General features: G+C 37.6%; 1 protein-coding gene across 4 annotated transcripts; it reads right to left on the bottom strand.

The window, feature by feature from the left end:
- Nucleotides 1-3,393: 3,393 nt before the first annotated feature.
- Opa1 (Opa1 mitochondrial dynamin like GTPase) lies at nucleotides 3,394-91,764 on the bottom strand. Of its 4 annotated transcripts, none has more exons than XM_067773716.1 (16): nucleotides 91,572-91,764; nucleotides 91,163-91,463; nucleotides 37,577-37,712; nucleotides 37,210-37,329; nucleotides 36,904-36,978; nucleotides 35,231-35,820; nucleotides 34,933-35,160; nucleotides 5,764-5,909; nucleotides 5,543-5,707; nucleotides 5,291-5,478; nucleotides 4,813-4,890; nucleotides 4,349-4,743; nucleotides 4,168-4,286; nucleotides 3,977-4,061; nucleotides 3,706-3,910; nucleotides 3,394-3,641 (listed from the first exon to the last, which is right to left on the bottom strand). In XM_067773716.1, the coding sequence occupies exons 1-16, from the start codon at nucleotides 91,601-91,603 to the stop codon at nucleotides 3,577-3,579; spliced, it is 2,928 nt and encodes a 975-aa protein (XP_067629817.1). In that variant the 5' UTR covers nucleotides 91,604-91,764; the 3' UTR covers nucleotides 3,394-3,576. The 4 variants fall into 4 exon arrangements, with proteins under 4 accessions (XP_067629817.1, XP_067629819.1, XP_067629820.1 ...); XM_067773718.1 differs by having other exon boundaries at nucleotides 5,300-5,478; nucleotides 91,572-91,763; XM_067773719.1 differs by lacking the exon at nucleotides 37,210-37,329 and having other exon boundaries at nucleotides 91,572-91,762.
- Nucleotides 91,765-106,721: the final 14,957 nt, after the last annotated feature.

Raw genomic sequence — 106,721 nt, 5'->3', positions numbered from 1 at the left:
GGCTTTAGTAGCGGGACCACCTTGGCCGTTTTCCATTTTTCGGGAATGACAAAGGTGGAAAGGGATAGGTTGAAGACATGTGCTAAATATTTGAAACCCTCATTTCCTAGACTAGGTCTGGGCCCACTGCTTTAGATGGCTTAGCATGACCGATGGCATCCTGTTGTTGTTGTTGTAGCAGTTTCGCCCCACCTAATAGCTGCGACCGATCACAAGTTGTCATCAATATCCTCTAATGGGACTCCAAGGAAACTTACAGTTTCAACAGGGATTGGACCATAATGAAAGGGGTTTTATAAGCGTTGGTTCCACATTACAATTGAATAGATGGTTGGTGTCATGTGGGGACACATTGCAAGCGGGGCATACATTTTGTATGCCGGGGTTGATTCTGGATAGGTAAGAGTTTAGTCTGTTACAGTATCCAGAACGAAGTTGAGCTAGAGTAACTCGCGTTTCCCTGAGGAGTATGCGTTCCTCTTCCGCAAGTTTTGAGTACTGTTCTTTGAGTACTGGATTCACCGGGCAATTCCTGGCATAAAGGTCCGACGCCTGTTTGTGGAGTTCAACAAGGACCTGCTTGTGTTTTTTTGCTTCATACGGCTGAGTTCTCAGGTGCCATATTTCCTCATAATGCTTACGGAGATGACTCCTTAAGCCCCTAGGCGGTGTTGGGATGCCCAGTTTTCTGGGTATCAAAGGAACTGTCTGGTTAGCATCTCATTTCTCTCCCTAATGGGGAGTATTATCGCCTCATTATGTAGATGGTGTTCTGGGAACATAAGAAGACAGCCCGTGGCGGTTCTGAGAGCAGTATTTTGGCAGGCCTGCAGCTTCTTCCAGTGAGTAGTTTTTAGGCTTGGCGACCATATAGGGGACGCGTAGCACGCAATCGGCTATCCAATTGCTTTGTATGTGGTAATGTGCGTTTCTTTGTCTTTTCCCCAAGTACTGCCAGCAAGGGATTTGAGGATTTTATTACGGCTCTGGATTTTCGGTACAATTGCGCCTGCATGCTCACCAAAATGTAGATCATGATCAAACGTCACACCCAAGATTTTGGGGTGTAGGACAGTCGGTGGATGTTCAAAATGGTCGACATTTGGGACGTCCATCTTGTAAATAAGGTTGCGGAGGATTTAGTCGGTGATAATGCCATATTTCGCGAGGCGAAACAACTGGAGATTAGGGAGGTAGCTGTTGCAAAGCTCATCGATCTGTGGGCCTGGTCCTGTGGCTATTATTGTGCAGTCATCGGGGGGGGGGGGGGGGGGGGGGGGCTTAGACGTAGACTACGGGACGCCCTTGGGCGTGAACAGCAAGGAGCCACAAAAGATTTATAAAAGTTACGTGGACGTCGGGTTTTGGGATTAAGCCCAGAACAACCTGTCCGATGCAACCATCCCTTGCACGAGACACACTGAACAGAGTATGACCGTCCTAAAAATATTCTTTTCCGGCAGATGCAGCAAACCCATTTCTCAGGACCGGGGTCAGGAGACGGACCCGGATTGGATTCGATGCCTTCCCGGAGTAAGAGAATATGGAGCAGTCCTGCTGCAAGGAGCTGCTGGGAGGATGACAATTTGTGGGAGGGACGAAACAAATTAGATGGGGTCACACTGAAATGACAGTCCTTGGTGGGAAAAAATACCGAGTCGCTCCGGGACATAGAACCGACTGCCTTATCCAATCATTGAGTTGTGCTTGCGACAAAGAGTTTCTTTCGTTTTCCGTTTGAAATCCAGTACAACATGATTCCGCGTAATCAGATACTGCTGTTGACAATGAAACTTGATCCGGAACTAAAGTTAAATTTGATTCTGGCAATGTAGCTTCCGTTGAATTTAGTTCTGGTAATGACACTGTAGATACGCTCGCACAGGTTACTTTTCTTGACTGTCCAACCCCAAGTACTTTTGTAGTACAAATATAGCAGTCCGTTGAATGGCAAGTTGGTCCCTCCACTTCATTGGTGTAATAAATTTCATATGTCGCCTAAATAGATAGTTTAAGAAATTAGTCAGCTATGCATTAAAAGGGAGCAAATTCCTAATTTATACAACGCACCTTTTTGTTCCGGTTTCCGAAAAAATCAATCTGAATCGACATGTGGTGCACACAGTATTCGGTATCCATGGTTTTAGGCTCATGTAACTTTCAAAGGATCTGAAAACACGCATCGCATTCTTTTAACGATAAATTGACCGCAGATGAAACAGAACATATCTGGATCATTTGTACACTCAAACTCTCGCGCCTTTTATTCATATTATATATTTAAGTAAATGACGGGTTATAAACTGAACAGTATCCGGCGAGCCTTGCAGATATTATGAACGAACAAGGCGCATGTATTATTATTTATACTTAGATCAAGTAAAAATTCAAGCCTACCTAGACAAAAAGGTTCCCCAGTTCTACAAAGAAAACACTACCTGCCTTAAAAATATGCTCTTGCTTGAAATGTACCTGGGTTTGAGAAAGCGACACTAACAGTTTCTTGTATCTAATAACCCTTCGAAAATCTACCTGCTAACTAACTGATATACGAATACCAACACATACATATGTACCAGTTGGTACTTAAGTATTAAATGGATATATTTACTTGAATGCTTATAACTTTTTATTAGTCCATCGATTTTGTTGAATGAAAGCTTATTTTTTTTTTTTTGTACTAAAACAGAGCTTAGAGAGAAAAAAAAATCTGCAAAAAAATAAAAAGTTTTCGAGATCCTTCCTCGGAAAGTAAATTTTTTTTTCTATTTTTACAAAAAAATTGAAAAAATCCGTAATGATTGTTCGTTATCTTTGAATCTGCAGGGCCTAGCAAAAAGTGTTGTATGCACAGTTTATAGCAAATTTACCTTTTAAAAGCTTCAATCTTCAAACCCGCTTTAGAATTGCTGTTTTTTTCTTTCTTTTTTTTTTGAAAAAAACGGCAATTCGTTCATAGAATAAAAATAACCTTGACTTTCGGCATCAGGGGGTGATTTTACATAGAAATTTTATAATGGCGTCTCTGGTGCAGAAAAAATTGGAATTTGTGACCCAGTGTAAGTGACTCAAGATTAAGAGAAATACAAAAACTATAAAGAGAAGTATATTGCCATTAACTGTCGATCGTCATATGATAATTGCCTTGTTCAGCTGATATATGTTCCTGTGCTGTATAAAGCATAGTTTCAGGCGGAAGTGAGAATGGCGGTACAGTGGGGGTTGTATTATTGTAACGCTACGTTACACAAGGTCTAAACTTTTCATGAACATCCTTCTCGAATAGTTGCTTATTTACTTCTCTCATACCTCTGCGTCTCATATTCACTGTACTCATATCTGAGTAATATGCGCTCTTTATCATTGAACAAATAAAATTTTATTCATTAGGGATTTATTACCACACTCGTACCTTTTTATTATATTCTCTCACGCTTAAAAATATAATTGTATTTTCAATAAATAAATCACAATGGCGAATGAGTAAATATAAACTGAAATAAATCCTTTGTCAATGCAAGAAATGATGAGTTTACTATAACAACTTAATGGCGGTAACTACAAAATGTTCAACGGTTACTTTTCCTGATTAAGAGCATTGATGAACTCCTCTAGCTTTTCCTGTATGTGCCGCACTTTAACTGTTATTAAGAAGGGACAATAAAAATTAAATATTTTTAGATTAATAACCAAACTTAAGCATACTTAGTTCCTCAGCTAGTGTAACACGCTTTCCAGTTAGTAACTGTGCCTTTTTCTCCTCATCTTCACTAAACTCGTCCAAAACGTCTTTGATTTCCTTGTCTAAACGACGCGCTTCACGGTTAATGACTTGCTGCCGCAATGCGTTCGATGTCACTTTAATTACTTGTTGAATTCTCCAAAATAATACAACATCACTACAACTTATCTAGATTGAAAAGCATTTTTTTATACCACCAACAAACGAAAATTCTTAATTTCTGCAAGTAATTACCTCACATTCGGCCCCTTGTTGACTATATAGATAATATGCTTTTCGACAATCATTGGCCCGATGAAGCGCCTGTTTCAGAAAATGTCTACGAGTTAAAGAAAAATCTCAATTCAGTTGTATAATTCATACTATAGACAAATATGTTACTTTTGTTTAAAGCTAGAAGAAGATATTAATTTTGTAACTTTTACCTTCTGTATACGGGGAACCATGTCTGCCGGATGTAATCTGTATCGACCTCAATGCCATCGCGTTGCAGATTTTTTCGAACCGTCGTTAATTCATCGTAAGTTAAAGTTGGTAAATGTTTCTAAATAAATAAAAAGCATCATTTATTATTCGTTAATGTAATTGAAATAAATAATTCTTTACATCATCATTTTTCAAAACTTTATCCAATTCTGTTTTAACATGGCGTCGTTTTGCTTGATCCTCTGTTAGATATTTCCACTGAGTTATACGAGTAAATTGGCCAGGTCCCATCATTTCATTTAAAGTCTCTTCAGTCTGTGCAAGTTTTGTTTTTACAGAGGTTTCTAGGAATTTAACGGCTTGATCCCACTCAGATTTATCGTGTACAAATCTATCTTCCAGTGTATTTAACTGAATAACACGAAGCATGTCGATAGCCTTATCTTCCCACGAATGGCGACGAATAGCTTCATCCACAACTGCAGCTTTAAGATTATCAAATATATCATCATGGTCAGGTGATTTTTTCGCCTTCTCAATAAGATTTACGAATTCATTATGAAGTGCTTCCCAGCCTGCACAAATATATAATATTTATAATGAATGATTAAGTATTAATTTAATAATTCAGTAAGCATACGTACCAGCTTCAACAGATTTAGCTGGTAGAGCCTGCTCAGCCCATTGACGTAGCTTTATATCCACCATCGTATTAAAAGAATCTATTAAAATGTAACGATAACTTTATTAACATTTGAATTCAATATTCGTAGATAACTATACTAATTTGATGATATGATACTACAATATAATACTATGTGTGATTATAGCAATATTACAAAACAAAAGCTCCCTGACGTGTTGCATCCCTTTGCAATGCAAATGATTTCATGCAGTTATTGCGCTGTCTGTCTAACGCTACATGGACATACATATATGGTAGCACAAATATTTGGTCAAGCAAACCAAACTTATTAGCATCCGTTTAAATGACTGTTAATAGCAACTTTTAGTTGTTTTTATCCTCTTTTGGACAAATCGTTACAAAACACAGCATATTGAGAGGAAACACTGGTGAGCTTGTCTACACATAATTTCTACTATATATTTACATAATATTACTTTGAGAACCTGACTGTGCGGCCGGTAGGTAAATATTCTCAAAAACGTAATTAGACAGTTTGTCCCATAGTTTTTCTGTTAAAGCCTCTTCCCACTTTTTGGATGATATTTGTGAAAGTGTAACAACTTCGTCTAAGATTTCGCCTTTAGCCTTGTCAAACAATTCATCTCTTCCGGATTCTCGAAGTCTGCATAGTTAGAAAATAATTTATATCACAATTTATATTTACTAATATGGCGCTATTTCTTTACCGTGGAAAATTATTTTTCCACTCTGTTTCCAAATTAAATCTGGTGGCTTTAAATGCATCTGCTTGTTGCTCTATAGTTTCGCGTACCATTTTCCAAAACCGATCAGATACAGCCAAACTAAGATTTCGACTAGTTACTTGATGCGGCATAATTACACCGCGCCGACTGCAAAATAAATATGGGAACGAATTCCGTTGGGAATTATAAATTGATATACTTACTGAAAGAGTTTCGAATTTTTAAAGAAGTCTTCTTCGTATTGTCTAATGGCTTCAATGCTGTCATCCTTACGGCCACGTCCAGTTACAACAGCATAATAACCTAGCGCTTTCATTGGAAATAGTTTGCCCGAAAGGATCTTTCGAATCTGTTAAATAACATTTGCTTATTTTAATAACATTTAGTTGTAAATAAAAAAAAATAGTAATTATTATTATTATTAGGCCTCGCTGCACTGCGACTTTTATTTATATCTATTCTGCCTATTACTATATGTGGAGACTTTTAATATATTGTAACGAATTAGGGGGATTTCTGATAATTATGCACCTTCTGCTAACGTTCGAATCGCTGAACTGTCGAATAAGTAACTCCAATATTCAGTATTGCAAAATCGTCTTTATTTAGACTACTTTGGGAGTAGTACAATTATACCTCAATATCACGTACTTCACAAAAGCATGTTTAAATCAAACGATTTAGTCATTCCTCAGCTTGCGCTGCTTTTTTACTCTCTGTTGCCTCGTCCGCATATTTCTCCTAAGGTCTAGATGTTTTTTAGCTAGATGGTATTTTAGCTATATGCATGTGTATGTGTAACAACTTCTGCACTTTGCTGATGGTTGGTTGGTTGGATTGGCGAGTCCCAATTCACTCCAATTAGCACTCATGCGCCGTTTTAATACCACAAACTCGTGAGTTAACCGATGAAAGGATGTTGTAAGAAGACTAATAAACATTCCGTGGAGTTTATAAATTTGAGAAGCTCTCCCGGCCTAACATCCTTGAGTTCTGGGAGGCTTTCGAAAAAGTGGTTTCCAAGAAACTTTATTCTGCTTCGACAGCGTGCTAGGCATTTGCACAGCAGATGTTCAACGGTTTCCTCCGCCTCCGGACGCTTTCAGCTGCGATAGGAGGTATTGTGTTCCAAACCCATCCGTGCCGCCTGTACCCCAACTGCCCAATGTCCCGTAATCACCGCAACTACTCTGGATATATCCCTTCTGTTCATCTTAAGGACAGCTATAGATCGTTTTTTGTTATATAATGGCCACATGCTCTTGGAAACTCTACAGGTCCGCAACCGATTCCACCTATTGTTGGCCTCACTCAACCAGTGCCGGGAGATGCGACCCTTGATGAGTCCCAGGGGTGCAAGGACCTCCTTCGCTCCTGAGACATCAAGAGCCGCTCCACGCCGTGCCAACTCATCCGCCATCTCGTTACCCTGTATGTTTCCATGCCCCGGTACCCATATCAGGATAACGATCTGCCGGCTCGCCAGAATCATGGCGCTCTCCCTCGTCTCTGACCCGAGGGCCCCAAGAGCCGCCTGGCTATGCAGAGACGGGGAGCCACAAACATAAGGACGTGGGCGGGACAGTCGCAAATACTCCCACTCCGCAAGCCATTTTAGATCCGTCCGTGGAAACCGAGATGTCGAATCTCTGAGTGATCCCCCATCTTTCCTTGTGGGGAAGAGAATGTGTAGTTTGTGTCGAAGACCGTCCTTGGACATATGTAGTCCGTTTTTGACAAGATGCGGGAGTCGGCCGTGCCCGTATTTACGCTCCCTCCAAAGGCCCAACTCCCGAAGCCTTAGGACCCCTTGAGATGCCGTTTCCTTGATAAAGAGATCTACCGGTGGCACTTAGCTGATTACTACATATGTGAGATATTCTTCGTCGCCTTGCATGTGTACATGTACATAAGTGTAGCTGTTTGCTGTTGTGATTATTTACTAACAGCATAGTGATGCTAATATTCGCCACAATATTTAAGTACATAAACAGTCGAAATGGTCGGACTGGTACCTTAACGGTGCTTGTTACCGGAAATTTCGGGATCTATATACAGCAAAGGATTATCAACATCGATAATACCCCCCCCCCCCCTCCCTCCCCCAAACCTTTTGGGAGTGCAACAACAACCGAAAACTTCTATTCCATACATGCATAACGTGATGTTCCTTAATAGAACAAAAGGCTTGGACAGCTGAGATGTCAAGCTAGGAAGTTTAATAGAGCAAGAGCTACGAGCGATCGGGATCAGTACAGAATCGTTCTAACATCATGCAACAAAGAACATGGGCGATCTTAAAGGGCTACTTGGTTCCTGATTTTTGGTATTGTGGTGGAGTCTAAATGTGGAAAATGTAGAGCAAGCTCACGTAATGCTACTATACCGTGCAATGCAGTGTACGGAGCTGTTTTTCATGTGGAATGTATTGGTTTCACTAAATATGAGACAGATGCATTGCTCAAGCATGCCAACCTAAAGTTTTTGTGTGATTATTGCATTGAGTACATTGGAGGTGCGCATAATAAATTCACTGAAATATTCACCCCTATTCTGCATTTCGATTACGTTCCCGTTCTACGCTTCGCTTCAATAGAAGTTTGGTATTCTGCATTACGACGGAATCGTAAAGAGAAGAGGAAGAGCAAATGATTTTTCGAAATCAGCTGTTGGTACGGAATGTGTGAACATTGGAACAAAATAAATTAAAGATAATTTGTAAAAAAAAACTGTAAAAAGGTTTATATTTTATTATCCACGCCATTTTGTACAAAAAAAAGCAACAGAATATATTGCCGCAGTGTTATATTTTGTTGAGTGAAGTGCTTTCATAACTGCAAGTGTGTTTTTGTCGTTCTTTTGGCCAATTCCCTACCGTGGCCACCAAGTTTTGTTACAACGGATTCCTGCACGAAAATAGTTGACATTTTCTGAATTTTAAGGATGCTAATTTCATTGCACCGTGGTGTGATGGTAGCGTGCTCCGCCTATCACACCGTATGCCCTGGGTTCAACTCCCGGGCAAAGCAACATCAAAATTTTAGAAATAAGATTTTTCAATTAGAAGAAAATTTGTCTAAGCGGGGTCGCCCCTCGGCAGTGTTTGGCAAGCACTCCGGGCGTATTTCTGCCATGAAAAGCTCTCAGTGAAAACTCATCTGCTTTGCAGATGCCGTTCGGAGTCGGCATAAAACATGTAGGTCCCGTCCGGCCAATTTGTAGGGAAAATCAAGAGGAGCACGACGCAAATTGGAAGAGAAGCTCGGCCTTAGATCTCTTCGGAGGTTATCGCGCCTTACATTTATTTTATTTATTTAATTTCATTGCACTGGCCTAAAATACTTTATGAAGATTTATTTATTCTTTCCGCAAGGATTGTTTACGTTTTCGCTTCACCTTCCTCTACTCCGGCAGCTTGCTTTGGCATATAACTGGACCCAACGAACAGACACAAATTGTAGCTGTCTATTATAATGGAAACAATAGCCGCGGCATTATTTATGGAGTTGGAAAGCAACGCTTACGAAAATGGCCAGGCGAGAATGGAAAGCAAATATTGCGAAATTTGTGTAATCCATTTGAGATGAGTGACGAATTGTAAGAAATTGAACTTATAAGTGGTAAAGTTTAATGACTTATTTTCTTATTTAGGTTAAAAAAAAACTTTCGACTTAACAAGGATGCTTTCAAGTATGTGTTAGATACTTTTGCGGGGCAAATACGTCCAAGGACTTCGACATCGACATGTTGTTTTTGACCTGAAAACATATAAAAAACAATCATCATCAAGCCTTCTACGTTTCTTAACAATTTTTACTTACATTTTTGTTAAAATTCTGTTATAAATTAATAAAAAAATAAAAAGAAAATATTTTTCCGCCAACTAATTTGCAACTTAGAAAAACGGAACTACGATCGAAATGCAGAAAACAAAAAATCGAACGATTCGAAGTTGGATCGAAAGAGATTGGAACACAGAATACCAAAATTGCCAAATCGAAAGAATTCCAATCCAAGTCGAAATGCAGAATAGGGCTGATTAAGCCTTATTAAAGATACCGAAAAAAAATCTTCAAATACTGTGGAAGAAAAAATAAATAAGGTGAATGAAACGGGAAAGCAAATCAAAAAAGCTGTAGATAACAAAAGTGCAAACAAAGAGAACCATTTAGAAATAAGAGCAACCTATGCGGATAAACTAAAAAACCCGATAGCTGAAAATGCACCTGTTATACTGAAACCAAAAATAAATCAACAAAGTGATGTAACGAAGAGTGATGTAAAAACAATAATAAAGCCATTAAAATTGAGTGTAGGTATAATCGAGATAACTAATAGGCAAAACGGAGCAGTAGCTATACCAGAGCCGGCCAAAAGTTGCACATTGTGCAATTTGAGTTCGTATTTTCACACAGACCCTAACGATGTGCTATAACGATGGTTTGCTTTCGCTTGTCACTCACTAAAATCAACAGTGAATGCAAAAGGAAAAGTCCATGGTAATTTTTGGGCACATAATAAAAACAATATGCTGCAATGTTAAAGTGACTTTTAATGCGTTTTAGTTAGTATTCTTAAGTTCCTTTGAACATACATATTAATATTGACAATTTAAATATTAATAATTAATAATAATTAATTAATTATTAATAAATATTGACAATTTAATATAAGTAACTTTTTATACGTTCTACTTAACTAAATAATTAATATAGAGCGGTAAACGACTCACACAATAAAGAATTAAAATTGAAACTCCTTCTAGTCGTTTATATATATATATATATATATGTTTGTTTTATTTGGCAAAACAATTGTTTCGACACTCGCGACGTGTCATCATCAGTTGTTAGCTCCTAAAACAACAACAAAATTAAAATTATTACTTACATCCACAAAAGACAAATGCGAAAATTTGGACAAACCTGGCGTTTATTCAATCACTTGCTCCCAGAAAAACGACAACGGGAATGTATGCGGCGCAAAGTAGATCGGCCAATCGACCCGCACTGTACGAATCAGATTACTTGAGCACCTAAAATATATTCAGAATATTGATCCGAGAAGTGGAATCGCTGAACATGCTTTAGCGAATGAGCATTCAATAAGTGAGGACGATTGCCAGTTAATTAAGTCGGAATGTAATATTAAAAAATTAAACATTTTAGAATATCTACATATACATATATGTAAACAAAAATGATTCTGTAAATCGTGATACAGGCCCACTGTACTCGAGTCTCTTCACAGCATTCCAGTAAACTTAGATTGTTCCATATATTTTTATTACATATTACATACATATGTACATAATTACGTTTGTATTTTGTTGTTGTTGTTTAAACTCTCTTTTTATTATTTTCGCATTGCATTAGCTTTTACAAAAATTTTGAATGTTTGATTTGCATAGGCATACTTTGTTAATATTTGTAGACAATGGTTAGTTGATAACTAGCAACTGATGATGACACGTCGCGAGTGTCGAAACAATTGTTTTGCCAAATAAAACAAACATATATATATATATATAAACGACTAGAAGGAGTTTCAATTTTAATTCTTTAACGTTCTACTTAGTTTTATTAATTTTTATCCTTTTTTTTTTATTGAATAACTTTATGTTTTGAAAATATATATTTCTATCTTTACATTTACTTTGTTTTGTAGTTCTTTCCTAATGAAAAAGTGATTTTTTTAAGTAAATTTTGCATTTAAGAAGCACCATACCTTCTTTTATAAAAATTTTTATCTGGCTAGCTCGACCTCCACGTTCTTAGTTATATGAATATTAATAAATATTGTTAGGATTAGCTTGAAATAAAATAACCAGAGTCGTTTTTAATTTCGAACTTCACAGTCCACATTTTCTTTTAGCACACTGTGGGGAGTTGTCACTCAATTTTTACACACACTTATGCAATTTTTTTAGTATTTGTGTGGCCGGCTCTGAGCTATACGATGTGAAAGCGATGAAGCAAGAAAAATATTGGTAAATGATATTAAAGAAAAAGTGAGTGAAAAATATGACATTCAACTACCAGCAATGAAAAGGCCAAAGATATTGATATGTGGTTGAGTGAAACGCTCGATGGGAAGACAATAACTCAAGAAATAAAAACTCAAAACAATTTGCAAGAGAGCTACTTGAAGTCTACAAATCGTACAAAAATCCAGCGGTGCACAACGCAATAATTGAAATTGATGGAAAAGGTTTTTAAAAAGTTATGGAACTTGGAAAAATTAACGTGGAATGGGATAAGTGCAAGGTGTATGAAAGCCACAATATTTTAAGGCGCTATAAGTGCTGGGGTTACAACCACACAAGCAAAGTGTGTAAGGAAAGCGTCCAAATATGTGCTAAGTGTGGCGAAAAAGGCCATGCATACGACCAGTGTACAAATAATGTTTTAATGTGCGTTAATTGTGTAAAAGCAAAGGAGAGATTTAATCTGACTGATTTTAGTGTAAATCACGACAGCAGAAGCATTGATTGTCCGTCATTGCAAAAAAAGTTAAAAATTGAGTCCGAAAGGATTCAATATTAGCAATTAAATTCAATGATAAGAGGCTTGTATTTAAATATTGGCGGTTTAAGGACAAACTTTAATCAGCTCGAAGCTATTTCATTTGGTGTCAGATTCGAGTTTATCTGTGTGAGTGAAACTCATTTAACGAATTCAATACAGAATTGTGAAATAAAGCTAAGGGACTATCAGCTTGTGAGATGTGACAGCACATCAAACCATACAGGAGGTGTTCTATTTTATATTAGCCCAGAATGGCAGATTGAAGTTATAGAGGAAACAGCGCTCGAAAAAAGTATATGGTGCTTAATAATAATGGTCAAACAAAAAAATATTAATATAACTTTAGTTGGATTATATAGATCACCTGATAAAGTGCTATCCCCAGAAGTGTTTTGTGACTTTATTAAAAAAAAAATTAGCAATTATGTGACAGTGGTAGAGATGTTTTCCTAATAGGTGATTGTAAAATTGATTGGCTGGGAAATAGTGCCTACAGGGACCAAATTTGTCAGTCAGTGTCAGACAATGCACTAAAACAAATAGTTCTTGAACCAACAAGAACCACAAGAACTAGTGCAACTCTAATTGACTATGTATCGACTAATATTTCAAAAGCCGAAGCCAAGGTTAACGCCATTTATAAAATAAGTGAGCATGAGTCCATTGAAATTAATATAAAAATAAGGCAGGAAAGATGCAATAAGCTCGTGAAAGTAATAAAAAAGTTCTGCTTTGACAATATTCTATTTGCTGAAGAAAGAGCAAAGTCAAGATTTTCGAAAATTGACATGCATAATTTTAACGAATCTGTGAACATTTTCAGTAAAAAAATAAAGGAACCTATCAAAAAAATGATTACGCCTAGACCGGTTACACAAAAAAGAAACTTTGATGGGTGGTTTGGTGCTAATCTGCTCCAAATGAAAAAAAAAACAAAAATTTAATTATATAAATCAGCAAAAGGGAGCAACTCTCAGGCAGAGTGGCAGAACAGAAACAGTTACATTTCGAAGAAGGTTGATGCATCGAATGACCAAAAGACGATGTGCAGAACAATAAAACAATTTGTCCTAAACGAAGAGAGAACAGAAAATAGCAAAATTATGGTGAAATCCATAGAGATTAAAAACCCGTTGGAAATCGCTAACGAACTTAATACATTTTTTATAGAAAGTGTTGAATAGCTGAATAGAAATATACCCAATGTGACATATATAAACAACGTAAAGCCTTGTGATAAACAATTTAAATTTAAGAAATTAGAATTAAATGAGCTCAAGAGTATACTCAAAGCAATGAATAACAGGAAAGACTATCAGACCAATTCTAAATATTCTCGCGGAATTTTGTTCTCGTGGATTTTTTTATTCCCGCGGAAAAATTCCTACAATTCTTTTCTCCTAGGGAGAAGAATAATTGGGGAATAGAAATTTCGAATTTTCGAAGTCAGCTGTTTTGTGAATTGAAATTTCGTTGCGCATTTCTTATTTCGTTTAAAAAATTGAAAAGTTTAATTATTGTTGCAAATTTGTTTGAAACTGAGAAATAAAATATAAACAATGCACAGTATTGCATTTCATGTGTTATTCACTGAAATGAGTAATGAATTTGTGCCACAGCAACATCAACAGAGGAGCATAAGAAGACCGGCGGGATAACACAAATCCGCCGGAGTTGCCTGCATTCATTCTGCAAAGCAATTTTCTGGCGGCCAAGTCGAGTTGAGTTCGCCATATGCCAAAATCTATTTAAGCCTTCTTAAAAAATCCTTGCGCAATTTCTGGATGGCTGCATCAAATATGCGAAGAGCTCTTCCGTTGCTTATGATATATTTTTCGACTTAAAATAAAGAATATTGTGGTTGTAGTTGTTGTATTAACAGCAGGCATGCTTAACCAACGAACCGATATCATTTCGTTACGATAATTAACGTTAATAAACGAAACAAAGTCATTTGAAAGCATTAGCCAAGCTGATTGCAACTTTTCTCATGAATTTTGACAGTACGAACATTTCTCAGAGTGTTTTTGACATTACCACCAACGAATTACACAAACAAATTATATGGAATGTATGTGCGCTCGGTGTTACCACCTTACGGCTTCACCATGGCTATAGCATTGCCAGCACAATTCAAACATAAAGTATCACGTTTTTGTTAACGTTTTTAACGTTAACGAAAGCTTTTCGTTTCGGTTAAAAACGAGATACAATTTATCTTGATAATTTCTTTATCGATAATATTTCGAAGTGTTTCAACGGAAACGGTGGAAATTTTTTGATAAACGATTAGCTTAACGTTAAGGTGCATCCCTGATTAACAGTGAGTATATTGTGGTAGAATGTAAATACATATTTTAGCACAAATGTACAAATAAGTGTTCTTTCTTAAAATAACCAATTTCCTTTAACTATTTTGATGCATTCCCTTTAATTTAACTAGTGAAAAAACTCATATGAAATGGCAGAGAAATCTCCCTCTCCCACACATTCATAATCAGCCCAATTCTAAACCAAAATTCCGTGCGAGTTTTTTCCCTTCTCCCATTCCTCGTATTCTAAATAAAAATTCCTTGTGAGTTTTTTCACTTCTCCCTTTCCTCCTATTCTGAACAATGTTCGAAAAAGCGGAAACTGGTTATGGGAGAAAAGTAGGTATTATGAATGTGAGGGAGAGGGAGATTTCTCTGCCATTTCATAGGAGTTTTTTCACTTGGTTAAATTAAAGGGAATGCATCAAAATAGTTAAAGGAAATTCGTTCTTTTAAGAAAGAACACTTATTTGTAGAAATTTGTGCTAAAATATGTATTTACATTCTACCACAATATTCTCACTGTTAATACATCAACAACTACAACCACAATATTCTTTATTTTAAGTCGAAAAGTATATCATAAGCAACGGTAGAGCTCTTGGTATATGTACATATTTGATGCAGCCATCCAGAAATTGCGCAAGGATTTTTTAATAAGGCTTAAATAGATTTTGGCATATGACGAAGGACGAATTCAACTCAACTTGGCCGCCAGAAAATTGCTTTGCTGAATGAAAGCAGGCAACTCCGGCAGATTTGTGTTATGCGACCGTCTTCTTCTTATGTTCAGCTGTTGATGTTGCTGTGGCACCAATTCATTACTCATTTCAGTGAATACCACATGAAATGCAATAAATACTGTGCATTGTTTATATTTTATTTCTTAATTTCCAACAAATTTCCAGCAATAAACTTTTCAATATTTTAAACAAAATAAGAAATGTGCAACGAAATTTCAACTGACAAAACAGCTGACTTCGAAAATTCGAAAATCCTATTCCCCAATTATTGTTCTCCCTAGGAGAACAGAATTGGAGGAATTTTTCCGCGGGAATAAAAAAATCCGCGAGAACAAAATTCCGCGAGAATATTTAGAATTGGTCTGAATACCTACTTTTCTCCCAAAACCGGTTTCCGATTTTTCGAACATTGTTCAGAATAGGAGGAAAGGGAGAAGTGAAAAAACTCACATGGAATTTTTATTTAGAATACGAGGAATGGGAGAAGGAAAAAACTCGCACGGAATTTTCGTTTAGAATTGGGCTGAATACCTAATTTTCTCCCTTAACCGGTTTCCGCTTTTTCGAACATTGTTCAGAATAGGAGGAAAGGGAGAAGTGAAAAAACTCACATGGAATTTTTATTTAGAATACGAGGAATGGGAGAAGGAAAAAACTCGCACGGAATTTTCGTTTAGAATTGGGCTGTATAACTTGATATCCCCAAAAATAATACTATGTGAATTTGATGTGTTGGGCCCAATCCTCCTTAAAATTATTAATGCGTCATTCGAACTGGGAGAATTTCCAAAAAAATGAAAAAATTCAATGGTGGTACCAGTAGAAAAAGTTAAAAACACGCTAAATCCTGAAGAGTTTCGTCCCATCAATATGTTAATGACCGAAAGTAAAATACTTGAAAAAGTGATGCATAAACAATTAGAAGGCTACATGGAGAATAATCGGCTAATATCGGAAAAGCAATCGGGATTCCGACAACGTCGTAGCTGTGGGTCGGCAATAAATCTAGTAATTTCACACTGGAAGTCAGAAATGGACAACGGGAAATGTATAGTGGTTGTTTTCTTGGATTTCAAGCGAGCATTTGAAACAATTGATAGAGGAATTTTGTTAGAAAAAATGAGGCAGTACGGAATTAAGGGAGCCGAATACCAGTGGTTTCAAAGTTACTTAAGTAACAGTTGTCGGAAAAAGACATATGGAAGCTACACTATGCAGCCAGAAGAAACATTTCTTTCCGTAACTTTCTGGACTGTAGAGAAGGCTATCAACAATCACATATAATGGGAAGATAGGGTATATCCCTATCTTTAGAATCAGGGAATAAACCAAATAGCCCCAGCCTTATCCAACCTATGTAAGGCATCTCTACTGCTCGGCTATATTCCAAAAGGTGGACATAGGTTGAGGTAGTATTCCTAGCAAAGCCAGGGAAATCCGAACAAATGCCCCGTCGATCAATTCGCCCTTTCGTTTCCCCTAAATGGATAAATTTTTGGAGACATTTTTGGATCAGCATTTGTGTAGGACTCATAGCCTTACGGAGAAAACTGAAAATGCGTTGGAGTCTATATATATAGCCCTGGGCGATTTTCTTGACATCTCAGGGGCTTTCGACAACACGACACATCAAGCTCTCGAAAAAGCAAAAGAGAAGAAAAATCAGCTTTGAGCTGGGAGGAACAATTGAGTCAACTGTGTTAGCAAATATGATTCTTGTATAGTGTAAATGTTTATAACAGTGCATCACGAAATGTTGTATATGAATGGGCAAGGCGAAATAAGTTTCAATTGCTAAGTCTGAAGTTACCTTGTATTTACAAACGCAACATCCTGCGTGATTGTGGCGATGTTACTGTAATGCATAAGAGTGCGTTGAACCTGTTACCACGGCAGCCGGTTCTATGTACCTAAGCGACTCGGGTTCTTTTCCCGACCAAGGGCTGTCATTTCAGCGTAAGCCCATTTAGTTTGTTGTGTCCTCCGTTCGGGTTGTTCTGGGTTAGAGCCCAACGTTCGTCGTCCCCGAAATTTCAACAAACCCTTTGTGGCTCACGCTCAAGGGTACCACCTTCTAGCAGCAACGGTACCCAGCAGGCCACATAACTGTCCACTGCTCCAACCCATCACTGAAATCTTCGTAGCATAGACAGAAGTTATGCCGAGCACCAGCCTTTACCCCCGACCCACCCCTCCTTTTCCGACACACGCACTCGTGTAAGAAGGAGTCATCAACTCCTAGTCCACCACATCGTGTGCTCCGTATGCCAGCTAAGAATATTTATGATGGCGACATCGGTCCAATGTAGTTCATGCCTTGGCCGATGTCAGCTTCATAGATGCTCTGGGCCTAGAAATGGTAACCGTCCGAGCTGCACATTCTTTGCACCGTGCTGCCAAAACACAATTATTACGCCATCGACACCATGTACTCCAGCAGCGGTCGGAGAGCCCACCAGACAAAGCGTATCTACCCACCTCTAACTCCCAGAGTGACGACTGCCCCCCGTGTACTTTAGGATTATGCGACTAAACTGTAACGGGTTAACCGGAAAGATCGCGGAGATAGTTGACTACATGAATAAAAATAATATCCGTATAGCCGCAATTCAAGAAACAAAGCTAACTGCCAGATCGGATCTCCTAACTTGCGATGGCTTCAAGATCCACAGGATAGAGCGCACAAGGGGCAATAGTGGTGGTCTTGCCTTTATCACCTATCACACCGTGCAATATAGTCAATTTCAACACAAAATCAGCCACAGGGACAAGACCTTAGAAAGCCAACGCATAACCATCCGGTCAGGTGATGTTGACCCATAAATAATTATCATCTATATTGCTCCTGCCTCCTCCAGACCAAGTGGTTATCGCCCTGATATCAGCGCGCAACTCAGTGGCGAAAACCGACTTACTCTTGGCGATTTCAATGCTCACCTCGACCTATGGGATTCCAGCTTGCCAGTTGATACTAGAGGTACACAGCTAGCACAGCAAATATACTTACAATACCACTTTCTGCACTATAAACTGCGATGCTCCCACTCGAATTGCAGGTAAGTGTCACAGCTCGTCAGACATTTCCATCGTCAGAGCAGGACTCAAAAACTGGGTCCAATGGCAGCCGATGCTTACCTAAGCATTTGACCAACTGCCTATACTCTTTTCAATATAGCGACCTGCCAATTTTATCACCTCTGAAAAGTGGACTTTTATTAATTTCAACAAAGCTAGCTGGGAAGGCTACACAACCTTCACAAATCAATCTTTTGCTGCTCTCCCCATTCCGACTGATGCCCAGCAAGGCGAGCGTGCGTTCAGCAAGGGCACCGCTTCAGCTTCGGTACGCCTTATTCCGGCCGGTAGAATATCAGAAATCATACCCCATTTCCCGGTGGAACCTGTAAACTTTGCAAGAGAACGTGACCCCAAGAAACAACTCGATCCTAGAGACCCCCATAATAGGAGTCTCAATTTGTATATTATGCGGCTGCTGAATGAGGACAAACCGTCCACATGGGAGGAGCATCTAAAGAACTGCAACCTCTCTGCGAGTGTTGGTAAACAACGAAAAGAAATGCGCGAGCGCCTTTTGCTGACAATTTATAATGCTTCTTTCAGTAGGCAAGGCCAGACGTCCTTCAAACAGACGGTCACATAAATGTGAACATTCACCCACTACCATCACCCGCACAGAGGTTGAAGAAGCCATCCAAGGCCAAGATCTCTAAATCAGTCTGGGCTTATAGACGGAATAGCAATGCCAATGCTAAAAAAATGTTCCCGCTGAGGGAAAAACTACCAAACGCATATTTTTAACTGTCGATGAAGGCCTTTGTCATTCCCGAACAATGGAAAATAGCAAAGATAATTCCACTACTTCAGCCTGAGAAACCAGAAAAGGAGGGCGAGTTTTATCGACGGATATTATTCCTTTCTCCAGTAGCGAAGACATTAGAAACCATCATGCTGCCTCATTTCACGGCGAATCTTCGCCTAGCTACCCAATAATATGGCTTCCGCAAAATGCATAGCACTGCCACCGCGCTAAACGCCATAAACACTCAGATAAATTACGGACTAAATCAGGAAAAACCCCATCACAGGACGGTGCTCGTGGCACTCTAAATGTCAAAAGTTAAAAGGCTTACCCCTTCCTTCTTGTCTAAAAAGATGGACCGCAAATTATCTGAATGGTCGGCAAGCGTCGGTTCAAGTTAGGAACGAAGCATCAAAACATATGAGAATTAAACAGGGGGTACCACAGGATGGTGTCCTATCCCCGCTTCTGTCTACATATCAAACCTCCCTGCCCCACCAGAAGTTACAATCGTTTCCTATACGACTGCACGATTATGGCAACGGGTCTGCCATACGAATTAATTTCTAAAGCCATCTCCCCGGTCTTTCTAGTTTCATCACCTCGCGCAACCTGGTACTGGTTCTAGGTACCGGAGCGACTCGGGATTTGTCCCGACCAAGGACTGTTATTTCAGTGTAACCCCATTTAGTCTGTTGCATCCCTCCCAAAAATTGTCATCCTCCCAGCAGATCCTTGCAGCGGGACTGCGCCATATTCTCCTGTTCCGGGAAGGTATCGAACCCAATTCGGGACCTGTACCTGATCCCGGTCCAGAGAAATGGTTCGGCTGCGTTTGCCGGAAAATCTTGTCAGTGTGTCATGTGTAAGGGATGGTTGCATCGGGCGCGATGTTCCGGGCTAGACCCCAAAATACGACGTCCTCGTAACTTTTACAAATCTTTTGTGGCTCCTTGCTATTTACGCCCAAGGGTGTCGCATAGTCTGCGCCCCCACTAGCCTCTAGCAGCCCCGCTGCTCAGCAAGTCACAAGTACCCGCTGCTGCTCGCACCACGGCGCCACCAACTCATACGGCCAATCCTAATGCAAATCCTGCCTTTGACGGTGCCACTTTCCTAGACGTTCTGGTCTCAGCGACGGCAACCCCCCGACGGATTTCATCGCGCCATGCTGCCAGTCCGCAAACCCACGTACACCGGGTACTCCAATGGTTACCCACGGGCGTACAGTCCCAGCGCCACAACAGCATTTGCGTCCTGGCCTCCCTCAACTCAGGCGTTGTCACCTGTCACTTACACCCAGAGTGACGACGTCTCCCCCGTTGCACTTCAGAATACTGCAGTTAAACTGTAATGGATTACCTGGGAAGATCACGGAGATAGTTGATTTCATGAAGCGGCATAACATCCTCATTGCAGCGATCCAAGATCTGCTTTGCAGACCTGCTCTGGGTATAACGTCCACAGAAAATACCCACCACTCAGTGCAATATAATCTATTTGATCCCGACATCGGCCGCAGCCACAGTGTCCTGGAACGTCAAAGCATATATGTCCGATCAGGCGATGTAAACTTAGAAATCATCAACATCTACATACATTCCTCCTGTAACTTGTTGCCCCAGTGGATACTGTCTGAAATCAGCGCACTACTCACTGGGGAAAATCGCATTATCTTAGGCGATTTCAATGCCCACCACGATCTATAACATTCTAACCTACAGGCGGATAGCACGGATAAGATGTTGGGGACCAAATAAAGGAAACGACGTTCTGCACGATAAACGGAGACGCCCGCTCGAGCGATCTGCCGACTTCATCACCACTGAAAAACGCACTTTCATCAATTTTAAGAAAGGAAAGTGGGATGATTACAAAACTTATACTGATAATCGTTTTGTTGCCCTCCCTATCTCGATTGATGCCCGTCAAGGGGAGCGTGCTTTTCCCAAGGTCATTGAATCCGCTCCGAATAGTTTTATTCCCGCCAGAAGAATTCCGGGAATCCGGCCACATTTTCCCCAGGCCGCAGCTTTAGCGAGGGATATAAACCAACACATCAGATTGCTTGTGGATGAACACAAGTGGGCGAAATGGGAGGAGCGTTTGTGGGTAAGCTTTGGTCTACCGTAAAGTCCCTATCGAATCCGTCTAAGAACAATGACAAAATTTCCACCGCCTTTGGCGATAAAGTGCTGTCGTATGGAAAAAATGCGCGAGCGCTTTTTTCCGACAATATATAATGCATTCCAGGGTTGACAAAGTTAGATGGAGGGCCAACAGACGCGCACATAAACATAAATTCAGCGCATACCCAATTACCATCACCGCCAAAGAGGTTGAAGATGCGATCGTTCATGCTAAACCATCTAAAGCAGTGGGCCCAGACGGCATAGCCATGCCGATGATTAAAAACCTAGGCAAAGAGGGATTTAATTATCTAGCGCATGTCTTCAACTTGTTCCTGTCCACCTTCGTCATCCCCGAATAATGGAAAATGGCCAAGGTGGTCCCGCTACTAAAGCCTGGGAAACCAGCTAACATAGGAGAGTCATATCGCCCGATATCTCTCCTATCGCCAGTAGCCAGGACGCTTGAAGCCATTTTTCTCCCCTACTTCAAAGCAAATTTGCAGCTAGCCCGTCATCAGCATGGCTTCAGAAAACTCCATAGCACCACCACCGCGCTAAATGACATTAGCATTCAGATAAATTGCGGTTTAAATCAAAACCCCCACCATAGAACAGTACTCGTTGCGTTAGACCTGTCAAAAGCTTTTATTACGGTCAAATGGCGCGTTACTGCAAGACCTGGAAGGGTCTACGCTTCCCCCAAGTCTTAAAAGGTGGGCCGCAAATTATCTGTCTGGTCGGCAGGCATCGGTGCAATGCAGGAACGCAACAACCAAACCAAGAAGAATATCCCCATTTCTGTTTAACTTCTACATATCAAAGCTACCTTCACCACCAGAAGGAGTCACTATCGTTTCCTATGCCTATGGCTGCACAATAATGGCCACAGACCCAGGCCCACAGATCGATGAGCTTTGCAACAAAATAAACGGATATCCAGAGCCGCAATAAAATCCTGAAACTTCTTGCTGGCCGTACTTGGGGTAAAGATAAAGAAACGCTCATTACCACTTACAAAGCAATTGGCCAGCCGATTGCATGCTACGCGTCCCCGAGATGGTCGCCAAGACTAAAGACTACTCACTGGAAGAAGCTACAGGCCTGCCAAATTTCAGTTTCTGTTGAATACCCAGAAACCTGGGCATCCCAACAGCCATCTGATTGATGAGCCTACACCGCCTAGGGACTTAAGGAGTAACCTCCGTAAGCATTATGAGGAAATACGACACCTCAGAACACAGCCGTATGAAGCTAAAAAACACAAGCAGGTCCTCCGTAACATCCACAAACAGGCGTCGGACCGCTATGCCAGGAATTGCTCGGCGAATCCAGTACTTAAAGAATAATACCCGGAACTAGCAGAAGAGGTACACACTTTCCCTATTGAACCGCGAGTTATGTACAATCTAATATATATTATAAATGGCAAAGTTTGGATGTGAAGATGTTTGGATGTTTGTCCAGACGTTTGTCTTTGTGACTCAATCACGCAAGAACGGCTGGACGGATTTGTATGAAATTTGGCATGCATATAGCCAATTGTCTAAAAGGCTCTACTAGCTATATATTTTTCAAAAGGGGCGTGGTCTCCGCCCCCTAGGAACAGTTATAATTTAATTATTATATTTTTTTGTCTTTGCGACTGAATCACGCCAGAACGGCTTCACGGATTTTGATGAAATTTGGGACAGAGATAATAGGCTACTGGAGAAATTTTTTTCGAACATGGAAAGAGGGAAGGGGGTCCCACGACCCCTTCGAATAATTACTTTTTAACAATTTTTACACATTATAACTTTACGTATACTGACCTTCACCAATATTACAAACTCAATGGGTGAAATAAGTCGAGGGCTTACAAAGTGAGCAGTGATACACCCCCCCCCCCCCCCTCCTTTCCCCTCTCGTGCAAAATCTATAAATTCTTATAACTCAATGTAAATTTTGTCCTAAAATCAATAATTTTTGGTATCTGGCTCATACAGATCGAGATCTAAACATTTTTGGAAAAACGATCAGTGGTACTCTCCTCCTCCCGCCATCCGCCCTCCTTCAATTGTTTTTATTAGCCCGCTTTTATTAGCTTTACCTGTATGTTTCTTTGTAACTCTTCATTCGCTCCAACACGCCTGTTACATGGTTTTATAATTATCTTCACCCTATTTGTAATCCCGTTTGGGTCATATCGAGACCCTTCCGGGATCATTTCTGGATGGTTTTCGGGATCCGTCCGCGATCCCGCCGGGGTCATTTCTGGACTTTTTCGGGACTATTCCGGGATTATTTTGGGACCCTTCCGGGATCATTTGTGTATAGTTTTCGGGATCCGTTAGGGATTCCGTCGGGATTATTTTGGGACATTTTCGGGACTATTCCGGGATCATTTCGGGACTATTTCACGATCATTTGGGGACCCTTCCGGCATCATTTCTGGACGGTTTTCGGGATCCGCCCGGGATCCCGTCGGGGTCATTTCGGAACTTTTTCTCGACTAAGACTGGATCATTTGGGGACCCTTTCGGCATCATTTTTGGATGGTTTTCGGGATCCGTCCGGGTCCCGTCGAGGTCATTTCTGGACTTTTTCGCGACTGATACGGGATCATTTGAGGACCCTTTCGCCATCATTTCTGGATGGTTTTCGGGTTCCGTCCGGATCCCTTCAGGGTCATTTCGGGGCCCTTTCTCGACTAATACGGGATCATTTGGGGACCCTTTTGGCATCACTTCCCAATGGTTTTCGGGATCCGTCTGGTATCCCGTCGGGGTCATTTCGGGACTTTTTCTCGACTAATACGGGATCATTTGGGGACCTTTTCGGCATCATTTCTGTATGGTTTTCGGGATCCGTTCGGGATCCCTTCAGGGTCATTTTGGGACTTTTTCTCGACTGATGCGGGTTCCTTTGAGGTACTTTCCGGCATCATTTCTAGATGGTTTTCGGGATCCATCAGGGATCCCGTCGGGGTCATTTCTGGACTTTTTCTCGACTAATACGGGATAATTTGGGGTAGCTTCCGGCATCATTGCTAGATGGTTTTAGGGATCCGTCCGGGATCCCGTCTTGGTCATTTCGGGACTTTTTCTCGACTTATACGGGATCATTTGGGGTACCTTCCGGCATCATTTCTATATGGTTTTGAGGATCCGTCCGGGATCCCGTCGGGGTCATTTCGGGAATTTTTCTCAACTAATACGGGATCATTTGGGGACGCTTTCGGCATCATTTCTGGATGGTTTTCGGGGTCCGTCCGGTATCCCGTCGGGGTCATTTCGGGACTATTTCGGGATCATTTGGGGTACCTTCCGGCATCATTTCTAGATGGTTTTCGGGATCCGTCCGGGATCCCGTCGGGGTCATTTCGGTACTATTTCGGTATCATTTGAGGTACCTTCCGGCACCATTTCTAGATGGTTTTAGGGATCCGTCCGGGTTCCCGTCAGGGTCATTTCGGGACTATTTCGGGATACCTTCCGGCATCATTTCTGGATAGTTTTCGGGATCCATCCGGGATCCCGACGGGGTCAATTCAGGACTTTTTCTCGACTAATACGGGATGATTTGGGGACCCTTTCGGCATTATTTCTGGATGGTTTTCGGCATTCGTACGGGATCCTGCCACGGTCATTTCGGGACTATTTCGGGATCATTTGGGGTACCTTACGGCATCATTTCTATATGGTTTTGAGGATCCATCCGGGATCCCGACGGGGTCAATTCAGGACTTTTTCTCGACTAATACGGGATGATTTGGGGACCCTTTCGGCATCATTTCGGGATGGTTTTCGGGATCCGTACGGGATCCTGCCAGGGTCATTTCGGGACTATTTCGGGATCACTTGGGGTACCTTCCGGCATCATTTCTATATGATTTTGAGGATCCGTCCGGGATCCCGTCGGGGTTATTTCGGGACTTTTTATCGACTGGTATCGGATCATTTGGGGACCCTTTCGGCATAATTTCTGGATGGTTTTCGGTAATTTCGGGACTATTAGGGGATCATTTGAGGACATTCCGGCATCATTTCTGGATAGTTTTCGGAATCCGTCTGGGATCCCGTCGGGGTCATTTCAGGACTTTTCGGGACTAATACGGGATCATTTTGGGACCCTTCCGGAATCATTTCTGTATGGTTTTCGCGATGCGTCGTGGATCCCCTAAGTACCCTTTCTGGATATTTTCTGGATGGTTTTTGAGAACCATCCGGGAGCCCGTCAGGGTCATTTCGGAACTTTTTCGGGACTATTTCGGGATCATTTGGGGTATTTTCCGGCATCATTTCTGTATGGTATTCGGGATCATTTGGGGTCCCTTCCGGCATAATTTCTGGATGGTTTTCGGTAATTTCGGGACTATTAGGGGATCATTTGAGGACATTTCGGCATCATTTCTGGATAGTTTTTGGGATCCGTGCGGGATCCCGTCGGGGTAATTTCTGAACTTTTCGGAGATTGTTTCGGGATTATTTTGGGCCCTTCCAAGATCATTTCTGGATGGATTTCGAGATCTGTCCGGGATCCCGTCAGGGTCATTTAGGAGTCCGTTCGAAATACCGTCAGGGTCATTTCGGGACTATTAGGGGATCATTTGAGGACCTTTCCGCCATCATTTCTGGATAGTTTTCGGAATCCGTCTGGGTCATTTCAGGACTTTTCGGGACTAATACGGGATCATTTTGGGACCCTTCCGGAATCATTTCTGTATGGTTTTCACGATCAGTCGTGGATCCCCTAAGGACCCTTCCTGGATATTTCCTGGATGGTTTTTGAGAACCGTCCGGGAGCCCGTCAGGGTCATTTCGGAACTTTTTCGGTATCATTTTGGTACCCTTCAGGCATCATTTCATTGTGGTTCTCTGGATAAGTCTAGAATCGTGTCGTTGTCATTTCGGGTTTTTGGGACTATTCCGGGAACTTTTGGAGACCCTTTCGTGGCATTTCTAGATGGTTTTCGGGATCTGTCCGCGGTAGCGTCGGGGTCATTTCGTGGATTTTTCTGGATAATTTCGGGATAATTTGGGGATCCTGCGGCCACCGTGGTGTGATGGTAGCGTGCTCCGCCTATCACACCGTATGCCCTGGGTTCAACTCCCGGGCAAAGCAACATCAAAATTTTAGAAATAAGATTTTTCAATTAGAAGAAATTTTTTCTAAGCGGGGTCGCCCCTCGGCAGTGTCTGGCAAGCGCTCCGATTGTATTTCTGCCATGAAAAGCTCTCAGTGAAAACTCATCTGCCTTGCAGATGCCGTTCGGAGTCGGCATAAAACATGTAGGTCCCGTCCGGCCAATTTGTAGGGAAAAATCAAGAGGAGCACGACGCAAATTGGAAGAGAAGCTCGGCCTTAGATCTCTTCGGAGGTTATCGCGCCTTACATTTATTTTTTTATTTTTTATCAGGTTATCAGCTCATTTAGTTCTTTTTTTACTCAATTACAAAAATAAAATGTATTAGACAGAAACATCTTTTTAAACAGATAACTTGATAAGCAGGCTAACGTGAATATCCCATATATTTAATTTTCTCCTTGCGGACGGGGCCGCGGGTAAAGGCTAGTGTATATATAAAAATGACAATGTTAATACCATGACTTATGTATGTACAAGGTACAATGTATGTTAACAGAGATATCAATGAAAGTGAGGTATGTTAATAACATAATCTTCTCATGTTATTGTTTCGTTCCCATAATTTCACTGTTAATACGTTTCTTCATATGTTAGTGAATGAATGAAAGTTGGGGAGAACGTAAAACAACAATGTAATGAATTTTTGTATATTGGAGAATTTTGGTAAAACAATTTTAATAACAACAAATTAGTACGTAAGTGAATATATTAGAGTAAGCAGATTCCAATGGAACTAAGGAGTTAAATGATGTGATGCTTGTTAACTGTATAATCATACGATGTACACTTTTGTAAGTAATAAGCAATTTACTTTAATATAATAAATTAGTTTTGAAGCTGATCTCATGGAATAAAGACTTGTTGTTTAGAATCTCGCAGTTAACCTTTTTGTGATTTAATTGGCGCAGTCGTCGCGTTTTAAACAAAGCGTTGCTAACAAAGGCATTAACGCTTCCCAAGGCAGTCGGTTCTATGTACCGGAGCGACTCGGGATTTTTTCCGACCAAGGATTGTCATTTCAGTGTGACCCCATTTAATTTGTTGCGTCCCGCCCACAAATTGTCATCCTCCCAGCAGCTCCTTGCAGCAGGACTGCTCCATATTCTCTTACTCCGGGAAGGCATCGAATCCAATCCGGGTCCGTCTCCTGACCCCGGTCCTAAGAAATGGTTTTGCTGCATCTGCCGGAAAATAATCTTTTTAGGACGGTCATACTCTGTTCAGGGTGTCTAGTGTAAGGGATGGTTGCATCGGACAGGTTGTTCTGGGCTTGATCCCAAAACCCGACGTCCACGTAACTTTTATAAATCTTTTGTGGCCCGTTGCTATTCACGTCCAAGGGCGTCCCGTAGTCTACGCCTTAGCGCCCCCACTACCTTCCAGCAGCCCAGCTGCTCAGCAAGCCACAACTAGTACCCGCTGCTGCTCGCGCCCCGCGGCGCCAACAACTCAAACCGCTGCTACCACTCATAACTACTATCTTCGTAGTAGAGCCGGTAGCAATGCTGAGCATCAGCCCCTGTACCCCGTCTTCTTCCCACCTCTTTTCCTGCAGCAATCGTGTAGGTCAGGGAAACAGACTCTTAGTCCCTAACCCCGTTTGCCAGCACAGAATGTATATGTTGGCGACATCCGCCCAATGCAGCTCCTGCCTTGAGCGGTGCCACTTTCCTAGATGTTCTGGCCTCCGCGACGGCAACCCCCCGACGCGTTTCATTGCGCCATGTTGCCAGGTCGCAAACCCCAATCTACCGAGTACCCCAATGCTTGCCCAAGGACACCCAGTCCCAGGGCCACAACAGCAGTTGCGTCCTGGCCTTCCTCAACCCAGGCGTAGTCACCCGTCACTTACTCCCAGAGTGGCGACGGTTCCCCTATGCACTTCAGAATTCTGCAGTTAAACTGTAACGGACTAACTGAGAAAATCACGGAGATAGTCGATTTCATGAAGCGGCACAACATTCGCATTGCTGCGATTCAAGATACTAAACTCACAGCAAGTTCTGCACTGCAAAACTGTTCTGGGTATAATGTCCACAGAAAAGATCGCATGAGCAGAAATGGAGGCGGCCTCGCGTTTATCATACACCACTCTGTGCAATGTCATATATTTGATCCTGGCATCGACCGCAGGGACAATGTCTTAGAACGTCAAGGCATGTCTGTCCGGTCGGGCGATGCAAATCTAGAAATCATCAACATCTACATCCCTGTTGCACCAGTGGATACCGCCCTGATATCAGCGGCGTACTCACTGGAAACAATCGCATTATCTTAGGCGATTTCAATGCCCATCACGATCTATGGCATTCAAACTTGCGGGTGGACAGTAGGGGTGAGATGTTAGCGGATCAAATAGAAGAAACGACGTTTTGTACTATAAACGGAGACGCCCCCACACGTATGGTAGGAAGCTGTCATAGTTCGCCGAATATTTCAGTCGTGAGCGCAGAACTCGTAAACTGCGTCAACTGGCAGCCGATGGTAACACTGCATCCGACCACCTGCCTATACCTATTTCGCTCGAGCGTCCTGCCGACTTCATCATAGCAGAAAAACGCACTTTCATTAACTTTAAAAAAGGAAAGTGGGACGAATACAAATCCTTTACAGACAGCCGCTTTGCTTCCCTCCCTATCCCAACTGATGTCCACCAAGGGGAGCGTGCTTTCCGCAAGGTCATTGAATCCGCCTCGGCTCGTTTCATTCCCGCCGGTAGAATTCCCGAAATTTGGCCCCACTTCCCGGCGGAGGCCGCAAGTTTAGCGAGAGAACGTGGCCTTATAAGACAGCTCGATCCCGGCGACCCCCAAATAAGGGATATAAACCAACGCATCAGATTGCTTGTGGATGAACACAAGCGGGCGAAGTGGGAGGATCACCTAAGCGGTTGTAACCTCTCTGCCGGTGTAGGTAAACTTTGGTCCACTGTAAAGTCCCTATCGAATCCGTCTAGGCACAATGATAAAGTTTCCAGCGCCTTTGGCGGCAAAGTGCTGTCGGACGCGAAAAAATGCACGAGCGCTTTCCGCCGACAATACATAATGCATTCTACGGTCGACAAAAATGGAAGGAGAACCAACAGACACGCAGGTAAACATAAGTTCAGTGCGTCACCAATTACCATCACCGCCAAAGAGGTTGAGGATGCCATCGGTCATGCTAAACCATCCAAAGCAGTGGGCCCAGACGGCATAGCCTACGGTCAACCATGGCACGTTACTGCAAGACTTGGAAGGGTCTACCCTTTCCCCATGTCTTAAAAGGTGGACCGCAAATTATCTGGGTGGTCGGCAGGCATCGGTGCAATTTAGAAACGAAACATCAAAACGAAGAAGAATTAAACAAGGGGTGCCACAGGGTGGTGCCCTATCCCCACTTTTGTTTAATTTCTACATATCTAAGCTACCTTCACCATCAGAAGGAGTCACTACCGTTTCATACGCCGATGACTGCACAATAATGGCAACAGGCCCGGGCCCAAAGATCAATGAGCTTTGCAACAAAATAAACGGCTACCTCCCTGATCTCTCCAGTTTTTCGCCTCGCGAAACCTGGCATTATCACCGACTAAATCATCCGCGACCTATTTACAACTTGGACGTCCCAAATGACGACCATTTTGAACATCCACGTCGATGGCACTACGCTACCGACTGTCCTACACCCCAAACTCTTGGGTGTGACGTTTGATCAGTATCTAGATTTTGGTGAGCACGCAGCCGAAAATCCAGAGCCGTATTAAAATCCTCAAATACCTTGCTGGCAGTACTTGGGGAAAAGACAAAGAAACGCTCATTACCACATACAAAGCAATTGGCCAGCCGTTTGCGTGCTACGCGTCCCCCATATGGTCGCCAAGCCTTTAAACTACCCACTGGAAGAAGCTACAGGCCTGCCAAAATACTGCGCTCAGAACCGCCACGGGCTGTCTTCTTATGTCCCCAGAACACCATCTACATAATGAGGCGAGAATATTCCCCATCAGGGAGAGAAATGAGATGCTAACCAAACAGTTCCTGTTGAATACCCAGAAACCTGGGCATCCAAACAGACATCTGATTGATGAGCCAGCACCGCCTAGGGACTTAAGGAGTCACCTCCGTAAGCATTTTGAGGAAATACGGCACCTGAGAACTCAGCCGTATGAAGCAAAAAAACTCAATCAGGTCCTTGGTGAACTCCACAAACAGGCGTCGTATGAAGCAAAAAAACTCAATCAGGTCCTTGGTGAACTCCACAAACAGGCGTCGGACTGAATCCAGCACTCGGGGAACAGTACCCAAAACTTGCGGAAGAGGAACGCATACGCCCCAGGGAAACGCGAGTCACTCTGGCTCAATTTCGTTCTGGATACTGTAACAGGTTAAACTCTTACATATCCAGAATCAACCCCGACATACAAAATGTATGCCCCGCTTGCAATGTGTCCCCACATGACACCAACAATCTCTTTAATTGTAATGTGGAACCAACAGTTTAGTGATTCGAACGTTAGCAGAAGGTTGCAAATAAGCAGAATTGCACTAAATTCGTTACAGTATAAATAAAAATGGATGTTAATAACATGACTTATGTATGTGCAATGTACAATGTATGGTAACAGAGATATCAATGAAAGTGAGGTATGTTAATAACATACAGCCCAATTCTAAACGAAAATTCCGTGCGAGTTTTTTTCCCTTCTCCCATTCCTCGTATTCTAAATAAAAATTTCTTGTGAGTTTTTTCACTTCTCCCTTTCCTCCTATTCTGAACAATGTTCGAAAAAGCGGAAACCGGTTAAGGGAGAAAATTAGGTATTCAGCCCAATTCTAAACGAAAATTCCGTGCGAGTTTTTTCCCTTCTCCCATTCCTCGTATTCTAAATAAAAATTGCTTGTGAGTTTTTTCACTTCTCCCTTTCCTCCTATTCTGAACAATGTTCGAAAAAGCGGAAACCGGTTATGGGAGAAAAGTAGGTATTATGAATGTGAGGGAGAGGGAGATTTCTCTACCATTTCATAGGAGTTTTTTCACTAGTTAAATTAAAGGGAATGCATCAAAATAGTTAAAGGAAATTGGTTCTTTTAAGAAAGAACACTTATTTGTACAAACTTGTGCTAAAATATGTATTTACATTCTACCCCAATATTCTCACTGTTAATACCACAACAACAACAACAACAACAACCACAATATTTTATTTTAAGTCGAAAAGTATATCATAAGCAACGGTAGAGCTCTTGGTATACATATTTGATGCAGCCATCCAGAAATTGTGCAAGGATTTTTTAATAAGGCTTAAATAGATTTTGGCATATGAAGAAGTAGGAATTCAACTCAACTTGGCCGCCAGAAAATTGCTTTGCTGAACGAAAGCCGGCAACTCCGGCAGATTTGTGTTATGCGGCCGTCTTCTTCTTATGTTCCGCTGTTGATGTTGCTGTGGCACCAATTCATTATTAATTTCAGTGAATACCACATGAAATGCTATAAATACTGTGCATTGTTTATATTTTATTTCTTAATTTCCAACAAATTTGCAACAATAATTAAACTTTTCAATCTTTTAAACAAAATAAGAAATGTGCAACGAAATTTCAATTGACAAAACAGCTGACTTCGAAAATTCGAAATTCCTGTTCCCCAATTATTGTTCTCCCTAGGAGAACAGAATTGGGGGAATTTTTCCGCGGGAATAAAAAAAATCCGCGAGAACAAAATTCCTCGAGAATATTTAGAATTGGTCTGATTATGAATGTGAGGGAGAGGGAGATTTCTCTGCCATTTCATAGGTGTTTTTTCACTAGTTAAATTAAAGGGAATGCATCAAAATAGTTAAAGGAAATTGGTTATTTTAAGAAAACACTTATTTGTACAAATTTGTGCTAAAATATGTATTTACATTCTACCACAATATTCTCACTGTTAATACAACAACAACTGCAACCACAATATTCTTTATTTTAAGTCGAAAAGTATATCATAAGCAACGGTAGAGCTCTTGGTATACATATTTGATGCAGCCATCCAGAAATTGCGCAAGGATTTTTTAATAAGGCTTAAATAGATTTTGGCATATGACGAAAGACGAATTCAACTCAACTTGGCCGCCAGCAAATTGCTTTGCTGAATGAAAGCAGGCAACTCCGGCAGATTTGTGTTATGCGGCCGTCTTCGTCTTATGTTCCGCTGTTGATGTTGCTGTGGCACCAATTCATTACTCATTTCAGTGAATACCACATGAAATGCTATAAATACTGTGCATTGTTTATATTTTATTTCTTAATTTCCAACAAATTTGCAACAATAATTAAACTTTTCAATTTTTTAAACAAAAGAAGAAATGTGCAACGAAATTTCAATTGACAAAACAGCTGACTTCGAAAATTCGAAATTCCTATTCCCCAATTATTGTTCTCCCTAGGAGAACAGAATTGGAGGAATTTTTCAGCGAGAATAAAAAAATACGCGAGAACAAAATTCCGTGAGAATATTTAGAATTGGTCTGATAATCTTTACATTCCCATAATTTCACTGTTAATACGTTTCTTTATATGTTAGTGAATGAATGAAAGTTGGGGAGAACGTAACACAACAATGTAATGAATTTTTGTATATTTGAGAATTTTGGTAAAACAGTTTTAATAACAACAAATTAGTACGTAAGTGAATATATTAGAGTAAGCAGATTCCAATGGAACTAAGCCGTTAAATGGTGTGATGCTTGTTAATTATATAATCATACGATGTACACTTTTGTAAGTAATAAGCAATTTACTTTAATAAAATAAATTAGGTTTGAGGCTGATCTCATGGAATAAAGACTTGTTGTTTAGAATCTCGCTGTTAACCTTTTTATGATTTAATTCACGCGTAACTCTAGCTGAACTTTGATCTACTGTAAAAGGTAAAACTCTTACCAATCCAGAATCAACCCCCACACACAAAATGTATGTGCTGCTTGCAATGTGTCCCCACATGACACCAACCATATCTTCAATTATAATGTGGAACCAACGCCTCTAACACCCCTCTCATTATGGTCCACCTCTGTTGAAACAGCAAGTTTCTTTGGACTCCCGTTTGAGGACATTGATGATAATTTGTGATCGGTCGCACCTATTGTATGGGTCGAAGCACTGCTACAACAACAACAACAACCGGATTTACTCCCTGGAGTAAGTGAACGAAGGACTGTCCCTCCGCAAGGAGCTACTCCTGAAATTTTTAAATACAAATAAACAAAGCATTTCCAAAATATTAATTTTTAAATATAAAAATCAGGTTTTGTAAAGTAAGAACGGCGGCGTAAACCTCTAAGGGGTTCGTCCTTCTGCTTCTCAGAAAAAATAAAGAGATGGTACAACTGTAGGTCCAACTAATTTATGATAAAGCCATATTCTGTTTTGAAGGGGTATCAATATGCTTATCCTCTAATGTCTACATCAAACCAAACCTTCGCTGATGATGGAGATATCATGGGAGCTGCTACGATTTCCCCATAAGATTGACCGGGACATCGTCCTGCGCGTGAAGAGCATTTAACGAGCGTAATATCTAATCTGTGTGTGCTACATTATATAGCGCATGTATTAAAGTACAACCCGGTAGTCACTCCTAAGTTGCGTTCCCGTGGTCGGGTATATTCTGTAGGCCAACAGATGGCACGAGGTTGGTAACGTGTATAGAAGTCAAATCTTTCTTTACGCTTAATACTTTCCGCTTAGTATTCCTCGTACTGGGCTTGTGACGGGTCTCATAAAAACGACATTGAAATGAAACAAAGCCTGGGATAATGCCACTCTTTTTGGTGCTGACCACAAAAAACGTTTCAAGGTCTACGATTTGAGGTCATACAGCTAAAATATCCGGACCATTAACGGGAATGGTGCCACAGCCTGGTTGGTAACTTTTTTGCGAAGGAAACCGCTGCCACCATCACCATTCAATTGAAAAGCGCAGATTTGATGTCAGATCTGTGGTATGATACTTCACATATTGTCAATTAATTTGTTTTAACGTTTCCCAAGTGACATTTCCCAAGTCAAACAAACTACCGCTGCATAGCTGTGCAGCGTGCCCAAAGCGTACTCATGATGAAGGCTTAACACCCTTCGAAATGGATCTGCTATGGCAGGCTGTCTGAAAAATTGTCTACTTGCTATTCCAAAAACAAAATACAATTTATCAATTATAGAAAAATTAAAAAATAACAATAATTATCATTAGAAAAAAATTATTGTTCTGGCCTTGAGCTCGAATCGAACCTCATCGAATCATTTATCAATAAGCCGATAAAAACAAAAAGAATTGTATCGAAAATTTCGAAAAACCGAAAAAGTACGATAATTCATTACCAAAGACGGATAAAGCGATGAAACTTGGTAGGTGGGTTGACTTTATGAAGTAGAATAGAAAATTAGTAAAATTTTGTACAATGGACGTGGCACCGCCCACTTTTGAAAGAAGGTAATTTAAAAGTTTTGCAAGCTGTAATTTGGCAGCTGAGTATGTAATGTGAACTTAGCCTTCCTTACTTGTTTTAAACTGAAGTTTTCTTATAATAAATTGACTAATCTGCTTTGTAAATATTATTTTCTTACATTAAACTTAAGTTTTCTTATTTTCAAACGAATTTTGCTTACTTCGTGTTGAAGGTTTCTCATTTTAATATAAAAATGGTGTAGATGCTACTTTAAACAAAAACAACAATAAAAAAACCTACCCTTTCAGGATCAGCAAGCTCTTCAGCTAAGTCTACTTTGGTTAAGACAAAAATTGTTCGTCGTCCCAATGGATCACATTGCATTACGAGATCAGTCACATTACTGCGTTCAGCATCTACTGAACCATCTTGAATACATAAAATTATCGCATTTGGATTACTCATATAATGTTTGGTCATTTGATGTATAGAATCTTTTGTATCTGCCGCCATATCAACAGTCATTGTCTATTTACATATTAAAAACAAATTTGATATTATCCACCATTTAAAAATTCCATGCTTTTAAATAACATACCGATATTATCCCTGGTAAATCGACTAACACCATCCTTTTCAAACCTGGACCTTTGACTGACATTGAAATGATTTCATTGCTTACAGTTTTTCCACCACGTACAGAAGCACGCATGCGCAACTCAACCTCGCGACGTAACTCTGCCAAGTCAGATTCTTTATTCAAATCATATTCACGATCGGAATCACGAAATTGGGCAATATGATATGGTCCTTCTGCAAGTGTTACTTTTACTGGTGCGCGTGTCATCATTTCACCGCTTCCACGAGGAAATATTCGTGCTTTCGCAATTGATTCTAATACAGAAGTTTTACCGCTACTTTGATCGCCAACAACAACAACGCGAGGCAAATGATCAGCCATAGAATAACTTGTATCATAGCCTGATAATTCATCAAGAACTTCTGAATACATATCAATTAAGGACTTTTTGATTTTCTTTGCTGTTGTTTTTTTATTTGTTTTAAGTATTAGATATTGTTGCCGTAACTCTCGATTTTCTCTTTCCATTTTTTCTAATTCTTTCTGGTATTTGATTTGTACGTTCATTATCTCAGTCTGCAATGTTTCTACTTGACTTTGCAAAGTTTCTAAAATTGCATAATATATGAACATTAAACAAGTAAACGTGTCTAAGTTCGGGTGTAACCGAACATTATATACTCAGGGTGAGCTTCAATTGCACATTTCATTTCAGATAAATTAATTTTCTATATAACACGTGGCATCGCCCGTTTAAAAGAAAAATGTCTCCCCATTTCCTCTTACAGTAAAACTTGATAAGTGAAATATCATTGATTCAAAACTATTTTTTGCTAAGTTATAGCTTAATATTTTAGTCTACTACCCTTTTAAACATGTTTTATATATAAGTTCCCGTGGTCTTTAACCGATCCCGTCCATTTTTACTAGAAATATGCTATAAGGAAAATATGTGTACACAATTTAATTACGATATGTTAATTTTTCTTCGAGTTATGGCTCCCGAAACATAGAACATTGCTTAGTCATAAAAGGGGCGGTGCCGCGCCCATTTTTTAAATTTTAAGTTTTTCCTATTTATTGTTATAAATCCACTTGGGAAATGAAAGACCATTGATATTAAGCTCTTTTTTTGCAAAGATAAAGCTAATTTTATTCGTCCACGACCCTTTTAAAAATCTTTTATATAAAAGTGGGCGTATAACATTTGTAAAATGGATTTTATCACAAGTGGGCGGTGCCACGCCCATTTTTAAATTTTTTTTCAAACTTTTATCAAGAGTCTCAATATCAGTACACACGTCAAATTTCAACATTCTAGGTGTATTATTTACTAAATATTCAGTTTTTTTCTGTTTTCCAAAATGTTATAAATATAAACAGTAGGCGTGGTTATCATCCGATTTCGCTCATTTTCAATACCAAACTATTCTGGGTCCATATAAGCTAGTGTACCAAATTTGGTGAAGATATCTCAATATTTACTCAAGTTATCGTGTTAACGGACGGACGGACGGACATGGCTCAATCAAATTTTTTTTCGATACTGATGATTTTGATATATGTAAGTCTATATCTATCTCGATTCCTTTATACCTGTACAACCAACTGTCATCCAATCAAAGTTAATATACTCTGTGTGCAAAGCACGCTGAGTATAAAAATGTAGCAGAAAAACATTTAGTACCTACCATACTTTTTTCGACTATCGTCATTCGAGAGTCCAAGTGCCGATACAGATGCTTTGGCCTTTATATCATCTTTGGCTAATCAAAAAATAATCGCATAGAAATTAATTATATATATATAAATATATATGAGCATGTAGCTCCTTTGCGTGAATTGTATTAAAATCCAAAACAATCAAATTTAAACTTTTTTGCAATGTAAATGTTCATCCAAGAGATCGACAAAATTACATAGATATGCATTAAGAATAAGAAACTCTCTCACTTTAGCAACATTTAGTATTCATTATAACAATTGGACCTACATACATTCAGAGATACTAGCGGTGCCTTGATAATCCGCTGCTTCAATCGCATCATCCAGACGATTATCGAACCACATTTTCCATTCAGCTATCTTCCCTTCACCAAGTTCCTTTAGTTTAGGATCTAAATACGAATACAAACCCACATAAATTACTTTAGCTGTTTGCACGATATATTTTATATAATTTAAATGAAATTAGTATGTACTTAATGTCCTCACCTAACTTAAAATAAAAAAGTATGACGTTAAAGTAGTTTCCTATAAAATCAATATACATATGTATGTATTATGTGCTATCTATAATATAAATATACTAATTCAGTTGATAAAGTGAGAGAAATTCGTTGATACAATTTTCTTAAGACCTACCTATTTGAACTACATCCTTCATTGCACCGCCGACTTCCATAAGTTTTTTGGAAAAACTACTCCATTTATCACCTTGCGGCAAAACATCCTCTAGCCATTTCATATCTGGGAGACCATCTTTCCACTCTTCATATTTCTGTCATTTATTTTAAATAGACATAAATTATTTAGTACGCACATTAATAGAATGCTAAATAGAAATACTCTTCCGACATTCCCATCAACTAAATAAAGGAAAACAAAAATTTGCATTGAAATTCCGGAGTATTTTCATTGAAATATCAAAAATTATTGGAATATTATTATGTTGTAGCAATTGTTGGCAGCATTTTTAATATCGAATTTTAGATACTTCTCAAGAAAGGAATGGAATCCAGTCTCTTGTACTTGTCGTTCTAGCCCGGACTTTTTATTTACATTTTATAAGTTCTCTATCCACTTTGTCTTGGAACGTCATTGTCAAATTGTCGTGGTGGAATCACCACCATTTAGTGGAAGTCAGTAGCTAGTGATAATAATTTCTGGTTCAGAACTATACCTTAAGTACCATTAAAGTACTAGTTCGATAGTAACTACATAGATTTTCTCAAGTTCAAAAATCGATATATTTCTTATTTGCCATATATTTGATAAATATTGTGACAAATATTAGCATCACTAAGCTGATACTAAGCGGCCCAGCGGAGAGATACTCACAAACTCATGTCATCATCAGCCGAAGTAGTACTCACGTATACACACGTATATGGCTACAAACTACAAATATACATGTATATCGCTGGAAACCAAGCAGGAGATTCTAGAAGGCAAAACGTCTAGACTTTAGTAGAAATATGCAAATGAAGCAATGGAGAGTATAAAAGCAGCGCAAGCTGAGTAATCAGTAAGCAGTTTTGGTTTAAGCACGCTTTTGGTTGTGAAGTATAAGTGTTATTATGAAGTACTACTCTTGAAGTAATCTAAATAAAGACCAGTTTGCAATACTGAATATTGGAGTGATTTATTCAACAGTTTAGCGATGCGAACGTTAGTAGAATGTTTCAAATAAGCGGAATTCCCCAAAATTCATTACAATATGCTAGCTACAAAAAAACTGCTACCAGCTTTAAGACACTTCGATTATAAGTATGCCTTCTTTCCCTATACGTTAAAGACTTTTTTCGTAAACTCCATAGCTTCCCTATAAGCAAATTGGCAGGAAAGGTTTCCACCATGGGAATTATTTTGCCGTAGATTCAACATAAAAAATTCTACTTGAGTCAATTCATATAAAACAAGTCCCTCTGAGGAGAATCCGAAATACTTAGTTGTTTTGAAAGGTGGTTTCAAAACCCCTCCTTAACGCACATTGCAATAAAACAGTAACAAAAATTTAAGTTTAAAACCAGATTTATGTTTCGAGCTGAAATAAGGCAGTGAAAAGTAGACAACTTTTTGAAACCCCGAAAGCTTTATGCGGTTTTTGCTTTCCTCTTTCTTTTCTTTATATTTCTTCTAATTTTTAAATATTTACACTAGTTTGGAACTATTGAAATAGTACCGATAAGAGGACTACATGAACTAGTTGGTAATGCAGCGGGGATAATTTCCACCGCTTAGGACATAGCCTTGTTATATTCGCCAGTTAAACGCATGTAAAAGAGTTAGAAGGCGAACTAGTAGTGGTTCCGAATGCTCTAGAAGCGCACTAGTTTTGAACTAAAGGGTTTTCTACAGGGCAGGTGAAGGAAAGAGATGTACGCTATATGAAACTGTAAGAAGAGTCAGAGCCGGGTATAATTTTTAGTCGTTTATGAAAAAATCATATCGGAAACATAAATTGGCTGATGCCATAAACCAGATGACGCAAATATTGGACGTTCACGTCGGTGGTGTTACTCTACTGACTCTCAGTCACCCAAAGATTTTAGGGATAACGTTCGATAATAATCTCACCTTGAAGGCGCATGTCCCGAAATTGCATCTGAAGTACAAAGCCGCAACAAAATCCTAAAGTCGCTTTCCGGCAGCACCTGGGGAAAAGTCAAAGAAACGTTGCTAACCACGTACAAAGCAATTGGCCGGCCGCTTATGTGCTGCGCATCACCAGTTTGGTGGCTTGGTCTTAAAAACACATACTGCCTGTCAAAATGCTGCAGTTATAACTGCCACGGGATGTTTCCTTTGACCCCTGAACACCACCTCTGAGGCCAAAGAGCTCAACATTAAAAAGCACAACGAAATGCTGAACAGGCAATTTTTGCTAAACTATCACAAACCAGGACACCCTAGCAATCAGCTGCCAGATGTAGCCCCGCCTGCACAGGGTTAAGGAAACATCTCCCTAAGCACTATGATGAGATCAGACACCTGCCAACACAGCCGTTTGATCGAGACAAGCATAAGGAGGCCCTAGGCAAAATCGGTAAAAGCCTTTACCAGGACGAGCCCGGACCCCAGCAAGTTAGGTGGTCACAATATACCCGCGGTTGGTATGCCTGCCGTAAGAGGCGACTAAAATACCAGATTCAAGAGGCTGTGTAGCGCAACCCTTCAGGTTGCCAGCACAATATATAGCTTCTCCAAACCAAATTGTCAACCTCACCTATCCGCGGCGAATCCTGTTTCATTAACAGACGAGGCTCTGGCTTGGGGTCGTCCTCTGGCTCCTCATGGAACTTGGGGGTGGGGAGGGAGGGATGACCTGAAGGTTTAATGTGGCCATATAAATCGTTCCCGAGATGGTCGGGCTAGCACCTTAATGGTGCTGTGTTACCGGAGCGTACCGGATCTGTATCCGGCAAAGGAACATCACATCGATAACACTCCCCAAAGCCTTCGGGGAGTAACATTATCGCTACAACAACAACAGGACGCGCCCGGTGAACCCTGTTATCAATATACAATATCCTACCAATGTAAGTGGCATTCAGATGCCACTTATTTTTTTATTTAAATGCAGTGACCCAATTTGACACTACACCAACTTTGTTCTAGAACTGCAAGAGGTTAAACTCTTACTTGTCCAGAATCAGATGTATCCCCACATGACACCAAAAATATTTTCAATTGTCCGGCCCTGTTGAAACTGCCAGTTTCCTTAAACTCCCGTTAGAATACTTTGATGACAATTTGTCAGGGGTCGTGCCCATTGAATGGGGCGAATCACTGTTAACACAACAACAACGAAGTACTTGCTGTCATCAAAGAAAGAATGTGCGAGTTGGTACCTTAGCAGCCACGTCACTGTTGACGGATGGAAATCAAACGGAGAACAACTCTTACCAGCAAGTTCTTTTTGGGGAATTTCATATAGGAATTCAAAGTTGCCAAATGTATCAAATCTTAAAATAAAATTTGGCGTGAATTGTCCGAGCTCTTGGACTCGATATCTTAAAAGTTAGTTGTAAGAGGTAATCGACTACGAAAAGTACTCGGTACTTAAGCAAAATACTCGAGTATATAATCGCTGTTACTCGTATCGGAATGACGATTGGATTGGGTCGAAATAAAAAGTTGTAGTGAAAGTCTGCAACAACTTCTCATCAAAGGCGCTGACAACTAAGGTGATTCAAGGGATGGAGTAGGAAGTCGAGTCTTCTTAGAGGGTATGTAGAAGAGATTTTTAATTTGGCCAAAGTTGCGGAAAACGAGAAATACTGGGACGAATATACAGATCTGGTGAGGATTTATAACCATGATATCAACAGATCAAAGTGGATTTCGTGGAAAAAATTCTGTGCCGACTTAGAATGCGCCAGCGAAACTGAGGAAAGTCCTATCTAAGGGAGATGCAGTCCAGAGACTGTTATAAAATGACGACGGGAAATGGTCCCACAGTAGTGAAGAGTCCCTTGAGACACTACTTGACCCACACTTCCCATCAGGAGATTATGTGAAAGAGTTATGTAACAAAGTCTATACTCCTAATATGGAGCGAGAGGTACCAGAATTGGTAACAAATCCCAAAATTGAATTTGTAATAAAAACTTTTGTCAAGTTTGAATCGCCGGGTACAGATGGGATATTCCCTGCTATGGTGCAGATGGCAGGCAGGATTGTAGAATGGCGTAGAATAATCTTTTAGGGCTGCATAAAACTGAATTACGTCCCGAAATCTTGGAAAACGGCTGGAGTAATCTTCATACCGAAAGTTGAAAAACCAGTCATCTGCATCCGAAAGAATACAGGTCTATTAGTTTGAGATATTTTCTGCTCAAAACCCTAGAGATATTAATAGATGTGTATATAAAATCAAATATGAATAAGGAATTATCCTCTTTAGCACAACATGCTTACACCAAAGGCAAGTCAGTCAATACTGCATTGCTGCCTATCGTAGTAAGAGGCGACTAAAATACCAAATTGATTCAAGGAGTTGTGTAGCGCAACCCTCTCAAGGGGTCGGCAGCTTCTCCAACCCAATTGTCAACCTCAACTACCGGTGGCGAATCCTCTTCCATTAACAGCCGAGGCTCTGGCGACCCTGAACTCCTAATGGATCTAGGGGGTGGGAGGGCGGTATAGCCTAGAAGTTTCATGCGTTTATACCAGTCGTTCGCGAGATGGTCGGGCTTGTACCTTTATGGTGCTCGTTACCCGAACGTACCGGATCTGCATCCTGATAACACTCCCCAAAGCCTTCAGGGATTGTCCTTATCGCTACAACAACAACTACAATACTGCATTGCATAAGGTGGTCATGAATATAGAGAAAGCCCTGGGAGACCAGGAATATGCCTTAGATATTTTTCTGAACATTGCCAGAGCTTTCAAGAATGTCTCGGAACTATCAACTCGATTAATGTCCATCCGGCCTTAACATATTTGAGCTCCGTGTTAAGCTGCAGAATGAGCAGAATGGGAGACGGCATATGCAGATGGCTTTTCAGCCATCATTAGCGGCAGATGCCTAACAACAATCAGCTCTCTGATGGGTCAGGCACTTCGGGATGTACATGCCTGGGCATCTGCAGGGATGTCTTAGAACGTCAAGGCTTACCTGACCGGTCAGGCGATGTAAACCTAGAAATCATCAACATCTACATCCCTCCTGCCTCCTATTGCCCCAGTGGGTGCCGCCCTAATATCAAAGCAATACTCACTGGCTATAATCGCATTATCTTTGGCGATTTCAATGCCCATCACGATCTATGGCATTGAAAACTGCAGGTGGACAGCAGGGGTGAGATGCTGGCGGATCAAATAGAAGAAACGACGTTCTGCACAATAAACGGAGCCGCCCCCACTCGTATGGTAGGAAGCTGTCACAGTTCGCCAGATATATCAATCGTGAGCGCAGGACTCGTAAACTGCGTCAACTGCCAGCCGGTGGTAACATTGGCATCCGACTAGGTGCCTATACTTATTTCGCTCGAGCGTACCACCGACTTCATTGTCACCGAAAAACGCACTTTCATAAACTTTAAAAAAGAAAAGTGGGATGAGTACAACTCCTTCACAGACAGTCGCTTTGCTGCCCTCCCTATCCCGACTGATGCTCGCCAAGGGAAGCGTGCTTTCCGCAAGGTCATTGAATCCGCCTCGGCTCGCTTTATTCCCGCCGGAAGAATGCCCGAAATCCCGCCTCATTTTCCGGAGGAAGCCGTAAATTTGGCGAGAGATCATGACCTAACACCCCTTTCAGAGGAGTAACGTTCCTGCCAAATTTCATCATGATATCTTCAAGGACTGCCAAATTACAGCTTGCAAAATTTTAAATTACCTTCTTTTAAAAGTGGGCGGTGCCACGCCCATTGTCCAAAATTTTACTAATTTTCTATTCTGCGTCATAAGTTCAACCCATCTACCAAGTTTCGTCGCTTTATCTGTTTTTTGTAATGAATTATCGCACTTTTTCGGTTTTTCGAAATTTTCGATATCGAAAAAGTGGGCGTGGTTATAGTCCGATATCGTTCATTTTAAATAGCGATCTGAGATGAGTGCTCAGAAACCTACATACCAAATTTCACCAAGATAGCTCAAAATTTACTCAAGTTATCGTGTTAACGGACGGACGGACGGACGGACATGGCTCAATCAAATTTTTTTTCGATCCTGATTATTTTGGTATATGGAAGTCTATATCTATCTCGATTCCTTTATATATGTACAACCAACCGTTATCCAATCAAACTTAATATACTCTGTGAGCTCTGCTGAACTGAGTATAATTAAGGGTGTTAAACAACGTGTTACTCTCAAACTTTCTGCAAATGATTTTAAAAGATGTTTATTCGAAAAGAAATTGTACTTTGACTCAATGTATATTTTTAGATCAAAATCTCATGAATTGTATGTACAATGAATAAATAAAATAACGTTAAGTTTTTAGATGATAAGAGATTTGTAAAAAATAATGGAATTAATACCTACGCTTGGGAAATGTTTGTACAAGAGAAAAAATCAAAATATGAGCCGTTTATTTTGAAAGTGGCATAAGTCATTTCCAACTCATGGTCTTAAATGCATTGTTATTTTTGAACGAATGCATATATAGATGGTTCTACAATTATAAAATAATAATAAGAATTGCATCTTTTGGATATTGGACTCTAAAAAACTGGAGGCGAGGAGAGATACAACCAAATTACCACTTAACCTAAACGACATGAAATGACTTATACCACTTTCAAAATAAACGGCTCATATGCTGATAAGAAACCTTAACTGTTCAACATTGCATATGTATATATATATGCATGTGAGAATTTCATAAAACCGCAAATAAATATGAAGACTAAACATTTTGTTTATCTTCTTATTAGTTTGTAAGTTTGTGTACCTGCATTTAGACGCATACGTTCTAGCTGATCTATAAGAAAAAGCTTCGAATAGTTTGTTTTGTATTCTGACTGCAAGAAAAAAAGAGCTTAGAATTTCATCAGTGCAGCAGAATATCGAGCTCAGATTTTAAAAGGGGGAGGGGGGCTCCAAATTTTTAAAGGGTCCATATTTCTAAAGTATATAAGTATGGGCGAAATATAAAAATTCTATTTTATACCCTACTATGCTTCACCTGTCTGTGCTTAACGTATAAAAAGCCTACCATTACAAAGATATTTCTTTATTAATTTTCATAATGTTTGCGACAGTAGATGTTCAAGGCTTTAAAGCATACAATAATAGATTTATTGTAAAGGAAATAGCTGTGGTCCTCAACAATAACGAATTCCATTGTTTCCACATAAAAGCTCCATTTGAATTTTCGGATCTGAGTAAGGGTAATCAACGAGAAGCTAATTGGTTAATATTACACCACCATAATTTATTATGGTCCTATGGAAGCGATAGTTTTAAATCTGTAAAAAACTATTTGATGTCAACATTGAAGAACATAAAAGTTTATGTTAAGGGGCAAGAAAAAAAGAAAAAAGTGTATGGATAGCAGAGTTCCTCCAAAAGCCGGTGTTTAACATTGAAGAGGAGAGTACAGGATGTGATGGAATGAATCTCTTTATATTATATAGTTTACACCGAGATGTTGTGCGTTGTCAATATCATTTCCATACTGATTTTAATGTGAAAATCAACCAACGACAAATTCGTTGTGCTTTAAAATCAGCATATATTTTGTTCAAATACATATCGGCTAGTAATTTAAATTTATAATGAAATAAAATAGAATTAAAAATTTTAATATTAGTGTTTTTTTTTGTTTTAAAAGGGTGAGAATAAGAAGAAGAAGAAAAGTAAGTATATAAATACATTGTTTTCCAATATCAACCTCATTTTAAATTGACGTAAACAAAGGCATATATCACAATGAAGTTTAAATTGTATATCTCATTATTATTATTATTATTTGTTTTCAAAAACCCCTACGGGGCACCATTTTGGGAAAACCTAGATAGTAATGCGCTTGCGATAAACCAAAACTCGAAAAGTATTCAATTTAATTTAACATTACCCAATAGTAATGATATTTTATCAATCAATATTTCATTATTATTACTAAAACAAAGTGAGCCTCTTTTAACTAATGACGAAGAAGAAATTGAAGTGTTGTCAACGATACCATTATTTTCACCATCCACCAGGGCATTTTTTAAGGATTTTTCACTAGGTGGCCAAAAGAAAAATATCTCCTCGAACACCCCCCCCCCCCCCCCCCCCATCCCCCCACACCGATACTCTACCGACATACATGCGCGAGTCTGAAAAGATTATATGCTGACTCGGAACTTACTGTAGTATAAAAGAAACGCGTAGAACGGGAACCAGTTGAAAGTAAGAAGGACGAAAAGAAAAGTCTTCCGAGTCTTCTTAATAGGCGATTTTATGATATTTATACACGTGAACGAGGAAGATTGGTTTGGAGCAAATTAAAGAACTTCTTCTACATGTAGTGTTAGTGTAGCAATTTTATGCATTTAATGCAAACGATGTTTTTTTTTTGTAACGTCGATTTTGAGAAGACTCGTATTTTATTTGATATCTGCAAGTTTCCTTTGACTTCCGTTAGAGGATATTGATGACAATTTGTGATCGGTTTGCAGCTATTAGGTGGGGCGAAACATTGCTACAACAACAACAACAACCATCGCCACCAGAATGAAGCTCTGTGAAGTTGGCACCTGCTTGGGCGAATAATTAAAAAAACCATATCTCATTCGTTTGTCCAACGTTTGTCCATGTTTGTCCAGGAAAAATTTTCGTTTGTTCCTTTTGTTAAAAAGTTATTTAAAAAAAAAAAAAAAAATCGTGTGTGAAGTTGGCACCTCCATTCGCGATTTTTTGTTTGTCCACTTTTTTTAAAAAGTTATTCAAAAAAACAAAAATTGTGTGTGAAGTTGGCACCTCCATTTACGAGTAATTAAAAAAACCAAATGCCATTCCTTTGTCCATCGTTTGTCCACGAGTGTCCACGAAAAATTTTCGTTTGTCCACCTTTTGTTAAAAAGTTATTTCAAAAAAACAAAAATCGTGCGTGAAGTTGGCACCTCCATTTACGAGTAATTAAAAAACCAAATGCCATTCGTTTGTCCACGTTTGTCCAGGAAAATTTTTCGTTTGTCCACCTTTTGTAAAAAAGTTATAACAAAAAAATTTTTTTTCCAAAAAACCCAAAAAAATTTTTGTTTCGCTTTATTGTGCTAAATCGTATGCCGTCGTTTGTACATCGTTTGTCCATGAAAAATTTTCGTTTGTCCACCTTTTGTTAAAAACTTATTTCAAAAAAACAAAAATCGTGTGTGAAGCTGGCACCTCCATTTACGAGTAATTAAAAAAACCAAATGCCATTCGTTTGCCCATCGTTTGTCCAGGAAAAATTTTCGTTTGTCCACCTTTTTTTAAAAAGTTATTTCAAAAAAACAAAAATCGCTTGTGAAGTTGGCACCTCCATTTACGAGTAATTAAAAAAACCAAATGCCATTCGTTTGTCCATCGTTTGTCCACGATTGTCCAGGGAAAATATTCGTTTGTCCACCTTTTTTTAAAAAGGTATTTCAAAAAAACAAAAATAGTGTGTGAAGTTGGCACCTCCATTTACGAGTAATTAAAAAAACCAAATGCCATTCGTTTGTCCATCATTTGCCCACGATTGTCCAGGAAAAATTTTCGTTTGTCCACCTTTTTTTAAAGTTATTTCAAAAAAACAAAAATCGCGTGTGAAATTGGCACCTCCATTTACGAGTAATTAAAAAAACCAAATGCCATTCGTTTGTCCATCGTTTGTCCACGATTGTCCAGGAAAAATTTTCGTTTGTCCACCTTTTTTTAAAAAGTTATTTCAAAAAAACAAAAATCCCGTGTGAAGTTGGCACCTCCATTTACGAGTAATTAAAAAAACCAAATGCCATTCGTTTGTCCACGTTTGTCCAGGAAAAATTTTCGTTTGTCCACCTTTTGTTAAAAAGTTATTTCCAAAAACAAAAATCGTGTGTGAAGTTGGCACCTCCATTTACGAGTAATTAAAAAAACCAAATGCCATTCGTTTGTCCATCATTTGCCCACGATTGTCCAGGAAAAATTTTCGTTTGTCCACCTTTTTTTAAAAAGTTATTTCAAAAAAACAAAAATCGCGTGTGAAATTGGCACCTCCATTTACGAGTAATTAAAAAAACCAAATGCCATTCGTTTGTCCATCGTTTGTCCACGATTGTCCAGGAAAAATTTTCGTTTGTCCACCTTTTTTTAAAAAGTTATTTCAAAAAAACAAAAATCGCGTGTGAAGTTGGCACCTCCATTTACGAGTAATTAAAAAAACCAAATGCCATTCGTTTGTCCACGTTTGTCCAGGAAAATTTTTCGTTTGTCCACCTTTTGTAAAAAAGTTATAACAAAAAAATTTTTTTTCCACAAAACCCAAAAAAATTTTTGTTTCGCTTTATTGTGCTAAATCGTATGCCGTCGTTTGCCCATCGTTTGTCCATGTTTGTCCAGGAAAAATTTTCGTTTGTCCACCTTTTGTTAAAAAGTTATTTCAAAAAAACAAAAATCGTGTGTGAAGTTGGCACCTCCATTTACGAGTAATTAAAAAAACCAAATGCCATTCGTTTGTCCATCGTTTGTCCAGGAAAAATTTTCGTTTGTCCACCTTTTGTTAAAAAGTTATAACAAAAATATTTTTTTTTTATAAAAAAAACCCAAAAAATTGTTTGTTTCGCTTTATTGTGCTAAATCGTATGTCCGTCGTTTTCCCATCGTTTGTCCATGTTTGTCCAGAAAAATTTTAATTTGACCACCTTTTGTTAAAAAGTTATAACAATTTTTTTTTTTCGAAAAAACCCAAAAAAATTTTTGTTTCGCTTTATTGTGCTAAATCGTATGTCCGTCGTTTGCCCATCGTTTGTACACGTTTATCCAGGAAAAATTTTCATTTGGCTACCTTTTGTTAAAAAGTTATAACAAAAAAATTTTCGTTTGTCCACCTTTTGTTAAAAAGTTATAATAAAAATATTTTTTTTTTATAAAAAAAAAACCCAAAAAATTGTTTGTTCCGCTTTATTGTGCTAAATCGTATGTCCGTCGTTTGCCCATGTTTGTCCAGGAAACATTTTCATTTGACTACCTTTTGTTAAAAAGTTATAACAAATTTTTTTTTTTTTTTCAAAAAAACCCAAAAAAATTTTTGTTTCGCTTTATTGTGCTAAATCGTATGTCCGTCGTTTGCCCATCGTTTGTCTATGTTTGTCCAGGAAAAATTTTCATTTGGCTACCTTTTGTTAAAAAGTTATAACAAAAAAAATTTTTTTTTTTCGAAAAAACCCAAAAAAATGTTGTTTCGCTTTATTGTGCTAAATCGTATTTATTTATTTATTTATTTATTTATTATTTAAAGTCGACGACAAACTATGGTCGACTGCATAATATAAAAGATATATAAATATACAACTCAAAAGATAAAATTTAAGATATATCGAGCTTTCAACAATGTTATATTACAAACAAAGAAATATTAATGAACATTACTATTTAATTTCAGAATATAATAATAATAAGAAATATGAGCAGAAATAAGATCTTATGCCGAAATCTTATACTGGCGGAATGCATCAGATTCCGCTCAGCATGACTTCGGAATGCAGTGGATTCCAATCTCCCTGTTGGAATGCAACAAGATTCCAATCAGCATGTCATGGGAATCCGGCAGTGCTAAGAGTAGTGTAATGAGGATACGCCATCACAAGGCATAAAAAAGTAACATGACCTGTGTTGTTGGAATGCACCGGATTCCAATCAGCTCGATGCCTGACCCATAAGATTATACTGCCGGAATGCATACGATTCCGGTCAGTGACTCTTGAAAAAGCATGTTTTTTACGTTGTTGGAATGCACCAGATTCCAATCAACACAGTACTGTCTTGTTCCTTCTTAATGAGACATGTTGATAAATGTTCCTCCATCCTTAAGCGAGATAGTTCCTGTTTTTTATCGAAGGAATAAAATGCCGGCAAATTAAATTAGCTTGTATCTCTTAAATTAGATAGGCAAGTATTGCATTACGTATAGTGGCAAAAGTACATTCAAGACTGATGCAGCTATACAAGTCATTGTAGTGCGCGCACCAGATAAGAAGAGGATTATTTTTAGCAAAGTTTCGTCGACAAAGGGGTAAATAGAAAGGAACGTAGTGTCTGGATACTCTAGGGGGAACCGCAAAAAACAAGCGGCTGAGGAGGTCCGCGGAATCAATTTCTCCAATAATGAGCTTATGGATGAACAATACCCCCAGTAATATTCTCCGATTTTCCAGAGTGGGTAAGTTAATAAGAAGAAGTCTACTTCTGTATGGAGGAAGGTGGAGACTTGAGTCCCAATTAAGGCCGCGCAATGCAAATATCAAAAATTGCTTTTGAACTGACTCAAGACGCTTTATATGCTTTTGAGAAACAGGGGACCAAACGCATGAGCAATACTCGAGTATTGGACGAACCAGCGATGTGTAAAGAACCTTAGTGAGGTACGGATCATCGAACTCTTTAGCCCATCTTTTAACAAATCCAAGTAAACCCAACGCTTTGTTGGCTATAGATGAAATATGCATGTTAAAATTCAATTTCGGATCAAAAAGGACACCTAGATCATTTGCAATAGATATACGCTCCAAAGGCGTACCATCTATTACATAAGATTTCAATGCTGGCTTCACTCGGTGAAATGTCATATACTTACATTTAGAGCAATTTAAAGCTAATAAATTTGTTGTGCACCAACATTGGAACGAGTCCAAGTCGGCCTGAAGAAGATCCAAGGAACTCAAATCGGTAGGACAGTAAGTGTAGCAAAGTTTTACATCATCCGCATACATTATAGTATGGGAATATAATATTGTCTGTGGCAAGTCATTAATGAAAAGGGCAAAGAGCAAAGGGCCTAGATGACTTCCCTGGGGTACGCCAGAGGAAACTCCGAACGATTCCGACAGATTGCACTTGAACAGGACTTTTTGGGTCCGGTTAGAAAGATAGCTTTTCAGCCACATTAATAGGTGAAACGGAAAGCCCAGTAAATCAAGCTTATGAATAAGCAACTCGTGGTTGACGGTATCAAATGCTTTGCTGAAGTCCGTGTAGATGACATCCGTTTGCTTGTTCGCTAAAAATCCTTCCATAACTATAGAGGTGAATACAAGCAAATTTGTAGTGGTTGACCTTTGACGAATAAAACCGTGTTGGCATGGAGATAAAAGACTAGAACACTGATATTGCAGTTGATTGGTGACAATCTGTTCAAAGACTTTAGGAATGACTGAAAGTTTAGCAATACCCCTGTAGTTTTCAACTTTTGACCTACTACCTTTTTTATGCAGGGGTATAATAAAAGACTGTTTCCAAAGTGCCGGGAATGACGCAGATCCCAGAGATAGCTCAAATAATTTTAAAATAGGCTCATACATGTTTTCGGCGCAGTACCTAAGCACGCAGCTAGGAACACCGTCCGGTCCCGGAGAAAAGGTGGGCTTCAAAGATTGAAGACTCTGAAGAACAATATTACCATCAATAGCAGGATTCCTAATGTAATTCGAGCTATCTAAGCGATAGGGATATTGACCAGAATGAAAACCACTGGGTGAATACGTGGACTTAAAGAACTCAGAAAATAGTTCAGCAACGTCGTCATCAGTGCAAGCTTTTTTACCTCCAAAGGTTAATGAGGAAGGATACCCAGAAGTTTTCCGCTTTGAATTTACGAAACTGTAAAACTTTTTTGGATTTCTAAAAAAATGGGCTTTACAACAACTCAAGTAATTTTTATAACAAAGCTGATTAAGACGGTGAAATTTAGAACGAGCTATTAGATATTTAGAGAGGTCAGCAGATGCTCCAGATTTCTTGAACCTCTTATAAAGCCTAGATTTGATGTTATTAAGTCTGATAAGTTGCCTTGAAAACCAAGGGGGCTTATTCGAACATAGGGTATAGCGAGTAGGAATGCAGGTATCAAAGAAGCTATCAAGCGTACTGTAAAATATAGAGATAGCCGAATCGACATCAGTGCAAGCATAGAGATCCGACCAATCATGGGAAGCCAACAGATCATTGAGCATAATGAAATTCGCTTTGTAGAAGCATCTAGATCGGGGACGAGACTGTACTTGAATCCTACGGGGTAGGCTGATATCAAGTGATATCTCTAGCGTAGGGTGAAGAGGGTCTTCTGGAAGGGATAAAGGTGGTATTTGCGTAAGGGCAGTACCCACCGAGCCATCCACAAATACTAAATCCAGCATTTTATTTCCACTATTTGGAACATTGTTAATCTGTAAAAGAGATGAGTCTAACAAGCAATTGAGAAACTCATGTTGAGCAGTGGGAGTTAAAAAGTTTGAATCACTTATATTAACCCAACTAACTGTTGGCAAGTTAAAGTCACCAACAACAACAAGTCGATCGTTATCTCCCAACTGCGAATGCAAATCACAGATGGCCGAGCTATGACTAGCATAAACATCCATATCCGAACGAGGTGGTATATACGAACAGCAAACAATTACGCTATAGCTACCGAATGAAAGCCTAACTGCTATGAATTCGATATGGGAGATATTGTCCAGCGAAATCAACTCAGACGATAGGTTAGATTCAACAGCAATAAGGACACCTCCCGCTCTAGAGATGCGATCACGCCGATAAACAGCATATTTATTTGAAAAAACCTCAGAATTGTAATTATCAGGCTTTAGCCAGGTCTCCGTAAAAGCTACAACTTGTGCAGAAAAGTTGAAAGAATTAAGGAAGAATGGAACAAGTTTTGATCGTAAACCACGAACATTTTGATAATTAATGAGAAGACGGGACAGATCAGCAATTACCTTTGTGTTGTTATTACTGTGTTCGTCATACCGTTTTTTGGCTGTAATAAAACAGGTTCGGCCCTCGCCTTTCTCGTGAACAAGTGAACCACAGTATGCAGTATGTCCGCCGTTTGCCCATCGTTTTTCCACGTTTGTCCAGGAAAAATTTTCGTTTGTCCACCTTTTGTTAAAAAGTTATTTCCAAAAACAAAAATCGTGTGTGAAGTTGGCACCTCCATTTACGAGTAATTAAAAAAACCAAATGCCATTCGTTTGTCCATCATTTGCCCACGATTGTCCAGGAAAAATTTTCGTTTGTCCACCTTTTTTTAAAAAGTTATTTCAAAAAAACAAAAATCGCGTGTGAAATTGGCACCTCCATTTACGAGTAATTAAAAAAACCAAATGCCATTCGTTTGTCCACGTTTGTCCAGGAAAATTTTTCGTTTGTCCACCTTTTGTAAAAAAGTTATAACAAAAAATTTTTTTTTCCAAAAAACCCAAAAAAATTTTTGTTTCGCTTTATTGTGCTAAATCGTATGCCGTCGTTTGTACATCGTTTGTCCATGAAAAATTTTCGTTTGTCCACCTTTTGTTAAAAAGTTATTTCAAAAAAACAAAAATCGTGTGTGAAGCTGGCACCTCCATTTACGAGTAATTAAAAAAACCAAATGCCATTCGTTTGTCCACGTTTGTCCAGGAAAATTTTTCGTTTGTCCACCTTTTGTAAAAAAGTTATAACAAAAAATTTTTTTTTCCAAAAAACCCAAAAAAATTTTTGTTTCGCTTTATTGTGCTAAATCGTATGCCGTCGTTTGTACATCGTTTGTCCATGAAAAATTTTCGTTTGTCCACCTTTTGTTAAAAAGTTATTTCAAAAAAACAAAAATCGTGTGTGAAGCTGGCACCTCCATTTACGAGTAATTAAAAAAACCAAATGCCATTCGTTTGTCCACGTTTGTCCAGGAAAATTTTTCGTTTGTCCACCTTTTGTAAAAAAGTTATAACAAAAAATTTTTTTTTCCAAAAAACCCAAAAAAATTTTTGTTTCGCTTTATTGTGCTAAATCGTATGCCGTCGTTTGTACATCGTTTGTCCATGAAAAATTTTCGTTTGTCCACCTTTTGTTAAAAAGTTATTTCAAAAAAACAAAAATCGTGTGTGAAGCTGGCACCTCCATTTACGAGTAATTAAAAAAACCAAATGCCATTCGTTTGTCCACGTTTGTCCAGGAAAATTTTTCGTTTGTCCACCTTTTGTAAAAAAGTTATAACAAAAAATTTTTTTTTCCAAAAAACCCAAAAAAATTTTTGTTTCGCTTTATTGTGCTAAATCGTATGCCGTCGTTTGTACATCGTTTGTCCATGAAAAATTTTCGTTTGTCCACCTTTTGTTAAAAAGATATTTCCAAAAACAAAAATCGTGTGTGAAGTTGGCACCTCCATTTACGAGTAATTAAAAAAACCAAATGCCATTCGTTTGTCCATCATTTGCCCACGATTGTCCAGGAAAAATTTTCGTTTGTCAACCTTTTGTTAAAAAGTTATTTCCAAAAACAAAAATCGTGTGTGAAGTTGGCACCTCCATTTACGAGTAATTAAAAAAACCAAATGCCATTCGTTTGTCCACGTTTGTCCAGGAAAATTTTTCGTTTGTCCACCTTTTGTAAAAAAGTTATAACAAAAAATTTTTTTTTCCAAAAAACCCAAAAAAAATTTTGTTTCGCTTTATTGTGCTAAATCGTATGCCGTCGTTTGTACATTGTTTGTCCATGAAAAATTTTCGTTTGTCCACCTTTTGTTAAAAAGTTATTTCAAAAAAACAAAAATCGTGTGTGAAGCTGGCACCTCCATTTACGAGTAATTAAAAAAACCAAATGCCATTCGTTTGTCCACGTTTGTCCAGGAAAATTTTTCGTTTGTCCACCTTTTGTAAAAAAGTTATAACAAAAAAATTTTTTTTCCAAAAAACCCAAAAAAATTTTTGTTTCGCTTTATTGTGCTAAATCGTATGCCGTCGTTTGTACATCGTTTGTCCATGAAAAATTTTCGTTTGTCCACCTTTTGTTAAAAAGTTATTTCCAAAAACAAAAATCGTGTGTGAAGTTGGCACCTCCATTTACGAGTAATTAAAAAAACCAAATGCCATTCGTTTGTCCATCATTTGCCCACGATTGTCCAGGAAAAATTTTCGTTTGTCCACCTTTTGTTAAAAAGTTATTTCCAAAAACAAAAATCGTGTGTGAAGTTGGCACCTCCATTTACGAGTAATTAAAAAAACCAAATGCCATTCGTTTGTCCACGTTTGTCAAGGAAAATTTTTCGTTTGTCCACCTTTTGTAAAAAAGTTATAACAAAAAATTTTTTTTTCCAAAAAACCCAAAAAAATTTTTGTTTCGATTTATTGTGCTAAATCGTATGCCGTCGTTTGTACATCGTTTGTCCATGAAAAATTTTCGTTTGTCCACCTTTTGTTAAAAAGTTATTTCAAAAAAACAAAAATCGTGTGTGAAGCTGGCACCTCCATTTACGAGTAATTAAAAAAACCAAACGCCATTCGTTTGTCCATCGTTTGTCCACGATTGTCCAGGAAAAATTTTCGTTTGTCCACCTTTTTTTAAAAAGTTATTTCAAAAAAACAAAAATCGCGTGTGAAGTTGGCCCCTCCATTTACGAGTAATTAAAAAAACCAAATGCCATTCGTTTGTCCATCGTTTGTCCACGATTGTCCAGGAAAAATATTCGTTTGTCCACCTTTTTTTAAAAAGGTATTTAAAAAAAACAAAAATCGTGTGTGAAGTTGGCACCTCCATTTACGAGTAATTAAAAAAACCAAATGCCATTCGTTTGTCCATCATTTGCCCACGATTGTCCAGGAAAAATTTTCGTTTGTCCACCTTTTTTTAAAAAGTTATTTCAAAAAAACAAAAATCGCGTGTGAAGTTGGCACCTCCATTTACGAGTAATTAAAAAAACCAAATGCCATTCGTTTGTCCATCGTTTGTCCACGATTGTCCAGGAAAAATTTTCGTTTGTCCACCTTTTTTTAAAAAGTTATTTCAAAAAAACAAAAATCGCGTGTGAAGATGGCACCTCCATTTACGAGTAATTAAAAAAACCAAATGCCATTCGTTTGTCCACGTTTGTCCAGGAAAAATTTTCGTTTGTCCACCTTTTGTAAAAAAGTTATAACAAAAAAATTTTTTTTCAAAAAAACCCAAAAAAATTTTTGTTTCGCTTTATTGTGCTAAATCGTATGCCGTCGTTTGCCCATCGTTTGTCCATGTTTGTCCAGGAAAAATTTTCGTTTGTCCACCTTTTGTTAAAAAGTTATTTCAAAAAAACAAAAATCGTGTGTGAAGTTGGCACCTCCATTTACGAGTAATTAAAAAAACCAAATGCCATTCGTTTGTCCATCGTTTGTCCACGATCGCCCAGGAAAAATTTTCGTTTGTCTACCTTCTGTAAAAAAGTTATAACAAAAAAATTTTTTTTCCAAAAAACCCAAAAAAAATTGTGTTTCGCTTTATTGTGCTAAATCGTATGTCCGTCGTTTGCCCATCGTTTGTCCATGTTTGTCCAGGAAAAATTTTCATTTGGCCACCTTTTGTTAAAAAGTTATAACAAAAAAAAATTTTTTTTTTCGAAAAAACCCAAACAAATTTTTGTTTCGCTTTATTGTGCTAAATCGTATGTCCGTCATTTGCCCATCGTTTGTCCATGTTTGTCCAGGAAAAATTTTCGTTTTGTCCACCCTTTGTTAAAAAGTTATTTCAAAAAAACAAAAATCGTGTGTGAAGTTGGCACCTCCATTTACGAGTAATTAAAAAAACCAAATGCCATTCGTTTGTCCATCGTTTGTCCACGATTGTCCAGGAAAAATTTTCGTTTGTCCACCTTTTGTTAAAAAGTTATAACAAAAATATTTTTTTTTTAAAAAAAAAACCCAAAAAATTGTTTGTTTCGATTTATTGTGCTAAATCGTATGTCCGTCGTTTGCCCATCGTTTGTCCACGTTTGTTCATGAAAAATTTTCGTTTGTTCACCTTTTGTTAAAAAGTTATAACAAAAATATTTTTTTTTTTTATAAAAAAACCCAAAAAATTGTTTGTTTCGCTTTATTGTGCTAAATCGTATGTCCGTCGTTTGCCCATCGTTTGTCCATGTTTGTCCAGGAAAAATTTTCATTTGGCTACCTTTTGTTAAAAAGTTATAACAAAATTTTTTTTTTTTTTTCGAAAAAACGCAAAAAAATTTTGTTTCGCTTTATTGTGCTAAATCGTATGTCCGCCGTTTGCCCATCGTTTGTCCACGTTTGTCCAGGAAAATTTTTCGTTTGTCCACCTTTTGTAAAAAAGTTATAACAAAAATTTTTTTTTTTTCGAAAAAACGCAAAAAAATTTTGTTTCGCTTTATTGTGCTAAATCGTATGTCCGTCGTTTGCCCATCGTTTGTCCACGTTTGTCCAGGAAAAATTTTCGTTTGTCCACCTTTTGTTAAAAAGTTATTTCAAAAAAACAAAAATCGTGTGTGAAGTTGGCACCTCCATTTACGAGTAATTAAAAAAACCAAATGCCATTCGTTTGTCCATCGTTTGTCCAGGAAAAATTTTCGTTTGTCCACCTTTTGTTAAAAAGTTATAACAAAAATATTTTTTTTTATAAAAAAAAACCCAAAAAATTGTTTGTTTCGCTTTATTGTGCTAAATCGTATGTCCGTCGTTTTCCCATCGTTTGTCCATGTTTGTCCAGAAAAATTTTAATTTGACCACCTTTTGTTAAAAAGTTATAACAATTTTTTTTTTTCGAAAAAACCCAAAAAAAATTTTGTTTCGCTTTATTGTGCTAAATCGTATGTCCGTCGTTTGCCCATCGTTTGTACACGTTAATCCAGGAAAAATTTTCGTTTGTCCACCTTTTGTTAAAAAGTTATAACAAAAATATTTTTTTTTTATAAAAAAAAAACCCAAAAAAATTGTTTGTTCCGCTTTATTGTGCTAAATCGTATGTCCGTCGTTTGCCCATCGTTTGTCCATGTTTGTCCAGGAAAAATTTTCATTTGACTACCTTTTGTTAAAAAGTTATAACAAATTTTTTTTTTTTTTTCAAAAAAACCCAAAAAAATTTTTGTTTCGCTTTATTGTGCTAAATCGTATGTCCGTCGTTTGCCCATCGTTTGTCCATGTTTGTCCAGGAAAAATTTTCATTTGGCTACCTTTTGTTAAAAAGTTATAACAAAAAAAAATTTTTTTTTTTCGAAAAAACCCAAAAAAATGTTGTTTCGCTTTATTGTGCTAAATCGTATGTCCGCCGTTTGCCCATCGTTTTTCCACGTTTGTCCAGGAAAAATTTTCGTTTGTCCACCTTTTGTTAAAAAGTTATTTCCAAAAACAAAAATCGTGTGTGAAGTTGGCACCTCCATTTACGAGTAATTATAAAAACCAAATGCCATTCGTTTGTCCACCTTTTGTTAAAAAGTTATAACAAAAATATTTTTTTTTTTTATAAAAAAACCCAAAAAATTTTTTGTTTCGCTTTATTGTGCTAAATCGTATATCCGTCGTTTGCCCATCGTTTGTCCATCTTTGTCCAGGAAAAATTTTCATTTGACCACCTTTTGTTAAAAAGTTATAACAATTTTTTTTTTTTTTTGAAAAAACCCAAAAAAATTTTTGTTTCGCTTTATTGTGCTAAATCGTATGTCCGTCGTTTGTCCATCGTTTGTCCACGTTTCTCCAGGAAAAATTTTCGTTTGTCCACCTTTTGTTAAAAAGTTATAACAAAAATATTTTTTTTTTATAAAAAAAAAACCCAAAAAAATTGTTTGTTCCGCTTTATTGTCCTAATCGTATGTCCGTCGTTTGCCCATCGTTTGTCCATGTTTGTCCAGGAAAATTTTCATTTGACCACCTTTTGTTAAAAAGTTATAACAAAAAAATTTTTTTTTCGAAAAAACCCAATAAAATTTTGTTTCGCTTTATTGTGCAAAATCATATGTCCGTCGTATGCCCATCTTTTGTCCACGTTTGTCCAGGAAAAATTTTCGTTTGTCCACCTTTTGTTAAAAAGTTATTTAAAAAAAACAAAAATCGTGTGTGAAGTTGGCACCTCCATTTACGAGTAATTAAAAAAACCAAATGCCATTCGTTTGTCCATCGTTTGCCCACGATCGCCCAGGAAAAATTTTCGTTTGTCCACCTTTTGTAAAAAAGTTATAACAAAAAAATTTTTTTTCCAAAAAACCCAAAAAAATTTTTGTTTCGCTTTATTGTGCTAAATCGTATGTCCGTCGTTTGCCCATCGTTTGTCCATGTTTGTCCAGGAAAAATTTTCATTTGGCTACCTTTTGTTAAAAAGTTATAACAAAAATTTTTTTTTTTTTGAAAAAACGCAAAAAAAATTTTGTTTCGCTTTATTGTGCTAAATCGTATGTCCGCCGTTTGCCCATCGTTTGTCCACGTTTGTCCAGGAAAAATTTTCGTTTGTCCACCTTTTGTTAAAAAGTTATTTCAAAAAAACAAAAATCGTGTATGAAGTTGGCACCTCCATTTACGAGTAATTAAAAAAACCAAATGCCATTCGTTTGTCCACGTTTGTCCAGGAAAATTTTTCGTTTGTCCACCTTTTGTAAAAAAGTTATAACAAAAAATTTTTTTTTTCCAAGAAACCCAAAAAAATTTTTGTTTCGCTTTATTGTGCTAAATCGTATGCCGTCGTTTGTACATCGTTTGTCCATGAAAAATTTTCGTTTGTCCACCTTTTGTTAAAAAGTTATTTCAAAAAAACAAAAATCGTGTGTGAAGCTGGCACCTCCATTTACGAGTAATTAAAAAAACCAAATGCCATTCGTTTGTCCATCGTTTGTCCACGATTGTCCAGGAAAAATTTTCGTTTGTCCACCTTTTTTTAAAAAGTTATTTCAAAAAAACAAAAATCGCGTGTGAAGTTGGCACCTCCATTTACGAGTAATTAAAAAAACCAAATGCCATTCGTTTGTCCACGTTTGTCCAGGAAAATTTTTCGTTTGTCCACCTTTTGTAAAAAAGTTATAACAAAAATTTTTATTTTCGAAAAAACGCAAAAAAATTTTGTTTCGCTTTATTGTGCTAAATCGTATGTCCGTCGTTTGCCCATCGTTTGTCCACGTTTGTCCAGGAAAAATTTTCGTTTGTCCACCTTTTGTTAAAAAGTTATTTCAAAAAAACAAAAATCGTGTGTGAAGTTGGCACCTCCATTTACGAGTAATTAAAAAAACCAAATGCCATTCGTTTGTCCATCGTTTGTCCAGGAAAAATTTTCGTTTGTCCACCTTTTGTTAAAAAGTTATAACAAAAATATTTTTTTTTTATAAAAAAAAAACTAAAAATTGTTTGTTTCGCTTTATTGTGCTAAATCGTATGTCCGTCGTTTTCCCATCGTTTGTCCACGTTTCTCCAGGAAAAATTTTCGTTTGTCCACCTTTTGTTAAAAAGTTATAACAAAAATATTTTTTTTTTATAAAAAAAACCCAAAAAATTGTTTGTTTCGCTTTATTGTCCTAATCGTATGTCCGTCGTTTGCCCATCGTTTGTCCATGTTTGTCCAGGAAAATTTTCATTTGACCACCTTTTGTTAAAAAGTTATAACAAAAAAATTTTTTTTTCGAAAAAACCCAAAAAAATTTTGTTTCGCTTTATTGTACAAAATCATATGTCCGTCGTTTGCCCATCTTTTGTCCACGTTTGTCCAGGAAAAATTTTCGTTTGTCCACCTTTTGTTAAAAAGTTATTTCAAAAAAACAAAAATCGTGTGTGAAGTTGGCACCTCCATTTACGAGTAATTAAAAAAACCAAATGTCATTCGTTTGTCCATCGTTTGTCCACGATTGTCCAGGAAAAATTTTCGTTTGTCCACCTTTTTTTAAAAAGTTATTTCAAAAAAACAAAAATCGCGTGTGAAGTTGGCACCTCCATTTACGAGTAATTAAAAAAACCAAATGCCATTCGTTTGTCCATCGTTTGTCCAGGAAAAATTTTCGTTTGTCCACCTTTTTTTAAAAAGTTATTTCAAAAAAACAAAAATCGCGTGTGAAGTTGGCACCTCCATTTACGAGTAATTAAAAAAACCAAATGCCATTCGTTTGTCCATCGTTTGTCCACGATTGTCCAGGAAAAATATTCGTTTGTCCACCTTTTTTTAAAAAGGTATTTCAAAAAAACAAAAATAGTGTGTGAAGTTGGCACCTCCATTTACGAGTAATTAAAAAAACCAAATGCCATTCGTTTGTCCATCATTTGCCCACGATTGTCCAGGAAAAATTTTCGTTTGTCCACCTTTTTTTAAAAAGTTATTTCAAAAAAACAAAAATCGCGTGTGAAGTTGGCACCTCCATTTACGAGTAATTAAAAAAACCAAATGCCATTCGGTTGTCCATCGTTTGTCCACGATTGTCCAGGAAAAATTTTCGTTTGTCCACCTTTTTTTAAAAAGTTATTTCAAAAAACAAAAATCGCGTGTGAAGTTGGCACCTCCATTTACGAGTAATTAAAAAAACCAAATGCCATTCGTTTGTCCACGTTTGTCCAGGAAAATTTTTCGTTTGTCCACCTTTTGTAAAAAAGTTATAACAAAAAAATTTTTTTTCCAAAAAACCCAAAAAAATTTTTGTTTCGCTTTATTGTGCTAAATCGTATGCCGTCGTTTGCCCATCGTTTGTCCATGTTTGTCCAGGAAAAATTTTCGTTTGTCCACCTTTTGTTAAAAAGTTATTTCAAAAAATCGTGTGTGAAGTTGGCACCTCCATTTACGAGTAATTAAAAAAACCAAATGCCATTCGTTTGTCCATCGTTTGTCCAGGAAAAATTTTCGTTTGTCCACCTTTTGTTAAAAAGTTATAACAAAAATATTTTTTTTTTATAAAAAAAACCCAAAAAATTGTTTGTTTCGCTTTATTGTGCTAAATCGTATGTCCGTCGTTTTCCCATCGTTTGTCCATGTTTGTCCAGAAAAATTTTTATTTGACCACCTTTTGTTAAAAAGTTATAACAATTTGTTTTTTTCGAAAAAACCCAAAAAAATTTTTGTTTCGCTTTATTGTGCTAAATCGTATGTCCGTCGTTTGCCCATCGTTTGTACACGTTTATCCAGGAAAAATTTTCATTTGGCTACCTTTTGTTAAAAAGTTATAACAAAAAAATTTTCGTTTGTCCACCTTTTGTTAAAAAGTTATAATAAAAATATTTTTTTTTTTATAAAAAAAAACCCAAAAAATTGTTTGTTCCGCTTTATTGTGCTAAATCGTATGTCCGTCGTTTGCCCATCGTTTGCCCATGTTTGTCCAGGAAACATTTTCATTTGACTACCTTTTGTTAAAAAGTTATATCAAATTTTTTTTTTTTTTTCAAAAAAACCCAAACAAATTTTTGTTTCGCTTTATTGTGCTAAATCGTATGTCCGTCGTTTGCCCATCGTTTGTCCATGTTTGTCCAGGAAAATTTTTCATTTGGCTACCTTTTGTTAAAAAGTTATAACAAAAAAAATTTTTTTTTTTCGAAAAAACCCAAAAAAATGTTGTTTCCCTTTATTGTGCTAAATCGTATGTCCGCCGTTTGCCCATCGTTTTTCCACGTTTGTCCAGGAAAAATTTTCGTTTGTCCACCTTTTGTTAAAAAGTTATTTCCAAAAACAAAAATCGTGTGTGAAGTTGGCACCTCCATTTACGAGTAATTAAAAAAACCAAATGTCATTCGTTTGTCCACGTTTGTCCAGGAAAATTTTTCGTTTGTCCACCTTTTGTAAAAAAGTTATAACAAAAAATTTTTTTTTCCAAAAAACCCAAAAAAATTTTTGTTTCGCTTTATTGTGCTAAATCGTATGCCGTCGTTTGTACATCGTTTGTCCATGAAAAATTTTCGTTTGTCCACCTTTTGTTAAAAAGTTATTTCAAAAAAACAAAAATCGTGTGTGAAGCTGGCACCTCCATTTACGAGTAATTAAAAAAACCAAATGACATTCGTTTGTCCATCGTTTGTCCACGATTGTCCAGGAAAAATTTTCGTTTGTCCACCTTTTTTTAAATGGTTATTTCAAAAAAACAAAAATCGCGTGTGAAGTTGGCACCTCCATTTACGAGTAATTAAAAAAACCAAATGCCATTCGTTTGTCCATCGTTTGTCCACGATTGTCCAGGAAAAATATTCGTTTGTCCACCTTTTTTTAAAAAGGTATTTAAAAAAAAACAAAAATCGTGTGTGAAGTTGGCACCTCCATTTACGAGTAATTAAAAAAACCAAATGCCATTCGTTTGTCCATCATTTGCCCACGATTGTCCAGGAAAAATTTTCGTTTGTCCACCTTTTTTTAAAAAGTTATTTCAAAAAAACAAAAATCGCGTGTGAAGTTGGCACCTCCATTTACGAGTAATTAAAAAAACCAAATGCCATTCGTTTGTCCACGTTTGTCCAGGAAAAATTTGCGTTTGTCCACCTTTTGTAAAAAAGTTATAACAAAAAAATTTTTTTTCAAAAAAACCCAAAAAAATTTTTGTTTCGCTTTATTGTGCTAAATCGTATGCCGTCGTTTGCCCATCGTTTGTCCATGTTTGTCCAGGAAAAATTTTCGTTTGTCCACCTTTTGTTAAAAAGTTATTTCAAAAAAACAAAAATCGTGTGTGAAGTTGGCACCTCCATTTACGAGTAATTAAAAAAACCAAATGCCATTCGTTTGTCCATCGTTTGTCCACGATCGCCCAGGAAAAATTTTCGTTTGTCTACCTTCTGTAAAAAAGTTATAACAAAAAAATTTTTTTTCCAAAAAACCCAAAAAAAATTGTGTTTCGCTTTATTGTGCTAAATCGTATGTCCGTCGTTTGCCCATCGTTTGTCCATGTTTGTCCAGGAAAAATTTTCATTTGGCCACCTTTTGTTAAAAAGTTATAACAAAAAAAAATTTTTTTTTTCGAAAAAACCCAAACAAATTTTTGTTTCGCTTTATTGTGCTAAATCGTATGTCCGTCGTTTGCCCATCGTTTGTCCATGTTTGTCCAGGAGAAATTTTCGTTTTGTCCACTCTTTGTTAAAAAGTTATTTCAAAAAAACAAAAATCGTGCGTGAAGTTGGCACCTCCATTTACGAGTAATTAAAAAAACCAAATGCCATTCGTTTGTCCATCGTTTGTCCACGATTATCCAGGAAAAATTTTCGTTTGTCCACCTTTTGTTAAAAAGTTATAACAAAAATATTTTTTTTTTATAAAAAAAACCCAAAAAATTGTTTGTTTCGATTTATTGTGCTAAATCGTATGTCCGTCGTTTGCTCATCGTTTGTCCACGTTTGTTCATGAAAAATTTTCGTTTGTTCACCTTTTGTTAAAAAGTTATAACAAAAATATTTTTTTTTTTATAAAAAAAACCCAAAAAATTGTTTGTTTCGCTTTATTGTGCTAGATCGTATGTCCGTCGTTTTCCCATCGTTTGTCCATGTTTGTCCAGGAAAAATTTTCATTTGACCACCTTTTGTTAAAAAGTTATATCAAATTTTTTTTTTCGAAAAAACCCAAAAAAATTTTTGTTTCGCTTTATTGTGCTAAATCGTATGTCCGTCGTTTTCCCATCGTTTGTCCACGTTTGTCCACGAAAAATTTTCGTTTGTCCACCTTTTGTTAAAAAGTTATAAGAAAAATATTTTTTTTTTTTTATAAAAAAAACCCAAAAAATTGTTTGTTTCGCTTTATTGTGCTAAATCGTATGTCCGTCGTTTGCCCATCGTTTGTCCATGTTTGTCCAGGAAAAATTTTCATTTGGCGACCTTTTGTTAAAAAGTTATAACAAAATTTTTTTTTTTTTCGAAAAAACGCAAAAAAATTTTGTTTCGCTTTATTGTGCTAAATCGTATGTCCGTCGTTTGCCCATCGTTTGTCCATGTTTGTCCAGGAAAAATTTTCGTTTGTCCACCTTTTGTTAAAAAGTTATTTCAAAAAAACAAAAATCGTGTATGAAGTTGGCACCTCCATTTACGAGTAATTAAAAAAACCAAATGCCATTCGTTTGTCCATCGTTTGTCCAGGAAAAATTTTCGTTTGTCCACCTTTTGTTAAAAAGTTATAACAAAAATATTTTTTTTTTTATAAAAAAAAACCCAAAAAATTGTTTGTTTCGCTTTATTGTGCTAAATCGTATGTCCGTCGTTTTCCCATCGTTTGTCCATGTTTGTCCAGAAAAATTTTAATTTGACCACCTTTTGTTAAAAAGTTATAACAATTTTTTTTTTCGAAAAAACCCAAAAAAATTTTTGTTTCGCTTTATTGTGCTAAATCGTATGTCCGTCGTTTGCCCATCGTTTGTACACGTTAATCCAGGAAAAATTTTCGTTTGTCCACCTTTTGTTAAAAAGTTATAACAAAAATATTTTTTTTTTATAAAAAAAAAACCCAAAAAATTGTTTGTTCCGCTTTATTGTGCTAAATCGTATGTCCGTCGTTTGCCCATCGTTTGTCCATGTTTGTCCAGGAAAAATTTTCATTTGACTACCTTTTGTTAAAAAGTTATAACAAATTTTTTTTTTTTTTCAAAAAAACCCAAAAAAATTTTTGTTTTGCTTTATTGTGCTAAATCGTATGTCCGTCGTTTGCCCATCGTTTGTCCATGTTTGTCCAGGAAAAATTTTCATTTGGCTACCTTTTGTTAAAAAGTTATAACAAAAAAAAATTTTTTTTTTTCGAAAAAACCCAAAAAAATGTTGTTTCGCTTTATTGTGCTAAATCGTATGTCCGCCCTTTGCCCATCGTTTTTCCACGTTTGTCCAGGAAAAATTTTCGTTTGTCCACCTTTTGTTAAAAAGTTATTTCCAAAAACAAAAATCGTGTGTGAAGTTGGCACCTCCATTTACGAGTAATTAAAAAAACCAAATGCCATTCGTTTGTCCACCTTTTGTTAAAAAGTTATAACAAAAATATTTTTTTTTTTTATAAAAAAACCCAAAAAATTGTTTGTTTCGCTTTATTGTGCTAAATCGTATATCCGTCGTTTGCCCATCGTTTGTCCATCTTTGTCCAGGAAAAATTTTCATTTGCCCACCTTTTGTTAAAAAGTTATAACAATTTTTTTTTTTTTGAAAAAACCCAAAAAAATTTTTGTTTCGCTTTATTGTGCTAAATCGTATGTCCGTCGTTTGTCCATCGTTTGTCCACGTTTCTCCAGGAAAAATTTTCGTTTGTCCACCTTTTGTTAAAAAGTTATAACAAAAATATTTTTTTTTTATAAAAAAAACCCAAAAAATTGTTTGTTTCGCTTTATTGTCTTAATCGTATGTCCGTCGTTTGCCCATCGTTTGTCCATGTTTGTCCAGGAAAATTTTCATTTGACCACCTTTTGTTAAAAAGTTATAACAAAAAAATTTTTTTTTCGAAAAAACCCAATAAAATTTTGTTTCGCTTTATTGTGCACAATCATATGTCCGTCGTTTGCCCATCTTTTGTCCACGTTTGTCCAGGAAAAATTTTCGTTTGTCCACCTTTTGTTAAAAAGTTATTTCAAAAAAACAAAAATCGTGTGTGAAGTTGGCACCTCCATTTACGAGTAATTAAAAAAACCAAATGCCATTCGTTTGTCCATCGTTTGCCCACGATCGCCCAGGAAAAATTTTCGTTTGTCCACCTTTTGTAAAAAAGTTATAACAAAAAAATTTTTTTTCCAAAAAACCCAAAAAAATTTTTGTTTCGCTTTATTGTGCTAAATCGTATGTCCGTCGTTTGCCCATCGTTTGTCCATGTTTGTTCAGGAAAAATTTTCATTTGGCTACCTTTTGTTAAAAAGTTATAACAAAATTTTTTTTTTTTTTGAAAAAACGCAAAAAAAATTTTGTTTCGCTTTATTGTGCTAAATCGTATGTCCGTCGGTTGCCCATCGTTTGTCCACGTTTGTCCAGGAAATTTTTTCGTTTGTCCACCTTTTGTTAAAAAGTTATTTCAAAAAAACAAAAATTGTGTGTGAAGTTGGCACCTCCATTTACGAGTAATTAAAAAAACCAAATGCCATTCGTTTGTCCACGTTTGTCCAGGAAAATTTTTCGTTTGTCCACCTTTTGTAAAAAAGTTATAACAAAAAATTTTTTTTTCCAAAAAACCCAAAAAAATTTTTGTTTCGCTTTATTGTGCTAAATCGTATGCCGTCGTTTGTACATCGTTTGTCCATGAAAAATTTTCGTTTGTCCACCTTTTGTTAAAAAGTTATTTCAAAAAAACAAAAATCGTGTGTGAAGCTGGCACCTCCATTTACGAGTAATTAAAAAAACCAAATGCCATTCGTTTGTCCATCGTTTGTCCACGATTGTCCAGGAAAAATTTTCGTTTGTCCACCTTTTTTTAAAAAGTTATTTCAAAAAAACAAAAATCGCGTGTGAAGTTGGCACCTCCATTTACGAGTAATTAAAAAAACCAAATGCCATTCGTTTGTCCATCGTTTGTCCACGATTGTCCAGGAAAAATATTCGTTTGTCCACCTTTTTTTAAAAAGGTATTTCAAAAAACAAAAATCGTGTGTGAAGTTGGCACCTCCATTTACGAGTAATTAAAAAAACCAAATGCCATTCGTTTGTCCATCATTTGCCCACGATTGTCCAGGAAAAATTTTCGTTTGTCCACCTTTTTTTAAAAAGTTATTTCAAAAAAACAAAAATCGCGTGTGAAGTTGGCACCTCCATTTACGAGTAACTAAAAAAACCAAATGCCATTCGTTTGTCAATCGTTTGTCCACGATTGTCCAGGAAAAATTTTCGTTTGTCCACCTTTTTTTAAAAAGTTATTTCAAAAAAACAAAAATCGTGTGTGAAGTTGGCACCTCCATTTACGAGTAATTAAAAAAACCAAATGCCATTCGTTTGTCCACGTTTGTCCAGGAAAATTTTTCGTTTGTCCACCTTTTGTAAAAAAGTTATAACAAAAATTTTTTTTTTTTTCGAAAAAACGCAAAAAAATTTTGTTTCGCTTTATTGTGCTAAATCGTATGTCCGTCGTTTGCCCATCGTTTGTCCACGTTTGTCCAGGAAAAATTTTCGTTTGTCCACCTTTTGTTAAAAAGTTATTTCAAAAAAACAAAAATTGTGTGTGAAGTTGGCACCTCCATTTACGAGTAATTAAAAAAACCAAATGCCATTCGTTTGTCCACGTTTGTCCAGGAAAATTTTTCGTTTGTCCACCTTTTGTAAAAAAGTTATAACAAAAAATTTTTTTTTCCAAAAAACCCAAAAAAATGTTTGTTTCGCTTTATTGTGCAAAATCATATGTCCGTCGTTTGCCCATCTTTTGTCCACGTTTGTCCAGGAAAAATTTTCGTTTGTCCACCTTTTGTTACAAAGTTATTTCAAAAAAACAAAAATCGTGTGTGAAGTTGGCACCTCCATTTACGAGTAATTAAAAAAACCAAATGCCATTCGTTTGTCCATCGTTTGTCCACGATTGTCCAGGAAAAATTTTCGTTTGTCCACCTTTTGTTAAAAAGTTATAACAAAAATATTTTTTTTTTATAAAAAAAACCCAAAAAATTGTTTGTTTCGATTTATTGTGCTAAATCGTATGTCCGTCGTTTGCCCATCGTTTGTCCACGTTTGTTCATGAAAAATTTTCGTTTGTTCACCTTTTGTTAAAAAGTTATAACAAAAATATTCTTTTTTTTATAAAAAAAACCCAAAAAATTGTTTGTTTCGCTTTATTGTCCTAATCGTATGTCCGTCGTTTGCCCATCGTTTGTCCATGTTTGTCCAGGAAAATTTTCATTTGGCTACCTTTTGTTAAAAAGTTATAACAAATTTTTTTTTTTTTTTCGAAAAAACGCAAAAAAATTTTGTTTCGCTTTATTGTGCTAAATCGTATGTCCGTCGTTTGCCCATCGTTTGTCCACGTTTGTCCAGGAAAAATTTTCGTTTGTCCACCTTTTGTTAAAAAGTTATTTCAAAAAAACAAAAATTGTGTGTGAAGTTGGCACCTCCATTTACGAGTAATTAAAAAAACCAAATGCCATTCGTTTGTCCATCGTTTGTCCACGATCGCCCAGGAAAAATTTTCGTTTGTCCACCTTTTGTAAAAAAGTTATAACAAAAAAATTTTTTTTCCAAAAAACCCAAAAAAATTTTTGTTTCGCTTTATTGTGCTAAATCGTATGTCCGTCGTTTGCCCATCGTTTGTCCATGTTTGTCCAGGAAAAATTTTCATTTGGCTACCTTTTGTTAAAAAGTTATAACAAATTTTTTTTTTTTTTTTTTTTCGAAAAAACGCAAAAAAATTTTGTTTCGCTTTATTGTGCTAAATCGTATGTCCGTCGTTTGCCCATCGTTTGTCCACGTTTGTCCAGGAAAAATTTTCGTTTGTCCACCTTTTGTTAAAAAGTTATTTCAAAAAAACAAAAATTGTGTGTGAAGTTGGCACCTCCATTTACGAGTAATTAAAAAAACCAAATGCCATTCGTTTGTCCATCGTTTGTCCACGATCGCCCAGGAAAAATTTTCGTTTGTCCACCTTTTGTAAAAAAGTTATAACAAAAAAATTTTTTTTCCAAAAAACCCAAAAAAATTTTTGTTTCGCTTTATTGTGCTAAATCGTATGTCCGTCGTTTGCCCATCGTTTGTCCATGTTTGTCCAGGAAAAATTTTCATTTGGCTACCTTTTGTTAAAAAGTTATAACAAATTTTTTTTTTTTTTTTTTTTCGAAAAAACGCAAAAAAATTTTGTTTCGCTTTATTGTGCTAAATCGTATGTCCGTCGTTTGCCCATCGTTTGTCCACGTTTGTCCAGGAAAAATTTTCGTTTGTCCACCTTTTGTTAAAAAGTTATTTCAAAAAAACAAAAATTGTGTGTGAAGTTGGCACCTCCATTTACGAGTAATTAAAAAAACCAAATGCCATTCGTTTGTCCACGTTTGTCCAGGAAAATTTTTCGTTTGTCCACCTTTTGTAAAAAAGTTATAACAAAAAATTTTTTTTTCCAAAAAACCCAAAAAAATTTTTGTTTCGCTTTATTGTGCTAAATCGTATGCCGTCGTTTGTACATCGTTTGTCCATGAAAAATTTTCGTTTGTCCACCTTTTGTTAAAAAGTTATTTCAAAAAAACAAAAATCGTGTGTGAAGCTGGCACCTCCATTTACGAGTAATTAAAAAAACCAAATGCCATTCGTTTGTCCATCGTTTGTCCACGATTGTCCAGGAAAAATTTTCGTTTGTCCACCTTTTTTTAAAAAGTTATTTCAAAAAAACAAAAATCGCGTGTGAAGTTGGCACCTCCATTTACGAGTAATTAAAAAAACCAAATGCCATTCGTTTGTCCATCGTTTGTCCACGATTGTCCAGGAAAAATATTCGTTTGTCCACCTTTTTTAAAAAGGTATTTCAAAAAAACAAAAATCGTGTGTGAAGTTGGCACCTCCATTTACGAGTAATTAAAAAAACCAAATGCCATTCGTTTGTCCATCATTTGCCCACGATTGTCCAGGAAAAATTTTCGTTTGTCCACCTTTTTTTAAAAAGTTATTTCAAAAAAACAAAAATCGCGTGTGAAGTTGGCACCTCCATTTACGAGTAACTAAAAAAACCAAATGCCATTCGTTTGTCAATCGTTTGTCCACGATTGTCCAGGAAAAATTTTCGTTTGTCCACCTTTTTTTAAAAAGTTATTTCAAAAAAACAAAAATCGTGTGTGAAGTTGGCACCTCCATTTACGAGTAATTAAAAAAACCAAATGCCATTCGTTTGTCCACGTTTGTCCAGGAAAATTTTTCGTTTGTCCACCTTTTGTAAAAAAGTTATAACAAAATTTTTTTTTTTCGAAAAAACGCAAAAAAATTTTGTTTCGCTTTATTGTGCTAAATCGTATGTCCGTCGTTTGCCCATCGTTTGTCCACGTTTGTCCAGGAAAAATTTTCGTTTGTCCACCTTTTGTTAAAAAGTTATTTCAAAAAAACAAAAATCGTGTGTGAAGTTGGCACCTCCATTTACGAATAATTAAAAAAACCAAATGCCATTCGTTTGTCCATCGTTTGTCCAGGAAAAATTTTCGTTTGTCCACCTTTTGTTAAAAAGTTATAACAAAAATATTTTTTTTTTATAAAAAAAAACCCAAAAAATTGTTTGTTTCGCTTTATTGTGCTAAATCGTATGTCCGTCGTTTTCCCATCGTTTGTCCACGTTTCTCCAGGAAAAATTTTCGTTTGTCCACCTTTTGTTAAAAAGTTATAACAAAAATATTTTTTTTTTTATAAAAAAAACCCAAAAAATTGTTTGTTTCGCTTTATTGTCCTAATCGTATGTCCGTCGTTTGCCCATCGTTTGTTCATGTTTGTCCAGGAAGATTTTCATTTGACCACCTTTTGTTAAAAAGTTATAACAAAAAAATTTTTTTTTCGAAAAAACCCAAAAAAATTTTGTTTCGCTTTATTGTGCAAAATCATATGTCCGTCGTTTGCCCATCTTTTGTCCACGTTTGTCCAGGAAAAATTTTCGTTTGTCCACCTTTTGTTAAAAAGTTATTTCAAAAAAACAAAAATCGTGTGTGAAGTTGGCACCTCCATTTACGAGTAATTAAAAAAACCAAATGCCATTCGTTTGTCCATCGTTTGTCCACGATCGCCCAGGAAAAATTTTCGTTTGTCCACCTTTTGTAAAAAAGTTATAACAAAAAAATTTTTTTTCCAAAAAACCCAAACAAATTTTTGTTTCGCTTTATTGTGCTAAATCGTATGTCCGTCGTTTGCCCATCGTTTGTCCATGTTTGTCCAGGAAAAATTTTCATTTGGCTACCTTTTGTTAAAAAGTTATTTCAAAAAAACAAAAATTGTGTGTGAAGTTGGCACCTCCATTTACGAGTAATTAAAAAAACCAAATGCCATTCGTTTGTCCACGTTTGTCCAGGAAAATTTTTCGTTTGTCCACCTTTTGTAAAAAAGTTATAACAAAAAATTTTTTTTTCCAAAAAACCCAAAATAATTTTTGTTTCGCTTTATTGTGCTAAATCGTATGCCGTCGTTTGTACATCGTTTGTCCACGTTTGTCCAGGAAAAATTTTCATTTGGCTACCTTTTGTTAAAAAGTTATAACAAATTTTTTTTTTTTTTTCGAAAAAACGCAAAAAAATTTTTGTTTCGCTTTATTGTGCTAAATCGTATGTCCGTCGTTTGCCCATCGTTTTTCCACGTTTGTCCAGGAAAAATTTTCATTTGGCTACCTTTTGTTAAAAAGTTATAACAAATTTTTTTTTTTTTTTTTCGAAAAAACGCAAAAAAATTTTTTTTCGCTTTATTGTGCTAAATCGTATGTCCGTCGTTTGCCCATCGTTTGTCCACGTTTGTCCAGGAAAAATTTTCGTTTGTCCACCTTTTGTTAAAAAGTTATTTCAAAAAAACAAAAATTGTGTGTGAAGTTGGCACCTCCATTTACGAGTAATTAACAAAACCAAATGCCATTCGTTTGTCCACGTTTGTCCAGGAAAATTTTTCGTTTGTCCACCTTTTGTAAAAAAGTTATAACAAAAAATTTTTTTTTCCAAAAAACCCAAAATAATTTTTGTTTCGCTTTATTGTGCTAAATCGTATGCCGTCGTTTGTACATCGTTTGTCCATGAAAAATTTTCGTTTGTCCACCTTTTGTTAAAAAGTTATTTCAAAAAAACAAAAATCGTGTGTGAAGCTGGCACCTCCATTTACGAGTAATTAAAAAAACCAAATGCCATTCGTTTGTCCATCGTTTGTCCACGATTGTCCAGGAAAAATATTCGTTTGTCCACCTTTTTTTAAAAAGGTATTTCAAAAAAACAAAAATCGTGTGTGAAGTTGGCACCTCCATTTACGAGTAATTAAAAAAACCAAATGCCATTCGTTTGTCCATCATTTGCCCACGATTGTCCAGGAAAAATTTTCGTTTGTCCACCTTTTTTTAAAAAGTTATTTCAAAAAAACAAAAATCGCGTGTGAAGTTGGCACCTCCATTTACGAGTAATTAAAAAAACCAAATGCCATTCGTTTGTCCATCGTTTGTCCACGATTGTCCAGGAAAAATTTTCGTTTGTCCACCTTTTTTTAAAAAGTTATTTCAAAAAAAACAAAAATCGCGTGTGAAGTTGGCACCTCCATTTACGAGTAATTAAAAAAACCAAATGCCATTCGTTTGTCCACGTTTGTCCAGGAAAAATTTTCGTTTGTCCACCTTTTGTAAAAAAGTTATAACAAAAAAATTTTTTTTCCAAAAAACCCAAAAAAAATTTTGTTTCGCTTTATTGTGCTAAATCGTATGCCGTCGTTTGCCCATCGTTTGTCCATGTTTTTCCAGGAAAAATTTTCGTTTGTCCACCTTTTGTTAAAAAGTTATTTCAAAAAAACAAAAATCGTGTGTGAAGTTGGCACCTCCATTTACGAGTAATTAAAAAAACCAAATGCCATTCGTTTGTCCATCGTTTGTCCACGATCGCCCAGGAAAAATTTTCGTTTGTCCACCTTTTGTAAAAAAGTTATAACAAAAAAATTTTTTTTCCAAAAAACCCAAAAAAATTTTTGTTTCGCTTTATTGTGCTAAATCGTATGTCCGTCGTTTGCCCATCGTTTGTCCATGTTTGTCCAGGAAAAATTTTCATTTGGCCACCTTTTGTTAAAAAGTTATAACAAAAAAAAATTTTTTTTTTCGAAAAAACCCAAACAAATTTTTGTTTCGCTTTATTGTGCTAAATCGTATGTCCGTCGTTTGCCCATCGTTTGTCCATGTTTGTCCAGGAAAAATTTTCGTTTTGTCCACCCTTTGTTAAAAAGTTATTTCAAAAAAACAAAAATCGTGTGTGAAGTTGGCACCTCCATTTACGAGTAATTAAAAAAACCAAATGCCATTCGTTTGTCCACGATTGTCCAGGAAAAATTTTCGTTTGTCCACCTTTTGTTAAAAAGTTATAACAAAAAAATTTTTTTTTATAAGAAAAGCCCAAAAAATTGTTTGTTTCGCTTTATTGTGCTAAATCGTATATCCGTCGTTTGCCAATCGTTTGTCCATGTTTGTCCAGGAAAAATTTTCATTCGACCACCTTTTGTTAAAAAGTTATTTCAAAATAAAATAATTAAAAAAATTTTTTAAGTTAAACGGTTTTATTGAAAACAATACTTACATGAAGTAATAATAAAACGAAAAGCTAGAAAATAATTAGGTAGGTCCTAGGTACTAGTCATCACCCTCCTTATCAATCTATGGCGTTGATCAGACAATTAAATAATACAGACAACAAAACAATTTTTTTTTCGCTTTATTGTGCTAAATCGTATGTCCGTTGTTTGCCCATCGTTTGTCCACGTTTCTCCAGGAAAAATTTTCGTTTGTCCACCTTTTGTTAAAAAGTTATAACAAAAAAAATATTTTTTTTTTATAAAAAAAACCCAAAAAATTGTTTGTTTCGCTTTATTGTCCTAATCGTATGTCCGTCGTTTGCCCATTGTTTGTCCATGTTTGTCCAGGAAAATTTTCATTTGACCACCTTTTGTTAAAAAGTTATAACAAAAAAATTTTTTTTTCGGAAAAACACAAAAAAAATGTTGTTTCGCTTTATTGTGCAAAATCGTATGCCCGTCGTTTGCCCATCGTTTGTCCACGATTGTCCAGGAAAAAATTTCGTTTGTCCACCTTTTGTTAAAAAGTTATAACAAAAATATTTTTTTTTTTCGAAAAAAACCCAAAAAATTGTTTGTTTCGCTTTATTGTGCTAAATCGTATGTCCGTCGTTTGCCCATCGTTTGTCCATGTTTGTCCAAAAAAAATTTTCATTTGACCACCTTTTGTTAAAAGTTATAACAAAATTTTTTTTTTCGAAAAACCCCACAAAAAATTTTGTTTCGCTTTATTGTGCTAAATCGTATGTCCGTCGTTTGCCCATCGTTTGTCCATGTTTGCCCAGGAAAAATTTTCGTTTGTCCACCTTTTGTTAAAAAGTTATTTCAAAATAAAATAATTAAAAAAATTTTTTAAGTTAAACGGTTTTATTGAAAACAATACTTACATGAAGTAATAATAAAACGAAAAGCTACAAAATAATTAGGTAGGTCCTACGTACTGGTCATCACCCTCCTTATCAATCTATGGCGTTGATCAGACAATTAAATAATAGATTGATAAGGAGTGTGATGACTAGTACCTAGGACTTACCTAATTATTTTCTAGTTTTTCGCTTTATTGTGCTAAATCGTATGTCCGTCGTTTGCCCATCGTTTGTCCACGTTTGTCCAGGAAAAATTTTCGTTTGTCCACCTTTTGTTAAAAAGTTATTTCAAAAAAACAAAAATCGTGTGTGAAGTTGGCACCTCCATTTACGAGTAATTAAAAAAACCAAATGCCATTCGTTTGTCCATCGTTTGTCCAGGAAAAATTTTCGTTTGTCCACCTTTTGTTAAAAAGTTATAACAAAAATATTGTTTGTTTCGCTTTATTGTGCTAAATCGTATGTCCGTCGTTTTCCCATCGTTTGTCCACGTTTCTCCAGGAAAAATTTTCGTTTGTCCACCTTTTGTTAAAAAGTTATAACAAAAATATTTATATTATATACAAAATAATTAGGTAGGTCCTACGTACTGGTCATCACCCTCCTTATCAATCTATGGCGTTGATCAGACAATTAAATAATAGATTGATAAGGAGTGTGATGACTAGTACCTAGGACTTACCTAATTATTTTCTAGTTTTTCGTATTATTATTACTTCATGTAAGTATTGTTTTCAATAAAACCGTTTAACTTAAAAAAATTTTTTTAATTATTTTATTTTCAAGTTTTTAGTCTTTATTTAATTGCCTATTATTTCTCATTCTATTTAGTTCATTTAGTGACTCATTATTACAAGAACTCTTTCCTGACACATTGTTACAACCTAAGTCCTCAATATATAATCCTTCCAAAGACTTTACTCGACTCTGCGCCACGTATGCTTGTCCCTCCTCCAACTCCAAAATATTTTGATGTCACTTCTACCGGACTGTATGCAATATTTGTTCCACATATGAGCCAAATCGGGCATCATAGGCTTGTATGTATTAAGTGTTCCAAATATGAGCCAAATCGGGCCACAAATACGATTTTTGCGAATATCTCGATCCATGCGCCACCTAGCGGCGATTTTCTTTCACAGGTCGATTTCTATTCTTGTATGTATTAAGTGTTCCAAATATGAGCCAAATCGGTCCACAAATACGATTTTTGCGGATATCTCGATCCATGCGCCACCTAGCGGCGATTTTCTTTCACAGGTCGATTTCTATTCTTGTATGTATTAAGTGTTCCAAATATGAGCCAAATCGGTCCACAAATACGATTTTTGCGAATATCTCGATCCATGCGCCACCTAGCGGCGATTTTGCATTGTCATCGGGTTCTGAACTATGTTCCAAGTTTCATGCTTGTAGCTTATCGGGAAGTTACTTAAATTTCAATTACAAGATTCGTTCACAACGGCCGTGCAGCCGTGCATGCGGCCATGCGGCCTGTCAACTCACGCTAAATAAAACCGTTTAAAAACAAAAATCGTGTGTGAAGTTGGCACCTCCATTTACGAGTAATTCAAAAAACCAAATGCCATTCGTTTGTCCATCGTTTGTCCACGATTGTCCAGGAAAAATTTTCGTTTGTCCACCTTTTGTTAAAAAGTTATAACAAAAAAATTTTTTTTTTCGAAAAAACCCAAAAAAATTTTGTTTCGCTTTATTGTGCTAAATCGTATGTCCGTCGTTTGCCCATCGTTTGTCCACGTTTGTCCAGGAAAAATTTTCGTTTGTCCACCTTTTGTTAAAAAGTTATTTCAAAAAAACAAAAATCGTGTGTGAAGTTGGCACCTCCATTTACGAGTAATTAAAAAAACCAAATGCCATTCGTTTGTCCATCGTTTGTCCAGGAAAAATTTTCGTTTGTCCACCTTTTGTTAAAAAGTTATAACAAAAATATTTTTTTTTTATAAAAAAACCCAAAAAATTGTTTGTTTCGCTTTATTGTGCTAAATCGTATGTCCGTCGTTTTCCCATCGTTTGTCCACGTTTCTCCAGGAAAAATTTTCGTTTGTCCACCTTTTGTTAAAAAGTTATAACAAAAATATTTTTTTTTTTATAAAAAAAACCCAAAAAATTTTTTGTTTCGCTTTATTGTCCTAATCGTATGTCCGTCGTTTGCCCATCGTTTGTCCATGTTTGTCCAGGAAAATTTTCATTTGACCACCTTTTGTTAAAAAGTTATAACAAAAAAATTTTTTTTTCGAAAAAACCCAAAAAAATTTTGTTTCGCTTTATTGTGCAAAATCATATGTCCGTCGTTTGCCCATCTTTTGTCCACGTTTGTCCAAGAAAAATTTTCGTTTGTCCACCTTTTGTTAAAAAGTTATTTCAAAAAAACAAAAATCGTGTGTGAAGTTGGCACCTCCATTTACGAGTAATTAAAAAAACCAAATGCCATTCGTTTGTCCATAGTTTGTCCACGATCGCCCAGGAAAAATTTTCGTTTGTCCACCTTTTGTAAAAAAGTTATAACAAAAAAAATTTTTTTCCAAAAAACGCAAAAAAATTTTTGTTTCGCTTTATTGTGCTAAATCGTATGTCCGTCGTTTGCCCATCGTTTGTCCATGTTTGTCCAGGAAAAATTTTCATTTGGCTACCTTTTGTTAAAAAGTTATAACAATTTTTTTTTTTTTTTTTCGAAAAAACGCAAACAAATTTTGTTTCGCTTTATTGTGCTAAATCGTATGTCCGTCGTTTGCCCATCGTTTGTCCACGTTTGTCCAGGAAAAATTTTCGTTTGTCCACCTTTTGTTAAAAAGTTATTTCAAAAAAACAAAAATTGTGTGTGAAGTTGGCACCTCCATTTACGAGTAATTAAAAAAACCAAATGCCATTCGTTTGTCCACGTTTGTCCAGAAAAATTTTTCGTTTGTCCACCTTTTGTAAAAAAGTTATAACAAAAAATTTTTTTTTCCAAAAAACCCAAAAAAATTTTTGTTTCGCTTTATTGTGCTAAATCGTATGCCGTCGTTTGTACATCCTTTGTCCATGAAAAATTTTCGTTTGTCCACCTTTTGTTAAAAAGTTATTTCAAAAAAACAAAAATCGTGTGTGAAGCTGGCACCTCCATTTACGAGTAATTAAAAAAATCAAATGCCATTCGTTTGTCCATCGTTTGTCCACGATTGTCCAGGAAAAATTTTCGTTTGTCCACCTTTTTTTAAAAAGTTATTTCAAAAAAACAAAAATCGCGTGTGAAGTTGGCACCTCCATTTACGAGTAATTAAAAAAACCAAATGCCATTCGTTTGTCCATCGTTTGTCCACGATTGTCCAGGAAAAATATTCGTTTGTCCACCTTTTTTTAAAAAGGTATTTCAAATAAACAAAAATCGTGTGTGAAGTTGGCACCTCCATTTACGAGTAATTAAAAAAACCAAATGCCATTCGTTTGTCCATCATTTGCCCACGATTGTCCAGGAAAAATTTTCGTTTGTCCACCTTTTGTTAAAAAGTTATTTCAAAAAAACAAAAATCGTGTGTGAAGCTGGCACCTCCATTTACGAGTAATTAAAAAAATCAAATGCCATTCGTTTGTCCATCGTTTGTCCACGATTGTCCAGGAAAAATTTTCGTTTGTCCACCTTTTTTTAAAAAGTTATTTCAAAAAAACAAAAAACGCGTGTGAAGTTGGCACCTCCATTTACGAGTAATTAAAAAAACCAAATGCCATTCGTTTGTCCATCGTTTGTCCACGATTGTCCAGGAAAAATATTCGTTTGTCCACCTTTTTTTAAAAAGGTATTTCAAATAAACAAAAATCGTGTGTGAAGTTGGCACCTCCATTTACGAGTAATTAAAAAAACCAAATGCCATTCGTTTGTCCATCATTTGCCCACGATTGTCCAGGAAAAATTTTCGTTTGTCCACCTTTTGTTAAAAAGTTATTTCAAAAAAACAAAAATCGTGTGTGAAGCTGGCACCTCCATTTACGAGTAATTAAAAAAATCAAATGCCATTCGTTTGTCCATCGTTTGTCCACGATTGTCCAGGAAAAATTTTCGTTTGTCCACCTTTTTTTAAAAAGTTATTTCAAAAAAACAAAAATCGCGTGTGAAGTTGGCACCTCCATTTACGAGTAATTAAAAAAACCAAATGCCATTCGTTTGTCCATCGTTTGTCCACGATTGTCCAGGAAAAATATTAGTTTGTCCACCTTTTTTTAAAAAGGTCTTTCAAATAAACAAAAATCGTGTGTGAAGTTGGCACCTCCATTTACGAGTAATTAAAAAAATCAAATGCCATTCGTTTGTCCATCGTTTGTCCACGATTGTCCAGGAAAAATTTTCGTTTGTCCACCTTTTTTTAAAAAGTTATTTCAAAAAAACAAAAATCGCGTGTGAAGTTGGCACCTCCATTTACGAGTAATTAAAAAAACCAAATGCCATTCGTTTGTCCATCGTTTGTCCACGATTGTCCAGGAAAAATATTCGTTTGTCCACCTTTTTTTAAAAAGGTATTTCAAATAAACAAAAATCGTGTGTGAAGTTGGCACCTCCATTTAAGAGTAATTAAAAAAACCAAATGCCATTCGTTTGTCCATCATTTGCCCACGATTGTCCAGGAAAAATTTTCGTTTGTCCACCTTTTGTTAAAAAGTTATACAAAAATATTTTTTTTTTTTTCAAAAAAACCCAAAAAATTGTTTGTTTCGCTTTATTGTGCTAAATCGTATGCCGTCGTTTGCCCATCGTTTGTCCATGTTTGTCCAGGAAAAATTTTCGTTTGTCCACCTTTTGTTAAAAAGTTATTTCAAAAAAACAAAAATCGTGTGTGAAGTTGGCACCTCCATTTACGAGTAATTAAAAAAACCAAATGCCATTCGTTTGTCCACGATCGCCCAGGAAAAATTTTCGTTTGTCCACCTTTTGTAAAAAAGTTATAACAAAAAAATTTTTTTCCAAAAAACCCAAAAAAATTTTTGTTTCGCTTTATTGTGCTAAATCATATGTCCATCGTTTGCCCATCGTTTGTCCATGTTTGTCCAGGAAAAATTTTCATTTGGCCACCTTTTGTTAAAAAGTTATAACAAAAAAAAATTTTTTTTTTCGAAAAAACCCAAACAAATTTTTGTTTCGCTTTATTGTGCTAAATCGTATGTCCGTCGTTTGCCCATCGTTTGTCCATGTTTGTCCAGGAAAAATTTTCGTTTTGTCCACCCTTTGTTAAAAAGTTATTTCAAAAAAACAAAAATCGTGTGTGAAGTTGGCACCTCCATTTACGAGTAATTAAAAAAACCAAATGCCATTCGTTTGTCCACGATTGTCCAGGAAAAATTTTCGTTTGTCCACCTTTTGTTAAAAAGTTATAACAAAAAAATTTTTTTTCTTATAAAAAAAGCCCAAAAAATTGTTTGTTTCGCTTTATTGTGCTAAATCGTATATCCGTCGTTTGCCCATCGTTTGTCCATGTTTGTCCAGGAAAAATTTTCATTCGACCACCTTTTGTTAAAAAGTTATTTCAAAATAAAATAATTAAAAAATTTTTTTAAGTTAAACGGTTTTATTAAAAACAATACTTACATGAAGTAATAATAAAACGAAAAGCTAGAAAACAATTAGGTAGGTCCTAGGTACTAGTCATCACCCTCCTTATCAATCTATGGCGTTGATCAGACAATTAAATAATAGATTGATAAGGAGTGTGATGACTAGTACCTAGGACTTACCTAATTATTTTCTAGTTTTTCGTATTATTATTACTTCATGTAAGTATTGTTTTCAATAAAACCGTTTAACTTAAAAAATTTTTTTTAATTATTTTATTTTCAAGTTTTTAGTCTTTATTTAATTGCCTATTATTTCTCATTCTATTTAGTTCATTTAGTGACTCATTATTACAAGGACTCTTTCCTGACACATTGTTACAACCTAAGTCCTCAATATATAATCCTTCCAAAGACTTTACTCGACTCTGCGCCACGTATGCTTGTCCCTCCTCCAACTCCAAAATATTTTGATGTCACTTCTACCGGACTGTATGCAATATTTGTTCCAAATATGAGCCAAATCGGGCATCATAGGCTTGTATGTATTAAGTGTTCCAAATATGAGCCAAATCGGTCCACAAATACGATTTTAGCGAATATCTCGATCCATGCGCCACCTAGCGGCGATTTTGCATTGTCATCGGGTTCTGAACTATGTTCCAAGTTTCATGCTTGTAGCTTATCGGGAAGTTACTTAAATTTCAATTACAAGATTCGTTCACAACGGCCGTGCAGCCGTGCATGCGGCCATGCGGCCTGTCAACTCACGCTAAATAGAACCGTTTAAAAACAAAAATCGTGTGTGAAGTTGGCACCTCCATTTACGAGTAATTCAAAAAACCAAATGCCATTCGTTTGTCCACGATTGTCCAGGAAAAATTTTCGTTTGTCCACCTTTTGTTAAAAAGTTATAACAAAAATATTTTTTTTTTTCGAAAAAAACCCAAAAAATTGTTTGTTTCGCTTTATTGTGCTAAATCGTATGTCCGTCGTTTGCCCATCGTTTGTCCATGTTTGTCCAAAAAAAATTTTCATTTGACCACCTTTTGTTAAAAGTTATAACAAAATTTTTTTTTTTCGAAAAACCCCACAAAAAATTTTGTTTCGCTTTATTGTGCTAAATCGTATGTCCGTCGTTTGCCCATCGTTTGTCCATGTTTGTCCAGGAAAAATTTTCGTTTTTCCACCTTTTGTTAAAAAGTTATTTCAAAATAAAATAATTAAAAAAATTTTTTAAGTTAAACGGTTTTATTGAAAACAATACTTACATGAAGTAATAAAAAAACGAAAAGCTACAAAATAATTAGGTAGGTCCTAGGTACTGGTCATCACCCTCCTTATCAATCTATGGCGTTGATCAGACAATTAAATAATAGATTGATAAGGAGTGTGATGACTAGTACCTAGGACTTACCTAATTATTTTCTAGTTTTTCGTATTATTATTACTTCATGTAAGTATTGTTTTCAATAAAACCGTTTAACTTAAAAATTTGTTTTTAATTATTTTATTTTCAAGTTTTTAGTCTTTATTTAATTGCCTATTATTTCTCATTCTATTTAGTTCATTTAGTGACTCATTATTACAAGAACTCTTTCCTGACACATTGTTACAACCTAAGTCCTCAATATATAATCCTTCCAAAGACTTTACTCGACTCTGCGCCACGTATGCTTGTCCCTCCTCCAACTCCAAAATATTTTGATGTCACTTCTACCGGACTGTATGCATTATTTGTTCCACATATGAGCCAAATCGGGCATCATAGGCTTGTATGTATTAAGTGTTCCAAATATGAGCCAAATCGGGCCACAAATACGATTTTTGCGAATATCTCGATCCATGCGCCACCTAGCGGCGATTTTCTTTCACAGGTCGATTTCTATTCTTGTATGTATTAAGTGTTCCAAATATGAGCCAAATCGGTCCACAAATACGATTTTTGCGGATATCTCGATCCATGCGCCACCTAGCGGCGCTTTTATTTCACAGGTCGATTTCTATTCTTGTATGTATTAAGTGTTCCAAATATGAGCCAAATCGGTCCACAAATACGATTTTTGCGAATATCTCGATCCATGCGCCACCTAGCGGCGATTTTGCATTGTCATCGGGTTCTGAACTATGTTCCAAGTTTCATGCTTGTAGCTTATCGGGAAGTTACTTAAATTTCAATTACAATATTCGTTCACAACGGCCGTGCAGCCGTACATGCGGCCATGCGGCCTGTCAACTCACGCTAAATAAAACCGTTTAAAAACAAAAATCGTGTGTGAAGTTGGCACCTCCATTTACGAGTAATTAAAAAAACCAAATGCCATTCGTTTGTCCCTCGTTTGTCCTGGAAAATTTTTCGTTTGTCCACCTTTTGTTAAAAAGTTATAACAAAAACTTTTTTTTCGAAAAAACCCAAAAAATTTTTCTTTCGCTTTATTGTGCTAAATCGTATGTCCGTCGTTTGCCCATCGTTTGTCCATGTTTGTCCAGGAGAAATTTTCGTTTGTCCACCTTTTGTTAAAAAGTTATTTCAAAAAAACAAAAATCGTGTGTGAAGTTGGCACCTCCATTTACGAGTAATTAAAAAAACCAAATGCCATTCGTTTGTCGATCGTTTGTCCCGTAAAATTTTTCGTTTGTCCACCTTTTGTTAAAAAGTTATAACAAAAACTTTTTTTTTCGAAAAAACCCAAAAAATTTTTCTTTCGCTTTATTGTGCTAAATCGTATGTCCGTCGTTTGCCCATCGTTTTTCCATGTTTGTCCAGGAGAAATTCATTCATTAATTCATATTTAGTCTGATTGATTGTAAAATTTGTAGACTAACAAATAAATAAATAAATAAATTACTGCAGAATTACATACAAAAATTTATTTTTCCAAAAAAACCCAAAAAAATTCTGTTTCGCTTTATTGTGCTAAATCGTATGTCCGTCGTTTTCCCATCGTTTGTCCATGTTTGTCCAGGAAAAATTTTCGTTTGTCCACCTTTTGTTAAAAAGTATTGTGCTAAATCGTATGTCCATGTTTGTCCAGGAAAATTTTTCGTTTGTCCACCTTTTGTTAAAAAGTTATTTCAAAAAAACAAAAATCGTGTGTGAAGTTGGCACCTCCATTTACGAGTAATTAAAAACACCAAATGCCATTCGTTTGTCCATCGTTTTTGTTATAACATTTTAACAAAAGGTGGCCAAATGAAAATGTTTCCTGGACAAACATGGACAAACGATGGGCAAACGATGGGCAAACGACGGACATACGATTTTGCACAATAAAGCGAAACAAAAAATTTGTTGGGTTTTTTCGAAAAAAAATGTTTTTGTTATAACTTTTTAACAAAAGGTGGACAAATGAAAATTTTTCCTGGACAAACGTGGACAAACGATGAACAAACGAATGGCATTTGATTTTTTTAATTACTCGTAAATGGAGGTGCCAACTTCACACACGATTTTTGTTTTTTTGAAATAACTTTTTAACAAAAGGTGGACAAACGAAAATTTTTCCTGGACAAACATGGACAAACGATGGGCAAACGACAGAAATACGATTTAGTACAATAAAGCGAAACAAACATTTTTTTGGGTGTTTTCGAAAAAACAAATTTTTGTTATAACTTTTTAACAAAAGATGGACAAACGAAAAATTTTCCTGGACAAACGTGGACAAACAGTGGACAAACGAATGGCATTTGGTTTTTTTAATTACTCGTAAATGGAGGTGCCAACTTCACACACGATTTTTGTTTTTTTGAAATAACTTTTTAACAAAAGGTGGACAAACGAAAATGTCTCCTGGACAAACATGGACAAACGACGGACATACGATTTAGCACAATAAAGCGAAAGAAAAATTTTTTGGGATTTTTCGAAAAAAAAAAGTTTTTGTTATAACTTTTTAACAAAAGGTGGACAAACGAAAAATTTTCCGGGACAAACGATGGACAAACGAATGGCATTTGGTTTTTTTAATTACTCGTAAATGGAGGTGCCAACTTCATACACGATTTTTGTTTTTTTGAAATAACTTTTTAACAAAAGGTGGACAAACGAAAATTTCTCCTGGACAAACATGGAAAAACGATGGGCAAACGACGGACATACGATTTAGCACAATAAAGCGAAAGAAAAATTTTTGGGGTTTTTTCGAAAAAAAAGTTTTTGTTATAACTTTTTAACAAAAGGTGGACAAACGAAAATTTTTCCTGGACAAAAGTGGACAAACGATGGACAAACGAATGGCATTTGGTTTATTTAATTACTCGTAAATGGAGGTGCCAACTTCACACACGATTTTTGTTTTTTTGAAATAACTTTTTAACAAAGGGGGACAAACGAAAATTTCTCCTGGACAAACATGGACAAACGATGGGCAAACGACGGACATACGATTTAGCACAATAAAGCGAAAGAAAAATTTTTTGGGTTTTTTCGAAAAAAAAGTTTTTGTTATAACTTTTTAACAAAAGGTGGACAAACGAAAAATTTTCCAGGACAAACGAGGGACAAACGAATGGCATTTGGTTTTTTTAATCACTCGTAAATGGAGGTGCCAACTTCACACACGATTTTTGTTTTTTTGAAATAACTTTTTAACAAAAGGTGGACAAACGAAAATTTCTCCTGGACAAACATGGAAAAACGATGGGCAAACGACGGACATACGATTTAGCACAATAAAGCGAAAGAAAAATTTTTTGGGTTTTTTCGAAAAAAAAAGTTTTTGTTATAACTTTTTAACAAAAGGTGGACAAACGAAAAATTTTACGGGACAAACGATCGACAAACGAATGGCATTTGGTTTTTTTAATTACTCGTAAATGGAGGTGCCAACTTCACACACGATTTTTGTTTTTTTGAAATAACTTTTTAACAAAAGGTGGACAAACGAAAATTTCTCCTGGACAAACATGGACAAACGATGGGCAAACGACGGACATACGATTTAGCACAATAAAGCGAAAGAAAAATTTTTTGGGTTTTTTCGAAAAAAAAGCTTTTGTTATAACTTTTTAACAAAAGGTGGACAAACGAAAAATTTTCCAGGACAAACGAGGGACAAACGAATGGCATTTGGTTTTTTTAATTACTCGTAAATGGAGGTGCCAACTTCACACACGATTTTTGTTTTTTTGAAATAACTTTTTAACAAAAGGTGGACAAACGAAAATTTCTCCTGGACAAACATGGAAAAACGATGGGCAAACGACGGACATACGATTTAGCACAATAAAGCGAAAGAAAAATTTTTTGGGTTTTTTCGAAAAAAAAAGTTTTTGTTATAACTTTTTAACAAAAGGTGGACAAACGAAAAATTTTACGGGACAAACGATGGACAAACGAATGGCATTTGGTTTTTTTAATTACTCGTAAATGGAGGTGCCAACTTCACACACGATTTTTGTTTTTTTGAAATAACTTTTTAACAAAAGGTGGACAAACGAAAATTTCTCCTGGACAAACATGGACAAACGATGGGCAAACGACGGACATACGATTTAGCACAATAAAGCGAAAGAAAAATTGTTTGGGTTTTTCCGAAAAAAAAGTTTTTGTTATAACTTTTTAACAAAAGGTGGAAAAACGAAAAATTTTCCGGGAAAAACGATGGACAAACGAATGGCATTTGGTTTTTTAATTACTCGTAAATGGAGGTGCCAACTTCACACACGATTTTTGTTTTTTTGAAATAACTTTTTAACAAAAGATGGACAAACGAAAATTTCTCCTGGACAAACATGGACAAACGATGGGCAAACGACGGACATACGATTTACCACAATAAAGCGAAAGAATAATTTTTTGGTTTTTTCGAAGAAAAACAGTTTTTGGTATAACTTTTTAACAAAAGGTGGACTAACGAAAATTTTTCCTGGACAAACGTGGACAAACGATGGACAAACGAATGGCATTTGGTTTTTTTAATTACTCGTAAATGGAGGTGCCAACTTCACACAAGATTTTTGTTTTTTGAAATAACTTTTTAACAAAAGGTAGACAAACGAAAATTTCTCCTGGACAAGCATGGACAAACGATGGGCAAACGACGGACATACGATTTAGCACAATAAAGCGAAAGAATATTTTTTTGGTTTTTTCGAAGAAAAAAAGTTTTTGTTATAACTTTTTAACAAAAGGTGGACAAACGAAAATTTCTGCTGGACACACATGGACAAACGATGGGCAAACGACGGACATACGATTTAGCACAATAAAGCGAAAGAAAAATTTTTTGGGTTTTTCCGAAAAAAGTTTTTGTTATAACTTTTTAACAAAAGGTGGAAAAACGAAAAATTTTCCGGGAAAACGATGGACAAACGAATGGCATTTGGTTTTTTTAAATACTCGCAAATGGAGGTGCCAACTTCACACAGGATTTTTATACTCAGTTGAGCAGAGCTCACAGAGTATATTAAGTTTGATTGGATAACGGTTGGTTGTACATATATAAAGGAATCGAGATAGATATAGACTTCCATATATCAAAATAATCAGGATCGAAAAAAAAATTTGATTGAGCCATGTCCGTCCGTCAGTCCGTCCGTCCGTCCGTCCGTCCGTTAACACGATAACTTGAGTAAATTTTGAGGTATCTTGATGAAATTTGGTATGTAGGTTTCTGAGCACTCATCTCAGATCGCTATTTAAAATGAACGATATCGGACTATAACCACGCCCACTTTTTCGATATCGAAAATTTCGAAAAACCGAAAAAGTGCGATAATTCATTACAAAAGACAGATAAAGCGACGAAACTTGGTAGATGAGTTGAACTTATGACGCAAAATAGAAAATTAGTAAAATTTTGGACAATGGGCGTGGCACCGCCCACTTTTAAAAGAAGGTAATTTAAAATTTTTCCAAGCTGTAATTTGGCAGTCGTTGAAGATATCATGATGAAATTTGGCAGGAACGTTACTCCTATTACTATATATACGCTTAATAAAAATTAGCAAAATCGGAGAAGAACCACGCCCACTTTAAAAAAAAAATTTTTTTTTAAGTAAAATTTTAACAAAAAATTTAATATCTTTACAGTATATAAGTAAATTATGTCAACATTCAACTCCAGTAATGATATGGTGCAACAAAATACAAAAATTAAATTAAATTTCAAAATGGGCGTGGCTCCGCCCTTTTTAATTTAATTTGTCTAGGATACTTTTAACGCCATAAGTCGAACAAAAATTAACCAATCCTTTTGAAATTTGGTAGGGGCTTAGATTTTATGACGTTAACTGTTTTCTGTGAAAATGGGCGAAATCGGTTGATGCCACGCCCAGTTTTTATACACAGTCGTCCGTCTGTCCTTCCGCATGGCCGTTAATACGATAACTTGAGCAAAAATCGACATATCTTTAATGAACTTAGTTCACGTGCTTACTTGAACTCACTTTATCTTGGTATGAAAAATGAACGAAATCCGACTATGACCACGCCCACTTTTTCGATATCGAAAATTACGAAAAATTAAAAAAAATGCCATAATTCTATACCAAATACGAAAAAAGGGATGAAACTTAGTAAGGTAATTGGATTGTTTTATTGACGCGAAATATAACTTTAGAAAAAACTTTATAAACTGGTTGTGAACCTACCATATTAAGTAGAAGAAAATGAAAATGATGAAATGATGCAGGGCGAAATAAAAAACCCTTAAAATCTTGGCAGATATTACATATATAAATAAATTAGCGGTATCCAACAGATGATGTTCTGGGTCACCCTGGTCCACATTTTGGTCGATATCTGGAAAACGCCTTCACATATACACCTACCACCACTCCCTTTTAAAACTCTCATTAATACTTTTAATTTGATACCCATATCGTACAAACTCATTCTAGAGTCACCCCTGGTCCACCTTTATGGCGATATCTCGAAAAGGCGTCCACCTATAGAACTCAGGCCCACGCCCTTTTAAAATACTCATTAACACCTTTCATTTGATACCCATATTGTACAAACGCATTCTAAAGTCATCCCTGGTCCACCTTTATGGCGATATCTCGAAAAGGCGACCACCTATAGAACGAAGGCCCACTCCCTTTTAAAAATACTCATTAACACCTTTCATTTCATAGCCATATCGTACAAACAAAGTCTAGAGTCACCCCTGGTCCGCCTTTATTGCGATACCTCGAAAAGGCGTCCACCTATAGAACTAAGGCCCACTCCCTTTTAAAATACTCATTAACTCCTTTCGTTTGATACCCATATTGCACAAACGAATTCTAGAGTCACCCCTGGCCCACCTTTATGGCGATATCTCGAAACGGCGCCTACCTATGGAACTAAGGATTACTCCCTTTTAAAATACTCATTAACACCTTTCTTTTGATACCCATATTGTACAAACAAATTCTAGGGTCACCCCTGGTCCACCTTTATGGCGATATCTCGAAAATGCGACCACCTTTACAACAACCACCACTCCCTTTTAAAACCCTCATTAATACCTTTCGCTTGATGCCCATATTGTACAAACAAATTCTAGGGTCACCCCTGGTCCACCTTTATGGCGATATCTCGAAACGGCGTCCACCTATAGAACTAAGGCCCACTCCCTTTTAAAATACTCATTAACTCCTTTCGTTTGATACCCATATTGCACAAACGAATTCTAGAGTCACCCCTGGCCCACCTTTATGGCGATATCTCGAAACGGCGTCTACCTATGGAACTAAGTATTACTCCCTTTTAAAATACTCATTACCACCTTTCTCTTGATACCCATATTGTACAAACAAATTCTAGGGTCACCCCTGGTCCACCTTTATGGCGATATCTCGAAACGGCGTCCACCTATGGAACTAAGGATTACTCCCTTTTAAAATGCTCATTAACACCTTTCATTTGATACCCATATCGTACAAACGCATTCTAGAGTCACCCCTGGTCTATGTCTCTATGTGTCTATGGTCTCTATGGCGATATCTCGAAAAGGCGACCACCTATACAACAACCACGACTCCCTTTTGAAACCCTCATTAACACCTTTCATTTGATACCCATATCGTACAAACAAATTATAGTCACCCCTGGTCCACCTTTATGGCGATATTTCGAAACGGCATCCACCTATAGAACTAAGGCCCACTCCCTTTTAAAATACTCATTAACACCATTCCTTTGATGCCCATATTGTACAAACAAATTCTAGGGTCACCCCTGGTCCACCTTTGTGGCGATATCTCGAAACGGCGTCCACCTATGGAACTAAGGATTACTCCCTTTTAAAATGCTAATTAACACCTTTCATTTGATACCCATATCGTACAAACGCATTCTAGAGTCACCCCTGGTCCACCTTTATGGTGATATCTCGAAAATGCGACCACCTATACAACAATCATCACTCCCTTTTAAAACCCTCATTAACACCTTTCATTTGATTCCCATATCGTACAAACGCATTCTATAGTCAACCCAGATCCACCTTTATGGCTATATCCCTAAATGGCATCCACCTATAGAACTATGGCCCACTCCCTCATAAATACTCTTTAATACCTTTCATTTGATACACATGTCATACAAACACATTCCAGGGTTTCCCTCGGTTCATTTTCCTACATGGTTATTTTTCCTTATGTTGTCACCATAGCTCTCAACTGAATATGGAATGTTCGGTTACACCCGAACTTAACCATCTTTAATTGAATTTTCCTACATGGTTATTTTTCCTTATGTTGTCACCATAGCTCTCAACTGAGTATGTAATGTTCGGTTACACCCGAACTTAACCTTCCTTACTTGTTTTTTTTTTTTTTTTTTTGAAATAACTTTTTAACAAAAGGTGGGCAAACGAAAATTTTTCCTAGACAAACATGGACAAACGGTGGACAAACGAATGAGATATGGGTTTTTAATTATTGGCCCAAGTAGGTGCCAACTTCACAGAGCTCCAGAAGGAGTCACTATCGTTTCCTACGCCGATAACTGCACAATAATGGCCCAGGCCCACAGATCGGTGAGCTTTGCAACAAAATAAACGGTTACCTCCCTGATCTCTCCAGTTTTTTCGCCTCGCGAAACCTGGCATTATCACCGACGGTCCACCCCTGTAGGATTCCTGTTAGAGGACATTGATGACGATTTGCGATCGGTCGCACCTATTGGATGAGGCGAAGTACAACAACAAGAACACGAGTCACCCTGGCCCAACTTTGTTCTGCATGCTGTAAGAGGTTAAACTCTTACTTGTCCAGAATCAATCCCGACATATGTAATGTATGCCCTGCATACGATGTGCCCCCACGTGACACCAACCATTTTTTCAATTGTAATATGTAACCTACGCCTCTAACACCAATCTCCCTACCGTACGCGCCTATAGAAACTACCAGTTTCCTTGGCCTACCGTTAGAAGACTTTGATGACAATTTGTGAGTGGACGTGCCCATTGAATGGGGCGAAGCACTGTTAATACAACAACAACCTAGCCTTGAATCAACTAATTTGTGCTAAATGATCCACGGGAGAAATATAAATTTGATGCAGTTTATTGTTATTTCGTATAGGTTAATTTTTCTAACAAGCTCAAAAGTATTCTACATTGTTGGTTGTAATTTCATATAAGTTTTGCGAAATATTACAAAAAAAGCCATGTTTTGGGTGTTTTTTATTTATTTTTTCTAAATTCGCAATACAAAATAGTAGATGGATGCTAAAATAAAATACTTACAAACTATTATTTCAATCATTTTTTTTATCGAATACAGGATACAGGCATCAGAGCTTGGGAATGCAAAACACTGCACAAAATCAAAGAAGCTAACTGACAAATATTTTAAGAAGACTCAATTGTGAAGAATTGTTAAGATTCATCACATCTCAAATCCAATCGATGTTACACGTATAATGATATACCTTATAAAGCTCGTAAAGCGTGAAAGCCTCGGGAACTAATATGGAAAATTGATTTTGCATTCATGTTAACGAAGGATTTGCGTGTTTGATTGATTGCTTTTGCTTGAGCTTTGTTAGAAAAATAAATCCATACGAAATCGCGAAAAATTCCATTAAATTTTAATTACTGAAAAAATTAGTTGGTGCAGTACCTATAAATGAAATATTTAAAATAATCGGAAGGGCAAGAACTTTTGGGTTAAACCTAATGCCAGCTCACGGCGGTGGTTTTCGGATTAGCCCTTATATCCTGTTGTTTCATTTGAAGTCTTAGTTTTTCCGTAAACGCCAGGAAACGAGTAGTATAAACGAAAATTGTAGATTGTAGTGCAAGCGATTAATTTGACGAAATTTTAAAAAACATATGCATGATAATGGAACGGAACATTTATCCTTACTAGCTGAATGTCGGAATAATGAAAAAACATTTTTGATTCATTAACGTATAGGTACTAACTTTACTTAAAGATACACCTCCACCGATCGCTCCTCCAAGTACTATGTATCGAAGTTTTAATGCTCCGCGAAATATGCGGACTACTAGCATTCCAATATTTCGCGAAGGCGGAACATACCAACCATATCTACCGTATTGTTGTGGATTAAGCAAGTCAAGCGGAGCACGTTGATGACCTTGTGATTGCGGCCGGCTTTCATCATATTGATGTCGGTTATTGCCTACGGCTTTATTGCACAGCGTTGAGTGATTAGAGCAAATAATCTTTGTGCAGAGATATGTGGCACGTTGGGCGGCATCCCTTAAAGATAAAATAAGCCAACATTAGATTTATATACACACCTAAGCAGATATTATGACGACATCTAAGGATCACCAACTGTTTCATAATGCTGTTTGCCATACTCACCGGTGTGTTTTTTTAATTGTCACTCGAATCATAATTCCTATTATCGTGTTTTAATTAAAGGTTAAGCATGGGCCACCAGCCGTGCTCGTAACAAATTTAATCAAAATTGATTAATATTTTCACTGTAAAAGAAAATTTGATCTTTTTCTAAACTGTGTTGGGATGCGAGCACGGTTACCATTCACCAAAATTCGAATACCGAAATTTTAATGAAAAAAGGACCATTTTGGTAAAATATTTTTTTTTTTCATAGTTAACTATTACACATATATATCTACTACACTGCTTTATTTTTGCTTGATTTCCAAGCTTGAAAAGCTGACGAAGCTTTATCGAAAAAGTAAATTACAATAACAGCAACTAATATGCGAAGACGAGACAAATATTACACACAAAATAAATGAGCGAGACATGGTTTTGTTCATTACGACTTTCTTGTAGCAGTGCTTCCTCTGATACATTAAGCAGACTTCTCGTAAACCGAAGTAACGTTGTGCTCTTTCCCTAAAAACCTTCGTACTTGATTGCTATCATGAACCGTTTCTGACATTACTGACATTATAGGCTATGATAAATTGCCAAGTTTCTTAATTACACATACTTACGTATCTATATATTTGTCTCAAATAAACACGAATTTGGATATACAGTTTTTTTTTTGTTTTGTGGAAATCGAATTTCAAATATTATTACACAACGGAAAAACTAGAAGCAAAAGTCATGGTCGACATGCTTCTATTATGATTGCTATATTGGAACACTATTATATTACCTTCAACATTTTTAACTTCTCTACGTAAAATTCGAAGTTTTTTGTATACTCAGTTTTATTAATATCATTTTTTTTTGCCCATCGCTAGGAATTTTAAGAAAACCGGTAATTAAAATTTTCGATGAAAATCTTTTAATACGAGTAAAAATGTACCAGATTTAGTACTGAAGTACGCATTACGGAAGCCATGGCTGGAAGTGACAATTATTATTATTGCCAGACTATTATGGACATTGTAAATTTAGCAAGTAGCGCAACTAACAGCTGATCGGTGAAAATTCGCACATTCACACGCACAGTTCTCGACTCAGTTTCAAAAAACAAATTTTAGATTATTTAATTCAAATTTTAAAGTGAGATACTCCTTATAAATTTATGTATACAGAATATATATGGCATTTTTGTTGTTATTAAAACAATAGTTTTATTTATATTACAGCTGTTATCTCTTTTTTTTTAACTTTGAAAAAACTTCGAACACCATTCCTTCATTATATGACATTCGACTGCCTAGTCCACTGCCTTCCACTCTATTCGCAACATAACCTCTACTTAAAGCTGGAGACATTGGTGCTTTATCGGTAACCGTATCGGTAACCTTTTAACAGCTGATTCGACCAACCTTATGAGAATCAATGCAATCGATTATTGGTGCCGCTAAGGTCGTAACCGTATCGTAGCCAACCAATTGGGTTTTGGTTGACCGTCGTAACGATAAACAGCTGATTACGTTAGGGATACGGATACAGCGATACGACATAAGCTGGAGACATTGGTGCTTTATCGGTAACCTTATAACAGCTGATTCGACCAATCTTATGAGAATCAATGCAATCGATTATTGGTGCCGCTAAAGTCGTAACCGTATCGTAGCCAACCAATTGGGTTTTGGTTTACCGTCGTAACGATAAACAGCTGATTACGTTAGGGATACGGATACAGCGATACGACATACGGACTTATCTCTCAATGGAGTGTGAAATAAGGCCATATGGTTTTATTTCCATGTAAGGAGTGAAATAAAGCCATTATGGTGTTATTTCGCATTAAAATTTTTTTGAAATAATTCATATTTATTTGATTTCCTTTATTTGCAATTTATAAAGTTTAGTTCAGTTTTAATAATTAACAATATATAAATGTGGCATTCTTGATAATAGCACGACGAATTGGGCACAATGTTTGTGTTCCTTTTTTCTCAGCACTTTCTTTTAGTTGTTGGTAACATGGTTGACAAAGTTTGAAATGTTTGCATGTATCAAAAAGTATTTGCCTTTCCCTTTCTGCATAGGCGGCCTTCGGCCGCGCTTATAAAAAATAACCCTGGGCTAGGCCATGCCAAGTATGGGTGTGTGGTATAACCATGGCTACCGCCATGGTGATGTCCTTCTACGCAGAAGGGTGTACTACGCAGAAAGACATCACCGTGGCGGTAGCCACGGTTATACCACGCACCCGGACCTGGCATGGCGTAACCCAGGGTTATTTTTTATAAGCGCGGCCGAAGGCCGCCTATGCAGAAAGGTGTTCTACGCAGAATTACTGTGCATGGCGCAGCCGGTGTTGGATCGGCTAACATAAAAATAAACATAAGAGTTATAAGGTAATATTAGGTCGTTATGGCGTTATTTCCACTTTGGTCCCTCAACGATTATAGTGATAGTGCACTTGGGTGTGTGCAATAAAGCCATATGGTTTAATTTCTCGTTTCATTGAGATATAAGGCCATATGGCTTTATAACACTGCACCGTGAAAATCATACACAAATACAGCAGGCAAGGCTCTGGCGAACACAAGTTCCTCATGGAACTTGGGGGTCGAGAGCGGTAAGGCCAAAAGGTTGAATATGATAACATTAACTCCTTCTCGAGATGGTCGGGCTAGTAATGGAGCTTGGTACCGAAAGTTATTGAATATACACCGCCAAAGGTTTATTAACATCGATAACAGTCGCTACAAGTAGAAGAAAAAGAAGGAAGGTGAAATTGGCATGGAATTAAAGTCCTGGAGCGTGAACAGTAGGGAGCCACATGGGGTTCAAAAACATTTCGTGGACGAAATGTTGAAATAGCAAGTTTCCTTGGACTCCCGTTGTTGTTGTTGTAGCAGTGCTTCGCCCCATCCAATAGGTGCGACCGATCACAAATTGTCATGGGCGGTGTTGGCTCATCAATCAGTGTATGTTGGGATGCTCAGGTTTCTGGGTATTCAACAGGAACTGTTTGGTTAGCATCTCATTTCTCTCCCTGATGGGGAGTATTCTCGCCTCATGTTCTGGGGACATAAGAATACTGCCGGTGACGGTTCTGAGAGCAGTATTTTCGCAGGCCTGTAGCTTCTTCCAGTGAGTAGTGTTTAGGCTTGGCGACCATATAGGGGACCCGTAGCATGCAATCGGCTGGCCAGTTGCTTTGTAAGTAGTAATGAGCGTTTCTTTGTCTTTTCCCCAAGTACTGACAGCAAGAGATTTGAAGATCTTATTACGGCTCTGGCTTTTCGGTACAATTGCGGCTGCATGCTCACCAAAATGTAGATCCTGATCACATCCAAGATTTTGGGGTGTAAGACAGTCGGTAGCGTAATGCCATCGACGTGGATGTTCAAAATGGTCGACATTTTGGATGTCCATGTTGTAAATAAGGTCGCGGAGGATTTAGTCGGTGATAATGGCAGGTTTCGGGAGGCAAAAAACTGGAGAGATCACGGAGGTGGCCGTTTATTCTGTTGCAAAGCTCATCGATCTGTGGGCCTGGGCCTGTGGCCATTATTGTGCAGTCATCGGCGTAGGAAACGATAGTAACTCCTTCTCGTGGTGAAGGTAGCTTTGATATGTAGAAGTTGAACAAAAGTGGGGATAGACACCACCCCGTGGCACCCCTGGTTTAATTATACTTGGTTTTGATGTTTCGTTTCTAAATTGCACCGATGTCTGCCGACAACCCAGATAATTTGCGGTTCACCTTTTAAGACATGAGGGAAGGGTATACCCTTCCAGGTCTTGCAGTAACGTGCCATGGTTGGCCGTATCAAAAACTTTTGATAGGTCTAGCGCAACGAGTACTGTTCTATGATGATGGTTTTGATTTAAACCGCAATTTATCTGGGTGCTAATGGCATTTATCGCGGTGGTGGTGATATGGAGTTTTCTGAAGCCATGCTGATGACGGGCTAGCTCCAAATTTGCTTTGAAGTACGGGCGATATGACTCTCCTACGTTAGCTGGTTTCCCAGGCTTTGTTAGTGGGACCATCATGGCCATTTACAATTTTTCGGGAATTACAAAGGTGGAAAGAGACAGGTTGAAGACATGTGATAAATATTTGAAACCCTCTTTTCCTAGGATCCCTTTCCTTCCCTTTTAACCATCGGCATGGCTATGCTGTCTGGGCCTACTACTATGGATGGTTTAGCATGACGGATGGCATCCTCAATCTCTCTGGCGGTGATGATAATTGGAGACGCGCTGAATTTATGTTTATGTGCGTGTCTGTTGGCCCTCCGTCTAAGTTTGTCGACCGTAGGATGCATTATATATTGTCGGCAAAAAGCGCTCGCGCATTTTTTCGCATCCGACAGCACTTTATCGCCAAAGGCGATGGGAATTTTGTCATTGTGCTTAGACGGATTCGATATGAACTTTACGATGGACCAAATCTTACCTACACCGGCAGAGAGGTTACAACCGCTTAGGTGCTCCTCCCATTTCGCCTGCTTGTGTTCATCCACAAGCAATCTGATGCGTTGGTTTATATCCCTTATTTGGGGGTCGCCGGGATCGAGCTATCTTATAATGTGTGAAGACCAAATAAAACCTCATTAATTTGGCCCACACAAAAGGACCCCACAACATATTTAACACAGCATTAACACAACAGCCAGTCACAAAAGGCCCTAGCAACCCGACAAGCCAACAAGTCTCAGCAACACAACTAGCGATCACAACACTTAATAGCAACATGACAAACTAACAAGTCTCAGCAAATAAAACGAGCGGTCGCAACATTTAACAGCAACACGGTAACAATGGCAACAACAAGAACCATAAAAGGAGCGACACAGCAATACAGGAGTTAGTTAGCACGGAGCTGTGGTCATGACCGGAGCTACCAGTGCAGCGCACCTCGAATGTGTCGGTTGTACCACCAAGAGAGATCGCTTCATAGGAGTGAGTCGGGGCTTCAAGTGATGAATGTGTCGGTTGTACCACCAAACCCCGCTTGAGACTTCGTTCACACCTGCGTAGGCAAAGGCCCCCCACAGTAACGCGAACAGGTGACGTCCGCTCGCCTACGCCGACGACGACCGCGCCGCGACGCAAGATGGCAGAGCATCGCCCAACAATACAAATAGACGCCGACCAGAGTATCGCCTCAGCTATACAAGTGGACGCCGACGCAAGGCGCGGCAGAGTATCGCCTCAGTAATACAACTAGACGCCGACGCAAGGCGCGGCAGAGCATCGCTCCAGCAATACAAGTAGACGCCGACGCAAGGCGCGGCAGAGCATCGCCTCAGCAATACAAGTGGACGCCGACACAAGGCGCGCCAGAACATTGCTCCAGCAATACAATTAGACGCCGACGCAAGGCGCGGCAGAGCATCGCCCACAATACAAGTGGACGCCGACCATCTAACGGAATACGGCCGGACTGTTAAGGCCCGCCACCAAAGTCGAGGATCCCGCAGGATAATCTAAGTGAATTTGCAATTGAAGTATACAAACACGTTTTCTTTTATATTATATTATTTAAGCAGTCAATGAATAAAGTGAAGTATTCTATTAAATCGATTTGCAAGGTGCCCCTTAAATACAAATTTGTTGTAAACGAACCCCGGACACGGCGAGTATACCCCAGCAATTATTAAAGAAGCAACGGGGCCACGGAAAAGATTCGTTGCAAATGTCACGTTCTCTCGCTAAATTTGCGGCCTCCGCCGGAAAGTGAGGTCAAATTTCGGGAATTCTACCGGCGGGAATAAAGATTTAGATTTTAGATTTTAGATTTAGATTTTAGATTTATTCATTCATTCTTTTCTTACAATGTAACATTTCAACTTAAAATTAACATCATTTAGATTAATATGTAAGAAAAAAGGTAAAGCATTCTGTAAAATATAATATAATAGTGTGGAACGCATAAATAGAATACAAAACTAGTGTGTGGGGTGAAAATGGCACTTAGATATGCGATTATAATATAAATATGTAATATTCAATATCTACAGATCCAAAGTCAAATTAAATACTAGGGTCCAGCAAAACTTTGATATCGTTATGTGATAGCTCGAGTAGATACGATTTTACATTTTTTAAAAACTTGTGCAAATTTCTTATGAGACGTATATTGGCAGGCAGGGCATTGAAAAGCTTACAAGAGACGATTGTGAAAAAGTTACTGTAATGAGTTGTACGATATGAAGGAATGACAACTAGGCCGTGGGTGTTTGCCCTCAGATTATAATTATCCGAAGCTAGGCTATGTAAATAACCGCATCGAATGAAAAATATTTTTAATGTCTTATAGTAATACCGTGTTTTATCGGCAGAATTCCAAGTTTTGTAAAAAGCTCCATGGAATGATGAAATCGGCTAACATTGCAGATTTTTCGGATAACGTATTTCTGACTAACTAGAAGGGGCTGAATTTTATTAAACGATGCCCCACCCCAACAGCTTATGCCATACTGAAGTTTGGAGTGGATTAGCGCATAATACAGAACCTTGAGGGTTGTATTTGTACAAATGTTTCTAAGATTATAAAATTGTCGAATCGTACATCGCAAATAGGTTTTTAAACGCGAAATGTGTGAAGACCAGTTAAGACTTTGATCAAGAGACACACCCAAATATTGAAACTCCTTAACTTTTTCAATTGTAAAGCAGGAATCGCTACAATGAGCATTGCAATTGAAAGAACTCATTGGACAAGATAAGCCATGTAGGAAAAAATACGTGCAATTAGTAGAATGGAAAACAATATCTCCGTCAGGCATATCTCTCGCATGTAGATTAAAAAACATCATCTGCGTTTTTTTACTTACAACAAGCTTATGCTTAGCAAATACACATCATGGTTGATACCTGCCACCAAATCTAAAAAGTTCGTTGAGCCGCATGCAATCGCGAGGTCATCCGCGAAGGCATTTACTTTTCCGTAGAAAGGTAATGAAAAAATTGAGTTCACGTAAACTAAAAACAATATTGGGCCTAATACAGACCCTTGTGGCACTCCCATGTTAATTGAGACTGAATTACTTAAACAATCATTGACTCTTACCTTCTGAACTCTTCCTGTTAAGTAGGAACTAAACCAATGATGAATAAACCCACGAAAACCAGCGCAATGCAATTTATCTAGCAAGATTTTATGATCTACCATATCAAAAGCCTTGGTAATATCCACAAATAAGCCAGCGCAATTCTTTCTGTTATCTATCTACATATGATATCTTATCTACATTTATAAGGGAACACAAGTTAAGTAAGCGAGGCGGGGTGGATTCAATAACTTTGCAGAAAGCACACTCCCCTTGGCGAGCATCAGTCGGTATAGGGAGGGCAGCAAGGCGGTTGTCTGTAAAGGATTTGTATTCATCCCACTTTCCTTTTTTAAAGTTTATAAAAGTGCGTTTTTCTGTGACGATTAAGTCGGCGGTACGCTCGAGGGAAATTAGTATAGGCAGGTGGTCGGATGCCAATGTTACCATCTGCTGCCAGTTGACACAGTTTACGAGTCCTGCACTCACGGTTGATACATCCTCCCGTTAGAGGATATTGATGACAATTTGTGATCGGTCGCACCTATTGGAAGCACTGCTACAACAACAACAACAACGAAGAGTTTCGGGGATTTATCCAACAACAACATACGGTGCAACCTTCTATGACATGAGAGACACTGGTAGGACGAAAGAACGTGCATTACGGGAGTCCCTGTCGTGAAGACTTACCTCCGGTGTAAAACACAGATCAATGTCCGTTGATCTTCGGCCCAACAAGTTGGTACCAAATCGGTGAGCTGGGGTGTTCAAGTCAACCAGCCTTGGTTTGGCCGAGGAGGACTATCCATCCTCCTCTTCCATTTTCGGGTAATGGCACCCGGTTGCACGGCAACTCCACCGCGAGTTCCGTGCTTGCCTCAGAGTCCCTCTTTCATTGATTTTGATATCTCGATATCTGATTAACAAGTTAACCTGATTGAGATACTGTGTTTTTGTCGCAATTTAGGAATGTGACCAACCTTTTCTGTTCTGCAGTGTTACAACAATGTATAAATACATTGTTAACGACGGAGATTGGTTTTGCTAAGATATTGCTTAAAGGGCCGCACTACGTTGACAAACAAAGTGAGCTTGGCATCCAATTATGCTCCGTCTTAAAACTCCATCACAATTAAAATCAAGGGATGTGACCAACCTTTTCCGCACACAGACCTGTGAGTGCCGAGTGCCCGCCTCAACAATGCCCCTCGACATCGCTTGAGGCCACACTACGTTGACAAACATTGTGTGCCATATTGTCTACTATTGGCTTCCATTTTTGCTACTAATTTCGCTCCAATTTCCACTCAATTACGAACAATTATGCACCGATATGCCTCCAAATAAACTCCTACCACAATTAAGGGATGTGTCCAACCTTTTCCGCTCACAGACCTGTAAGTACCGAGTACCTGCCCCAGCAACATCCTTGCATTGCAGTCCGCCACACTGCAGTGATTTGACAACGTCAAATCTTGCCACATATAGGATGTGGCCATCCACACAGCAAACGCCTCCTATTCGCTTACGCAGTCTAAAGCAGCCTCAAACATCTCAAAAGACGAGATGAGCACCGGCCCACTCGTACAATTATCGATTGTTTTTCGGCTGACGATAGACATGCGTTCCTTCACCATCTTTCGTCAACTTATTTGCAGCATATTTGTCACAAATTAAGGGATGTGACCAACCTATCATCTGCCTCTCAGGGTCAGTTTCTCAATGAAATTGGGACTGCCGTGGCGAGCATGAGACCGAATTCCCTTGGGTTTGCACGCCCCAAGGGAAAACAAGTCTACTCAGAGCGTGTGTCATAAGTGAACTCTATTTGAAACCACAGCCACCGCGATGCTCCCACAAGGGGGCCATCCCAGGACAGGAGGTGAGACCTGAGTACAAAGCATCGTTCGATGCAGTGCACCAGATCACACTGGCTTCTCCTGCTCCCGCGGTAGCAGTTTTTATAAAGACCTTGCCTAGGGTCCCACAGGGTGATACACCGCGTCCACCCTGCTACCTTTCGAGTAAAACACCTTACTCATGGATTGGGTACCCATGGTATTATGGACGCCTTTTACGACCGGTATACCTACCGTGGGCATATTCTAACCCCTAACCCACAGGGGGAACACTGGTAGGAGTGTGACCGTCTTAAATTTATTTCTAATAGTTGTGAGGGTCTAGAAGTTGGTACTGCGGATCAACACAAGTGCCTTCCCAAGGCAGCCGGTTATATGTGCCGAAGCGACTCGGGATTTTTCCCGCCCAAGGGCTGTTATTTCAGTGTAAGCGCATTTAATTTGTTACGTCTCTCCACCAAATTGTCATCCTACCAGCAGCGGGACTGCGCCATGCTCTCCTGCTTCGAGAAAATATCGAACCCAATCCGGGTCCGTCTCCTGACCCCGGTCCTGAGAAAATGTTTTGCTCCGTTTGCCGGAAAAGAATCCTTTTAGGACGGTCATACTCTTATCAGTGTGCCACGTGCAAGGGACGGTTGCATCGGACAGGTTGTTCTGGGCTAGATCGCAAAACCCGACATCCTCGTAACTTTTATAAATCTTTTCTGGCTCTTTACTGTTCACGCCCAAGGGCGTCCCGTAGTCTATGCCCCAGCGCCCCTCACTACTTTACAGCAGCGCGGCTGCTCAGCAAGCTAAACCAAGTACCCGGTGCTGCTCGCGCCTTACGGCGCCACCAACTCATACGGCCGCTCCCACTCACAACTACAATCTCCGTGGTAGAGTTGGTAGCAATGCCGAGCATCAGCCCCCGCCCCGTCTTCTTTCCTCCTCTTTTCCGACAGCAATCGTGTAGATCAGGGAAACAGACTCTTAGTCCCTACCACCTTTTGCACCATTTGCCAGCACGGAATATATATGTTTGCGTCATCCGCCCAATGCAGCTCCTGCCTTCAACGGTGCCACTTTCCTAGATGTTCTGGTCTTCGCGGCGGCAACCCTCCGGCGGACTTCATTGCGCCATGTTGCCAGGTCGCAAACCCAAATACACCGGGTACCCCAATGCTTACCAAGGGAAGTCCAGTCCCAGGGCCACAACAGTTACTCACTTACTCCTAGAATGACGACGTCTCCCCCGCTGCACTTCAGAATTCTACAGTTAAACTGTAATGGATTAACTGGAAAGATCACGCAGATAGTCGATTTCATGAAGCGGCACAACATCCGCATCGCTGCGATTCAAGAGACTAAACTCACAGCAATATATGCTCTGCAGACCTGTTCTGGATATAATGCCCACAGAGAAGATCGCGAGAGCGGAAATGAAGGCGGTCTCGCGTTTATCATACACCACTCAGTGCAATATCACATATTTGATCCCGACATCGGCTGCAGGGGCAGTGTATTAGAACGTCACGGCTTATCTGTCCGGTCAGGCGATGTAAAACTAGATATCATCAACATCTACATCCCTCCTGCCACCTATTGCCCCAGTGGAGACCGCCCTAATATCAGAGCAATACTCACTGGCGATAATCGCATTATCTTAGGCGATTTTAATGCCCACCATGATCTATGGCATTCTAACCTACAGGCGGAGAGCAGGGGTGAGATATTGGCGGATCAAATAGAAGAAACGACGTTCTGCACAATAAACGGAGAGGCCCCCACTCGTATGGTAGGAAGCTGTCACAATTCGCCAGATATATCTATCGTGAGCGCAGGACTCGTAACCTGCGTCAACTGGCAGCCGATGGTAACATTGGCATCCGACCAGCTGCCCTTCTTATTTCCCTCGAGCGTACCGGCGACTTCAGCGTCACCGAAAACGCACTTTCATAAACTTTAAAAAAGGAAAGTGGGATGAGTACAAATCCTTTGAATCCGCTTCTGCTCGCTTTATTCCCGCCGGAAGGATTCCCGAAATTCGGCCTCATTAGGCGAGAGAACGGGGCCTTATAAGACAGCTCGATCCCGGCGACCCCCAAATAAGGGATATAAACCAACGCATCAGATTGCTTGTGGATAACACAAGCGGGCGAAATGGGAGGAGCATCTAAGTAGTTGTAACCTCTCTGCCGGTGTGGGTAAGCTTTGGGCCACCGTAAAGTACCTATCGAATCCGTCTAAGCACAATGACAAAATTTGCATCGCCTTAGGTGATAAGGTGCTGTCGCATGCGAAAAAATGCGCGAGCGCTTCTGCCGACAATATATAATGCATTCCAGGGTTGACAAAGTTAGATGGAGGGCCAACAGACGCGCACATAAACATAAATTCAGCGCATCCCCAATTACCATAGCCGACAAAGAGGTCGAAGATGCCATCGGTCATGCTAAAACATCTAAAACAGTGGGCCCAGGCGGTATAGCCATGCCGATGATTAAAAACGTAGGCAAAGAGGGTTTAAGAGGTCTTCAACTTGTTCCTGTCCACCTTCGTCATCCCCAAAAAATGGAAAATGGCCAAGGTGGTCCCGCTACTAGAGCCTGAGAAACCAGCTAACATAGGAGATTCTTATCGTTCGATATCTCTCCTATCGCCAGTAGCCAAGACACTTGAAGCCATTCTGCTCCCCCACTTTAAAGCAAATTTGCAACTAGCCAATCATCAGCATGGCTTCAGGAAACTACATAGCACAACCACCGCGCTAAATGCCATTAGTACTCAGATAAATTGCCGATTATGGTGGATATTGTCAATATAATTTGAAGGTATATATTATAGGGGTGTGGCAAATTGCCAAAAAGTTATAGTAAAAAATTATAAAATTTTTGTTTACACAGCTATAAACTTATAAACGGATTGATGGATTAAAAAATTCTACTTTGCAGTAAAACTTTGAAATATTTACCTTCGTTTTGGATCAAAAAAATAATTGATTCCTCTCTTATATCAGCCAAATTTTTTAAACAAAAGTAACATTTTTACCAAAAAATGCGTGCGTGCGGGTGGGGTGTTTCGGTGTCAACTGTGCGCGCAAATTGCCTATGAGTGAGGCATGATGCTACACATACGTACATACATAGCATTCGCTGCGTTATTTAACTTCGCGCGTAGGTTTATAGGCATATATGGATGTACATATGTATGTATTTTCAAATCATCTCAGATTGACATACATATGTATGTACATGCATATTTATGCAACATAAATGGTTTAGAATGCATACAGCTCTTGAAAAATACTCTTTCCTTAAAAAATAAAATACATTTCCTTAAAATTCTTAAAGAAAAATTTTATTTTTTGGTATTTTTGCATGTATCACTATCACTACATAGTATGAAACAAAGTCGCCTTTTCTGTCCCTGTGTCCCTTTGAACGCTTAAACCTTTAAAACTACGCAAAGGATTTTGATGATGTAATTTTTAATAGAGTGATTTAATGGGAAGGTTTATATGTATAATAACATCCATTAAATAGTGGAGAAATACTGTTATTTTTGAAGTTTCTAATGTGATGTATATCTATATATATAAAAATGAAATGACGTTCGTTCCTGTCCATGTTTTGGGGCCGATACAAGACCAATTTTATTCGTTCTTATTTCATATTATAGGGATCAAATAGGGGAAGGTTTTATAGGTCAAAATTAGACCCGGATAACCCTTCGATGTGTTTGTATAATATGGATATCAAATGGAAGCTTCTGATGAGTACTTTAATATGGGGTACTTTTCGTTAGGTGACTAGGGTCTCGAGATTAGGCCAAAACGTGGACCCAGATACCCCTAGAATGTGTTTATACAATATGGATATCAAATGAAAGCTGTTGATGAGTTCTTTAGCAGAGGGTAATTTTCATATATCTGGGTGACTAGGGTCTCGAGATATTGCCCAAAACGTTATCGATATTAGGGGTTTACGCCGATCACCTTATCGGCGGCGGCGGCGTGGGCGGCGCGCCGGCCTACGCCGGTGTTCTTACTTTAAAAAGCTTAATTTTTCTATTTAAAAAAATAATATTTAGGAAAGGTTTTGTTTGTATGTATTTAAGGAAATCAACGTGTTGGCCATTTCGTAAAGATCCGGGGTTTTTGCCTCAAGATCTCGCAGACCGTTCAAAAATTTTCAGGAGTACCTCCTTGATGAGGGATTGTCCCTCGTTCGCTTACTCCAGAGAGGCTTCGAACCTAACCCCGGTCTTCGGAATTGGTACTGCTGCGTCTGCTGAAAAGAAATAGAGATACATAAAATAGTCACACTTTTGTCTGTATATCTCGTGCAAAGCGTAGTTTCACCTAGGGTTAACTCCTAATAATCGTCGCGAACACAATTCCTTTAAATCATTTGTGGCTCCTTGGCGGCCACGCACAAAGGCGACTTACGGTTGCTGTTAATGGTGTTTTAATACTCATGACTCTCCTGGTACACGGCGCCTGCAGTTGTTTCGGCTGTTTTTAAGAGCTATTCCCGATGTGCGAACAGTAGCAATCCCGACCCCCAGTCTCTACCACGCCTCCTGACCCTCACACCATATACCAGCACAGAAACTATAGGACTGCGACTTGGAACTCATACCTTCGTTGACGTCACTTTCCTAGAAGCTCTAGGTGTATCTCCAAAGACTTTCCAACGGATGCTTTTGTCGCGCTATGCTGCCGAGCTACACCAGAGAAACACTTTGAAACGTTAGGGAGTGACTATTCAGCCAAAGATGCCGCCCACGAAATCATAAGCAGTCTAAGTGGATGTCATTGCGTAATGGGTGAAAATCGTATAATCTTCGGCGCATCTACATAATTAAAATTTTAAATGACCCTGGATAAAATGTTTAGAATGTAGACCAAAGTTTGCAGACGTTTGTGTTCACAACATTGATTTCAATAGTCTTCGTTAAATCAAAACGATATTTTAGAATGAAAGTCGACCGATTTTTAGTTGAAAGATGTTAACTTCTGTTTTCCGGCCTTATGATATAAGAGCTCATTATGGATGACCGCGTAGCTTCAGTTTTCAGACTAGTTCGACTGTCCACTACGTTAGGGTAGTAGCACACACGGTCATTTGTTCGACTGTCTTGGGAAAGCTTTTGCTTCACCACTTTGAATGTTCTTGCGAAGGATAAAGTCTCACCTGGTAAATATATGTGCCCACGTATTCACATTTGTAAAAGGAGCCGTAACGTGTAGGTGATATCTAAACTTGGTTGATAGGCTATAATCAATGTGATTCACTCCAAGGGACTAGTTTTGGATAGGGCCGCCAACTTTAGGAAATCTCAAACCGGAAGACTTGGGTGTGGAAGGATTAAGTGTGAAAATCAAAATTAACATTTCAGACTCTATTGTATAGTTTCGCAAATAGACAACAGATGTTTGAATGTAAGCCCAAGTGATTTTTCAAACCCTTATACGTACATGTATCCTCAACTTAAGTATGAGGTAAGAATCATTTCAAAGGAGTGTGTATGCCCCTAGAACCTACTAAAGGATTTTGCGTCACTGATTTCGCTTATTCTTTCAGCCAATCGTAATATAATTTTTTTTTTAAATCGGCACCTTTTTTGGTTAATTTGCTTTCTTTAACAACTTGAGGACAATTTGAAAACATGTTCGCCTTGGGTCATTTTATTTGAATTCATTGTTCATTATTAATTTTTTGAAAAAAATATGCAAAGTGAGCATATAAATTTATTAGATATATAACTTTTCTATTAGTGTTTTGTTTTATTAACTTGGTGAATTGGGTGATGAAAAGTCCGTGTTAAGCTGACATCGAAAGCGCCTGTTTTTTGAAATAACTTTTGAACAGTTAGAAAGAGTTAAATTTCACAATTAGTTTCTTATAACTGGCAATTATGCACATCCGTTGACACCACTTTCGACCATATCCGACCAATTTCCGAAATGAACAATAAATTGCCTAAACAGTCTTAAACGAGTAGAAAATATAGTAAAGCGCCGGAGGCCGCCGCCGCTTCGCCAATATTTTTGACATTCGACGGCGGCGTGCGAAAAACGACCCTAATCGGCGGCGGCGGCGTATATCTGTAATCGATATCAAAATCGTTGTCGACATTATTACCCGTACTCATCCATACCCTACATTTTACATCTTACATCTTACATCCAACATCTTATATCCTCCATATACATACCCATACCCACCCATATCTTACATCATACATCTTACATCTTACGTCTTACATCG

Source organism: Eurosta solidaginis, chromosome 3 (assembly GCF_040869045.1).
Source record: "Eurosta solidaginis isolate ZX-2024a chromosome 3, ASM4086904v1, whole genome shotgun sequence".
NCBI lineage: Eukaryota > Metazoa > Arthropoda > Insecta > Diptera > Tephritidae > Eurosta > Eurosta solidaginis.
Note: the sequence above shows the minus strand (reverse complement) of the source record. Positions and strands in the feature narration are given on the sequence as shown.

What these genes read in the sequence shown, in the direction of transcription:
- Opa1 (XM_067773716.1), bottom strand. Translation starts at nt 91,603, where the DNA reads ATGATTCGAGTGACAATTAAAAAAACACACCG. An exon ending in TGGAAAAATAATTTTCCACG is followed by an intron (nt 5,479 to 5,542) that starts GTAAAGAAATAG and finishes CTAACTATGCAG; the next exon opens with ACTTCGAGAATCCGGAAGAG. An exon ending in AAGTTTTGAAAAATGATGAT is followed by an intron (nt 4,287 to 4,348) that starts GTAAAGAATTAT and finishes TTATTTATTTAG; the next exon opens with AAACATTTACCAACTTTAAC.